The sequence below is a fragment of the Telopea speciosissima genome, chromosome 8 (assembly GCF_018873765.1).
Source record: "Telopea speciosissima isolate NSW1024214 ecotype Mountain lineage chromosome 8, Tspe_v1, whole genome shotgun sequence".
NCBI lineage: Eukaryota > Viridiplantae > Streptophyta > Magnoliopsida > Proteales > Proteaceae > Telopea > Telopea speciosissima.
Window position 1 is genome coordinate 50,944,409 of NC_057923.1, and position 135,924 is coordinate 51,080,332.

General features: G+C 39.6%; 5 protein-coding genes across 6 annotated transcripts; 4 read left to right on the forward strand and 1 right to left on the reverse strand.

Moving 5' to 3' along the window:
• The first annotated feature begins 2,810 nt into the window (after positions 1-2,810).
• On the forward strand, positions 2,811-9,067 carry LOC122670980 (mitochondrial succinate-fumarate transporter 1-like). Its single transcript, XM_043868045.1, has 2 exons — positions 2,811-3,308; positions 8,528-9,067. The coding sequence occupies exons 1-2, from the start codon at positions 2,907-2,909 to the stop codon at positions 9,062-9,064; spliced, it is 939 nt and encodes a 312-aa protein (XP_043723980.1). The 5' UTR covers positions 2,811-2,906; the 3' UTR covers positions 9,065-9,067.
• Positions 9,068-22,071: 13,004 nt separating this feature from the next.
• Positions 22,072-44,095, forward strand: LOC122671983 (mitogen-activated protein kinase kinase kinase 17-like). 2 transcript variants are annotated; one of them, XM_043869484.1, is made up of 2 exons: positions 22,072-23,822; positions 43,967-44,095. In XM_043869484.1, exons 1-2 carry the CDS (start codon positions 22,313-22,315, stop codon positions 43,975-43,977), a joined length of 1,521 nt encoding a protein of 506 aa, XP_043725419.1. In that variant the 5' UTR covers positions 22,072-22,312; the 3' UTR covers positions 43,978-44,095. The 2 variants fall into 2 exon arrangements, with proteins under 2 accessions (XP_043725419.1, XP_043725418.1); XM_043869483.1 differs by having other exon boundaries at positions 22,072-23,828; positions 43,967-44,090.
• LOC122671982 (clathrin heavy chain 1-like) lies at positions 44,082-72,408 on the forward strand. The gene is made up of 30 exons (XM_043869482.1): positions 44,082-44,261; positions 44,809-45,013; positions 46,150-46,238; positions 46,401-46,479; positions 46,633-46,760; positions 49,579-49,677; positions 49,809-49,917; positions 50,125-50,204; positions 50,300-50,527; positions 50,672-50,737; positions 51,147-51,263; positions 51,509-51,706; positions 62,830-62,946; positions 63,141-63,200; positions 63,713-63,799; positions 64,029-64,112; positions 64,201-64,335; positions 64,430-64,492; positions 64,575-64,679; positions 64,755-64,867; positions 64,970-65,222; positions 65,312-65,448; positions 65,536-65,814; positions 65,900-66,902; positions 67,172-67,657; positions 67,804-67,974; positions 68,060-68,245; positions 71,206-71,328; positions 71,415-71,525; positions 71,874-72,408. Exons 1-30 carry the CDS (start codon positions 44,217-44,219, stop codon positions 72,039-72,041), a joined length of 5,124 nt encoding a protein of 1,707 aa, XP_043725417.1. The 5' UTR covers positions 44,082-44,216; the 3' UTR covers positions 72,042-72,408.
• A 6,027-nt stretch (positions 72,409-78,435) lies between these two features.
• Positions 78,436-79,017, reverse strand: LOC122672410. Its single transcript, XM_043869890.1, has one exon. It carries the CDS (start codon positions 79,015-79,017, stop codon positions 78,436-78,438), a length of 582 nt encoding a protein of 193 aa, XP_043725825.1.
• Positions 79,018-81,094: 2,077 nt separating this feature from the next.
• LOC122670334 (GDP-Man:Man(3)GlcNAc(2)-PP-Dol alpha-1,2-mannosyltransferase-like) lies at positions 81,095-118,622 on the forward strand. The gene is made up of 7 exons (XM_043867172.1): positions 81,095-81,518; positions 83,917-84,203; positions 84,617-84,803; positions 96,708-96,776; positions 97,230-97,423; positions 117,957-118,066; positions 118,194-118,622. Exons 1-7 carry the CDS (start codon positions 81,468-81,470, stop codon positions 118,436-118,438), a joined length of 1,143 nt encoding a protein of 380 aa, XP_043723107.1. The 5' UTR covers positions 81,095-81,467; the 3' UTR covers positions 118,439-118,622.
• Positions 118,623-135,924: the final 17,302 nt, after the last annotated feature.

Here is a 135,924-nt window from a genome sequence, read left to right on the forward strand (position 1 = left end):
AATGTAAACCAAGAAAATGATGAAATTCCTAAATGGCATGATGAGATGCATGAAAATATGACATGAAGTGGAGTTCAAGGAATAGGGAGGCACCAAGCCTATATGCAGACTTCACTGAGAACCGTCTTTTAGGTTTAGGGCCCCACCATATCCTCTCTCGACATCCTTCAGAGTTGAGAGGAGTCCTGAGATTAGCACCAACCTCAAATTGTACAAAAAGTCGTCTCTACTTGGACATTCAACTAAGTTGATGAGATAATAAACTCTAACACCCAACTTACAGTCACGAGGTGTACGTAGGGAGGTTTACCTTATAATGATGCAGAAGTGGAATCCAAGGGTACTTCCAGATATGAATACATTATCAATTATCCATAGAAGACCCTATTGGAGAAGATCTCTTCTTTTCGAAAGACTCCTCTAAGCTCAAGAAGGTTTAATCCCTGATTGTGCCTAAATAAAAGACCCATATAGAAAATAGATGCCCCAAAAATGCTTTGTCTATTGAGAGTTTTTTTTTTTGTTTGGTAAGAAACCATAGAGAGTTTGGATTGGAGATCAGATGCCACCCAAGCTTAGCAAGCATGGCCATATCCATTTGGTTGGTTGGGATTGTCTGCAAGTTGAAACTTGAAAGTGCAATGAGAATTTAGAGAAAATGTATTTTACTAAATGGGCAAAAAAGAAAAATTACAATTTCTTTTTCAACAAGTTTGGTTACAATTTACAACACGAATTTCCTTTAAAAGTAGAAATAAGAAAAAATATATGTCACGAGCATGAATTATCAAAGTAAAATGGTACATGATAATATAAAATAAATAAATAAAAAGAATAAAGAAAGCATGAATTAGCATTGACAAGCTAGAATTATTTTATGGGACCTAAGGGGACTTGAATGCGTTGGCATCAAGTGATATTTAAGAAAGGTATCATTGCCACACCCACAGCCACACAAATAAAATATAGAACAATTACACATAGAATAAGGTATCTTAAAAGTCCCATTTAAGTAGGAATTGCACACCATAATCAATAAGAAGTTGGAAAAATGATATTACCCATAGGACATCCACATGGGGCGTACATGTTCAGAATAAGTGAGTGAATTATCAGTGTAGATCCCTCTATTTATTATGTGAAGAGGATATAAAGAAATCTGTACAAAGACAATGTAGGAATCTTTTACCCTAATAAGAAAAAAGATCCCTACTTGGTGGTGCCCCTACTGTTGGAAAAGCAATCTTTTTAACACCTATGTGCAAGTTAATGGAGATCTACAATAATAATCAAATATGTGTTGAATAATAACACAGAAACAAATCATCTCAAACCACAAAAGTACACACCAATTTTAACATAAAAAACCCTTCCAATGCGAAAGGAAAAAACCATGGGATCTCGTCCAAATAAAATTTCACTATACAAATAATAGTGGGATTACAATATTCTTCTCTAAGTAAATTAGAGACAACCAAAGCATTAAGAGAAATAACCAAATACCCCACTCTTGGATACCAAAATAACTCACTAAATAATAAGGTGGATTCACAAGATCAGAGTACTCTCACTCAAAACCTTGATGTGACAAATACGAAGAAGTTAAAATACTTTTCTTTCTTCCCTTGATAGAGAGAATGCCATCACATTGCAATCCAATACGAGGAACACAAGAGATAATACATTTTCTTTTTTCTTTTCTCTTTTTTCACCCATGAAGAACTTAGAGATAGAAAGAGAACTTGTATACAAATACGGAAAATATGTTGCACAAACTGCCTAACTCTTTCCCCATTCTTTCCTCTTTATAAGAAAAGACAATACGAGTAATTCACACACCAATTGGAGTTATAGGTTATCTTAACTTGAAGGAGGCATTTCACTTTATTTCTTTTATTCATATTACGAGAGAGATTAACAGCATAGTTGACTCTTTGACAAGGAAGGCACTATCCATGTTGTGGGTCCTTAGCTTTTACACATTTTAATAATTTGTTTCTCTCTCTTACCACAAAAAGAAAAAAGAAAAAACCCGTAGCCAATGGAACACCTTAAATTCTTTTCCATGTGGGTTCCCCAACTGATGTAAGAAGGATTCCACCCAACACCTACACCTCTCACAGGGCATCGTGAAATGATACTCTTGCCCCTAGTGGATAAATCATTCGACGAAGCAACTATCTCATGCTTCATTTAAAATTAAGTGAAATCGAAATGATCATTCTTATGGGATCAAGTGAACTAATAATATAGTTAAGGGAAAAAGTTCTCTATCCAGAAGTGTGACTTAAGCCAGCACTCCCATGAGTCTATCTCTCTCCTTCTCATATGAAAAGACACCTATGTCTCTTGTTTTGAGAAGGAAAAAGATAGACTCATGAGAATGGGACAAAAAACTATTTCCCGTTTGTTAAATTTTTACCTATCAAAAACAAAAAACACTGAACTGATTTTCCGAATTGGGAGTCGATAAATCGTTACACGAACCGAGGAATAAGGCCGATTTAACCAGATGAGCGATCGAACCCGACTGGATCTGCTGATTCCCAAGTTGACTCAGAGAGACTCCAACGGCTGCGGTAGATAGAGGCGTGTGTGCAACGCCGCTTTTGACCACCAGATCAGAACACGTGGACTTATTAAAAATGCAAAAACGAATTTCTCCACTTCTCTCTATCTGGCCATTGCATGCCCCTCCGAGTGAGTTTTGTTCTTTCCGTATAAACCGCCGATGCCTTTCCAGTTCATGTTCGTTCCCTCCCCCTCGCCCTCTCTCTCTCGCACACACTCACAAGCGATAGATTTCCAGAATTCTGCAGAGAAAGCGAGAGAGAGAGAGAGAAGGGAAAAGAGAGAACGAACACGCAGGGATAAATTCTTTTTTGTCACTTTGAAAAGCATTAAAAATGGCTGAAGAACAGAAACCGAATCAGAATCGCCAGAAATCGATCCCACCTTATATGAAGGCGGTCTCTGGTTCGATCGGAGGGGTAGTGGAGGCTTGTTGTCTGCAACCGATCGATGTAATTAAGACGAGGTTGCAGCTCGATAGGTCTGGAGCTTACAAAGGAATTATCCACTGTGGGACCACCATTTCACAGGCCGAAGGCGTCCGAGCTCTCTGGAAAGGTTTAACTCCCTTCGCCACTCATCTCACTCTCAAGTATGCTCTTCGAATGGGTTCCAACGCTCTGTTTCAAACTGCGTTCAAGGATTCTCAGACTGGGAATCTCAGTAATCAAGCACGCTTACTCTCTGGTTTCGGTGCTGGGGTTCTCGAAGCCCTCGTTATTGTTACCCCCTTTGAGGTAAATCTTTCGAATTTGCGCTTGTAATTGTGCTTATGTTGTGGTTCCTGTCCATTATATTGCTTCTGGTTGTTCTTAGTAGGGAAGATTTCATACATTCAGTGCTAACCGGTGTTCCCCCCCCCCCCCAATTCAGTAATTGCTTCTGAGATACTTGTTTGGATTTGAGACATTTGATTTTACCGAATTAATTGGGTTAGTGCTGTGTAGAGTTATTTAATTTTCTTATAGTTAAACTTTCTGGTCAATTACCTGCTTTAAATTAGTCTTCTGAGTTGGGGGTTTGACTAACAAGTTATTGACACATTATCTGTGACAAGTGAAAAACCAGTATCTCAATCAAAACCCGTTAGACACCGTTTGAGTTGGTATTTGCTTACCAGATAGTGGCACAATGTCTTAGGCTAGTGAAAAAACAGTAGCTCACTCTCAACACAATGCAAACCTTATGGGATGCGCATGGCTAATTAAGAAAGGAACTTTTTTCGTGCGGGTGGGGTTGGGGGAAGGGGGGGGGGGAGCAAGGAGATGAAGAAACGAAGCTGTTTCATTAATTGATTGGATACAGAGGAATTTGCACAAACTGTCAAATTGATTCAATGTGCTAATACTACACAGCACATCAGCAATTATTTTGACTTGTCAAAAATACATAACAGTAGAATAATTTTTTTTAGTCATTCTTTGTTAGTTTGTTGTTTGGTTTTGTAAATGACAAGGAGGCATGTTTAAGCGCAGGAGATTGTGAAGGATTCTCCAACTTTATGATGGTGTGGTGCCTTCCCTGGGTGGCAAGGGTATGATCAGGCAAGAATAGATCCAAATAATTATTTTGGCTATAACATCCAAAATATTTAATGTGAATTGTTTTCCAGAATTTTTTTTATTGAATTTCAATAAGATTATATCCGTCTTTTTTCGCTCCTACTAGTCTCTTTTGCTTTTATAATTTTGGTGAAATGTTTTCATATCAACAAAAGGAGAATAATTTTTTTTCACTTTCAGTTCATGAATCCTCCTTAGTCTAGTCATCTGACGGGTGTATTTTTGTTCAGTGAGTCCTTGACAATAAAGTGATAAAAAAGGATATGATCAAATGGGCCATCATTCACTCACAAGGTTGGTTAATCAAGATCAACCCTAATAAGTTTCACACATTATAAATTTTTATCTGATTTAATGTCCCTGTGATTCGCATCAAGCACTGGTCACATTCTCAATTTTTTTTGGTCATTGGATTATGCCAAAACCCCTCACCTAAACTGTCTGGTCTAGTGGCAAAGCAGTAATCTAGTTTAGCTAGCATTATCTGATTATGACTTCTTTGTTCAATTGGTGGGTTCATATTTATCTTAGGTCAGTGTCACAACTCTTGCTGGACACTATGTTATCCGCTGAAGGCAATTGGGGCCTTTGTATTTGTGTAATATCAGTTGTGAATTGAACCTATTCTATCTTTGAGCTTTTTGGTTCGGCTTCTACAATTCATGAACTTTACTTATATGAATTCATGCCCAAGCAGTGCTATTTCATCTTATTAGACGTTCAAACTAAAAAGACTGTAATGCTCCATTTGTATGGGTTAACAAAATAGACCTTGTTCCATACCCTTCACCACAAGCTGGTAACTTTGTTTTCCTTTCCAAACCCCTAGTTTCCCCCTATCACTTATTCTCCATTGCAGAAGTAACAGAACATTGAAGATTTAATGCCTATTTGTTTTTGAGAGAGAGGCAGGCAGATCACATGGGACGGACTGGAGAGAGAGTCAGGGAAAAGAGTGAGAGTCACATGTCAACCCATTGGGTACCCAGCAGCCCACCCAACCCATCCATCGAATGTTTCATTTTAGGGGGCTTCATTTGATCAGGACTCCATTGCAGTACCTACCCTTCGTTGAAACTGATTTCATACCCAGAAACCATCATCTGCTCATCAAACCTGGGCATCAAACCCTTGTTCTTCTTGTTTTTCATGGGACTGTTGGAGATTCAATAATTGGTTTCATAATAAGATCAGAGTTATTAACCTGAGGAGTGATGATTTTACGTAATTTTGCTCGAGGTCTAAGCCAGAATCAAGACTGATTTTTAGAAATTTATACTGCTTCAACAGGTTGGGAGAGAGAGGTTCTTGGTGGTTCTCAGTATGACAGAGAGAAGAGGATGAATTCCTTCATCACATTGCTGGTGATACCCACAGTCATCTCCTCTGTTGAGGACAACCGTAGTGCCACTGTTGCTAGGAGATGAGAGAGAGTGAGAAAAGAGGCCATGATGGAAAACAAGCCTCAATTTCTTTGCCCCTTCAAAAAATACATAACCTCATTTCAACCTTAACTTTTTAGCATGTCTTTGATCAGATTGGACTCTGCCACCTTCAATCTCGGATTCAGTCGATAAACCTCTCAATCCAGCCCCATTTTGCATTCTCAATCCCAGGATCGGAATTGAGATATAGAGAGAGTCAGGGAGAAGAGACAGACAGTCAGGAAGTTTATATATATATATATATAGCAAGAGAGAGAGAGAGAGAGACACTTACATGTCAACCCATTGGATACCCATCAGTCCATGTGACCCACTCAACCCACCCAGAGTGTGTCGCATTTTAGAGGCCCTTGTTTGATTAGGGCTCCATGGCAGGCACCTACACCTTTTGCTCAAGGTCTTGGCCAGAATCATGACTGATTGTTAGAATTTTATGCTTCAACAGGTTGGGTGAGAAGTTCTAATGTAGTTCTAGATTGGTAGGAGGCCAACTAGAAGCCAATAACCAGGATCTGCTATGAATAGTAATCTGGTAGGCCAAACATTGGGTTTTTGGTAAAAGTAGGGTTAGGGTTTGATGGGACCTAGGGTTTGATGGTAGGGTTATGCTAAATTGATGTAGGGGAGTCTTCCAGTGAAGGTCTTGTTAAGTTTTAACAAGTCTAGGCCTTTTAATTAAAATCGGAAGCAAGGTTAGTGTTAGGGCTTTGGATTTTTGAAAAGAGGAAAATATGGATTTTTAGGGTTTATGATGGTCAAATGAGGGAGCAACTTGGATCGAGTTTTCCCTAGTATGAGAGGAGAATTCGATCAAAGTTTGGTGTGATTTGGCTTGCTGGTTTGGGCCGGGCAGAATTTAGGTTATGGGAATGATGTTCAGAGATGGAAGGGATGTTAGGGTTTGGTGCCTTGGTGGTTTAGAGGATTAGCAAAAGACAGGTTAGGGTTGGGATGAATCAAACTCACTGTTGTTGCAGAATTCCCTTGGCAGCAGCTTGTTTGATTGAGAAACTTGAATAAAAATTGAATCTTTAACTAGTACTTGAAGTAGATCTTCAAAGAACTCGAAGGAAAGCTTCAAAAGAACCATTCGGGGGCTTCACACCGCAAGGTGTTGATTGGATCAAACACAATCCCACCAGTCTTGATCACTAAAGACAAAAATCTTCGATGGTGAAGAAGAGCAGCAAAAAGCTTTTTATTAATATCAAAATTCGTGTTCAGTACTTGCCCCCCTTACATCCTTATATATTAAACTGAATAGGAAACTGAAATAGACTGAAAACATAGTCCTAATCCAGCCCCACTAAACACTTAAAAGAAAACTACTGAAATCACTTAAATTGTACCGTTGGTTGAATCGGTTCAAGTTATGAACAAAAACACCAAAATAAAACTAAGTATGGAACTAAAACAACTAATCCCGTATGCAACCCTTTACCCAATACTTTAGGTCCATAAAAGTGACCTATTACATAGAAAGTCAGGGATCAAAGGCCCAACACATATATAACCCAATCCAAAGCTATTTTCCAATAAAAAAAGTTCTTTACGTGATTAATCTACATCAATGTCTTGGTGGTTCTCAGTATGACTGTGAAAGAGGAGAGGATGAATTCCTTGATCATATTGCCGACGGTACCCACAGTCATCTCCTCTGTTGAGGACAACCCTAGTGCCGCTGTTGCAGAGAGAGGGAGGTCTCAATCTTGATCCAGCCCCATTTTGCAATTCAATCCCAGGATCAGAATTGTGATTGGAGACCAAGCCCCAAATAGGTCTAGATTTAAATCCAAAACAAGATTGCAATCTAGGTTGCCATACCAAATGTTTCCTAAAATTATTTTATTATATCTCAATATCTCACACAGACAGAATTATGCACTTAACATTTTGGTCCAACCTTGTTGATTATCTATCCACCATGTGTTTGTCGGGATAAAATTGAAGTTTTTGTAAAGGAGTAACATAGCAAAAAGTAAACTTCGTGGATAGGTATATGCTGACTTGCGTACATGTTTTGGTAGTTCTATGGTTGACTGATAGGTCTCTTAGACATTCTAGTAATAAATTCCTTGTAACTCACTTGCCAATATACCAGGGGATGTTTATAAATACATGGGCAGTATTGATTGACCATGTGTCTGAGTAAATTAGTTAGACAACTACTTCCAGTGGACAAGTGAATTACAATTCCTTTTTTCAGGATGTTCTGTCCATGTCAACAGGAGTGCTATGTCTACGTATCTTAGATTTTAATTTTTAGATAGTCCTAGTGCATATATGAACTACATGAATTTTGCTTAGCAATGTCATGCTGTTCGTTAAAAGTTAACAATGCTATGGTATTAGGAAACACATCAAATATTCTAGCCATTTAAGTCTACCAACTAATTGCCATTTGACAAGGGAAGGAGACATTGTTTGATAACTAAACAATTTTGGTTGCATGAAGGCAGCATATTTTTTAATTCAGGTAATAGTAGTGAGGAAAGGGTCATACATTACTTGCCTGTTTGCAGAAGAAAGAGCCATTGTTTACAAGCCCATGTTTTGATACTTGGGTTCTAGATTCACTTTTTCGTTCAGTTTCAGGTCAATGGCCTATCAAGGATGCCCCACTATTGTTTTGCTCTGGATTTATGAATACGACTTCGGCGTCGACCTTCTGAATGCATGTAACACTCCAATCTTGATAGATAACGACTACATACTTTTGTGTGGTAGTGTCTCTTTTTTCTGACTTATTCTTCGGAAGCTTTTTTTCTTCTTTTTGATCATCCACAGCGTTTCACCATAGATTCATTCTTTTACAGCTATTTCTTAACCAGGCAGCACACATTTTCCAGGCATAAACATTTCTTGTTTAAATGAGAAAAAGGAATTTGTACATTAGCTGGAGTGTAGATGGATTTGAACATATTCTGCTCCTCTTGCTGTTGACTGCAGGTGGTGAAGATTAGACTGCAACAACAGAAAGGACTGAGCCCTGGGCTTCTGAAGTACAAGGGTCCTATACACTGTGCTCGAATGATCATCCGGGAGGAAGGTCTCTTTGGGCTCTGGGCTGGTGCTGCTCCCACTGTTATGCGCAATGGGACGAACCAGGCTGCCATGTTCACGGCAAAGAATACATTCGATGTAGTTCTTTGGAGGAAAAATGAAGGAGATGGAAAGGTCCTCCAACCATGGCAGTCCATGGTGTCAGGGTTTTCGGCAGGAACTGTAGGTCCAATTTGCACAGGCCCCTTTGATGTAGTGAAGACAAGGCTCATGGCTCAAAGCCGATCAGGCGATGGGATTAAGTACAAGGGGATGTTCCACGCAATTCGAACTATTGGTGCAGAAGAAGGTGTGCTTGCATTGTGGAAAGGATTGCTGCCTAGGCTCATGAGGATACCCCCTGGCCAGGCCATCATGTGGGCAGTGGCTGACCAAATGACTGGCTTCTATGAGAAGAGATACTTAAACAATGCACCCTTGTAGGCACAACATTATTTGTTTGTTTTTTTGTTTGGCAAATTCGGAAGATCAGAAACAAGACAATAACACTATGCAAGCGCATATCTACCACTGCTTTCAATGATAGGCTTGCCTATTCGTTAATGCTCTTCAGTCATCTAGTAGATCGAGAAAGCTCCAACTCAATTGTCTAACAGAGACGCCAGCCATGTATTCTTTTGCTTCCCTAATGGTACTCCTGTGATTTGGCTCCTGCAAGTCTACACAGATTCTATTCATGATCAGTTGAGGATGATCCTGAATTTAATGGCTAAACGTGCTCTTTCCGGTGATGAGCAATTTTACTGCCCTGTGCTGAGCTGATTTGGCAGATCCATGAAGGTTCCTTTATATTCCTGTTGATGAGGAACCATGTTTGGCTGTCAAAACACTGATCTAGGGGTGTTTTAGAACTTTTTCAGAAAGGACAGGGGGGGGTTATGCAATAATCGAAAGAGCATTGATTAAGTGAGGCGATAGTGCACCAATGGCCACGCATGCGACCATTGAGATCACAAGAGCGAGCATCTCATCCGCCGCTCTTGAGAACGCCTTCACAGAAGCACTTAAAATGCAATCTTTTCATCTAGGCTGTCCATAATGAAATATTGAAGTTCTGTCCTCCCAGTCAACCAAAGCTCACAAACAGAATCTTGCTCATAAAATACTCATTTCATACCCAAGTCGGACCCAAACAAATTGGAAAATGACGTCTGTAACAACAACAATGTGATTTCATAATTTGTTTAAGAAATAAACCACAGAATTCGTTTAAAGCAATTCAACCCTTTCTCAATTTGTTTCATTTTTGTGCGATGACACAAAAAAAACTCTATAACTTTCTCATCTGACATAAAAAAGACGTGAAACCAATTGCGTTGTAACCACGATTCGATGAACTATATATTTCTTATGAAGAATGTTTCACCCAGTTCTGCCATTAAGACTTTTAAAAATAGCTTCGAAGTGGACCTCACTACACGATCTTATGAACTTGCAACTTTTGATGTATGAGCCTTCACCTGCTGCTTTGAGCCTTTGCCAAATACTTCTTAGGGATCCAATATACTCTCAAAATTCAGCCTCCATGCTCAGATACCGTTGTAACATTGTCAAATGATCAAACTACCATTGACATTGTGTAGAAGCTTGTTTGATCATTCCACCTCTGTCAAATCACCAGTAGTTACTGCGACAACACCAATATGATCAAATACGTTGCCAACAATGACAACAACACTCCATTTGACCAACACGTTGAACCGAAATCACACTGTTCAAGATCCTTATAGAAACTTCATTGACAAATGGAAATTCAGAGTGTTCAAAGAGACATATGAACTGCAAAGAAAGAAAAAAAAAACCCAAACAAAAGAGGCAGACGCTAAACGAAAGACATCACCAACCTAAATCACTTGTAAAGAGTGCAATTACTTATACAACGTTTCAAAATGTTTTGTAGAATTGAGTAGGTCCCATCTTAGAGATTATCAAAATAATAACTTGCTATATTTGGATAAATTTTACTGTTATTGATCTATGTTTTATTCGGAACATATTGTGAAAGCATATTGTGAAAGCATTCTGCGAACGTTCCTGCCAGTCCATATGAAAAACAAAATGAATCTTTTAGAATCATTCCTTGATCATACTAAATTTTTATACAAGTAGTCTGTAAGATGAGACCCATATCACAGTGGGTCCCAATTCTCTTAACCTGACACATGGCATATATTATGCCTCACATTAAAATGGTAAGATTTTTCCTTCTCCATATACTTCTTTCATCATGCCAACTATTTTTCAGCCATGGAGAATGGTGTTTTGACAAGTTGATTGAATAGATTTTGCACCTTCTTTGGCAGGCTATCTGTCAAATTTATATATACTCTATTTAATCATGTATAGTTTTTTATGTTTTGATTAATTTTCAATTGTTCAAGTGGAATTCATATTTTTTGTTTCAATTTTTTAGTCTTTTACAATTAATTACATCTTTATAAGAGAAAAGTTCTTTGTGGAGGAGTGTACCATCCACGCCCAAAAATAAATGGGGCAAAATGACTACCCTACCCCCATGATGTCAACGTGTGCATTCTCATTGCCTCTTGCGTGCCGTGCAGAGTAGCCATACTCCCCATAGAGAACACCAACCCATCTTTATAATAGCATTTTGGTACTCTTAAAGTTGATCATGAATACATGTCCACGTGAACAGTCGTTAGCTCGATTGGTCGAAGACTTACCAGTTGGAATGCATGCCCCACAAAAAGTCAAATGTTTGGCTTTCCTAGTCATATATGTGCCATTAAATGGCACGTAAACGGATCGGATACAAATACGGATGCAAATCGAATTAGGATTTTCAACTATTTGTTTCATCTCTAACTTGTGTAACCCAACCCTTCCTCCCCCCAACGGGTACGATTCACTCTCAATCGAAGTTTTAGTCTCATAATTATCATTCCTCATTCTTTAGAACTTGTTGAATTTTCAAAAACCCTTTGTATCATTACATGGATATCTATTCGGATCGGATAATTTTTTTCCCGATTACTCGAATAAAAATACGGATACCCCTAAATGAATACGGATGTAAATCGAAATAGTGAATCGAATTCGGATTTTCGAGTACCTGTTTACATCCCTACAAGGCTACACCCTCTCCCCCCTTCCCCTTCCCCTTCCCCTTCCCCTCGGTAGTTGTAGGTTCTGAGGACTTGAACCATGGTAGTCACAATTCAAAGTTCTCTAAATTGCTATTTTCTTATTTACTTGAGCAGATCATCTCATCTAGAAGATCAGCGAGGCACATGATTGGTATTTTCTACTTTATAATTGGTTGTATCTTTTATTTGAAAAGCAATTACATGATCTCATTCTTCTGCTTAATTACTTGTTATTACTTACTACTACTTCTGATCAACTTCTCATGGAAAACTTAAACAATTTGTTTCCTACTGCTTCCTATGAGTTATGACAATTAATTAATTAAGAAGTACTTAATTAATGAAACAATATCTAAACAATCACGTTAATTATGGTTTGGCGTCAATTAATTGGTCTTATTTCACGTTTTAGATTTTTGCGAAGCTCCTCTTTCCTTGGCGGATACTTATTAGATTCTCTTGTTGCATTTCTTAAGATTTTTTGTCTCACATAAAAGAGCATATCTTTTATGATAAGCAATTCAAAGATATTCCATACGTATTCTTATTAAGAGCCATAAAATTTGAACACATGCAGATTCATGCATGACATAACAAAGTGGAACCCCACCGAGTTGTCTAATTAACCCGCTCCATTTCCTTTCCTAATTTTGATACAACATATAGATAAACAACAACAACAACAAACTCAGTCTTATCCCATCTGAATGGGTCAACTACATAGGTCCTTGCAAAATAAAGTAGAAAAAACCCAAAAAATCTAGAAAATCTCAGTTAGAAGACAAAAGAGGAACAAAAAAATGAAGACAAAAAGAAATGAGTAATGCAAAATGAGAAAATAAAGTAAGAATAAAGAGGCACAACTCAGAAAGTCTAGAAAATTTCAATTAGATCGGGTTGGCAACATGGATCATTGCCCTCCAATTAGGGATGTAAACGGATATTCGAAAATCCATATTCGATCCGCATTCGTATCCAAATAGGAGAATCCGAATTCGTCCGAAAGTAATAGGATATGAATATGATAATCCCCCTATCTGATCGATTATTATCCGATTTGTTTAGCAATCCGATAGTAATAAAATATCGAAAATATATCTTTATGTTAGTCTATCCTTTTACACCGCGTTTGGTTGCGTAAATCCCTGGCTGTTGAATCAACAGAATCATGATTCTCAATTTTGTAACCTGTGTGGTTGATTTATAAGGTGCCATCTGTTGATACACAAAAATCCAGGGATCCGCCATTTATACTAAAAATCGCAAATCTTCAGATTTCACCCCTTAGAGTGAAATCTGAAAATTCAACCCATTGTATAAAAGCTTCAACATCTGGAGATTCACAAAAAATCAGGTTTTTCCTCAAGTTCACGGCAACCATCCGCAACTCTACTCCTCCTTGTCGCCTCTCTCTCTCTTTGTCCCTCACGATTGAATCCTAACCCTTCTCCCCCCTTCATCTTCTTCTGCATCTCAGATCTTTATTTTGGAACCCTAACTCTCCGGCAACGGTTGCAGAGGTCAAGGAGAACCCATTTCCAGCAAGGGTTGCAGAGGTGGATTTTCTCCATTCGGATTGCTAGACCGAAATGGTGGTGGATTCATCTCGATGGAGGAATTCTTATCAGTGCCAGAGTTTGACTGAAATGAGATTAAATCTGGGTTATGGGTGATTTTGTTTTGTGTGCAGAGATTGTTGAGGATGTTGGATGGCTTGAATTTCAAGGAATTTATAGCTTTCTTGGCTGCATTCAGTTCCCGTGCTAGTTTGCAACAGAAAATTGAATGTAGCCCTAACTCACGATCAAAGAATTCTCTTCCGACAATCGTTGCAGAGGTCAAGTAACCAAACAATTATTCTGGTAGATTCAAATTTCAGAATCAGGTAACCAAACAGTTATTCTGTCAGAATTTCAAATTCACAGATACTTAATTTGAGAATGTTACATCAGAATCAATGTAGACACCAAGAGATTTAGATTTAAACATGGCAACCAAACACGGTGTTAAGTTACCTTATTGGATTTTGTTATCTTATTTTTATAAATTTATAAGTTAAGATAATGTGATTCTTTTTCTAGATTTTCTATTGGTTTATGGATATTGTTTTGTACAATGTGATACATGTAATCACATATTTATTAAAATAAATACATGATAAAATCAAAAGAAAAAAACGTAAGAAAAACAAAGACTAAGAAGAGTAGAAGAAAGGGTAGTTGCTGAACTTTCAAGTTTCAACCCTAACCCTCATCATAAAAACGGTAAAGATATCAACGGATAGTCGAAAATTCGTATTCGATCTGTGTCCATATCCATTTAGGAGAATCTGTATTAAAAAAATCACTATCTTGAAACTATCTGAATCCGTCCCAAAACCGATAGAATATTATCCGAATCCGTCCGAAAACCGATAGGATATTATCCGAATCCGTCCAAATATAATCAAATACAAATATGATAATGTCACTATTAGACCGAATTTGATCCGTTTACATCCCTACCTCCAATAGGCTCTATCCAAGGTCATACTTGGTACAAGACCCAAACTACTCATGTCATTTCTCACAACCTTTCCTATGGTCATTTTAGGCCTACCCTTAGCTCTTCTAGCTTCTTCAATCGGGATCAGACCACTCCTCCGTACTAAAGTATCCTCAGGCCACCGTTGAACATGGTCATACCACCTCAATCAACATTCTCGGAGCTTGTCATAGATCTGGGCAACTCCCAAATCAGCTCTTAATTAGCTTGCTTTATTAAAATGATCAATACGGACCATCTTTATTTTTTATCTGAATGATACCAAATGTTAAGTACTTGATCGATATGCCAAAAGCTCCAGAGTTGATTGAACACATTAAATCAAACTCTTTAACCAATCTAACATCCACACACTAGATCGAACCCCATTAGATACGTAACATCGATCCACCCTGTTAGGATTAGTATATTCCAATTCAAATCATTAGCCCAACTCCCTCCCTCTTAGGATACCAAGCGTAGGATTTTGTCCCTTCAATCATTAAAAAGGATCTTTACGTGAAGAAGACTACTTTCCTTAACATGTTAAACACAGCCCATATATATTATTAACCCACATAGATTGGCTGGCGTATACACATAATACATATTCGATTGAATATACAAGGAGGAGATGAAACACTTTTTTATAAGATATGACAACCAATTGCTCTTAAGGGTATCCAAAACAAAACCTTTTTCTTATCCTTCCTAGCTCATTGAGAACAAGCAAAAAGGAAAGACACAACTTATGGTTAGCCATGAGACCAGGAGATTTTTGAGGATTTTAGATCTCAAGTCCCAATTAGGTAAGGCATGATTCAATATTTTGAGAAATAAGTAGATATAGTACATCACTTTCTTATAAGATTTGACAACCAATTACTCTGAAAAGGTAGCCATAAGAATGAGAGCAAATAGGGACATGAAACAGTGTTTGTGGTTTAGCCATGAGACAAGGAAATCATTTTGAGGATTTAAATTGGATTCTAGTAAGACCCATGCACTTGCATTGGTCAGACAACAACACACGTTCTTTCACGTTCTTGTGATGTCTTGGAGAAGCAATTTCATTGCTTGTAGTCTCATTACTTCTGTCTTTTAACATGTCACATGTTGACATGTGGGGTCACGTACAGTAGTGGACAAGAAAACCCATTAATGAGTTTTACACTTTCGATCCCTAAATCAACCAAAGCTAGATATTATTATAACATTCACAGTTCACACCAATCCGATCCATATATAATGGGACACTGTTAGGGCAAAAGGGCACGGCCAAGAATAGTTACTATGATCCACCATTTGCCTGCACTATAATTTTATAGGGAGAAGTTTTTATACACGGTCGTGTAAGCATGTACGGTCATGTCTCCTCTCACAAAGAGTTGGAAGAGTCTTAAATTCCCACATGTTAATTAATGCCTTGAAATTCCCACCCTCTCACATACACAGCTTACACAGCCGTATACAAAAACTTTTCCCAATTTTATATTATAATTGAAAAAATAAATAAATAAAAGTTGTTTTTATGACTTTTCAAGGAAAGGGTTCTCTGAGCAAGCGGCATAGAGGAGTGCATTAATGAAATGCAACGGAATGGTTCATATATAGGAGGGCAGCAAATTCATTACATGTGTAAAGGAGAGAGACAGAAAGAAAGGGTGCTAGCGTAACCTCCCTAACGGTTCAAAGAACCTTTTTTTCTTACTTTTTAGGGAAAAAGAATCATGAAAAGTAGTGTGGTCCCTGTGTTGAGACAGCGTGAAATAACCGCCCTACCTCCATGAAAGGCGAAAATCCCACCCGGATGTTGGCGCAAAGGCCACACTACCTTTCAAGGAACCCCATCCGTACTTTTTATTATTAATTATGGGATAAAGAATGATGTTTGGCTACGTAGCGTATGTTAGCGCATCTCTCTCTCTCTCTCTCTCTCTCTTCTCACTTAGGGGGCAGATATGTCATCTCATAGTTGGGAGGAGAGTCATACAAACAAGGAGGCGATAATGTACGTTTCGCAGCCTAGTAGCATTCTTTCTCCCTATTATTATTAAAGAAAAAGAACATTGTCTGGTTGTGTGGCCCCTACCCCTAGACACAGCTCCTCCTTAAATGACCACCCCGCCCTTTAACAAAATGCAAAATCCCCCTGGCTGATGCCTCTACATGGCCTCCCATTGGCCCTTGCTCTGGTGCAAGGGCCACGCGACCGGGCAGCGTCCCTCTTCCCTTATTATTATTTATTCAAATAAATAATTTTTAAATATATTATGGGTAGGTGGTACCATCACGGATGTGTTACTAGACTCAATAACATTTCTTACTTGATATTTGGAGGTCGGCTCAGGTTCATGTACGAGAACCATCTCGTATGCCCCTGAGTCGACCTGATGGAATCTATAAAGTGGGGTTAGCAAAGTGGATTCCATTAGGTCGACTCAGGGGTGTACGAGATGGTTCTCGTACATGAACATGAGCCTCACTCGATATTTGCTACATGGTAATCCTCTGGGCCCTCAAATTTGGTGCTCAAGTAGACTCTATGCCTCTATTTACCTATAAAAATTTCAGCCTAATATCCGAGTGGCTAATCCATGAGAGACCCTATTTCCATATGGTTGAAAGTTGCCACATCATGAGCCACAGGGCCAAAATCATTTGAGACAAGTTGTTAAGCTCGGCAATGTTAGAAAACAACGTCCAGAAATGGCGATTTTGCAAAAGAAAATGAAGATAAAGAGAAGACAACACACAAGACCAAATTTTACGTGGTTCACCCCCAAGTTGGTAGGCTACATCCATGGCAAGCGATAGAACAGTTTTCACTACTTCTTCGAAGCAAAAAATATAAACCCTCAGATCCCACCCACTCTCAAAGAGATAAGAACACTTTATAAGAAAACTCTAACCCAGAAAAGTATAGAACTGCCCCTAGAAGCCCAGGAGACCTACCCGGTTTAGTTCAGACCTGAACCCAACATATGTCGATATACATATCAAATCCAAGATCTAGACGAGTTCTACAAGTATTAGTGTTGACGGCGCTAACGTATTCACTTTTAGGCCATTCTGACGTATTTCGAATATGTAACAGCCTGTAGAAAAATCACCACAACACTTTCTGGACTGAAATCAAGCTTCAACAATAACAGACAACATGTCTATACTGGCACATTTTTTCCCTATATTATGCATTAAAAATGAAAAACATGGCCAAGACAATTCTATAGGGGGGGCAATTTTCAATCATACAGAAGGCACATGTACCAAAATTTCAACCATATTGAATTTGAGTATGAAATTTGACATGTAGGCAATTCTGATCATTCCTTTGATATCTAACATCGAATTGCTACATCATGTTTTTTCTTATGGCAAAATTTGGGTAAACATCTAAAGAACTTAAGAACCTGTCCAAACAAGCATATCTAGAATAACTTTTGCTAATTTTTCTTGTAAATCAAGGTAAATAGTTACCTATACCCAAAAGATGGAGTGGAACAATCACGGTGAAGGGTCAGCTAGGTAATTGATCCTGCAATCCTCCTCACATCATTCGTGAAAAATTATATGAATTTGTTAACCCTAGGTTTAGCCGAGTAATAGACATTCAATTGGAAAATGGCAAAGCCATAGCTAGTAAGTTCGGAATCAAGAATAATTAGAAGTGTAATTAGATTTTGCAAATATCATAAAATTAAAAACAAAACAAAAAAATCACCCAAATCCTATGCGTCTTAATCCTTTGCATTTGAGAACAAATCTCTAGCGCAATTCGTGTGGACTGTGGAGTGTAAGAATCCACCACGGCTGCATAAGATCCTTTTCCTCGATCAAGTGGTTTGCACTTTAACGCCGCAGTAATGATCTCTGTGGTTTCATAAAAAGCGGACCGGGCTTTCGGTGAGCACGGATTCACGGAACATGCAAAAAAAGTTGGGGGGCGATGGTTGGATTCATGTCAGAGTCAGACCAGACCAGAAATTGAGGGGTTCATTGGACGTGAGTACGCCCACGCCTCACCCCAACATGCACACGTTGTTTCTTTTGTCTTGGCCGTACGTCCATCCGATTCAATCATCCTTTGCTTTTTGTCTTGCCCTCACTCGACAACCACCCGCCTCTACCGCTAACAAAACTACAACACTTCTTGCATTTTCTCCTCTCCAGTGTTACCTTTGGCCGACTAATTCCTCATGTTCGTTAGGGAGTTTCTTCTCAAATGGGTGGTCCCAAAGGGAGAGACAGAGTCAAAATCAGGAGCCTTTAGGTCTCGTCCTTTGCCAACTGAACTGTCCCTTAGGTTGATCCACATTGACTTTTATTTAGATAGAACCGGTTAAATACCCTTAAACTATTACATGAACAAATTAACAAACAAACCTTTTTATTAAGGGTGTTAAATTGTTTGGTTTCAGTTAAACGGTTCGGCTCGGTAAACAATTTCTGTTTGCTTTTGACACAATTATGTACATTTAAGAGTGGTAAATGGTTCGATTCAGTTCAAATCGTTTAACTAAACAACCTCAATTTTGAAAACCAAATCATTTATTAAACGATTTCACGGTTTCGGTTTAAATGGTTCGATTCGATTTTAATAAATAGTTTAGGTTTTTTTTTGACACCTTTACGTTTTATATAATATGAGGGAGAAAAGTTCTCCATGCAGCCAATGTATTGTTCCGCTCATGGTTTTAGTTCTCAAGAAAATCGAATCGGGATCTGTCTTGATTGATATCGATCTGGATCATCCAAAGTTTGATCGGATAGATTTATTCCCTATATTTTAATAACATTTGTTTTTTTTATTTCTCTTTAATCGTATCAATGGATCAGTATCAGATAAAACCATGGTTCCGCTTCTCTTCTTTTCTCTGATCATGTGGGTCATACATGAATGATATCATTTTTTTATATCATCATCGGTGTGACAAAATTTTTCTGATTCTAAGAAAACCCTCTCCCCTCATAATATCTAGGTCAATTGTATATGGACTTTGCCAACTACTTGCTCTTTTTTGTTTTCTTTTGTACTTTTTTTTTTTTTTTTTTTTTTGTGGATGGGTATGCTTGCTCAGTTTCTCATAAAGAAATAAAAAATACTTGCTGAGTTGGTTAGTTTCTTGCTCGTAGACTGCATACTCCTAAAAAATCACGGGTTCAATTCTCGTATCTTAAACTTGTGTCATAAGCCACCTCCCCCCTCCGGACCATTTTTCCACGTTGCAATTTATATGGAAAAGTCTCATCCTCTACACTTGTTCTCTATTTAGTTATTACGTATGAGAAAGGATTAAAAACATGGAATTGGGCATGGGATCAATTTTCATCATTGGAATTGATTGTTGCCGAAAAAATTAATGCATTCATAGTTAATTCAGAAAAAAAAAGATAGAATCAAAGAAACGGAATTGCTCTCCTTTGTTTGCCATTTGATTTATTTATTTTTTTTGGTTGTCAAAATAAATTTATTGATGTGAGTGTGAAAGTCTCATGACATCCAAATTATAGGAATGAGTGAACCATGGGGTGGAATGCTGCCAGTTCATCGTACACTCCACAGACAAGGCCTTCCTGACCAAGGCATCAGCTACTTGGTTGATGCACCTTGCCATTTGATTTTTTAAACCAGTTTAAACCATACTAAATAGTTCTAATTGTATGCTGTAATCACTTCCTGTTGGTGCTTTATTTATTGGTTTTTTTTTTAATTAAAAAAAAATCTAATTTATCCATTCCAAGCCTCTTGGCTATTGGTTTGTTAAAGCAAAAGGATCACCTCACTTGGCCAGGCACATGCATAGAATTATGGACGGTGTTTTGAACTTTTAACTTGGTGGGACCACTCAGATCACGGACAAGATTTCCTAGGTGCAGTTGCAGGAGAGGTATAGGTGAGTGGGACCCACAACATCTCCCAATAGCCTTAGAAACATTATAATAAAATAAAAATAGGACAAATGGAACGGTGTTTCATGAAAAAGTTTACAAAACAGGACATGGAGAGGTTGGTCACCATCTTCTTCCATTTTTATTGGGTTATTACCCAAAATCTGATCTCCGTTTTTTAATGTTTCATGGAGCCAAACCGTGCACGTCAACTACCCTACAAGGCCCGGCAGAAATCATCTTCAGTTCCCCACCCACTTGCTCTGTTTTGCAATCACTAACCGATACGTGGCCCCACCAGCAACCCGACACATCAGCTATTAAACTGGGGCTTCCCTCCAACATGTGATGCGGCCTAACTGAATTATGCCTCCCCATCCCACGTGGCAGACTAAAGTGCGAACTGCGTCGTTTGGCCACCGAAGCTGATGGGCTTGCTGGGCTACCCCCACGCAAACCAGATAATTTTCCTGGTAGTAGTCTTCGCTGATAAATATGAATCTTTTTCTGAGCTGGCAACGGGTACGGATAGTGTTCCGGGTGAAGTCAAATCCTACCCCGTATCATTTTACACGCTTTGGATCATGAATTGAAGAATCCTGGTTGGGTTTAAGGGTGTAATTTAGGATCCAAATTCCGAACCATGATTTTAGTGCACGGTATCAAATTGGGTATCGGTCAACCCAGAATTGATATAGTATTAGATCGGTATCGATTGTATTAGAGTTGTATCGGCTAACATTCTGAGTCGGCATACCTTTTTGGTATCAAATTATGTATTAGCCTGTTATCGACCAAAAAATAAAAAATTGCCCAAAAAATTTGTAATTATTTGTCAAAATTTTATAAAATAAATCAATTTTGTGTGAAATATTAAACAAAATGTAATAAATTTGTAAAAATATATTAAAATACGTTAAATTCAAAAAAAAAAAAATCTATTCATTATAAACATTAAAATTGTGTTAGAATGAAACATGTATAAAATGTATAAGGGTTTTAAGGATCAAATCGAATTCGCTAAATTGGCATCCAGCTCTATTGACATTATAATTCAAAACCAACCCGCTAGAAACATAATTCATTTAACCCATTATTTTATTGGGACAATTATAGGTTTGATTTTTGGAATTGCTTGTTCATCAGGATGGATCTTGGCATTTTTGGGATCATAATCTTATCTATGTTCCAATTGATTTTGATAATTTCATCATAAGTCTTAATTAGGAACCGGAAGTCGTAATTACTCCCACTCATTAATAATCGATATCGGTTCTCAGTTTTGGAACCGGTTCGATCTTAGCCTCAAAAGACCAGAACCAATTATGACCCATCTCAATTACCCAGAACTGTCCCAATTTACATCCTTAAGTTGGGTTGTTACTTGTAAACCCGGTTCAATTCTTAAAAAAATTTAAAAGCAAATAAATTGGGAATTTCAGTTAGGAGAATCAATCTGAAATTTATAGCTTCTCAATGTTTCCTTTTAATGGGTCAGCAAATCGGGTCGAACATTGCCAATTTGCCAGCCATGAATCAGATGTAATATACGATCATTCCAAAAAAAATTAAAAATTAAAAATACGGCAGACTTCGCATTGCCTCTTTGTTTGTGTGGAGCATCACAGCTACTGCGTTCACTCATTCAAAGCCACATGAAATTAAAATATTTCTCAAACGATTCTTCATTCTCACCCTCATAAAAAATTTAAAAAAAAATAAAAATTCTTTGATGGAATAATGACTCAAAAGCCAAAACCCCCAACGAAAGGCCAACGATTTCATTTAATTCGAGAATGAAAAATTAATTCCATTATTTCTTTCTTCTTCTTCTCACGATGGAGTTCTGCCCCTTCCCACCCACCTGAGCAAGATAAGGATAAAACAGAGAGCATAAACCCCCCTTATCCATCACCTTCCAGCACTCCCAGAAGCTTTTCATGACGTCACGAAATAGCTTTAATGGATAATTCTACTTTTTCCAGTAATTTCACCGCCAAAAGTCACCTTCTTTTTCCATATAAATACTTTCTTCGCGTGCCCGCCATTCGAAACCCACCATACCCAAAACTCCAAACAACCTCAATTCCTTCTAATCTGTCCCCAGAGAGTGAAAAATAGCTTCCCTTCATTTCAGTTCTGTTCCTTAATGGAGAAGAAAGAAGTAGAAATCATCTCTTCTCGTCCACCTTACTGGGTTCGATGGAATTCCATCGGAAAAGGTTCATTCGGAACTGTAAGCCTTGCCTCTTATGTATCCGATGGAAAAGTTTTTGCTGTGAAATCAGTGAATCAAAACTCATCCCTCACTTCCCACCTCGAATCGTTAGAGAATGAGATTCAAATTCTCAGTTCTCTATCCTCCCCTTGTGTCGTTCAGTACCTCGGCGATGACCTGACCCATGAATCCGGCAACGTTAGTTACCGGAATTTGCACATGGAATACTTGCAGGGAGGCACAGCTGCTGATGTGGCATCCCGGTTTAGTGGAAAAGGTGATGATCAGCGTGTCGTGAGGTCTTATACATGGTGCATCGTATCTGCGTTGAGGTATGTTCACGGTAAGGGTTTCGTTCACTGCGACGTCAAGGGGAAGAATGTGCTTCTGGGTTCTGGTTCGACCGCCGGCGTAGCCAAGTTAGCAGATTTCGGATCGGCCAAGCGGTTTTCCGGCGAAGAAAATAAGATATTTCCCCGAGGAAGCCCGCTTTGGATGGCACCGGAAGTGGTTCGAGGGGAGAAGCAAGGGCCAGAGTCCGATGTATGGTCACTGGGTTGTACGGTCATCGAGATGGTTACAGGGAAACCAGCTTGGGAAGATCACGGTGCCGATACGCTGTGCCGGATTGCATTCTCTGATGCTGTTCCGGAATTTCCAGATGAACTATCGGAGCTTGGTCGCGATTTTATCGACAAATGTCTCAGGAGAGAACCCAGTGAGAGGTGGAATTGCGAGCAGCTCCTCCACCACCCTTTCGTGTCGGCCGGAGCCGTTACAGAGTCATCACCTAGATCAACACTCGATTGGCCTTCCTCGGAATTCGACGACGACAACGATGGTGATGAAGAAGAAGAAGAAAGTGAATTTACTGATTTTCAGAATTCAAATTTGAATTCAGAAGGATTAGTAATTTGTGCGAAGGAGAGAATTAGGGGATTAGCTACTTGTGGAGGGGTAATTTGGGAATCTGACGGTTGGGAAGTGGTGAGGTCGTTGGGTTCGGTTTGGGACAGAGGAGTAGTAGCAGAGACCGCAAGTGGTGAAGAGGATGAGGGAAGAGGAAGGACAAGTTTGGAATATTCGGATTTGAGGAGTGAAAGAGAGGAAAAGGCAGGGACTAGTTGTTCAGAAACGTGGAATATTGGGAGAGAACTTGAAGTCGAAGGAAGTGAAAGGATAGATTCGGAATTTTTGGATTCTATTGGTGGAGGAACTTATAGTGATGAGTGGCTGTCTTATGTGAGAACATGGCCTTATTGGTGGGGAAATGACAACAAAGCTGGTTCGGGTTGGCATATAGGGCTGTTGCCAATTAGATGTAAGGGATTTTACAGCTGTAATAGTTTTTTATTTTTTATTAATGATATTCAGATTTTATATATTATTTTTATTTTGACCACGTGTCAGAATCATGTGAACCACTCTCTCTCTCTCTCTCTCTCTCTCTATCTCTCTCTCTCTACACAGTTCACAACTTTGAGCCTGAAAGCCTGAAGCAGGGCACATGAGATGATGACTGACCATGTCAAACAAAATCTCTGCCAAAGTCTTCATAGAAAGGAACCAAAGGTTAGGGCTGGTGAAACCCAATCTCCATGGAAGTCTCACAAGAAGAGACTGGTTCCCTGAATCGAATTTAGATCCAGGCCGGTGTCGACCGGGCCAAGGGTATTGTAGAGATTCCATTGTCAAAGGTTTTCGTCTTGTTCTTACCTCAAAGATATGGAGCAAAAGAGAAACCCTAACGGGTAATGACTAATGATGGACACCAAGTGGGAGTTGGATTCCATATAATTGCCTGTGAGGCGTTCTTGTACGAAAACTGGATCCTGCCTCACCAAGAGTTGGGATCCGGTTCTCGTACAAGAACGCCTCACAGACATACAGATGGAATTCACCCCAGGTTAGACCCACATGGTGGATTCCATCCGTATGCCTGTGAGGCATTTTCGTACATTTTGGTATGGGAATTGGATCCCGCCTCACCAAATGGTTGGGTCTTTAGTAAGCCAACAACCCATGTTTGGTGACTCCTAATTTAACCAAATAGGTTAAACTTTCATCCTCTCGCCATGCCTAAGACCCCTTTTTTTGTTTTTGGGGTAGTAAGCCTAAGACCCCTTAAGGCCTTAACTACTTTCATTAGCTCTATTCTCTAGTGAAGGGGTCATTGGACATTGGATTCCTACGGGTTGGTTCTTGGGATGTTCCCAAAACATCCGACCAATACAAATAAACAATGCCCTAGGAGGCTTAAAACAGCCTCTTTGAGAAAAACGTCCTTTTTTTATAATCTGGGCTTTGTTAAGTGGGCTATGAGTACAACAACTCAATGTGCCAAGATATTCAGCCTCAATCAGAGCCGGACTGGGCTTGGGATTAGGTTAAGGCTCCTAAGGTTGGGATAGTATTTAGGGCAAACCCGGCCAAGCCTGGCCCGTTGACACCCCTTGACACAATTGGTGCTAGTTTAGTGTACACTGGCAGCCTGCCCAACCTTTTCCTAGTAATTTAGTAATTTGATCAGGTGAAAGTTTTCCTTCAACCAAAATACAAAGAGAATCTTTTTACACATGGGTTTTCATGCTTTGATGGGACTCTTAGATTAAGGATCCATCATTTGATCACATCATTATCACCCCTCTATTGTTGAAGATCCGAAATATCCTTTTTAAGTTTCATTCAACCACGGGAGTGAGAGCCGAGGATGAAGAGATTCTCTCTTCAATGTATATTGTAGAAAGCTAGGAGCTCAAACCTCCTATTTATTTGTTTAACCTTTTTGATGTATCTAAGCTATAGGGATGACTCAATGTGCCAAGATATTCAGCCTCAATTAGAGCCAGACTGGGCTTGGGATTAGGTTAAGGCTCCTAAGGTTGGGATAGTATTTAGGGCAAACCCGGCCAAGCCTGGCCCGTTGACACCCCTTGACACAATTGATGCTAGTTTAGTGTACACTGGCAGCCTGCCCAACCTTTTCCTAGTAATTTAGTAATTTGATCCGCTGAAAGTTTTACTTCAACCAAAATACAAAGAGAATCTTTTTACACATGGGTTTTCATGCTTTGATGGGACTCTTAGATTAAGGATCCATCATTTGATCACATCATTATCACCCCTCTATTGTTGAAGATCCGAAATATCCTTTCTAAGTTTCATTCAACCACGGGAGTGAGAGCTCAGGATGAAGAGATTCTCTCTTCAATGTATATTGCAGAAAGCTGGGAGCTCAAACCTCCTATTTATTTGTTTAACCTTTTTGATGTATCTAAGCTATAGAGATGCACCAACCAACCAGGTCAAATCTTAAAATAAATAGAGAGAGAGAGGTAGGGAAGGGGACCAAGTTTCTCTTCACCGTGAACCTTTTAAATTGTGAGATCTAACCCTCTGGAAGAAATAAGAAAGCGTATTTGGAACTTCATAACAAGAGTGGGATTTAATGATGGTTCAATCGTCATATCACCTTGGATGAAAAGATTATCTCTTTACTTTGGATCATGGCTGCCAAAAAATTTCTCCTGATGAAGGAAAGTGGGTTTTAGACCCAAAAACCATTGTTTTAAAACTTGGATCAAAATGGATTGAATCGATCAATTCGACTCAAAATCAATTGAGGTTGATTCGGATTAAACTCAATTCTACATATTACATAACGATTTGAATCGAAATTGATGGAGAATGAGTTTTAAACCTTTGTTTAAAGAGGTAATCAAGTCTCTAAAACACTTGTGTCGTCTTTTCAGTGGTGTAAGGAACAAATTTATGGGGGAAGGAGATGGAGGGAAAACATGGTGAACAGTTTGGTGTTATTACAACTGAATTACAATGTCCCATGAACCTCAATCTATTCATAAATCTCATTTATATTTTAACAGTTTCTATTTTTTTTTATCTCCTTTACTATAACTTTTTAAGGGTCGAGTTTTCCTTCAGCCACGATGAATGGGAATCCATTTTCCGAGGCGAGTTACTCACAGAATATCAAGAGGGTATTTTGGGGATCATACCAAAACCTTATTGGGGAGGACAACTTAGTTCATTTTTTATAATATTTTCATGTTCTAAAATCTCAAAACTATAAAGTACCAACTACCTACCAAAAAAAAACAAGGGAAAAATTAGGAAAAGAAAGAAAAAAAAAAAAAAAAAAAATCTTTCTTAAGAAAGCCTAACTAAATACCCAGTCTGCAGCATCACATTGGGCTTGCAATGGCCTAGGGCTGTGCCACACCTAAGCGAAATACCAAGGCCTACCTAAATACTGGTTGGGCTCATTGAGTGGGCCGCAGCCAACCATAGCACAATGGTTTAATTCATCCAACAAACAACATTGACAGATACATAGTTCATCACTTCAACTGTAAAGAGAGATGTGTAAGAATACAATAACTGAGGGTTCTGAAGCCCCACCCCCACGGAAATAGATCTTGTGCAGCCGTGGTGGGAGTTACACAAGTGCAGCACTGCTAAACAACAGCAAAAATCGGGGTAAGGTTAAGGGTGTCAATCGGTGCGGTTCTGGTTATTCGATTCTGTTGCGGTGCGGTTTACATTTTGATAAGGTGATATCAAAATTGAACTGAATAAGAATCAGCCAAAATCAGAATCGTTTTGCATACGATCTGGTTTTACCGGTTTCTATTTGGTTTTCGTTATCCGATTCACAATTGGTTTATATGCGGTTTGTGTAGTGTCAGTTTTGGGAAATAGCCTTTTATATTCCCGTATTTTCTATTCTCTCCCGGTCTCCCTCACTCATCATATTTCTCGTGCCTATGTGATTGAAAAAAAAAAGCCTTCCCATCTTCACTTGCCCTTCTTTTCCTTTCATATTCTTTGTTTTTCCATTTTTTTTCTTTTCCACTCTCAACATGATAAACAAACTATTTCTTCTATTAATTAAAAAGTAGGGTTTGTTAATCGATTTTAACATCATCCATCATTTTCAAGTCATACTTTAATAAATATAATATATAGTTAACCCAAGACATTTTACTTATTTTCTATTTCAACTATGATGCAAAAATTGTTGTTTATTAAATTAATTATTATGTTATTAATTAATACAGTTGATGCATGGGCTATTATTCAAGTAAGAGGTATAGGTTTCTATTCGGTTTTTCCAGTTTCTTATTCGGTTTAGAACCACGGTTTCACGGTGCAAATCAAAACCGAACCAGCAAGAGAACCTATAAAATCAAAACCGGATCATTTTTCTACGGTGCGGTTCGATTCGATTTTAAATGGTCGGTTCCAATTCCGATATTCGGCTTCGGTTCCTTTTGACACCCTTAGTACTGAAACAACCACAATATGCATCACTTCCAATTGAAAAACAAATTCTAGTCATTTATGCAGCTGTCAATGGATTCTGTGATCTAATGCCACTAGACAGAATTTCTCAAGGTAAGGTAGTCATTTCATAGGTGGGTCCCACCTAGGCCCCACATATGAAATGACCACCTCCCCCCTGTATTTGGGATGGTTTTCATGATGCACCTGTGCAGCTCACGCCACGGCTGCATAAGAGCCAAGTCCCACCCCGACCCCTACAATTAAAAAAAAAAAAATTGGTTCAAACTGTAATGCACTAAACCGCCTAATAAGAGCACTTATGTCTAGGCCACCGACTTTGGTATGGACTATGGAGTATATGGATATGGATAATAATTTCCCTTAGCTGATAAATAAAAGGATGAGGTAGGTAAAGGGTAAATAGCAATATACATGGTACATATGGATAAAAAAAGGATGTATTCAGTGCACAAGGTTCTCGCCACTGCGGGGTCTGTGGAGGGTCATAATGTATGCAGCCTTACTCCTGCTTTCGTAGAGAGGCTGTTTCCAGACTCAAACCCATGGCCACTTGGTCACAATGGAGCAACCTTTACCGTTGCACCAAGACACACCCTCAAAAACAGTTTTGGCATAGATTTGAGGGAAAAAAAAATTTGTATCAAAAAAATAGAAACAGAAAATTGAGACAAAAACGCACATGAAACAACGATGGCCACCTCTTATACAACTTAATTCAAAATCAACCACCACTACAATGCCACCCCCACCTCCAGAAGATATATTTCTGTGAAGATGCATTCTATACATATTTCTGTTTTTCTATAACAATAGAAACATTTTATGTTTACCATACAACATTTATTGATATAGAATTACTTCAAAAGTCTATAAACAAAAAATTGTTTTGGACTCAGAATCAGTTTTTTGAAATAGAAACGTTGTCATACAAAGTCTAGGTTAAAGGGTCCAATTAGGTATACGAAGGCATCCAATTCCTTAACTTTTCCAATAGGGGATTATTTTCATTAGATAGAGACACAAGTCTTACTTGGATAACAACTTACCTTATGACAGTACTATATCCATCCATAAGATAAGAGGCCAACACCTTTATCTTAGGTTATGTTTGGAGTATATATGTATAATTTCTTATACGAGATACTTCTCAAAGCTTAGATTTGGATTATCAAATGAGCAACAACCTGCTATTTCATCTAGTATATAAACAAAGCTAGTAAAGACTTCGATGAATTTTTTATTTTTTTTTATTTTTTTTTTGGGGGGGATTAATAGCTAGTATAATAGGGGGAATTAGGGGATGGGGATAGGCCCCAAGGTGGTTTTAACGCATGACCTCTTATTTGAGGAGTTGGTCTTTTGCCAATTGAGCTGACCCCTTGGAGTAATGCTTTGATGAATTTATCAAGAAAAAGTCGAAAAATATTTTTTGGACCGAGTTTTTCTTTATCCACAGTGAAGATTGAACCAACACTTTTAGTGGTTCGATATAGGGGTGCAAGTTTGGCCCGACGGCCCGAGCCCGCCCTAAGCCCAAACAGGGTCTGGGTTGAGATACCTTGGTCCTGAGGGCGGGTCTGTGTTTGGAATTTTTGGCCCTGAGTCAAGGTCGGGTCAGGCCAAGGTTGAGGCCTCGGGCTAAGCCCAGCCCGGCCCAACCCGACCCTGTCTTTTTCTTCCTGTTCTTTCTTCTTCTTTTTTTTTTTTTTTGGTTCTTCTTCTTGTCAGCCTAGCCAGCCCATGCATCTCCCTTTCCCAGCCTGACCAGCCCATTCATCTTCCTTTCCCAGCTTGTCCAACCCATGCATCTCTCATTCCCAGCCTAACCAGCCCATTCATCTCCCTTTCCCAGCTTGGCCAGCCCATGCATCTCCCCTCCCCCTCCCCAATATTAGGGTCAGCCCGGCCTTGAGGGCGGGTCAGGGTTGGATTTTCTGGCCCTAAGTCAGGGTCGGGTTGGGCCTAGGCCCAACTAAGGGGATTTAGGGTTGGGCTAGGATTTTAAAAAGCCTGACCCAACCCCACCCTGTTGCAGCCCTAGTTCGATATAACTCTTAGACTTGTGTCAAAGGCATTTTGGACATTCATACAATGAGAATAAAAGGTGTCAATCGATCAGTTCAATCCGATTTTAATTGGTTATTGGGCCAACCCAAAACCAAATGAAACCAAAAACTTCCTCAAGGAAATTAATGGGAAAATCCTAGCTTTGCCTGACTATACACTTTAATGGAACGATCTGGTTTCTTATCAGTTTTTATTGTTATAGTTTGCAAATGGGTTTGTCCTGTCCGGTTTCAGGTATAAATGTATGCATAAGAAAATTGATGGGGAAATCATGGCTTTTGTGTTTTCAGTTTATTATCATGTTACTATTGATCCGGTCTAGCTCGTTGTCGTATTGGATTCTATTTGATTTTCGGTTTCGATCAATGCATTTGGTTGGTCCAATTTGGTTTTAGTTTCTTTTGGTTCCATAAAACCACAATCCAAAACAAATCAATGAAGGTTCGATTTGGGTCCGGACTGAACCAGTTGGTTTTTGTTAGTCTGATCGGTTCAGCTTAACTTTGACATCCTTAAATGAAAGAATAATTATGAGAGCACAAAAGGGGGGGATTCCCTTCACCCACGGTGAAGAGAAACTTTCTCCTTTCTTTTCAGTTCTTTTTGGTGTCACATGTAGATTTTAGAATGTTTTCTCTTGAAAGGTAAACAATTTTATCTTACTAAAAAAAAAAAAAGGTAAACAATTTTACCGAGCTGAATTGGGCTAGCCTAGGCTGGCTTGACCAGAGCATAGACGGCCTTGTCAAAAGAATATTTAGTGCTAGAATCAGGTTTAGGTCACATCTGTCTGCCTGTGGGCCAGAATCGGGATCCAATTCAAGCCCGTCAATTTAATAGGCCCACGTTCAAGCTTAGCCTGGTGTCACTTGACTCACGCCCATTTGCAAACCCTGTTTGCAACGCTTGTGGAGTCCAAATCCTTTTGAACTCTCAACATAGATTGCATTCTCATTGCCTCTTAGGACTTGTGTATCATACTATCATGGGAAAGAGAACACCACCTGGTTGTGCAGCGCATGCCACCCCTACACCCTGACGTAGTTAGTAAGTTCGTATATTAATTGCCGTATCTGACCATATAATTGTCGTACCTGACTTTTACCATATTTTATGCCGTAGCTTAATTCCATACGTGGCTCTTAAGAACAGCCGTATTAATTACCGTATTGATACATATTTATGTGTTTTGATTTAATTAATACATATTTATGTGTTTCTTTATATTTTTCATGTATTAGCATTTATTCAGTATTTTGTTTCTTTGGTTTTGATTTGCAAGTGTATGTTAAGTCTCTACACACACATATGTGGGATCAAAATGCTTTTTCAAAGTTTCTAAATCCCTAATTCCAAAACCCTCGACCCATCTCCTATTCTTTTGTTTGATCATTGCGAGAAAACCATAAAACCCTATTCATTGGCGGCATTATCTCCCTCTATTTTGGTTCCGATAGATTTCTTTCGACTATCCCGATTCCGACGAGTGTTCCTCTAACTATCCCTACTCTGCCAAGGTAAGTAGAGTAGTAAATAGTGTTCTTCTATTTTTCTGTTGATGCTGTTTTTTTTTTTTTTTTTAAGAATTAACAGTGCATCTTCTTCATCTACCTGTATGCTGTTTTTTTTTTCCCCTTCTGTTTATGCTGCTTATTTTATGATGATTTTTACTTGTTTTTTTCTTTAATGATGGTATTGTTGCTTCTTTTCTTTCTGCTTCTGTATTATTTCTACTTGTTTGTAACAATTAAATAATGATCTTATTTTGAAATTTGTATTGTACCTAATCACGTTTCAAGTTGATTTTGCTATCAAAACTTGAAAATAATATAACTGATGTTATCAGTTTACTGTTGATTAGGTACAATTTTAAGTCTATGAATTTGTTGCTATTAGTTTGTTGTTGTTATAGATAATGTTTTGTAGATTTTCCTGTTTGCTGAGATAATTTCAATGATGATATTTTGATTTGTTAAATGGTTGTCTACTTATTATTATTTTTCTTTAGTGGTACATGTTATTATTTGCTATGATAAATTGTGGTCGAAGTATTATCATCTCATGAAATTTTCCTACAAGTCCTTTTAATTTAACTCAAAAGTTTTTGTTTTATTGAAATTTATTGGGTTAGTTGCCTTGATGAATGGATATTCACTAGTGCTTACTTTATTATGAGGGGGTCGATTTTATTTTTTTTGTGAGTTATAATAAAACAAACAATTGTTAGCTATAAAGGTAACTCATGTTGTTGTCAAAGTGACTTAAATCCAATATCGACCTGTATATGTTTTCTTACTCACCTACCTATCTTCTAATATAGCATAAATGCCACCTAAATGGCTCTGTTGATTCTTCTCATTTGAAAGACAGTCTAGCCTCGTTCCATTTCTCGACTCTATGAGTTATGTGTTTTAAAAGTCATAGGTTCTTTATGTTCTTTCTATTAATAAATTTTTCTTCCACACAAAGAAAAAAAAGGTTGACATTAATTTTCATTGTGTTAATGCGCCTGAATAATTATCCTGCAAAGAACTTCATGCTCATTACATATATAATGTTGACTAAATTTTGGATATTGTTTACATGATTTTTTTTTAATATTATGGTGAAGGAGTTGTTTTTTTCCTCTCACAATTAAAATTATTATTGTTAAAACTCAGCTTGTTTCATTTGAGAGTTGTACTGTATCACCTACAAACTAGTCAATACATTACAATAACATTAATAATTAACATGTGTAGTACTCTATAAGATCTCACAATAGTTGGTGTGGTGTGTTGTACTCATAAGATCCCTCATTAGCTAGTGTGTGAGAAAACTTCAAAACATTTATTTTGGGGAGTTGATAGGAAACCCAAGCTAAACAGTTAAAAGTAAGATTTAATTTTTCGATTTCGACTGGGATTTGACCCTAATCAAACCCAAAATATATGACTAAAATGGTTTAAATGATTTCAAAATATGACACCAAAATGGCCAAAATGACACCAATATATAATTAAAAATAATAAAAATGATCAAAATATATCACTGAAATTGTTGAAATGGTACTGAAATATGGTCCAAATTAGTGAAAAATTAAACATTAAAGACCCCTCAATCTGCATGCTCTTTCATTTCAAGAAGTATTCAAACCAAAATATTTATATTAGAAGAGATAGAGAGCTTGAATGGAGTCACTGGAGTTACCAATACAGGAGGTGTTTGTTTTTACAAACATAGATTATAACAAGGAAAAGATTTGGTTTTATGGCTAGGAGTATGGCTTTTCTTTAGTTAATGAGAAGCCACGATTAATTATGATAGGAAATGCTCACCATCTTCTTCTTCTTTTTTTTGGGGGGAGGGGGGAAGACTTATTTGAAATTTTTTGACATCCCTTTAATGTATTTTGCTTGACTAAGTTTTCAAAAGATTAGTATGTTTAAAGTTCTCCTACGATGTAGTCAATCAATCTTACTTTTAAGAATTCGATACTTAGCTTGCAGAATTTCTACATGATTCGTTTGGCATTTTCAGTTATTTTGCTTCTTTATATCACTCAAATCATTTCAAGTTGATATGTAGATCATCAAATTGGTTGTTCAAACCCTAACTTTAGTCTAATTTAATAAGAAATTTGGTAAAGAGTGAGAAATATACTAAAAGGAAGCACAATTGGTATTCTAAAAAACTTTGAAACGTGGATAAGAGAGTACGGACAAAATGTCAATTATATATTGTACATTACATTAGGTTGAAGTGCCCCCTCCCCCATAGGAAAAAAATAACATACACAAAATAAAATTTGATATTTTTTATAGGATCAATGGACTTTTTAACCCTAATGCAATGTAATGTCAATAGTAATTGATAGGGTTATTCTATATCATTTCACATATCCAATTTTGATCTTTCCAATAAGGTGATTTTTCCCTAAAAAAAAAGGCTCTAGGTACTTCAAATTTATTTCTCCTCTCTCTATAGAATAAGTATCCTAAAAATGCCAAGGCTGGTTTTTTTTTTTTTTTTTTTTTTTGTTATGTATAAAAAACCAAGTGCATAGACCAAAAAAGCTTGGGTTGAGGATCCTCCTTGCCTCTCCAACCTCATAATCGAACAATAATATTGAACATTAGCTACTTTTTTCTCTTCTATTGGGGAATTGAACAAGGAAGCATTATATATCCCACCTTTATCCCTAAGACCTACCTACAGCCAACCGAGATCCATCCTAGTTGCACTGTTGGCACCTTCAAAGCAAAGTAACATTTCCTTCTACATGTTGAAGTCATTCACATGGTTTGATGAGTACATAATCTGATGATTAAAGTTAGACAAACTATTATTCTTTAGTTTCATGATGACTTAGTTATTCTGTACTGTATAATAGACATGTGAGAAAGAACATGACTTTGAGTGCAAAATAATATGGAGAACCTTTCCTTTCATTTGTAGCATTCCACTAGAAAGTATCAAATTGTAATTTGGGTATGAATACTCTTACCCCCATTTAAAATCTAAAGCACCTTACATAAATGTAAATTTTATTAAGTTCACTGAAGTTTGTGAATATTATTAGATCTTTCAAGAAAAGTTGGTTAAAGACTAAGGTTCTCTTTGACATGATTTATATTTATGTTAATATCCTTATTATTAGAAATCATTTACAATACTAATTTGTGGATCATAAATAGAATGTCATTTGGTACAGATAGACTAATTAGTTTTAATGAAAAATAGATTTGGTACTGCCTATTTTGTAAAAGAATTATATAACTTGTGTATATGTGTGTGTGTGTGTGTGTGTGAGAGAGAGAGAGAAAGCGCATGTCCACTCCAACAATCGAGGTAGGATATGTTGACGATGGTAAGGTCCAACAAAGAATAGACAAATCTCTAGCTAAGCTCCCAAAGAAATGCCTTGTCAACAAGGGGAGTTCACCGAAAGAACAAAAAGAGGAGAGAAGATGTCTTATAACCAAGCGCCTAGCAAGAGAAATGATAGCAATGCCCTGAAATCATCTCATGTTCATCATCAAAGGATATGGGTGGTAAGGATGTCAATTGGAAACCAAAATTGAAACCTGCCATAAAACTGAACTGAATCAAACCAAATTACTTCGGTTCTATTTTGATTTCCAAAGCTGAAATCATTTACAGGTTTGGTTTCGGTTTCATCCCTAAAACCGTCAAACCGAACCAATTACCTATTTTCAAACTAACTAAGGAACCGTATACAAATTATTTTTTTTTAATCAATTGTGGATGATAAATTCTTTTCCATTTTAGTGTTTGAGAAAAAGTTTTGTGGACTATGATCCTAACAAATAAGGGTTTTTTTATCGGTGAAGATGTAAAAACGTTGGTCCAAACATTTAAAATAGGACCTAAAGCGAATATGAAACCAAATTAAAACCCACTAAGAAGCTTAATACAAAATAGAATTAAAACAAAGTCGATTCTGTTTGAAAATTTATTCCTATTCTTGGTTCAGTTTAGTTTTGGTTTCTACATTTTGTTTATTAAACCGAGTCGAAACCAAACCGAATAGCCGAGACCGAACCAATTGACACCCTTTAATGGGTGGTGCTTATACCAATAGACAACGTATCTCCGTTGGCAATGGCGGAGTGAGCCAAGATCTAAGAGAGGGTCTGGGGAGGAGGTCGAGGTCCCTGATGACAAGTGTGCATAAGATGGAGTCCATCATTGATGGTTGTGAGGTCACTAGGTCGGATCTCTACTTTGGGTCAGAAAAACGTACAGAAACCAAAGGAATCGACTGGGGATGAAGAGAATTAGCCCATGAACATGTCCCTTGAGAACCCCCTTTGTCTCCTTGAAATGCTTTTTATCTTTTTGTAGAGAAATATTAAAAAAAATTAGTAAATTGGCAGTATATAATATTAGATTGCTTTCTTTTGAAATAACTTATTTACTTTGTTTATAAATACTATTATCTATGCTTAAATCTTGATACCAATGGAATTCAATATAAGTCGTCTTAGTGGAAGAACTAATTGCAGGTATGGCTAATTTGTCAGAGTCATCGCTCGTCAGCAATATTGTCATGTGGGATATGGGTTTGAGTGGGGGAAAGTGGCATAAATGTAAAATACTTAATGTTGCCAATTAATCATTACAGTCCAAGAGATTGAATTCATCTACGACATTTTGTCAAAAACCAAGCGAGTAGATTCCATGTCACACCCGCAAACCACCCCCTGGGAAGATTCGACTAGTAACCCGAATATCCGAAGCATTCGAAGACCTCTAGGATCATGATGCAGTATATACACATCACAAGCACAATACCAAATTAAGATAAAAAGTTTTTTATTGTTCAGAGTGTGCGGAAAGTACGATTCATAAGTTTATATATATATTATTTACATTCAGATCCCCTTCTTCCTAAACAGCCTAGATTTACATAGTTTCATCCATCGGGCCAGAAACAAGATATACTAAAATATTTACAGTGGAAATACATCCGCCATAAAGAGTAAAGTTTTAACAAAAGACAACAAATAAAAAGACTACGTCATCGGTCCCTAATTCTCTAAGTAATCCCCTTCGCCACCATCGTATCCACTTGCAAGATCATCTAAAAGAAAATATTCTACAGGAGTGAGCTCCACCGAGCCCAGCAAGTAAAGGATAGACCACACTCAAGCAATCATACATACAAAGTAAAAATCCTAAATGCATGAATTCAATTTTAAACCTAATTTTCACCTAACAAACAATGCCTAAGTCTCTAGGTCGGTACTACGCTAACAACTCAGAAAAACAAACTTGAGTCCGTCAACTCAACCCAAGTCGTAACCTCATTGTTGCATGGAGCCCACACCGGTAGTAATCCCCAGATCCCCCCCGTGGGTAGACCTCGATAATCATAGCCTGGACCCCACCCCAGTGTTCCACACACTCCTCAACAACAGAGAGCTATGATCACTCAGCATCTGGACCCCTGTTGGTAAGGGTTGTAGTACCAAAGAATGACGTCCCTAGCCATGTGCAGACTAAATGGCATAATACAAGGTGTACAGTGCTCCTGTATCCCATACTATGGCACACCATACCTCTCGTTTCCAAGCTGTCTATGGCATCTATTCTAACGTACAAAGTTCACATTCCATCACATTCCACATTGCATCGAAATTCCACGATTTCATAATCATAGGATATAAATGAAATAATTAATCAAACAAGTTCTAACAATAATAAATTCATACATATGCATGATTCCTGACAATTAATCTAAAATGATAAACATTCCAAAATAAAATCAAGGCCTATCCCCACTCACCTTGCTTTAGTTGATTTTGCGCTGTCGGGTTAGTTCACGAGTCGTTTGTCGGTAGGTTCAATGATCCAAAAGTTAGGTCATAATATTTATAAACCAAATATATATATTAGGCGGCATCCTGATGTTTCTGAAGTTCCAATATAGGTTAGGTTAATTTAAAATAGGTTTGGAGCTAAGAGAACACCTGACAGCAACACTGGTCTGTGTCTCTGGTTGACCAGTGACTTCCACCAGAGACACACAACAAACGGAAAATTGACTCAAGAGTTAGATTTCTAATAGTTATCAACTAAACATGCATGCTAGATGATATTCTGATGATATTGAAATCCCAAGATAAGTTAGGGTCGATTCAGAATAGATTTGGAGTTAAGAAACACCTTTCAGTAACACTGGTCTATGTCTCTGGTTGATCAGTGACTTCCACCAGAGACAAACAACAAATGGAAAATTGACTCAAGAGTTAGGTTTCTAATAGATATCAACTAAACATGCATGCTAAATGATATTCTAATGATATTGAAATCCCAAGATAAGTTAGAGTCAATTCGGAATAGATTTGGAGTTAAGAAACACCTTTCAGTAAAACTGGTCTATGTCTCTGGTTGACCATTAGCTTCCACCAGAGACAACCATAAATGAAAAATAAAAAGGAGAACAGAGTTTTGATGGAGGTTTTGGGTTGGTCTTCCCCAATTGACACTAGGGATGATTCCTACATATAAGATTGAGTTCCTGTGACTCAAAATATGCTAGGGAGGTGGGTAATTTGGGGAATTGGGGTTAAGGTAATGACCATGGTTCAGATATGCAGAAATATTCAGTTATTTTTACATGAACTTCACCGATTGGAAACTAACTTATACATCATGGAATTAAACTTAATAGGATGCTAATTGATGGTAACACCAACAACCTAGGACCCAGATGAAAACTTCCTAATAGAATGTAGCATAATGGAGACAACTTGACTGGATTAAACAGTCATCTAAGTGAACCTACATCCATAAAACTGGGGCTTAGGATTCCCCAAACCAGAGATGAATCTAGCACAGGAATCATGGTAAGGAAGGAATTAAGGAAAATTCATGAAAAGGAGATGAGATGTAGGGGGGGTAAGCCTCTTACCAAAACCGATATCAGTCCTCACCCTTCTTCTTCTCTTCTTCTTCTTTCTACTTCACTTGGTTTCTTTCGTTCAGGTTTTAAGAGAGGTGAATAATGGGAGAGGTTTCATTTTATATAACTTGTATTAGTCGGTCTCTTAAACCTTATCTCTTTTAAATAAAAAATGATTATTTAGCCATATTTGTGTATGAAGGTTAGTTAAGCGGGTCCCACATACCAACGTTGTTGGGAAAATATTCCAACAAGCTAAATGGGACACGGTGGCAAGATCCCAGACTTGAGGCACCAGGTCTCGCACTCCCGAGACAGGAATCTGCAATAACAGTACTCTAGTTGGTATAAGTGGTTAACCAGAGGGATCCACCAGAGCGTTTTATTTGTTGTCCAAGTGTCAAAACACCTCGAGCTTTGGCGGTTTCGCGTATTAACACATTTCCAACGATGTTTTCATACCCCAAATACCCAAATCAAGGTCAGGGTTGCTTTCCATAATTTATACATTAGATTGTAAATTTTTGAAATTATACGGGGGAGGTGCGCATAATTTTGTCGGTAGACAACTAGTTACCCCCAAGATTCCTTCTTCATCTTCTACTCGTTCAAACATCAAAGCAATACTCCAAAATGTATGCAATGCTACAACTTTGGATTCTAGACTTACCATCGAATTCGGGTTAGGGTTTGAATCGAAAAAGCCAAGCTATAACATTTTGAAATTGTACGGGGGAGGTACGTGTCATTTTGTCGGTAGACGACGAGTTACCACCAAGATTCCTTCTTCATCTTCTACTTGTTCAAACATCAAAGCAATACTCCAAAATGTATACAAGGCTGCAACTTCAGATTCTGGACCTACCATCGAATTCGGGTTAGGGTTTGGGTCGAAAAAGCCAAGCTGTAACATTCCAAGTCCTTGCACTTGACAAACCCATAAAGCATACTAGTCCATGAAACAACATCTTTGATTTCCATCTCCAAGAAAACCAACAAGGCTGCTCTTTTTTTTTTTGGTCATGAGAAATTTATTACTCAACTGAAGAGAAATTTATGGAGTCCAAATTACATGAATGATCCATGGAGTGGAGGTAGGCCATGTTATCAAACTCTCCATCGATAAGGCCTTCCAGGCTAGGGTATCTGCCACACAGTTGATACTCTTAGGATTAAAAGAAAATGAACATTCTAAAAAATAGGAATTGACTTGCTGAATATCCTCAATGATGGGTCTAACTTCTAAAGGGATGGCCACTATACTACTTAGAAGGATAGACGCCAGTGTTTGTTATTAGTCTCAACTTGAATTTTGTCTTAGCACTCAGCAATAGCGTAGAGAATTCCAGATCTAATTGCAATTGCTTCTCCCTGAAGTACCGACGAAAATTGACTTGGTTCAAAGACCACCACCACACAGCTTCCCCTAGATGATCAAATGATAAACCCCACTCTTCCTTTAGACTTGTGTTGGTCATAGGATGCATCACAATTCAATTTGACTGTTCCAATTGGAAGAGGAGCCCCACACTTGTGCATAGGATTGGGGGGGCAAGGTCTAGGCACAGTCGGAGGGGGGCTAGAGGAATTCCAGAATTCCAGAAATGCATGAACTGCCATGGGACATGTCTTAATAGGATTAACTTGCTTCTTACCGTAGATACTGGAATTCCGAGTTAACCAAATAGTCCAGCAAATGAAGGAACATAAGCTAATCACAGGCTTCATATCTTTCTTGTTACCTCTTAGCATCTCCACCCAATTTGATATCCAATCCACAAAGTTGGGGCTTCTGGAGACTAACAAATTAACCGCTAAAGGGGAGGCCAACCAAACTGCTTTGGCGAAGGGGCACTCCATGATAATGTGGTCGATAGATTCAGATGGTGCTCCACAACGGTGACATTGAGTATCAATGGGAATTTGGCAACGATGTAAACCATCCCCCGTTGCAAGGTCGTAAGAGCAAGCTCTCCATAAGAAGTTCAAAATTTTAGGGAGAGTAGGGATTCCCCAAATTGTCTTCCACACTGATCTTGGAACCTGAGGAATACTGGTTCTTCTACCCAAAAAACAAGAAAAGGAATACTGGTTCTAGGGGCAGTCGCCTTAGCATTCTCCTTATCATTTTCGTGATTACACAAAATATGATAGACCGTTTTAACTGAGAAGACACCAAACTTCACTCCACCCCAGACAACAATAAGGTTGCTCAATTCTTGCATTAATGTTATACATATTGATCAAAGCACTACCAACTATTGGGTCAAAAACCAAATCACACCTGAAAATCATCCCATGAACCAATACTATATGGGCTCATTAACATGCAGTGCATAAACAAGAATAAATCCGCATGCCTATAAATCATAAACACATCCTTACTCTTTATGAATTTTAATTTATATTAACTATATACCAAACATTTACAAAAAAAAAAAAAAATGTGTCAGATAATAGAAATACAAACCATACCAAATAGAGCGTAAGCCAACTTAACTGTATAAACAATTTAGAAATATAGTGAATATTTAATAGAACATTTAAGATTTATTTCTTACATGTTTCTTGGGTTGAATCTGACTGTTCCAAGGTGATTGCACTCTTGACGAATTCCCCTTCTCAAGGGTCTGCCCTCCGCTGGAACTCGCTACTGTGGTGGACGACATTCAGCTCTTAGCATCCGAATTCTCGAATTGCTCTTTCTATTTTGTTTCAAGAGATGCAGATTTTGTTGCGCACTCTCTTGCTAGGAATGCCCTGTCAGTGGCAAGATAGACAGTTTGGCTTCTTTCCTCTCCTTGGCTTCTTGACCTTTGTAATCAGGATGCCTTGTGCTCCTCTTGCCCTCTTTTGGACTGAAATTTATAATTACTAAAAAAAAAAAAAAAAAAGAGAGTGCCAAATTAAAGGAAATAAAAATTTATCAATAAGAATGCATTTATTTGATTTTTTTTTTTGTTTCTCTCTTTCTCTCTCTAATAAAGCCAATAAATTTGGGAAAAATGAATAAAAACAGTCATTCTATCTTCTCTTTTAAGTCCTATTGAAGACAAAATTGGCTGTCAATCAATAATTTAATCACTGGCCCACAAGCCATTAATCTCACCTCTCTTCCCCTTGTGGTGCCCATCTCAAAGCCTCATTAATGTTATTTGTTAAATTGAATTGAAAGTAACAAAAAAGCATAATAGCCCAAGCTAGTTGTATCTTTAGTTTGGCTCCATCAACCAATACTTTCAGTCATATTCATCTACGAAAAAGATTTCGAAACCAGGGATTAACTCTTTAGTATCTGGATCGAACTAAGGTTGGGGGAATCCATAGTAAAGGTGTGAAAGCTGCTTCTTGAATGAACTGTCCATTTAAGGAGTTGGCCCTAGAAGAGGAGACTCCCTATGGCATTCTCAACTCATACCAAGGATATCACTAGTGAAGCCTCTTTCAGATCCTTGTTGTTTGACTTTCGGGCAAAGCGAGTGGACTTAGCTTGTTTTTTACTCGTGCAAAGGAACTATTTCTTAGCAACTTGGACAACTTATAACGATGTTTGTCCCACATATCACTAGGAAGATCGGGATCTTCCCCCCCCCCCCCCCCCCCCACTCCTTTGGGTGCTAGTATGGTGACTAACCATACAACCATCTCCAGACTAAGTCTGTAGCAAAGTCTTTTTTTTAGATTTTTCTTGGAGAAAAAGATAAGGGAAATTTTTTCAATGGAGAATATCTCAAATTTTTTGGCGAAGATTTTTCTTATGAGTTAAGCTATCTGCAAATTGAGATTTTCAAGTAGGTTCTACTAAATTCCAAGGGATCTCTTATAGCAACTGAACATAATCTTAATTCTATGTTGAAAATCAACCATCCATACTTTTATTTGTTCAACTAAATTGCAATTGCCCTTAAATGATAAACAAAAAACAAAAATTTCCTATCTATTGAAATTTTATACGTTTACAAATAAATACACACAATCCAAACAAAACCTAACATGTTTTGAGCATTTTTAGTTCTATCACTTCCATAGTCAGAACTCAAAAAATTTAGAGGACACAAGGTAAGACCTTTATTGGACAGATGCTACAACCCAAGTAAAGATCAAATGTGATGATCAAAACTTACCCAATAACAAAAAGGGGAGAGGGTTTCCTACACTGCCCAAGTGCAATTTCAGACAAATAAGGGAACCCTCTTTAGAAGCTGAAAAAGGGGGAGGTGCAATTTCATTTTTGAGCTGGCGTTGTACAAAACCTTTTCCCAACAAAAAGTTACTCCAAATTTTAAATGTAGCAGTAAAATATCAATGTTTCATTTTCAGAGAGTTTCTTTTGGACCATGTTCTTCCTTCACCATAGGCTTCAAATTGTTAGATGCCCAAGGGAGGGGTGCTTCTGACCCAAAAGAATAGAGAGTGAGAACTTGTGAATAGATTAGAGTCCCATCCCATGATCACATCACCAATTTTGAGGAAATTCTTCACACCCCATTAGTGAAGGAAAACTTTTACCTTTTTGAATTGACATTCTTTAAGGCTATGTTTGGATGCCAAGAACCGAAAAAGATTCAAGAAAATTTGAATTTATGGAAAGAGATAGACACATAAATCAATCATTGTATCATCATGATTTTTGTTTTATTATATTTTATTCTTTTTTTTTCTTAGCATCCAAACATAGCCTAAGATAACAAATAGTTTGCAGTCTTACTTGCGCTTTTAATATAACATAATTTTTTTTTCAATAAGGGTAAATCATGAAATTTCACTTGTATTAAAAATAAAAAATAATACTATTTTTGATAATAAATTATTTTCAGAATATTTTTAAAATTCTATTTACCTTTTCTTTAACTCCAAGATATTTTGAGAATAAAACAAGAAATAATCAAAAGAAAATCAAGAAATGTCATTTAGATAGTATTGTTTTTTTTTTATTTTTAAAAATTCAACATCATTGATTTTGGGATTGTAATCCTCTCCAATTCCTAAAAGTGTGCAGTGCGACAATGCTAGGTGGAGGGAGATGTCGACACTTGACAGCTCGAACATCCTACGATAGATGCCAATGAACTCGAACTGGAGATGTCGACACTTGACAGCTCGGACATCCTACGATAGATGTCAATGAACTCGAACTATTGGATGTCCTAGCTGCTAGTTGGCGACATCTTCATCTAGCACTGCAGCACTGCACACTTTTAGGGATTGGAGAGAATTATGTTACCTGATTTTGCTCCAAATTCATTTGGGGGCAGTTGGTTTTCGTTTAATAGCCCCTAAATTCTACATTTTGAAGCTAGTAAGACAACAATACCCTTTTCCGTTACTTTGAAGCGACGCGAAAAGTATGTGACTCGTTGTTCAATGAGACCGACTCGGGATCCTCGACGACTCTTGTACTTAAAAATAATTTCTAATACGAAACTCGGAAAACCAATCCGAACATGGAAATGAGCATCTCAGGGGTATTTCTGTAAACACATTACAATTAGCCATCGTTGTCGGGCTCTAACATGCTCACGACGCACTTGAGACATCATTTTAGCACGTCAGCCCCATTTTGAGATTTTAATTATCATTTAGTCCCTTATCTTTTTAAATATTCCACTATAGTCATCAAGGCCTTAAGGCTTAAGTTAAGCCATCACTATTCACTTTAGCTTGCTATTCCCATCGTCATTTTGGTTTTAATGGAATTTCCACCGCATTTAATGTAATCGAATCTCCATTTGACAATTCACACTAAGAAGGGAGAGAGAGAGAGAAAAAGGCTTCGCAGTCTGTGTCTCGCTAATATTACCTTCAGATCCGTGTCTCTCTCCCATTTTCTTTCCTCTCTTCTTCTCCCCTTCCCCTCTAGCTCGGAGGGATAGAAAGGGTTTCTGGCTTCTCCAGATCTCTGAGCGATCAAACCATTCATCGATTTTGCTTTTTTATTTTTGGTAACGAAACCTTGGTTTTCAACCCTCGATAGGGGGTTTCGATCCTCCTTCTGAATCCTTTTGTTCGGTTTCGAAGCTCGATCTGGGCGCCATGGCTGCTGCAAGTGCTCCGATCACCATGAAAGAGACCTTAACGGTAAGTTTTGTTCATAACGTTGCTTTTTAGAGTATTTTCGCTTGGTTTTGCTGGCTTTTGGTAGAATTATGGCTGAATTGGTATCAAAGGTAGTGTTTTGGATTGATTTGGTGTGGTTTTTATTCTTACGAAGGTTCTAGTAGTTGTTTCGTTTGATTTTGATTTCTTTTTTTGTTAAATTATCTGTTGTTCGCATTGACGAATCTTAGTTACAATTCGTTTGCAGCAATCTGAAATTTTGAAATAATATTTGTAAGCTAGCTGTGGATTATCCTTTCTTTGCTTTCAGTATTTTCGTTTTAGAGGTCGTGTGGAGAGTTTGTGGTCCGAACTTAAGTAGATCTCGGATCTGTTCAGATCTCTAAGAACAGATCACATTCTCATTATTGGATTCTGGATTTTGAGTGTGAAAGTTTTCAATTCCCGATCATCTCCAAGAAAGCCAGCTATGATGATTTTTTTATTCCGATTTTGGATACCTGCTTTGATATCCTCCGGTTGACGTGTGTGCTTCTAATGACTTTCATTTGATTCGCTGCACTTGCAGTTACCAAGCATCGGGATTAATCCACAATTTATCACATTCACGCATGTTACCATGGAATCTGACAAGTACATTTGTGTTCGGGAAACATCACCACAGAACAGTGTTGTTATCATTGATATGAACATGCCTATGCAGCCACTGAGAAGGCCTATTACTGCAGATTCAGCTTTGATGAATCCTAATTCCAGAATTCTTGCGCTCAAAGGTAAGAAGCTGTTGAATGTTTACTTGTTACTTGCATCCAAAATTTCTGATTCCACTACATTATGAAAAGGATTTAACAGAATTCCATTCCTACAGCTATTTGTTGGTACACTTTGATGAAGAAAACACATTACGATGATATATTGCAGCATTTGGAATTTTTTATTAGCACTGCTAATGAATGGCTAAAACTTTTCATCGATGCTGCAACATTTCTTCCTTTTAGTTGTTCCTTCGGACATGCCTGTTATGTCTATTTAGACATGAGAGATTGGTTTGAACTTTCACCTTTTGGTGAACAGCCTGAAACTTGAACTGGTGTCTTCCCCTTTTTGGACTTCTTAACCAAACATGCTGTCTCACTTTAAGTTTTAAAATTTTTAGAGTCAGATGGAAGTTATGTAGTTATTGACGCTGACCATACCAGGGATTTTCAAGGAGGTGGGCATGAAACACATAAATATTTGTTAAAGAGAAATGTTTGACTAAGTTTGATTTTCCTATTTGCAATTAACATTCTATTGTTCCTATATTTTTACTAGACAAAGTAAGATGAGATTTCAAACAGGTGTCAATAATTCTTTTTGGCTTCAGATACCCAGGGTATGACCGTATAGAGATATGCTCAGACCTTGGTGGGCTTGAAATGTTACTTCTTACTTGGTAGATTGGTTACTATTTTGCTTCTTATACCTTCAAGTTCATCATCTATGTATTCTGTTCTGGTTGGTAGCAGTAAATGTGTTGCAATATACGCTTTTGCCCTTCGTTGAATTTAGTTAAATCTCTTTATTGCATTCTAATCTAACTCTGATTGTGTATCTTCATTAATGATCATACATCTTTCCATTTATATGTGCTAGACCTTGATCAGTCCAATGGGCTTGAATTGTTTTATGTAGTTGACATGCTTCTCTTAGATTCCATCACTTTCCTTCATGTCATTACTCTTCAGCGTTCTATGGACATATTATTTTCATGCTTTGAGTGTTCATGATGGCAGTTTCTGACTTTCTGGAGCAAAATCAAAGTTTATGTGCAAATGTATTGGGTGAATTAATTTGCTTTGACATTTTGCTGCTCCCTTCGCTCATGTATCTTCTATCTGGCTTATGAGTGATAATTATGGATTTGTAGCTCAACTTCCGGGAACAACTCAGGATCACTTACAAATATTCAACATTGAAATGAAATCTAAGATGAAATCTCATCAGATGCCTGAACAGGTATTTCTTGAACTTCTTAAACTTCTACGAAGCGCAGTGCTCATTAAAAAAAAATAAAATTCTACAAGCTCAGTGCTTGAACTGTTTCTGAAGCTTTTTATGTTATTTTGAACTGAGAGGCTTCTTCAAGTTGTCCAACCTTTGTTCATGCTCTATGCTTAGGTTGTTTTTTGGAAGTGGATTACCCCGAAGATGTTGGGGCTTGTCACACAGACATCTGTATATCACTGGTCAATTGATGGTATGGTTCCTTTCTCTTTACTCCGTATCTATAGTTGTTGGCTCCCCTCTTCTTCATTTCTTGCTGTTATCGTTTTTGATATTTCAAGTTTATGGCTTCTATTACATTATTGAAATGTTTGCTATAATTTTTGTCCGCTGTTTTTTAATACAGGTGACTCTGAGCCTGTAAAGGTGTTTGAGAGAACAGCTAATTTGGTGAATAACCAAATTATTAACTACAAATGTGATCCTTCTGAAAAGTGGTTGGTTTTGATTGGAATAGCTCCAGGTGCACCTGAGGTATGTTGCTGGTTCTCATTACTTATAAAGTTCAATATGCGTTTCTTTTTCAGATTTTGAGTTGAATGCATAATCTAAGTATCCAATCTATTTGATGATTCCCTTAGTTTCAAATATCTCTTGCTTATCCTAAAATGGAAATTCCAAACAAACCCTTTCAAGGACGCACATTTTACCATGAGCTCAAATTTGGAACTAAAGACTAGGCTGAGTGATGTAGATAGTAGATGGAAAGAGAAGAGGTATGGGTCCGGTTCATTGTTGGACCAATTTTTACCCAAACCAGGCCTTGCGATTGAGGTTATTTTGTAATTTTAGTTAATTTTTTATGGTAGTTTTTTATAGGATTGGTAGAGTAGGAGATTGAGTCCAATTCGGTTTCCATTTCTGTTTTATAATGCATATAGGAGTCTTTTTTCGTTTCTTATTTATAGTCATGTAATTGATGGAGATTATTAGAACAAGAATGAAATATTAAGTTTTTGGTTTTGAGTGTGCTTGCACGGCCTGTTACCGCCGATTGATGCTCTTGGTTTCCTTCTCGTCTCTCTCTTTCCCTTCCTAGCTTGATCTGTTTTTCTCTGCGGTAAGCCTAGCTTTCTGATGCAGTTATGTGTAGGAATTAGGATTTATATTTTTGAGTTAAAAACTGTAAAATTTTTTCTATTGTTTTATGGTCATCCGTAGAGTTAGAAGAAGGATTTGTTTTAGTTTGAGTCCCATATAGAGTTGAACTCTGTTTCAGTCTCAAAGTAGGAATACGATTTCTTTTCTTTAATTCTATAAAAGAGTATGTACTCCCACAATGGAGATGATGTTTTTGGAATGAAAAGTTAAGGTTGTTACCGAAGTGCTGCCAAGAGCTGTGCGCATCTCTCGCTCTCTCTCTTCTACTCTCTGAAATTCCCTCTCCCCTCAGTGATAAATCGAGCATCAAAAGAAAAATAGATCTCCCTCGATACGCCCTGAAAGGTTGAATCCTCACCGTTAGGAGACGAACTTTTGCTGCAAAACCCTAAGGACTTGGGACTGGCACTCAGTCCGACCTTCTCTCTTGTCGCTGATCTGGTTACAGCGCATTGACTGCTCATTGGTATTGACTTGTTGGGGTTAACATGGGTTGGAGTTGTTAGGGCTTTGAGCGCAACCCTTCGCCTGAAATTTTGGATCAATCAAAGCTTGTTAGGGTGGGATTTCACTTCTGCAAGATTTTTGTCACCAATCTGGTTCTTGGTAGTCTCGTCTGAAGGTAGGAGACGACCCCTATTGTCTTTACTTTTATTCATCCTCCAATTAAACCTAAATTTCCAAACTTACCCTCCTTTTTTAGGTTAATTCAATTTTATCCTAATTTAGTTTTTCTTCCAAGTCTGCTCTTTTCCCTTGTACATTGTATTCCACTTTCTTTCCTCTTCTTTATAATTTGAAGCTTTAGCAAATTTATTACGATACTGCCACTCATCATAAATTTCTATTTGTTTACAACTCTGCCATTACTCTTATAATCTTTACATAATTACTTGTGCCAGTAAGCTCTTGATTGAAGCAGGATTTCCAAACCCCGAGATCACATCACTTTCCTTCCCCTTCCCGGGGTGTCCCATACACCTTACTGCCGCTGCATGATGTGACATGGCAGCACATCTCCCACCGTTGCAGCCTGCTTTGAGAGATCACTACTCCTCACCAAATCTAAAGAAAGTCACCTTGTTCTTTCCAGACTTGCACTTGTTCATCGCCTGAACCATGTACAATTGATGCAGATTCATCATCAAATAGGGCTTGTTTCATTGGGAATAAGTGTAGGGTTGGGATATATATATGTTGGGCCTTTGTTCCCAAGGGTTTTCTATGTATTAGGTCACTTTAGTGGGCCTGAAATAGGGGTATATAGGTTGCATACGGGATTAGCCCAATGCTTAGTTTTTATTTTGTGTTTTTAATTGAACCGGTTTAAATTGGTTGCATCCAATTGGTTCAATTGGTCTAATTTAAGTGAAACAGGTGGAACTACTTTTGGAACTCAGAAACTTGACACACACACACACACGGAGTCTTGACGTGGGAAATTGCAAAATGATTGATTTTTTAATTGCAAAATATATTTCTTTTGGGTCACTTGGGATTAGATCCAGTGAAAACCTTGTTTCCTTCTTTCGTTTTTATTCTTCCACATGTGTAACTAATTATGATTACCTCTCAGAGCAAATTAAATAGTGTCTGCATGATTATTAGTTATAGAGTGATGACTGATCTACTTTGATTCAGAATTATCCTGGGTTGAATCCTTAGTATGTGGAATATTCTTCTGTTATTAGAGGTTAAGTTAATATAGGCCTGAGAACTCTTTCATGCATCCTGTTAGATCCGCCACCACTCAGGTTGAAAGAATCCTGTTGCTGACATGTAACTGGTATGATGCTGTGTCCAATGAAATTATGCTCTTCTTGCCTTTCGTTGAGTGTTTGTCGGAAGCTAATGTTGCTTTAAACATAAATCATGTTGTTCCAACTATTAGATAACTTTTTTCATGTTTTCATCTTGGAGTTGAGGAAAGTCCACAACTGTATAGGATACTCTTTTTTTCTTATTTTTGATCCTGTTAATTTTTTTAATAGGATTCGCTTGTTATGTTTTGTTACATTTCTTATTGCCTAGTATCTTTGTTAGCTAAGCATAATTTCTTTGGTATATGGCTAAATGGTGGTGAAATGGTTACCTTCTATAGTCATATAACCTTCTTTTTTTAGCAGGAGGTTTAGAGATGTCAATTTGTTTGGTTCTAATTCTACCTTTCATGTTTGGAATGTGACTTTAGAGACCGCAACTGGTTAAGGGGAATATGCAGCTTTTTTCGGTGGATCAGCAGCGCAGTCAAGCTCTTGAAGCACATGCGGCATCATTTGCCACATTCAAAGTGCGGATCTTTCCTCCCTCTTTTGCTTGTGGCCTTTGGTTTTTGATTACATAAATGAAATCATGTACCTGTATTTATGTATGTATGTTTGATGAAAATGGGCATTATGGTTATCTACATGTTGTTTATAGGTTCCTGGGAATGAGAGCCCTTCCACTCTTATCTGTTTTGCCTCGAAGAGTACAAATGCTGGTCAAATTACATCGAAGTTGCATGTGATTGAACTTGGTGCCCAACCAGGTTAAGTTATTTTCCTTGATTTTTACACAATTCTTGTGTTTACTTAGGGATTGACTGTTGATGCATTCCCTTAGAATTGTATGCTATAACTTTATTGGAATTTATTGCACAGCTTGTCTTGAACATTTCTGTCTAGCTTTTTGGCAATCTTGAATCAAAACTATTTGTTATTGTTTCATTTGGTACTGATCCTGTAACTTCTAGCAGGCAAACCAAGTTTTACAAAGAAACAAGCAGATCTATTCTTCCCTCCTGATTTTGCTGATGACTTTCCAGTGGCAATGCAGGTATTAATTTCACTCAGTGATTGTGGTCTCAAGTACCATCTAGTTGTAGTTACAGTTGTCTCAGTGTTGAATTGCTTTCTTTTCTTCTTTGACAGATATCCCACAAGTACAGTTTGATATATGTGATCACAAAGCTTGGGCTTCTGTTTGTATATGACCTGGAGATGGCTACTGCAGTGTACAGAAATCGTATAAGTCCCGATCCTATCTTTTTGACAGCAGAAGCATCTTCAGTGGGAGGCTTCTATGCTATCAATAGGCGTGGGCAAGTGTTACTTGCAACTGTAAATGAAGCAACAATCGTGCCATTTGTCAGTGGCCAAGTATGTTAGTTAGAAGCTTGTCTTGGAAAAAAAACTCTCTTACAGCAAATTAAATTTTTTTTTGAGATGGGGGGGGGGGGGGGAGGAATCATAAATTACTGGTTTGTTAAAGGTATTCACAAGTGTTTCTTGCGACTGTTGCAGTTAAATAACCTGGAGCTTGCTGTCAATCTTGCTAAAAGAGGAAACCTTCCTGGGGCAGAGAATCTGGTAATCGGACAGTTTCTCTTTCTTCCGTTTGTCCTTCTGTTTCTACTCCAGTGCATGTTTTTGTGTGTGTCTGTGTGGTCCTAATCCTATTTGATCTCTAGAAACTGTAAAAGAGTGGTTCTTGGATCCATGTCTACTAATGTGCAACTTAGGTGATTCTAATATTTTCCCATTTTCATAGAACATGGATTGAAAGAAGCTACTTTATGTTTCTGCTATTGAGTTTGATGCTTATTAGGAAGCGTAGTTATTGGTTGTGCAAATCAATATGCTTTCAAATATTTGTTTTACTTATTGGGATACTGGCAGTAATGTTGTTTTTGTGTTGGATCAAACTATGGCTCCTCATTTCATGTATGCATTTCGCTTTCATGTGGGAATGTTTCTAATTCGTCATATATCTTTCCAGGTTGTCCAGCGATTCCAAGAATTGTTTGCCCAGACAAAATATAAGGAGGCTGCAGAGCTTGCTGCAGAATCTCCACAGGGAATTCTTCGTACACCGGATACTGTTGCAAAATTTCAGGTATGTACATAAATTTCTGTGGGTTTGCTTTAATTCCTTCATTGGGATCTGGTACTATATTGTTATGGTCGTTGTGTATTCACTATTTGTCAAATTTTCCTTGCTTTAAACCAAGTTCAACCTTGAATTCTGTCTCTCTCCTCTCCCCCCCGCCCTCCGGTTGTTTCTTTGTATTTGTTCTGAAATCTTTTGTAAGCTTCAGAAAGGTGCTATTCAGACCTGATTATGATTCATTTCTTTTGTAGAGTGTTCCTGTGCAAGCTGGGCAAACACCTCCACTGTTGCAGTATTTTGGGACACTATTAACGAGAGGAAAGCTCAATGCATTTGAGTCTCTGGAATTATCACGCCTTGTTGTAAATCAGAATAAAAAGAATCTTCTGGAGAATTGGTTGGCTGAAGACAAGCTTGAGTGTAGTGAGGAGCTTGGAGATCTTGTTAAGGTTGGCTGAGATTTTGAGTTAACTTTTCTTATTCCGTGTTTGTTCTTTTTTTAAATTAAAATATTAAGGGCGATAATGGATATCCAATCACCTAAGGGTTAGGGACTAGAAATCATGAAGAGATCTAGAACCGAAGATAAGAAACAATGAGGTAAATTGGAGAAAACCAGGTAATATAATCAAAATTGATTACAGATCTAGTCCAGCTCTTGACTGAGTGGTTTAATAAGGATGAGGAACAAGTCAGCGAACTTTGATTCAAATCATGTGGTCAGATCTTAAAATATCATGAAGTAACAAATATAGCAGGTAGCTAAAATAGAAACCAGATTTAGGAACCCCAAGGAATAGCAGGTAACACTCACAATAGGAACACAGAACATAATTAGAAACTGGGGGACAGAAAATAGCTAGTTAAAAAAAAATATAAAGTCCAAATTTAGGCTCTCTTTGGTATGACTTCAATTCCAAAATGAAATAGATTATTAAAATAAGTCAATGAATGGATTTTTGGCCAAAAAATTGAAAGGGGGAGGGTTCTCTGAGCAAGCAGGGTACTCTACACCTACTCACATTTTTTTCAATTCTTTTTTTTTCTCTCATTAAAAAAACACTAGTATAGTAATACATGTGAGGAGGCGTAGTATATGCCTTAGGCTCACAGAGCCTTTTTCCAAATTGAAAAATTTTGGTTGCATGAATGGAAAAAACTTCATGAACGTATAATTCACTTGGCAACTTTAATTTTTGAAAATAGTTTTCAAGTCAACTTGGGTGATTATCAGTCTCACAGTCTGCACATCAGCCTCACATTGCCGAAGCTCAGCAGTCAGCACAACCTCACCACAGCCCCTGCACACTAGCGCCCCACACATCTGCCTCCATGCTCATTGCACCACCAGCATTGCTCAGCCCCCATCGTTGCAACCAAGCCCAGCATCGTCCAGCCCCCATCTCTGCAACCCCTGCCCATCGACCATTGACAATCACCCATCGTCCATCACACTGCCTATCAAATAAATTGACAGACAGGGTAAAGCAAAATTAAGGAGCACAGTATCAAGCGGACACGAGAAATTTATTTGGGAAATAGAACACTATTAGTGGAGTTATTCCGGATTTCAGATCGAATCGTGACTGTAGATGAGAAGAGTCGGATTGGAGATTCAGAAGGATACAGATATCTTAAGCTTTTAGGCCCCGTTTGTTTGACGGGGGCGTAGATGGGATAGGAGAATTGGGGTGAGAAAGTGCTGATGTGGCGCTTCAAAATCCCACCCCAACCTTGTTTGTTTAACCTGGGGTGGTAAACTTACAAAAGCTTAGGGAACAACATTAAATGCTTTGTCTGCTGATGTGGCACTTGGAAATCCCCTATGCTGTCCAAAACAACAACAATAACAACAACAACAACAACAACAACAACATCCAAGCCTTATCCCAACTTAATGGGGTCGCCTACATGGATCCTATAAAAGAAAATAGGTAAAAAGAAGTAAAAAGGAGGGGGGAGTAGACAACATCAACACAAATCTCTAGGGCATCGACTTTTCATAACTATGTACTGCTTCTTAACTGCCCAACATGCTGCGCTAGGTCTCGAATAGGGGTGAATACAAACAATGACAACACATAACAAAGACCAACTAAATGGGGTCGACCGCATGGATCTTTGATCTCCAATCAGCTGTATTTGAGGTTATAATCGGAGCAAGGCCTAAGCTTAGCATGTCTTTCTTCACTTCTCCTAAGGTTATCTTAGGCCTGCCCCTAGTTCTTTTGGTTCCCTCAATTAGGAGCATGGCGCTCCTTCGGTCTGGAACCTCGGAAGGCCTCCGTTGGACTTGGCCATAGCATCTCAAACGATTCTCCCTAAGTTTATCATGACGCGGAGCTACTCCCAACCATAGTTTTCAAGGCGGGAAGGCGACCATGTCGTTTTAGAGGGTAAAAAAATCATGGTGACAATGCCATGGTGGCAAGGCGTCCAAGGCGACCAAGGTGCTTGGACTTCATGGTGTCTCCTTGATAACTATGCTCCCAACCTAGCTCTAATATAATCATTCCTTACTTTATCCTTTTTAGTTTTCCCACTCATCCATCTCAACATCCTCATCTTTGCCACACCAAGTTTATTTGTGTGGCACTTCTTCACAACCCAGCATTCCGACCCGTACATCATAGCTGGTCTAATGACAGTCTTTTAAAATTTTCCTTTAAGCTTTAAAGGGAGACGTTTAGCACAGAGTATTCCGGGTGCGCCTCTCCACTACATCCATTCTATTTTAATCTTTCAGGCAACGTCGTTATCTATGTCTCCCTCCTTATTTACGATTGATCCCAGATATCTAAAGTGGTCACTTTGTGGGATCTCCCTCTCCTCAATATTCACCCCTTCATTAGCTGTCTCCGAGCTACTAAAGTTACACATTATGTACTCGGTCTTAGTTCTACTTATCTTCAGACCTTTTGATTCCAAGGTTGATCTCCATAGCTCCATTTTAGCGTTAATCCCTGCTTGGCTGCTTTTGTCTCATCTACTAAGACAATATCATCTGCAAAGAGCATACACCATGGAACCTCTCCTCGTATGCTCCTGGTTAAGCCATCCATGATAAGTGCAAACAAATAGGGGCTCAAGGCTGATCCTTGGTGTAACCCACTTGATATTGGGAATTCACTACTTGATCCCTCGGTGTTCTAACACTAGTCATAACATCAGCATACATTTCTTTAATTATGTCTGCATACTTACATGACACACTTCTCTTCTCTAATATATTCCAGATTAGCTCTCTAGGAACTCTGTCGAAGGCTTTTTCCAGATCCATAAAGACCATATGAAGATCTTTCTTGCCCTCTCTATATCTTTCCATTAGTCTCCTTAATAAGAAAATTGCCTCCATTGATGATCTTCCTGGCATAAATCCGAATTGGTTTTCCGATATAGTAGTATCCTTTCTCAAATGAGCTTCAATAACCCTCTCCCATAGCTTCATCGTATGGCTCATTAACTTTATGCCCCTTTAGTTATTACAATTCTGAATATCTCCTTTGTTTTTGTAGATTGGGACCACAAAGCTTCTCCTCCATTCATCTGGCATTTTCCTAGTGGTCAAAATCTTGTTAAACAACTTGGTTAGCTATGATAGCCCATAGAGTCCTATGATATTCCACACCTCAATTGGGATCTCGTCTGGGCCTGGGGCTTTGCCAACTTTCATTCTTCTTATCACGTCTTTTACTTCGGGCATCCTAATTTTGTGTACATATCTACACGAAGAGGAATCCCTATGAATGACGCTTTCCGCAGCCTTGTTACTCGTGGGGTCTTCATTAAGGAGCCCATAGAAGTACTCTTTCCATCTCTCTGCAATGTCCTCATCCTTTATTAGAACTTTGTCATCAGCGCTTTTAATACATCGAATATGGTCTAAATCTCTGGTCATCCTTTCTCTACTTTTGCTATTTTAAAGATAGCCTTTTCCCCATCCTTCGAATTTAAATTATTGTAGAGATTGTTATATGTCTTCGCTCTTGCTGTCCCTACGATCTTCTTGGCTTCGTTATTGGCAACCTTGTATCTTGTTAGATCATCTTCTTCTTTAGACCTTTGCCATAACTTAAAGCAAGTTTTCTTGGTCTTAATGGCTGTTTGGACTTCATCATCCCACCACCAAGTCTCTCTAGGGGCATGCCGAATGCCTTTTGTTTCCCCTAACACCTCTTTAGCAACCTTCTTTATATAGCCCGACATCTTGTCCCACATTGTGTTGGGGTCTCCCTCAAGATCCCACTTTCCTTGTTTGATCAATTTATCCAAAAAAGGGGTCAAGAGCCCTCCTTTATGTTTCCACCACTTAATCTGAGGACAAGAAGGCTTACAACTCCTACGCTTCTGTGAGGTGAGGCACATGTCCAAGACCAACATTCTATGTTGAGTGGTTAGGCTCTCCCCAGGGATAACCTTACAATGTTTACAGGATAGTCTATCGGTTATTCTTGTTAGGAGGAAATCTATTTGGCTGGTATGATGCCCACTGTTGTAGTTAACTAGGCGTTCCTCTCTCCTTTGAAAGAAGAGTTCACAATGGAAAGATCATAAGCTAGTGCGAAGTCAAGAACTGAAACTCCCTCTTCGTTCCTTTCCCCACCCGTATCCTCCATGTACACCCTCATATCCTCTATGATCTTTCCCAACATGCCCATTAAGATCACCTCCTATAATAATATTTTCTCCTTGCCCAAAGCCTTGCATTAGGCTATCCATGTGTTCCCAGAAAAGCAGCTTTCATCCAGTCCTACTTTGGGGGCGTAGGCGCTAATAACATTGACAACTTCTTTCTTCAACACAAGTTTACTGGCAATAATCCTATCTCCAACTGTTTTAACCTCCACCACATCATCCTTTAACTCTTTGTCTACCACTATGCCCACTCCACCTCTATTATTTTGGTTTCCCGAGTACCATAACTTAAAGTCATCCAAAACCTTAGGTTTTTTACCTTTCCACCTTGTCTCTTGGATACAGGCAATGTTGATTTTTCTTCTCCTCATAGCATCAATCAACTCCATACCCTTACTCGTTAAGGATTCGATGTTCCAAGTTGCAAATCTAATCCTTCGCTTATGGATTAGATTCATGGCTCGCACATGACCATTTTGTGTGGGCCATTGTCTATGAGACACCGTAAACAGGCGACAAAGCAGCACAACGCATGCAGGGGATGCCCTAAAAGAAGAATGATAATTCATGAAAAAAAAATAAAATAAAAAGAACTCAAGAAAAGATAGGATCCGTGCATAGAAAGAGATTGGCTGAATATAGTAACGGTGCCGGCTGCCTACCTGACGCACCAGTAAGATAAGAAAAAAGAATATAGGATGGTGTGCAAAGTAAAATGTGGAAAACAAAGAAGATAAGAGCAATTCTAAGATTTCTATATCACATAGCAAAAGAATAAGTAATGTAGTCCTAGGTAGGAGTAATCCCACTAGGAACCAGGGTAATAGGATCTCTTAACAAGGCTGGCCAATTGGGACAGCTTAGGCTAATTAGGGCAGAATTAGGGTTATGGTTAGGGTTTCGACTTAGGGTTTTATTTGGTAATGATGTGCAGAATTTTATGAGTATAATGGTATAAGTTGGATCAAATTTGGTTGAGGTTGGAATTCTAGGGTTTTGGGTAGGATGCCTTATGAAAATGGACTGTTTGTAAGATCTAGGGTTTAGGGGCAGATTTTAGGAAAGAGGTTTATAGGGTATTAATGGGCAGGTCTAGGGGATTATTTTGGTATAAAGAAGTTAGGGTTTGGATGAGTTACAAAATTCTGCAATTTAGGGCAGAATTGGATTTAGGGTTTTGGGGTTCTAATGGATCTATGGATTAATGGAAGGGGTGATAATAGGAGTAGATGGAGCTTAGGTTAGAGGATTAGAAGAAGAAGGTTAAATGCTGAATTAATAAACTACTTACTTGAAAGATTAAATCTTCAATGGTAGCAGCTTTGAAGAACTAGAAGAAGGACCTCCCGATCTACAAGATGCAAGGAGTCGATCGAGTCCACCAATCCCTTCACCTTGATATTACCCACAAGGTAGCCTTGATATTACTCACAAGGTTCACTCAACAGAGCAGAGCAGCAGCTATGGCAGCAAACAAAAGCTTTTCATTAATCAAATTCGTGTCCAATGCTGGCCTCCCTTACAAACTAATATAGAAGACTCAAAAATAGACTTAGACACTAAAAAGGAATGGCCTAACCTTATCCCTAACCTATTAGGCAACTTAAACCGACTAAGAAACTCAAATAGACTCAAAATAGAGTCCTAATGACTTAAAACAACTTAAACTACTTAAAATAAAGAAGATTCCCTAGTAGCCAATAGGATATAAGAACCTCTTAGCCAATAGGATCACTTCACTTAAATTAGACCAATTGAACCAATTGGATGCAACCAATTTAAACCGGTTCAATTAAAAACACAAAATAAAAACTAAGTATTGGGCTAATCCCGTATGCAACCTATATACCCCTATTTCAGACCCACTAAAGTGGCCTAATACATAGAAAACCCTTGGGAACAAAGGCTCAACATATATGTATCCCAACCCTACACTTATTCCCAATGAAATAAGCCCTATTTGATGATGAATCTGCATCAATAAGTCACAATTTTAACTACTTGGAATGAGATTGACAAGCAGGTAATGTCCAACGCACATAGTAAAAGCATCACACAAATACAAGTAACGTACATCAAGGCAGGTATAATAGTAATAGTAATGCAGACACGCCACAATTATAAAATCAAACTAAATATTAGCAACAGCTACAGGGAGACAATACAGCCACAAAATAGTTAAAATAGGTAATTATTACCGCAGTAGCCAGCTAAAATCCACTGGTTATAACCGCAGTAGACCACGAAACCCAAAGTATCCAGGCAGTCCTCACACTAAGGTGCCAAAAATTCTTACTGCAGTGATGTTACTGTAGCAAAGCTTGGGGACCACCGAACTTGGGATACAGCTGAGGACTAGGTGTGTGGGAGGTTGAGGGTGTGAGAGACTGTGCTGAGGGAGGGTTGAGGCGGGAGAGTTGTAGGTTTAAGGGGGTTGTCTAAGAGATGCGAAATGGGTATGGACAGTTATGTTGGTGGTTGAAGGAAAACAGGGGTGTGCGTGGCTGAGGGGAGGGTAGGGTAGGGAGATCTTCGAAATAGGTGGGTGATTGTGTGGACAGTCGGGAAGTGCGTGACTGTGTGGAGAGTCTGGGAAGTGAGAGCGATGGGTTGAAAATCGAGGGTGGTGGAGAGGTCTGGGTTTGGGAATAGATAAAACCGCAGGGGTAGATAGGGAGAATCTGGGTTTGGGGGATAGAGAATCGTGGGATTAAGATAGAGATAATCTGGGTTTGGAGGATAGAGAGAATCGTGTGGGTAGATAGAGAGAATCGAGGGTTTGGGGGAGTCGGAATCAGAGGTTGGAGTTAAAGAGAGGTCTGCGGGGGAAATAGATAAATTAGGGGGTGAGGTGCTAGATTGAGGTTGGGGTGCTGCTTACCTGCGACAGTAGCGATAGTTGGTGATGGTAGGGTCATGAGTTTGGAGGAGAGAAGTGAGGTTTGGTAGGGTTAATCGGAAGTGGTGGCTCAGGGGATTTCTTGATGCGGGTTACCTGGAGAGACGCCTGCTGATGAAGCTACGGCTACCTTCAAAATGAGCGAGGAGCTCGCCGGTAATCCTTGGGCTCGCCTGGGATTTTCTTAGCAGAGAGGCAAGTAAAAATCCCACCTATGTTCCCCAACCCTCTACACTGTGGGACCCAGTCCCACAACATTCCCATCCCATCCTACCCGTCAAACAAACGGGGCCTTAGAGAGATGCACAGGGGTAATGTCACAGAATCTCTATTGGGATACAGCAAGAACGGAGTGAAATAGCAAATATTCAATTGAATTTCATTTTGCTTCTAAATGGAAAGATATCGTTGAACCATTAGTGGATCTGTTCTCTGTAGATAATATGTATTTTTTTGATAAACTGTTCTCTGCAGAATGCAGATACAGTACCCAGACATAGCACCACCCCAAGCATGTGGAGACCTGCCGCTGCGTCGTCTTCTTTCTTTCTACCCATTTCTTCATCCTGTGTTTGGTTCGAATGGGAGTGTTTCCCCTGGTTCGTCGACATGTTTGGGGCTTTTTAAGGAAACTTACCATAATGCCCATGTTTTGAGCCGTTACCACAACACACTCATTAAAGTTAACCGCTAAATAGCTTGAAACAAATTTCAATTTCAAAAGTGAAACAGCTCCTCAGCTATTTCACTATTTCAGATGAAATTGATTTCAATTTCTCATAAACAAGGTGCAAAAATCATGTCAAATACCCTAATTTCAATTTATAACCCAATGAAATATTTAATGAAATCATACCAAAGAGAGCCTTAGTAACTAATAGAAAATAGCAACTAGAAGCCAAAATAGTAAGACAAGCTCCATATAGAAACAAAGAGGATCAGAATTGGAACCAAACTTGACAGGAATAGCAACAAGCAAAATCCGAATTAGAATCAAGTAATAACAGTTCAGTAAATAGAAGTTCAGATCCCAAAAAAGTCAGCTGGGCTTCAGAACACAGTTGTCATGGCCAAGGTTTAAGGTATCGGTCGGAAAGGTGATTTTAAGAGACATATCGTATCGTATTGGAGAGACGCAAGATACACTAAAGATACACATGAAAATGTTTAGGATACATGGGAAATATAGTTTTAAAACATAAAACACTATAAATAGCATAAAACACTATAAATAAGTAATATGTAAAATATATCATGTATAAAGAAGGAACAAAGTACGACAACGCAAGTGCATTCAATTGATTATGTATAAAGGATGAAGTTTCTTACTTGTAATAATACAAAAAATGTCATTTTCATTTTGGGGAAGATTTAGGATTTAGATACTCACCTCATTACCCTAAAAAAAAATAAAAATTGTTGCAATCATTCAGATTGTTTTTCACTAATCTAGTGATCTATTGCAAAAAACGACACTAAAAATTAATATTTGAGCTAAAAATTCAAAGTTTTGATAGAAAACTGTTCTTGCACAAATCTGGTTTCGATCATTTGTTGCAGGTTGTTTAATTACCAAATGATGATGAAATAAACACTACTAGAGTTGCTTTTGCCAATAGAAACAAAGAATCAAATTGATTCCAAAACAAAATTGATCACAATCCAGAGCTCTTGGTAAGTGTTTTGAGTCCTTGATCGAGTTGTATCGATATGTATCACCCATATCGGGTCATGTATCGAACCTATACGGTTGATACTTTTTTTTTAGGTATCGTATCGGTGTCGTATCTTATTGGTACCCTAAAAATGAGATACATATTGGTTAGTATCGGCGGATACGTTGAGATACTTAAAATCTTGGTCATGGCATCTAGGCGACCCAAGGCATTGGAGGGGTCCTAGACGCAAGGCGCCCGCCTAAGTGACCAAGGTTCCCACTTAGGTGATCAAGAGTCCAAGGCTCCCGCCTAGGCAATCATGGTGACATAGGCACCTAGGGCGTGATGTAAATCACAGGTCCATGTGTAGCCGCAGGAACAAGGCCCCAAAACCAGCCGAGTGTAGTTGTGGGATTCAACTTCTGTGGGAGGCAGCCTGGTCTGATTATGTGGCTGGTTTTTGTTGGTTTGATGGAACCATCTCATAAGGCAGCCCAGTCCAGAATATTGACTTGCGTGGAGGACAATAATTACTCTCTATTTTAGCTACCTTCTATTTCCATTTAATAGCTATATATAGTTTCTTATTTCAGATTTGGAAAGTAGGCTTAGCTTTTATTTAGAAGTTTCTATTTTCTTAAGTTTCTATTTCAGTCCATTGTTTCCTTTTAGGTAGATTTAGTTTCTATTTTGTAGTCCTTCCCAATAGCCAAAAAGGGTGTTACTATTTTGTAACCATGCTTTAGTTATAAGTAAAGGCAAGAGGCTGCATTGATCAGCCAACAATTTAGATAAAAAAAAATGGAATGTTGCTTTGTGCAATGGCTGTGAGAGACGGGCACTGTGAGAGGCCGTGGGTGAGAGAATCATTGCTATCCCTTCTCTATTTTTCTGTTTTGTTTTTACTTTCTATTTTATTGTTCTGTGAGTTAATCTACATCTGAGATACAGTTGTTGCTGCTGGTTATAAGACCTATAAGCTGGAGAATATTATGGATTTGTTCATCATTCAACTAAGGATCATTGTTGCTGGACTCTACTGCTGGCCTATCATTAATCCTACTGTAGAGTGGTTCTTAGTTGAACTACTTCTACATTAAGGCGCCTGAACGCCTAAGGCGTCACCTAGGCGACTATGCTTCAGAAATCAATGGCAGAATTCTGATATGAAACAACTTTGAGTTTAACCTTGGCCTGGAAACAAAACAGTAACTGTATATTAGTTGCAGAAACCACCGATAAAGAGTATGGGATTCACAAACCAGATTCAGCCAAAGGAAAAGTACTAGTTGAGTAATGCACAGGAACTTATTCGTACTGCTGAGTTTTGAGGAAAATAGAAGAAAGAAGAACAAAGGGAAAGAAGGATATGATAAAGAAAAGAGGGATATGACTTTGGAATCACCACCAATCAAACAACTGAATCGCCATAGTAGGGGCTGGATCTTAATGCACCACAGTACCAAGTTCTGAATCACCACATAACAATTGGGCAAAAGCCATCTTCATTCACTCATAAAAGCATTCTAGGCTGTGAGGCCCTTACATGTTCATATAATTTTCTGTAAACTGAAAAAACAGAAAATAGAAATTACTACATCTAAGTTCGTATAGGCGTCAAATCCCTCATATCTGGGCTTGTAGAATTGGCCCATTACAATAGAAACCCAAAACTACTAAGCCCATGACCCATATAACCCATTGGGGATTTAAAATTAATTCTAACTTGATCCTATCTTGAACCACAGGTTCAGTTTTACCCAGAAAACTGTACCAACCCCAAAATATCTTCTGGCTGGAATTTTGCATCACAATGATATTCATAACTACTCTTCGTGACAGTTGAAATCTGTCATGGCTTGCCACATTAGGAAACATAGTCGGGAGTATGTAATGAAGGATTTCACACTTATCTTACTGGTCAAGTTTCAACGCAGAACAGGCAAGGGAAGTGCCTTAAAAATGAGTTTGAAGTTACAAAAATTACAGATATGCCATTGGATTCCATTCTGATAAAATGGCCTTTTGTAATTTTATGAAACTTTTAACCTCACTCTTTAACCATTTCCAGTGTGCTTGTATCAGGCTGGAATTTGACTTGTGGGATGGGTATGGGGTCCTCTATTAAATAAATCCACCTATTTCATCCATGTGTGCTATATATAGCAAGAAAGCATGATCTCGTACAGAATCAAACGTCAGTAAAAAGTTGTTACTTTGATATTTTTTGCAAATAATGAATTGAGGAAAGAAACGAGCTTGGTCCCCACACCACACCAGGTTTTTATCAAAACAATGTATGCTTTGTCTTGCATCTCTCAGTGATTTGTGGGTACCTTCTTTTCTCTTTCTGATTTCATAATGTGTTTTCTTGTTGTAGACTGTCGATAATGATCTTGCCCTGAAAATATATATCAAGGCTCGAGCTACCCCAAAAGTTGTTGCAGCTTTTGCGGAACGAAGAGAATTTGACAAGATTCTCATCTACTCGAAGCAGGTAATGGTGCATGCGTTTTTTATATTGAGAATAAATATATTGACATGATGATACCTGTTTTAGACTTTTATTAGTATATTTGAGAATTTTGTTTGTTTATGCCTTCTCTTTCTAGTGCTATACTGGTACTGCTGTTTTCGTTTTTAATTCTTGGTGTTGAACACACACACACCATTCTTTCTGCGTTAATGCAGGTTGGCTACACACCTGATTATCTCTTTCTTCTGCAAACAATTCTGCGAGCAGATCCTCAGGTAAATTCATCATTCTGTGGTTTAAAATCTTGAAGCGATATCTATCATTTTCCCATTATTCCTTTCCTTTCCTTTCTGTCAAAACAGAGTACTTATGATCAAATTATCTTGTGTGATCTAACATTAGAATGGGTATTTGAATTCTGAAGGTTTCTAGTTTGATAAATTCTCTAATTGAGTTTCTGTACTTCCATTGTAGCAACTACATTGGTTTCTTTATCTACATTAGGTAGTTGGTGTGAGTTACAGTTTTTACTCCCTTGAATACTAGCACTTTTTTCATGGATCCCTTTCCTGTTTCACCGCTTTTTCGTATCCCCAAGGCTTATGAGTATCTCTGGTTCTACTAAAATCTATTCTAGTGAGTTGGAAAATTGTCTTTTTGGAAACTGGTTCTGAAAAGTTATGCAGAATTCATTAAACTGTATTCTATAACTTTTGTCTTTACGTGATTATTTTTCTTTGGCACATATTTTGATAAAGTATCACTCAGAAATATTTTTTCATGGCAGGGGGCTGTTAATTTTGCTTTAATGATGTCACAAATGGAGGGAGGTTGTCCTATTGACTACAACACTATAACAGATCTCTTCCTTCAGGTTCATCTACAATATTTTCTGCTTTTTAATCTTCCTTTTATGTTGTTTATTTTCAATCTTGATGAAAAGGTTTCCTATAGGCATCTATCTATTTTAAATAAATTCATATTGTGACAGGTGTGCAAACAACCCCTACTTATTTCTTCCCTAACCATATACAACATTCTTTCTAGATTATTTTAGAATTAAATTTGACACCCGAGTTTCTCCTGGCATTTTTTAACTCCAGAGGAACTTGATCCGTGAGGCAACAGCATTTCTGTTAGATGTTCTAAAGCCAAATTTACCAGAACACGGTTACCTTCAAACCAAGGTTATTATTTCTCTTTTAAGCCAATATTGTAATTTACTCTTTGAATTGAATTTGCCTATTCATATCCATAAGGTTGTCCTTCGTACAGGTTCTGGAGATCAATCTTGTGACATTTCCAAATGTAGCCGATGCCATATTAGCTAATGGGATGTTCAGTCACTATGATCGCCCTCGAATTGCACAACTTTGTGAGAAAGCTGGTCTTTTCGTGCGTGCTCTTCAGGTAAAATGTTTCCTCGGAATCTGTGGAAGGAAGATTTTATGTATTAAAAAGATACGATTTATTCCCTGGATTGAACATTACCTCCTTCATGCAGCACTATACTGAATTGCCGGATATCAAACGTGTCATTGTGAATACGCATGCCATTGAGCCACAGGTCTGTGTGATCTAATCTTACATTTTTTTAACCAGTGTATGGGTGTAACCTGCCACTGAATATATGCTATGCTATGTTGCAGTCCCTTGTGGAGTTCTTTGGGACCCTATCTAAAGAATGGGCGCTGGAGTGCATGAAAGACCTTTTACTTGTGAATCTGAGAGGGAATCTGCAGATAATTGTGCAAGTAATGCTTATTTCTTTTGTTAATTTTGTTGCTAATTTTGTTCTTGGATTGAGGCTCACTGGGAGTTCTGTGCAGACTGCCAAAGAATATTCTGAGCAGTTGGGGGTTGATGCATGTATAAAACTCTTTGAGCAATTTAAGTCTTATGAAGGATTATACTTCTTCTTGGGATCATATTTGAGCTCCAGGTATTTATTGCTAGAGAAAGAAGCACCTCTCCTTAGTTTGTATCGATGTAGGCAATTTTTTTTTTTTTTATCAATCTTATGTTTTCTTGGGATGTATTACAGTGAGGATCCAGACATTCACTTCAAGTACATTGAGGCAGCTGCTAAAACTGGACAAATCAAAGAGGTTGAGCGTGTGACAAGGGAATCGAACTTCTATGACGCTGAGAAGACAAAGAACTTTCTAATGGAAGCTAAACTTCCTGATGCACGACCCCTAATTAATGTCTGTGATCGTTTTGGGTTTGTTCCAGATCTCACCCACTACCTATACTCTAACAACATGCTGAGATATATTGAAGGTTATGTTCAAAAGGTAGGAGTTTCTCAGGCACTTTTTTCTGTTTCCAATGAATATCATAGAAAAATAAAGTCAATTAGGCCTAAGTTCTCTTTTGTTGATAGGTCAACCCAGGTAATGCTCCTCTAGTTGTGGGGCAGCTGCTAGATGATGAGTGCCCTGAAGATTTCATTAAAGGCCTTATTCTATCCGTACGGTCCCTGCTTCCAGTGGAGCCTCTTGTTGAGGAATGTGAGAAGAGGTTTGGTCTCTCCTCCGTAGTCTTTTACCCCCCCCCCCCAACCCTTTCCAACCTGATTTTTTTCTCATATCTGTTCTTGTGGTGCAGGAATCGCCTCCGTTTGCTTTCTCAGTTCTTGGAGCATCTTGTGAGCGAGGGAAGTCAGGATGTACATGTTCACAATGCTTTGGGTAAAATCATCATAGACAGCAACAACAATCCAGAGCATTTCCTCACCACAAATCCATATTATGATTCACGTGTTGTGGGTAAATATTGTGAGAAACGTGATCCCACTCTGGCGGTTGTTGCTTACCGGAGAGGGCAGTGTGATGATGAGCTCATCAATGTCACGAATAAGAACTCATTGTTCAAACTTCAGGCCAGGTTTGTACATTGTCTTCATTATTACGCATCATATGTAAGGCTTCTTTTGGTGCTTGGAGGTTATTTACCATTTCTTTTCTTTCAGATATGTGGTGGAAAGGATGGATGGTGACCTCTGGGAGAAAGTTCTGAGTCCTGATAATGAATATAGGAGGCAGCTAATCGATCAAGTGGTATCGACTGCCTTGCCTGAAAGCAAAAGCCCAGAGCAAGTTTCTGCTGCTGTCAAGGCTTTCATGACTGCTGATCTTCCCCATGAGTTAATTGAGCTTCTTGAGAAGATTGTGCTCCAAAACTCTGCCTTCAGTGGGAACTTTAATCTGCAAAATCTGTTGATCCTCACAGCTATTAAGGCAGATCCTTCAAGAGTAATGGATTACATTAATAGGTTAGACAACTTTGACGGACCTGCTGTAGGGGAGGTGGCTGTGGAAGCACAACTGTATGAGGAAGCATTCGCTATCTTCAAGAAGTTCAACTTGAATGTACAGGCCGTGAATGTCCTATTGGATAACATTCAAAGCATTGAGCGAGCTGTGGAGTTTGCATTCCGGGTTGAAGAGGATGCTGTTTGGAGCCAGGTTGCGAAGGCCCAACTCAGGGAGGGTCTAGTGAGCGAGGCAATTGAGTCATTTATCCGTGCTGACGATGCCACTGAGTTCTTAGATGTCATTCGAGCTTCAGAGAATGCTGATGTGTACAGTGACTTGGTGAGGTACCTTCTGATGGTTAGGCAGAAGACGAAGGAACCCAAGGTGGACAGCGAGCTTATTTATGCATATGCTAAAATTGATAGGCTGGGTGACATTGAGGAATTCATTCTCATGCCAAATGTTGCTAATCTCCAAAGTGTTGGTGACCGTTTGTATGATGAAGCCCTGTATGAGGCTGCAAAGATCATATTTGCTTTCATTTCTAACTGGGCCAAGCTGGCTTGCACACTTGTGAAGCTAAGACAGTTCCAAGGTGCAGTAGATGCAGCTCGAAAAGCAAACAGCTCCAAGACATGGAAGGAAGTTTGTTTTGCTTGTGTTGATGCTGAGGAGTTCCGTTTGGCTCAGATATGTGGGCTCAACATCATTATACAGGTGAGGTGGTCTCTTTTATGCATAACTTATGTTTTTTGGCTTCTGCATATGTGTATTATTATGGTTGTACCTCAACTTGGTTTGTGTTCCTTAGAGCATGTGGGTGATTTGTCATTTATCTGATGTTGGCAACCTTTAGGTTTCCACATGTTGCAGGGTCCTGTACTTATTATTCTTTGTCTAACAAAATTGTTCTCTTTCTCAGCATCTGTATTATTCTCTTTCTGAATACATGTTAACATTTTAATTTGTCGTTGCGACTATTCTAGGTGGATGATTTGGAAGAAGTTAGTGATTATTACCAGAATAGAGGATGCTTCAACGAGTTGATTAATCTTATGGAGAGTGGTCTAGGATTGGAACGTGCACATATGGGTATCTTTACTGAGTTAGGAGTTCTATATGCTAGATACCGTCCAGAGAAGCTTATGGAACACATCAAACTGTTCTCGACTCGTCTCAACATTCCAAAGCTTATACGGGCTTGTGATGAGCAGCAGCACTGGAAGGAACTCACCTATCTGTATATCCAATATGATGAGTTTGATAATGCTGCAACTACAATCATGAACCATTCGCCTGAAGCATGGGATCACATGCAATTTAAAGATGTTTCAGTCAAAGTTGCAAATGTGGAGCTCTACTATAAAGCTGTACATTTCTACTTGCAGGAGCATCCTGATCTTATCAATGATCTTCTCAATGTACTTGCACTTCGTGTGGATCATACACGTGTAGTCGACATAATGCGAAAGGTATTTTCATATTATTTTGATGATTATGATATTGTATGTTAGTTTTTCCTCACCCAACTAGGGTTCATTAATATAAATATTACAGTTTTGGAAGCATTTATTCGGAATCAATTCTTATTTATGTATTTCTTCTTTGTGGATTCCAGGCAGGCTATCTTCACCTTATCAAGCCATATATGGTTGCAGTTCAAAGCAACAATGTTTCTGCTGTGAACGAGGCTCTAAATGAGATATACGTTCAAGAGGAAGATTATGATAGGCTACGAGAATCAATTGATATGCATGACAACTTTGACCAGATAGGCCTTGCACAAAAGGTAGCTCACTTTTTACTTTCCTATTGGCCATCCCTCATACTGCAGTGTGTATGCTTACTAGTGCCCATGAAATATGTGTTAACAGGTTGAGAAACATGAGCTTCTGGAGATGAGGCGCATTGCTGCTTATATTTATAAGAAAGCTGGTAGATGGAAGCAGTCAATTGCATTGTCCAAGAAGGACAATCTTTACAAAGATGCCATGGAAACATGTTCACAATCTGGTGACCGTGAACTTTCGGAGGAACTGCTGGTTTATTTCATTGAGCAGGTATGGGGTTCAATAATATATCTAAAGGATGATTGTATTTGTATACTATTCTTAGCGATTAAATGTGTAGAACACCTTGGACACCTTGGTCGCCTAGGTGGACGCCTTGTATCCAGGTCCTGATGCAGATTCATCACCAAATAGGGCTTATTTCTTTAGAAATAGGCCTTGGGTTGGGTTATATCATGTTGGGCCTTTGTTCCCAAGGGTTTTCTATGTATTAGGCCACTTTAGTGGGTCTAAAATAGGGGTATATAGGTTGCATACGGGATTAGCCCAATACTTAGTTTTTATTTTGTGTTTTTAATTGAACCGGTTTAAATTGGTTGCATCCAATTGGTTCAATTGGTTTAATTTAAGTGAAGTGATCCTATTGGCTAAGAGGTTCTTATATCCTATTGGCTACTAGGGAATCTTCTTTATTTTAAGTAGTTTAAGTTGTTTTAAGTCATTAGGACTCTATTTTGAGTCTATTTGAGTTTCCTAGTCGGTTTAAGTTGCCTAATAGGTTAGGGATAAGGTTAGGCCATTCCTTTTTAGTGTCTAAGTCTATTTTTGAGTCTTCTATATAAGTTTGTAAGGGAAGCCGGTATTGAACACGAATTTGATTAATGAAAAAGCTTTTATTTGCTGCCATAGCTGTTGCTCTACTCTGTTGAGTGAACCTTGTGAGTAATATCAAGGCTACCTTGTGGGTAATATCAAGGTGAAGGGATTGGAGTCCACTCCTTGCATCTTGTAGATCGGGAGGTCCTTCTTCTAGTTCTTCAAAGCTGCTACCATTGAAGATTTAATCTTTCAAGTAAGTAGTTTATTAATTCAGCATTTAACCTTCTTCTTCTAATCCTCTAACCTAAGCTCCATCTACTCCTATTATCATCCCTTCCATTAATCCATAGATCCATTAGAACCCTAAAACCCTAAATTCAATTCTGCCCTAAATTGCAGAATTTTGTAACTCATCCAAACCCTAACTTCTTTATACCAAAATAAGCCCCTAGACCTGCCCATTAATACCCTATAAACCTCTTTCCTAAAATCTACCCCTAAACCCTAAATCTTACAAACAGTCCATTTTCATAAGGCATCCTACCCAAAACCCTAGAATTCCAACCTCAACCAAATTTGATCCAACTTATACCATTAGACTCATAAAATTCTGCACATCATTACCAAATAAAACCCCAAGTCGAAACCCTAACCATAACCCTAATTCTGCCCTAATTAGCCTAAGCTGTCCCAATCGGCCAGCCTTGTTAATAGATCCTATTACCCTGGTTCCTAGTGGGATTACTCCTACCTAGGACTACATTAGATCCCCTCCAACACCTTGGGTCGCTTAGACGCCATGACAACTATGATTGAAACTGCTCAAATTGTCACCTTTTGTAGATGAAATTGTAGGACATGAAAGCTTTTTCTTGGAAGTATAGCAGATAGTTAGAACAGTAATTTCCCCCCTGTTTTTCTTTGTTTAAGTGAGGCATTGGCAATTACTGAGTTCACACTCAGATATTTTTCTTATTTTTTTAAGTATTTAGGCTCTAATTTAATCTTTCTGTTCTATTTAGCAATTTATAAGATTTTCCATCTGTGCTAATGTTTTGGTCGTGAGTTTTTATGGTTTAGATAACCTATCTTCCCTAGCAACTTGCTGTGGTATTTAATCTTCTTAGATCTGATTCATACCAACTAGTTTTGTTTTTCTTTTCTCTTTTTTCTTGGATCCCAGCATTAACTCATCAGGTTGCGGGTTTGAAACATGAAAACAGCCTCTCCGCAAAGCGGGGGTAAGGCTGCGTACATTTGCCCCTCCCAGACCCTGCAGTAGTAGGAGCCTCGTGCAATGGGATGCTCTTTTTTATTTATTATTTCTTTGCTGTCAAATGTAATTTAGTTTATTATGTTTCTTCTTGTTTCTATTTTGTGGGAGGTTTTTCTTCCTCATCTCCTTCAGATTATATCAGTTGCAATCTTGCCCAGTGCCAACCTAGAAGTGATTGTGTAATGGTGCCTAAGGTAAATGTGTCAAAGCAATCAATTAAGGACCACTTATAATTTTTTTTTTGTAAGAGATTCTTAAGGTTGTTTCTCTAGAGACCATAAATGATGCACATGATCAATGCATTAGAGCAGTCAGTGGAAGCATTCTTTTTGAAAAGAGTAAAAAAAGGTGGGGGTGTTTTAATGGTATTCCTTCAGGAAACAGTGGCATAACAAATGTGCGTTGGTGCTTTAGCTTTACAGTCATTCTCTTTCAGATATATTCACTCACTTAATGAGTCTTCTTGCGTATCTTAGCATCTTACAGATTCTGGTTATTATGATAATTTAATCTATTAAGAAAATATTAGTCCAGGTAAGGAGTAACCAGTGGAGTTGAATTTGAACAGAAGTAATTCTGTAGATCAATTATGGGATGAGGAGCTAATGTAAATTTTATAATTTAAATGGGTTTTAATGGTGGAATATCTTGCATCAGTTGATGAGTAGAATATCTCAGAACAGTTCCAGGAGGAATACAAGAAAATGGACAAGGGTAAAATTTAGTGGAGAAGTTGGCTCCACCATATCATGCTTAGGATGCTAGAATCAACATTATTTAGAAAATCTCTTATGCGTGGCATTTACATAATTTGCAGATATGGTAAGTGGAGGTATTTTTAATCAGTATAAATATGTAAACTTCGATAAATTTTCGACATAATTATAGTTTTTTTCATTAGACTCTGTGCTTGGCTGCTGCCTAAAATGCGGGGATGCAAGTTGGGCAGGCTTCAGTTGGGGAAATTGATAAATTTGGACAAAATTAAGCCCAAGCCTGGTCTGGCTTAATTTGATTTGAAGTTGCACCTGAATTTTGCCCAAGTTGTACCTCCTACTAAAATACGTGCATATGTAATGCTCTTGGTCAAACCTGGTGAATGGGGAAGTTGATTTTGTCTTCGATGTAAATGCAGGGAAAGAAGGAATGCTTTGCTTCGTGCCTCTTCGTTTGTTATGAAGTAATCCGACCTGATGTTGCACTTGAACTTGCATGGATGAACAATATGATTGATTTTGCCTTCCCATATCTCTTGCAGGTGATCTTATTTCTGCCTTTACTTGCTTTTGCATTACCTTAAATATTCTACACTATTTTCTCTCACCCTTGCACTGGTTCTTTCAGTTTATTCGTGAATACACAACCAAAGTCGATGAGCTTGTAAAGGACAAAATTGAAGCTCTTAATGAAGTGAAAGCTAAAGAGAAGGAGGAGAAGGAAATGGTTAATCAGCAGGTATTGCTAAGAGAACCACTTATATTACTTTCTTCTCCACGCCCTGCAAGAGGGGTGAAAGATTCTGCGGGTCTGGCTTATTTTAGGCTAGAAACTGTTGTGATTGGATAGTTTTATTTGGTCCGCTTCTTTCTGGTATCCTGCGCCAAAGTATCCATTAGCCACCTAGTTTCTTGTAAAGTTCTTCCTAGAAGATGGCCAAGGTAGTGAAATAACTGGCATTTGAGTTCCTATTCTTCCAGAAAGGGAGGGGATGCTAGTTCATTACAATCAGTGGTGGTTACATGTTAATAGACTGTAGATTCAGTGAAAGTGAAGTTTTGATTTAATGTGTATTTCTTGTTGCAGAATATGTATGCTCAGTTGCTGCCTCTTGCTTTGCCTGCACCACCGATGCCGGGTATGGGAGGTGGGATGGGCGGAGGCTTTGCACCGCCGCCACCAATGGGAGGGATGGGTATGCCTCCAATGCCACCTTTTGGGATGCCTGGGATGCCTCCAATGGGCTCGTACTGATTTTACTGGGCTTAAATGTAATTAGTAACAAGAGTACTAGTAGCAGCAGGGAGAAAGGGGAAGCAAGCGATATCTAGGAACTCCAGTTTGCAGAAGATGGATGGATTTTTTTGATAGGAGGTTGGGGGGGGGGTGGCGGATGTAAAAGAATTTAGTCCCGAATAAGCTTTTTTTCTTTATTAATGTTAATTATGTCTGTGGGGGTGTGGTTGTATTTCATAATATTCTTTTGGTAGCACGGGCAATTTATTTTTTCCTTTTTGGCTGCCGTTGAGGCTGAGATTAGCATTTTGTGTTTTGGACTGATTTACGTGGCCCTGGTGAAGTTGCCAATTGTTTCTGTTGAAGTTCATGTAAGCTGGTCATCTCTCTTTTGTGGTGATTGTGGCGGGGTTGCCGTGTGTATAGGTTCTTTAGACTCTTTGTAGGCGCTACTGTTAACTCTCTTTAAGTTTTTTCACATGTGTATCTGATTGCTTCCCTTTGTTTTGGGGTTTAACTTCCGAAATATTGGAGCCTTATTCCATCTCTTCCCCCCCCCCCCTCTCCTTTCCTCTAACATGCTCCTACCTGAATTCGTTTTTATTGTTTAGAGCATGCAGCAATATCATCAAATATTGGAGATTGTGTTTTCATGTATTTCTAGTGGTTCTTATCAGTTATCTCATGATTGTATTGGCTTGGCACGGTAGCTGCAACTAGCATTGGTTTGGGGTCAGAGCTTGATCTAGGTATCAATCTTGTAGGTGCCTGAAGTGTTACTTGGGAGTTGTGACCAGTCCAACCCCCAGGAGAAGGGTGGCCTTTTGGCTTGCTTGTCATGACAGATACGAGGATAAGGTCCTTTTGATTCGGGGGAGGGGGAGGGGGGGGGGGGGGGGCATCAATGGACTTGCTAGTCTATATGGTGAGGGTGAGCTACAATCTCTATCCGTGGATTCATGAGGATTAGATTGGCATCATCTTTTTGGCTCTTCTAAGTTGAGGTTTAACTAATCCATCTAATGAACATCTGGGAATGTAACGTTGATTTTTAGAATCTATCAAAAGGAGAACTTTTCGATGTGGGGTTTCACATGATTGATTTTTGGAATTTATTAAAGCTAAACCTCGCCAATTTGAGGTGGGGTTCTGTTTTACGGTGTTTGGCCTAATAACTTGAACAACTTAACATAGAAAAGAGAGAAAATTGGGGTGTTGTGTTTTGTTGTTGAACGTAAATATTGTATCTCATTTCAAAAGTGTATTGCGCTTCAAAGGTTCATGTTTTTGCGCAAAGGCATAATAGAACAGAATGCTCCCTTGTATTTCTGAGTTTAAGAGATTGGGATTTAAATTTTGCTCATTCTACTACCTAAGCGGCAACCCGTGACTCTGTCGAAATTCTTTCATATTAGTACAATCGCCAGGAGGCAGCAAAACAGAATTTTGAGGTTAAAATGCCACTCAGGCAATTGGTGTAAATCAGAGGACGAGATTTATGAAGAAATCTTCAGTGAAGGATCTATTCAGTTCTTAAGGCATTGATGAAGAAGCCCTGGTTGAAGTCCTCCAGAGTGTTCAACCGGGCGTTTCCAATCAAGAGAATGAAGGCCTCTGTGCCTTGCCGAATATGGAAGAAGTCAATGCTGCCTTGTTCGTAATGGGCCCCCTAAAATCCCCAGGTGTGGACGGTTCTCCTCCGCTATGCTTCCAAACTTTTTGGGAAATAATATCTTTGGACCTCTATTATTTTGTTTCGACTTTCTTCTCTACAGGTACTCTTCCTTAGGGTTGCAATGATACGTTTATATGCCTTATACCAATGAAAGGACACCCAGAAGCGGTGGAAGACTTTCGCCCTATCAGCCTCTATTGGGTGGCCATTAAAGCCATCACAAAGATTATAGCTACCTAGTTGAAGCCTTTCCTCCCTGAGACCTAGTTGGCCTTCATCCCGGGACGCCTTATATCTGACAACATTTATATAGCTCATGAGGCCTTTCACTATATCAAAAAGAGGAAGAAGGGGAAGAAATTCTTCGTTGTTGCTAAACAAGACATGAAGCGGGCGTATGATAGACTAGAGTGGCCATTCATCAACCGGCTTCTTCTTCAAATGGGCTTCTGCTATAAGTTTGTGAGTCTGATTATGACATGCATTACATCTGTGAAGTACTCTATTCTCATCAATGGAACTGAGCGATGTGTGATTACCCCGGGGAGAGGAATCAGGCAAGGAGATCGTCTGTCCCCTGCGCTTTTCATCCTGTGTTCTCATGGTCTTAGCAGCATCATACACAAAGCAGAATCGATGGGTAGTATCAGGGGGGTTAAAATAAGAAATAGATCCTCACTTCTATCCCATTTATTATTTGCCGATGATTGTGCTTTGTTCTCTGAGGTGAAACTCCAGGCTATGTACAACTTAGAAGAGTATATGGACACCTTTTGTCGAGCCAGCGGCTAGGCTATTAATACCACAAAAGCTAGCCTCTGCTTCAACCCAAACACCCCTCCCCCGTGAAGAGATGCTTCTCAAGGATCTTTAAGATCTCATACGACGATGGCTCCTCCAAGTACCTTGGCTTATTGATTGATTTCGGAGTTTCAAAAGTGGATCTCTTTCATAGTATAAAGGATAAGATATCCAAGAGATTACATAGCTGGTTGCCACAATTCTTCTCTAATTCTGGCCGAGAGGTTGGTTATTCTGAAGGCAATGGCTCTTCCATCTTTGAATTTTGCAGCCTCCTGTTTTTGAATCCCTAGATCTATCAATGAAAAAATAAAATCAGCAGCGACTCGGTTTTTATGGGGAGAGAAGGAAGGGAAAATAAAAATTCATTAGCTCTCTTGGAACTGCCTCTCTCAATCAAAGGACAAGGGAGACATTGGTCTTAGAGACCTAACCTTACATAACAAAACACTTTTATCCAAGGTGGCCTGGAGATTGTTCTCTGAACCAAACTCAGCATGGGCGATGTTTATGAAGTCTATTTACTTTCCAAATATTCATTGTTTGGAGGCAAGGATAGGGACTAATCCATCTTGGGCTTGGAGGAGTATCATACAAGGAAGGGAGGTCCTTATTGTTAGGCTGATACGGATAATCAGAGATGGCTCAAAGGTGAATGTTTGGAAGGACAATTGGGTCCCCAACCTTCCAAGATTTAAAATGCAATCGTGTAAAGAGGAGGATTGCCCTATCACTGTTGTGGCGGATCTTATTGATTAGGAAACAAGGAGCTGGAATAAGCAGATCATAGTTAAATTGTTCAATGTGGAGGAGAGGAAAGCAATTGCTTGCATAAGACTTAGTCTCTTCCCTCAGGAGGACTATCTAGCTTGGGGAGCTTCTTAGGATGGCAGATTTTCAGTTAAATCATAATACCATCTCCAATGCAACATTGCTGCCCATATTTCTAGTTCTAGGCCCTCCACTTCTCGAAAAAGCAAAGGGAGTGGACTCCCACAGCAGTTTGGAAGGAAGTCTGGAAATGCCATTCTCTTTTAAAAATCCAATCCTTTTTGTGGAGAGTGTATTCAGGTAGTCTCGCTTTAGGGGAAGGCCTCAACCAACATAGAGTCCCTATTGATCCATAATATCTTCGTTGTGGAGAAGCGATTGAATCTATTGACCACATTCTGCTTCACTGTCAATTTGCAAATGCGGTATGGTTTATTAGTCCAATATCATTCTGAGTTCCACTGTGGCCGGACCTAACGGTCTCTAAATGGATTGAGGATTGGAAAGATTTCAATTCGTTGGGAAGACAACGCAACAGAGAGAGTAAGAGTTTATGCTCCTTTATAGCATGGAGTCTTTGGAAAACCAGAAACGACCTGACCTTTGCCAAAAAGAAATGAGCTCCTGCTGAAGTTATTGTTGAAGTCTCCCAAACTCATAAAAAATTATGGAATTCCCTATCAGTGAAGCAAAGTAATTCCCAAATCTCATCTCACAGTCCTACAAGGACCCATCAGTGGACTGCTCCTCAACACCCCTATGTCAAGGTTAACGTGGATGCATCCTGGATGAAAATCCAGAATCAATTCGGACTTGGTTTAATCATCAGAACCATAGAGGAACTCCTCTATTGGTTAAATCGGAGAAAGCCCAATTCTAGTCCATGTCAGAAGGAGAGGCCTTGGCAGTGCGTGCAAGTATGTTTAAGGTCATTGCAAACTGCCATGACTATATAGTCATTGAATCAGATTGTTAAGATCTTGTGAGGATCATCACCACATCAGCTTTGGTCCCCCCTAGACATTCAACCTATTATATCAGACATTTTATACCTCTCTTCTTACTTTCTGGATTGTAAATTCTTTCATGTTTCTAGGGAATCCAACAATGTAGCGGATTCCTTAGCCCGGAGGGCCTTCTCAATTACAGGATCGACAGTTTGGCCAAATTCCACTTTGTGGTTGGCGGAGAACTACTCTTCGAATACCACGTGTACTCCTCCCAGTATGACTTTTTCCTAAAGATCCAAAAAAAAAAAAAAAAGTGACTTTTAAACCTCAACGATTATTCTTGAATTATTTGGACAAATCTGAATTATTTGAATAGATGTGCTTGTAATGCTGAGGGACCCTACTCATAGATACTTTAACGTGAGGGATCTGAATGTAATTTAATCATAAATAAGGATTCTTTATATTGTTGACTCAACGATTCACTGGGCTAGACCGGTTGGTCACCAAACGAGTTGAGTTTCCAAGTTTAAAAATAACGTGAAATGGGGACTTTTTTTGGGGGGGGGGGGTTAAATTACATTTTTGGTAACATATTTTTAAGAAAATGATACTAGGGATACCTCATGTTTCAAATGTGACAGTCGGGGTACCTCGTGAACTATTTTTGTTCACAAAGCCAACATATTTTCAATTTTACCCCCTCAAATTCATCCTCTACCTCCATCTCCTCCTCACCTCTCCACCCCACCCATTTTTGCAACTAGTGCCCCACTCCCACCATTCTTTGCAACCACCCTCCACAACCCCCGCCTCACATCTGCTCCGTCTAACCCCACTCTACACAACCTGCCCCACCACCACCCCACCCCCACCTCCACTAATCTCCCCCTACCCCGCCTGCCCCTCCCATCCCTTTCAAAATCCCTACCCCACCGTCCCCCACCCTGTTCCGCAACACCATGCCACCCATCCTTTGTTTTTCCTCCCCTCTACTCTTGTATTCACCCTCCAACAGCCCATTGTCGCCCAACACATACAAGTATTATGCATGCGGTTTTCTCTTTTATTTTCCCAACAAATCCTATTTAACCAAGGTCTAATGCCTTATGATCAAAGATTGGATGTCGATCTTGAGACCAGTCCAATCTGATCCTAGCAGATATTTTACAGAATACCAGTTTACAATAGTTGTCTGGCCAGGATCTAACGGGTAGATAAATGTTGTTTGATCAATAGACTTGGTCCGATACCAAGATTGAAAACCATTTGTTTCGCACTAATCTACTTAGAAGTTCTTTGCAGGAAAGAAAAGAAGATTTAAGGCTTGTAGCATAGAATCAACAATTGAACAATTCAATTTAATATGGGATATAAATACGGAGATAACCTCTCAAATAAACATAAAAGGGCGTACCCAATGGATGAGGCTCCCGTCACTATGTGGTATGGGATAAGGCTTGAAGCAGAGAATCAATTTTACTTCAATAAAAAAACAAGCAGAGAATCAATAATTGAATAATTCAATTTAATATGGAGCATAAATACAGAGATAATCCTTCAAATAGACATAAAAAGGCGTACCCAGTACACGAGACACGCCACTACAGGGTCTAGGGAGGCTCATAATGTACGTGGTCAATGTATGCAGCCTTACCTCCACTTTGCCAAGAAGATATTTCCCAACTTGAACCTGCGACCACTCGGTGGTAATGGCGCATCCATAAGGTCCGTAATGTAGCAAACATATGAAAATTATTTTATTGGTTTTTAGGGGTAGGGGTTGTCTGATGCGGGTTAGTTGTTTTTTTCTCTTTTATTTTTTGGGGAGAGGGTTGGGTACACCGCTAGCTTTTCTTTGAGCTAGCAGTTGTGCCCATGGAGTGGGTGGGATGGAGAGGGCAGAGGGTCATTTCCATTGGGGGTGGAAGAGATACAAGCATGGTGGAGCGTGGCTCCTATGCACGCACAGGGCCAGTGGGTGAGTAAGTGTGGAAGGTTGGAAGCATCAATAAGGTAGACATTTCCACCTTTCATGGGGATAGGACGGTCATTTTTTCCCTTATGTGTCTGGCAATGCGCATGTTCCCCCACAGAGTTCTTTTTTTCCTTTTTTTTTTAGGATAAAGATGTTTGTAACCAACCCGATAACCAGACTTATTTATCCACCCCCACACTACTTATCAATTACTTTTTTTTTTGGTTAAGAACAATTTTATTGCGAGGAACAGGATACACTCCTTGTATCTGAAGCAATATCTCCAGATAACAAGGGATCGGAATTGGGCCAAACCATCCTTCCCGAAACGGATAGGGCCCTCCTAGCAAGGCAATCTACTACGGAATTAGCAGTCCTTGGAATATAAGAGAAATTACAATCATCAAGGTACGAAGAAATATGTCTAATATCTTCCACGATCGGCAAGATTTTTAGATCAGGAGCCTTCGAAGGATACATGAGGCAGGAGATAATACCGAGATTATCACTCTCGACCGTAATAGAGAGAGTCCCCTCTGATATGGCTTCCAAAAGGCCCTCTCGAATCGCCAATGCCTCCCCAATCAAAATGTCATTGGAGGTAACCGGATTAGAGATGGCGATAAAACTCTTGTCAAGGTGATCCCGAACCAGAAAACCAACACCACTACTCTTTGAACCAGGGTCAAAAGATGCATCGCAATTCAGTTTATAAGCACCTGGGAGAGAGGGAAACCAAGCAGCATGCGTTGTCACTCGTTCAGCATGCGTTGTCCTCATATTCTTCTCCTTCTTCCCCTCTCTCCTCTTCTTTTTCATCTCCAACTCCCACTCCCCATCCCTAGCCCATCTCGCTCACTCCATTGAACTCAGCACCAGTCAGCAAGCATCCCTACGGTCTTGTCACTGGGACGATGGCCCAATTTCCCCCTCTCCCGCGCATCTTAATGCTATGAGAACAACACCTCCAAGCCCCAATCAAATCGTTCAAAGCCCAAAGATGAGAAGCAACCAGAGATGAGGTTGCAGAGGGGTATTAACAAACCTGGGTTAACCTTTGTTTGAAGTCAGACTGTAATAATGCAAAAACCATCGGAATTTGATGACAACTGTTGACCAGCGAAGCACTTAAGTTCTTAATCTTTAGACGCTTAAGAAATTTCCCCCTTTGTCAAAGAATTTGACTATTGTAACTTAAAAGTTATTGTATATGAATTTAATTCTGAGCTTATACAGTGTAATCGTCGGGATTTGTAAACTCTTTGTATTTGTTTTTTTTACTGTGAAGAGTACCAAATCTCGGTTTTTTAGTTCGTTGCAAAAACCAATGCAAGAGAGGTGGACGGTTAGAAAAGTCATGGATAGAGCCCAAAGCACAATAGGTGAACAAATACACATGCAAATAAAAAATAGATATTTTAATAGGGATCGGTTAGGGAACTATTTTTAGTATGAAATATGAAGCCAATAGTCTGTTTCTATCCATGAATTCTTTTCCAGTTCAATGAAATTAACCATATTTGGTTTTGCGATTCAAGAGTTTGTGATGACAGAGCAAAGGTTGAGGTCTGATAGACTGTGTAGGTGTGGATTCGCTTGAGATATCGCATGGTGGTGTAGCTCTCGACCATGGAAATTAGAGCAGTTGTTAGATAGGGAAAAATCTCTCCAAACTCTGGGGCTAATCAACGTTGAATCGATGAGAGTTCCATTCATTTCTTATTAGTCGGAGAGGACCATCACCAGAGAACTAGGAGGAAGAGAAGATGTCTAAGGAGAGAATAGAAAGGAGGAAGTTAGACTATGTCGAAATTACATCATTAGACAATCTATTTTAGTGCCACCTCATTATAAAGAGGGCAAAGAAGTCCGGTTACAAATTCTGTTTGTAACCCATAGACACACACCCATATAAGGGAAAATTAAAATTTTTTTTTTCTACACTTGAGAACCTACAACCCCTCAACACGAAAAAGAAGGAAAATACACATTAAAGAGATCAACTAAGCGATCACAAAATCATTCTCATCTAATCTGTAAACTCCTAATTGAATCCACCTCCTAATGTAGCACCATGGGCAGGTGAAGAAGATGGAAAGACGCCTTAGATGAGTAGTAAGTAGTTGCCAGAGACAACAAGCTACCGTCCTTTGAATGGGAAAATATACCTTGTCATTGAGAGAACACGCCATGAATTAGAGCCTTGGAGGACAAAATGACCGTCCTGCCCCCTATGAAAGGGGAAAATCCCTCCCCCAAAATGCTTTTACGCATGCTCTCTTTGATCCCCGCATGCAGAGGAGCCAAACTCCCATAGAGAATGCTCCCCCAATTCCTCTGGGGAGAAAAGTTCTCTGTGGAGGAGTGTACTGCTCACACCCAAACACAGTGAAGGCAAAATGATTGCCCTGCCCCCTATGAATGGAGAAAATCCCACCCCCAATATGCTTATACGCATGCTCTCATTGATTCCTCTCACGCAGAGGAGCCACACTCCACCACAGAGAATGCTCCCCCCTCTAATATCACTTTTGAAACATGAGGTACCCAACTGTCTTTTTTGTACACATTGAGTACTCAGATGTAATTTGCTTTTTTTTTTTGTTTTTCCTCAATAGTAGTTGTGCTCAATCCAGATCGTCAATGGCCAGCCTGCCCGTAGTGGCCAGAGCAACGCCCTGACGAGGCATGGTGCAATGACTACCTCACCCCTGCCTGGCGTCTTGCCTGAGTGGGGGTAAGGTGGTCATTGCACCACACCTCATTAGTGCGCTGCTATGGCCGCTATTGGCAGGAGGCCGTAGAGGGTCAGGGTAAGGCCTGAGATGCATCTCCCCATAACGGCCATGAAGAATTGCTTCTCCCCATCGATTTGAGTTCTAACCGAAGAAACCGAGAAGCAAATTAATAAGAAAAAGGAAAGAGAGACTCAAAGAAGACGACCGTGGAGGTATTTCTGACCCAATTGCTAGATTTTCTGACCCTCCTTATACGCTATGAAGAAATATTTGAGCAGGTTGATGGATTTCGGGGTTTCTGTGTTGTGTTGGGTGATATTTTATGCCCTTGCTCTGGGATTTCTTTTGCCTTTTATGATCAATGGGAGGAAGAACAGAAAAAGAGCCGTGGGTTTTTTCCACCCATACACAAATGATGGTGGAGCTGGAGAGCGGGTTCTATGATGTGCAGTTAAAGCCATCCAAGAGGAGTATCCTAATCTTGACTGTGTCATCTATACTGGAGATTATGATGCTTCTCCACAAAGCTTGATGGACCGAGCCACTGATCGATTTGGGGTCAATCTTCTTTTCCCACCTCAGGTAGCTCTGGCAAGATCATACATGTCTGTCGTTTCACTTTCTTGTTCATGTTTTGTGAAATTTATGGTTGTCAACCCTTTTCGGATCAGAAGACGCCTCATATTGTTTTGTCTAGTTTAATTTATGATCATGTGTACTGAGGTGAAAATTCAGCTAAATTTCATTTGGTCTATTGTTATGGGTGGGGTGTTAATAGGTCACATTCTCTGCCAATTAGGTTTTTAGAAGTAAAACTTAATAGGTTCCTATTAATCCAGCTACCAACTTTACATAAAATTGGCATTATTATTTTCTGAACGAATTTAAGAAAGAAAAAAATGGCATTAGTCATTCCATAGGAAGGAGGAGAAACGTGAGTGATATTCTTGGTTCTCTATTCTCTTTTTATTAAATCTCTTTGGTAAATGTGCAGAAAACCGTACTTATAAATGACAATCGCACTATAAAAATATCAAATTGGGATTTGGCTCAAATTAAGCATATATGTCATGGATAGCCATCTTGGAGAAAACAAAGTCAGATCAACTAAAACCAAAAGATTTATTGAATAAGAAATAGAAAGCTAGTAATTAATTTTTATAAACATCTCTCTTTTCCTTTCCCCCTCTGTGTTTTAATGGTTACACTGTAGATTGAGGGTAGGATTTCCTCAAAAATTTGCAGAACCTAACAAGAAGTATTGGCCATACTGTTAGATATTACATTTATAGCAGACTTCACTATGCCTTAATCTCCAATTAGTTGGTTATAACTGAAATAGCTTGTTATATAAAGGTTCTGTTTTCTATGGAATCATCTTCGCCTTGCCTGATTACTCACCCTTGTACAACACCACAATCTTCTTCAACTTATTTTCATACTTGTTCTTAGGTGAGTCATTATCCAGTTGTTTAGGATAAAGCCAATAAATCTTCCTCTTAAAGGAATTGCAGTTGTTTTCCATACAATCCTCATCTCTATAGAAGATTTTTTGCTCATAAAAGAATGGCAGCTGTGGCGATGCAGGCAAATTGAGAAATTGGCATGTATGGGCCCTAAAGTAGGTTTTCAAATCTGTAAGGCAACAGTAACAGAGAACTGAAAACAGTTGAAAACGGAATCAAACATAACTAGTCAATCTGAGGTATATGTGCATAATCCTCTATTTGATTTCAGAGATTGAGAAGGTAATTAGAAACTAAAGCAAATGCTATCGGTAGAGCTTGCTGGACAGTTGTGGGGTATTTCATATGTGTTCCAACTTTTTTTTGGATTCCTAGTATTGCAAATGAGGGTTTGCCATGGTTAGAGAGAGAGGATGATGGTTAAAGAGAATGATTTGGAACAAACCTACCTATGTTCGTGACTTCGTGTAAACGCTCTTCATAATGAAACCCAATTTTTAGGACAGTTCTGGGTATTATATAAGCTTCATGTTTATTTAGATTCTTTCTATTGGAAATCAGATTTACCATATATTTAAACAATAGTTTTAGAGATTGTCAGGAGAGATAGTATTTTAGCATTATCAGATGTTCTTAGGTATTTTATACAAATCCTTCAATGGGATAAGAAACTTTAGAGGGCTCTATATGAAAAAAAGCGACTGTAAGTAGGATTTTGATATGCCTGACTTTTTTCTTTTTAGTTGTCTGACTTGTAGAAGGTAGGTTTCCTGAAAACGTGGTAGGGCCCAATAGCATTTTTAAAGTTTTAAGAAAGAAATTAATTGGGATAAAGGCATGTGGAGCTTTAGAATTTGTCATAGATTGGTAATTCTAGTGATTGAGAAAGGGTATTCTAGCCGTGAAAAATGTACATCTCAAAAAAGGGAAAAAAAAAAACAGTTCATAGTTGTATATGGTAGGCAAAAAGGTTTTCCTGGACTAGTGGTAACAGAATGGTTTCCGGCATCTTCAGCTACTTCTGCCACATGGAGTAATGAATTGATTATTCTGACTGTTGGATGGAGGACGAATTCTCTAGATTTGCTATATATCAAATTTAGTGGCCCATCACGCCCGTCCAACCCACCATGTAACTGACTCTACCCTTCTTGCTTCAACATTCGTAATTCTCAAAACAAGAGTTGGATTGGACAACAAATCAACCTTTTACTTGATTCTGACATGGACAGCATGTCCAAACAGTTTGAACTGTAACCAAATGCCCCCATTGTAGATATAGTTGGTTGTAGGGAATAGCTTTTGTTGTCGCTTGTGCTGGGAACCCACCTCCATATACTGAGGAGTAGTGGCATGGTTGAAGTATATTTCAGTCTTTGTAATTGGGGTTGCTATACTCATTCATCACTTGCACAAATTGTTTGTTACTGCTTGGTCCAAATAGGATTCTATTCTGTTTCTTCTTTTGGTCTTTTACCATCTCATTATATCTGTATGCAATCGCTGATGATCAGGTGGTGCATTTGCATAAGAGGAAGTGGATTGAGGAGGATACCTACCCCCACTTCACTATGATTGGGCAAAGTTTTGGTTCAATTTATCTATTGTGGGAGGCTCTGAGTAAATTTACGCCTTTGATTTACCTGGACACTAGTGGATACGCATTTACATATCCACTTGCCCGGATGTTTGGGTGCAAAGTTGTTAGCTATACACATTACCCTACAATCAGCTCGGACATGGTTTCTCGTGTACGGGAACGGAATTCAATGTATAATAACAATTCTTTGATTGCACAAAGGTATTTCTACTTCACAATATGAATAATTTTCTCTCATTTGATTCTTTAGGGATTTCTGAGTCAAGGTGGTGAAATGGGTTGATGACTAGTGGCTTATATGTGCTTGGGTTCCAACATTCTGACTTTTGTCCAATTAGTTCAATTTTTAGCATAGTCTATCTCCTGTGGGCAACAAGGGTACAGATTTGAAATTTTGAGAAAGTTTTTATGGTCTCTGCTATGATTCCAAAGATCTTTATGGTTATTTGTGCTCTTTCTGGTGACAAGTTGCTGGTACATTTTTGCTTGTCATTCATTCAGTAAAGCTAGTTGTGTCAAGTCCTAGATACATGATTGCATCTTGGATAAATACATGTTTTGCTATGTCTTTTCCATTCTGATGTTGCTTCTAAGGATTCCTTCTCTTGTGACAGCATTTGGCTTTCTCGATGCAAGGTCATCTATTACACATTCTTCAGTTGCATGTATGGGATTGTGGGTTCGCATGCACACCTTGCAATGGTCAACTCGTCATGGACACTATCGCATATAGAGAAACTGTGGAGAATTTCTAACCGTATTAAGAGAGTTTACCCTCCATGTGATACTTCAGGTCTTCAGGTTTGTTTAAGTTAATTTCTTCTGTTCAGAAAATGTCATGGTCCTTGTTTCTGTATTTGACTCTGGAAATAATACATCAGTTAGTTTAATAAACGTTTCTGTCCATCGAAGTAGTTTTTTCCTTAATTTTCAAGTTTAATAAACGTTTCTGTCCATTGAAGTAGTTTTTTTCCTTATTCCTTGTTAATGCTATACACTGAAGTTAAAGAAATCTTCTGAAAGAAAGAGATTTTTGTCTTTCTTAGTGTCTATCTTGAACTCACAAAAAATTCAAGAGGAAGGGTGATAGGCTCCAGAAGTGATAGCCCTTTTTGTTTTCCTTCCATTCCAATGTAAGGAGCTTCTTTTGCAGAAATTTTGTTTTCACCACTGGAATCTGTATTTCCATTTGTTGGAAGCCTCTTGAGTCTTGATACAGGAGCATCCTCCAAGGTCGCTCCACATGTGTTTCCACATAAGGCCTTTGCCAGCACAGCCAAACAGATACCCTTAGGATTCTATCCAGCAAAGAAGGGGAAATATGTGCATGCTTAGGCATTATTAGTTATTATTGTCATTATTTTATTATTTGCCATTGGAATAGTCTGGGTTGGATCTTAAGTTATAGGCTTATTTCTCTATAATTGGGCATGTGTAATTCTGACGCCATCTAGTTGGGAAAAGGCATAGTTTGAGTCGAGTTTAGTTGAGTAAACTGGGGCATATAGGGTCTTTTAAAGAGTTGGTTCATGTCCTCATAATGAGGTAAGAGTTGGCTTGTATCTTTTGGGGTTGCTGGGGATTGGGCACACTTCTAAAGACAACTCTAGTAGTGCCAGTTTGGTTCTGAGTCATTCATGTTGCTTAGCATAAAAAGTGATTTAAGGATATTTCACTAGAAGCTGTTTAATTTAACTCTTTTGGGGTTTCTAAGCATTTGGTGAACCATTAATTCCCCAATTTTTTTGTAAGTTTGATATTTCTTGTGATCTCTGAAGTCAGTTAACTGCTGCCTGCTCTGTTGAGAGTTACTGTTCATCAGGTTACAGTTGTGTAAGTTTTATTGTTTGATTTGTGGGCATAAGCCAGCTAGTTAGAGTTTTCCAAATCTACCCTACATCACCTCTTCACGAAAGTGAAGAGTTTCACAAGTGATCTCTCAAACAATATTCAGAATGAGAAATCTATCCACCTAGGGATTAGGGAATAGAAACCAAGAAGAAATCTAGAACTACAGGTAAGGAACAATAGGTCAGACTGGTGAAAACCAGATAACAGTATCAAAACTGATCAGATCTGGTTTAAACCTTGGTCGAGTGGTCTAGTAGGGATGAGGAACACCTCAGCCAACTTTGGCTCAAATCCAACTGCTAGATCTTAAGTTATCTTGAAGTCGCAGAAAAAGCAACAACAGCTCAGCCTCATCCCAACTAAATAGGGTCGGCTACATGGATCCTTACCCTCCAATCAGCTCTATTTGAGGTCATACTTGATACAAGGCCTAATCTATGCATGTCTTTTCTCACCACTTATCCTAAGGTCATTTTAGGTCTGCCACTGGCTCTTTTAGTTCCTTCAATCTGAAGTAAATCACTCCTCTGTACTGGAGCATCTAAAGGTTTCCGTTGAACATGACCATGCCACTTCAAACAACTTTCTCGTAGCTTATCATGTATCAGAGCTACTTCCAAACCAGCTCTAATATGATCATTCCTTACTTTATCCTTCCTAATTTTGCCACTCGTCCATCTCAACATCCTCATCTCCGCCACATTGAGTTTATCTATATGATGCTTCTTAACTGCCCTACATTCCGCACCATACATCATAACCAGTCATATAACTGTCTTATAAAATTTTCCTTTAAGTTTTAAAGGAATACACCAATCGCACAAAACTCCGGATGCAGCTCTCCACTTCATCCATCCTATTTTAATTCTCTATGAAAGTATGAAACATTGTCCTCTATATCACCTTCTTTATTTATGATTGAGCTAAGATACCTAAAATAATCTCTTTGTAGAATCTCCCTCTCATCAAGTTTCACCACCTCATTATTCATCCTAGTGTATTTAAAGTTACACACCATATACTCCGTCTTTGTTCTACTTAGCTTAAAGCCTGTTGATTCCAAGGTTGATCTCCATACCTAACTTGGCGTTAATCCATGCTTTTGTCTCATCCACCAAAACAATATCATTAGCAAAAATCATACACCAAGGAACCTCATCTTGAATCTCTTGGTTAAATCATCCATGATATGCGCAACAAATAAGGGCTTAAAGTTGATCCTTGATGTAACCCAATTGTAATTGGGAATTCACTACCTTGACCCCCCCCACAGTTCTTACACTTATCACCACACCATCATACATATCTTTAATGATGTCTACATATTTACTTGAAACACTTCTCTTCTCTAGTACTTGCCGGATTAAACTCTCTAGGGACTCTGTCATAACCTTTTTCTAGGTCAATAAAGACCATATGGAGATTCTTTTTGCAATCTCTAAATCTCCTAATTAGTTAAATAACTTCCGTCGTGGATCTTACATGCGTAAAACCAAATTGGTTCTCAGTAATAGTAGTTTCAGTTTCAAGTGGGTTTCAATAACCCTTTCTTATAACTTCCTAGTATGACTCATTAGTTTTATGCCTCTATAGTTATTGCAGCTCTGAATATCACCTTTATTTTTGTAAATCGGAACCACGATGCTTCTCCTCCATTCATTTGGCATTTTCTTTGTGCTCATAATCTTATTAAACAGCTTGGTTAGCCAAGATAAGCCATAGATTCCTAAGCTCTTCCACAGATCTCATCTGGGCCTTGTGCCTTGCCTACTTTCATCCTCCTTAAAGCTTGTTTTACTTCAGATACCCTAATTCTTCGTATATATCTACGACATGTTGTGTCTTGATGGATAATGCAGTCTTCCGAAACACTATTACTCGAGGTGTGTTCATTTAGTAGGCTGCAGAAATAACTTTCCCACCTCTTCTTAATGTCCTCATCCCTTACTAGTACTTTACCATCTTCACTTTTAATACATCTAACATGGTCAAGATCTCTACTCTTTCTTTCCCTCATTTTAGCGATCTTATAGATGGATGTTTCCCCTTCCTTTGTGCTCAAATTATTATAAAGATCTTCATATTTCTTCGCCCTTGCTTTTCCCACAATCTTCTTAGCTTCATTTCTGGCTGATTTATATCTTTGTAAATCCTCTACATCCTTAGTCCTTTGGCATGTCTTAAAACTATCTTTCTTAGTCTTAATGGTTGTTTGAACCTCATCATCCCATCTCCAAGTCTCTCTAGAGGAATGATGTTTTCCTTTAGATTCGCCTAGGGCATCTTTAGCAACCTTCTTAATACAGGTAGCCATCTCATTCCACATCGTATTAGTGTCTCCCTCAAAGTCCCAATTTCCTTGTTTAACCACTTCATTAGTAAATGATTTCAAAGTATCTCCTTTTAAGCTCCACCACTTTATCCTAAGGCAAATAAGCTCACTTTTCTTACAATTCTGTGTAGTGAGGCACACATGTATAACCACTAATCTATGTTGTGTGGTTAGGCTCTCCCCTAGTATCACCTTACAGTCCTTACATAACAATCTATCGGACCTTCTAGTTAGGAAGAAATCTATTTGGCTACTATGCTGTCCACTTTTGAAAGTAACTAAATGCATCTCTCTCTTTTCAAAATAAGTGTTTACAATGGATAAATCAAAAGCCACAGCAAAATCTAAAATTGAGATCCCTTCCTCATTCCTCTCTCCAAAACCATATCCTCCATAAACTCCTTCATAGTCTCTACGATCTTTCCCAACATGTCCATTTAGATTACCCCCTATAATAATTTTTTCTCCTTGACGAAAACCTTGCACTAATCCATCCATCTGTTCCCAAAATTGTAACTTACTACTTTCATCCAATCCTACTTGAGGTGGGTAAGCGCTAATTATATTAACAACCTCTTTCTCCAACACAAGCTGGATGGATAGAATCCTATCTCCGAATCTTTTAACATCCACCACATCATTCTTTAAATCTTTATCCACTAATATGCTCACTCCACTTCTATTACTTTTATCCCCCGTGTACCAAAGTTTAAAGTCACAGAAAAGATAAGTAACAAAAATAGGAATCCAGATTATAACTGACAGAAATAACAACCAGGAGCCAAGAAATAGCAAGTTAGACTCAAATAGAAGCAAGGATTAGAATAGGAAATTAAATTGGACAGGAGTAGCATGTTCAGAATTCGAAACTTGCAGAAATAGTAATAAAATTAGAACGTAGTTCTGTAACGGAACTCAAAGGCTGACAGAGAACTGTAAACAGACAGAGAACTGTAAACAGAACTAGAGATCAATGGACAGAATTGAATACCATACCAGCACTAGAACTCTCATGCGAAAACTGACAAGAAAACTAAACAGCTGTCAGTTAACAGAATAGCAACTCAATAGAACAAGCAGAATTGGAAACTGGCATGCACAGGAATTAGAGAATACAGAATCTGACCAAGATCAATCGGAGAAAACAAAATAGAAAAGAAGAAAATATATGAACTAGGCTTCCCACCTAGAACTCGACTAGCAAGTAGCATCCAACCAATCCAACTTGGCATCCCACCAAGGATGCTATTGCATCCCACAGAACTATGCAAGGCTGGATGTATTGTTGAATCATGGGGTGAGCTTAAACACCCTTTCTTTATTTATAGCTTTGAATCAAAACAGAATCTCCATGCATGGGCTAGAAGAATTCCAAATAACTAAAATAGAGAATCTCTAGAACTATAAAAAAATAGAAACTAAGTGGGCTGGAACTTATGACTGCTGTCCAGCCTTCTAGAAACAACAGAAAAAAAAATAAAAATACAGCACAAAATAGGACCCCATGATCTAGTTATGGGTGAACCGGAAAACACCCAAGCCAGATGGCTTGGCCTGAACCAAACCACGTTCAGTTGAACCACCAGGTTTTAGGAACAGCAGGCCCTGTTTGAATTTTGGCCTGGTTCTTCTTCCTCCTGTGCTGATACGTGAAAAGTATATGGAGAGTACAAATATTTTCTTTGTTCATTGCAAGAAAGATACCCTAGTCATGGTGAAAAGACTCGTGGCAACAAAACCAAACCATGGGATGTGATTAGGACTGAAAGTAGGACAACAAAAAACAGGAGGCTAGTAGCACATGCTTCCAGGGAGCTTAAAACTTTGATTCTACAACTCAGAATTGATAGCTTCAGATACTGGAAGTCAGATAGAAAATATGACAGCAATCTGACTTCTAGATTAACATATATAAATAGAACTTGGTCTGCAAAATTATAACACCAAAAAAAAGTATTACTTGTAGAGAAGGCTCGAAAATTAACCTGTTGATGGAAGATATTTACTGAAATAAAATAGAATCGGAATTAGGAGATAAGACAGGAGTTCATCTGCCAAAACCTAGGATTCCTCCTGGGATCTCATAGGGAATCCACCTCAGAGGAAGAAGCTATCCACTGCAGCACGTAGAAAAAGCTATCCACTGCAGCACGTAGAAAAAACTAATAGTTTCATTATCAAAATTGTGGGAAGGCTCTGGGTTACATGTATTTATAGACTTCAGAAGAGACCTTTTCCTTATCCTATTTCATCCTGAAATTTTAGAACAGCAAAGAAAATCCCAAACTAAACCTGACACTGTTGCCTGTTGGCAACTCCTAATAATAATATTACAAGAATTGACTTCATAAACTGCCAGTTAAATAAACTGCTAACTCTTATTAATTAACCAACTTGACTTGGAACTCAAATCAGAAAAGGAAAAAATAAACGACCTTCTAAGATCCATGACTTGGACCCACTCCTGGAACTAGAAATCTAACCATAGCCAACCTTTCTCTTCCTTTGGTTGATGCTGCATCAGATGTAAAACATAAAGCTGATTCTAAGACCAAATATTCATTATAAGGCAAAAGAAGTAGATGTAGACGGTCATGAAATGGGTAGAGGAGTTGCCCAAAAGGATGAACCGGTGCTAGTACTGTTGCTACAGGCCCACAACTAAAGTAGTTCTAACAACGTATGGGTCAAAGTAACTTGAAAAGTCAAGGACAGAGGTGGATGATTGTATTGAATTAAAATAAAAAGTGTTAAATTTTCCTTCTCTCTGAAGCTTTCAGAACAATTACGGTTTTCTTTCCAGGTTGAAGCATGTTACCTTATCTCCTGAGGTTCATGGTTTCCTTGGGAAAGATCATTTAATTATCAATGTTAAAATTGGGCCCACTTAAGTGGAAGGCACCGTTAAGAGGGTGATTTTCTACAGCAAAAAGGTTTCTACACAATCTTCACTATTTTTCTCAACTGTGGGAGGATGCTCCTGTGATGAGTTCCATTACAGTCTTGGAACTTGGCACTGTTGATCAGAAACTAATCTTAGTCGTACCTATATGCTTCTGAAGAATAATTCTTGTCAATGTTACAATCATTATTATTCAATTTCATTAAAAAGAGGGAAAAAGAAATTTACCATTTCACTTCTGAGTTATTTATTTCTATGATAACCACTCTTATCATTTGGACTAGTGGACCTACTTCCAAAACATGTTTAAATTGAACACAGTTACTCTCTGTTGTTTGTACCTTGGTTATGAGACCCTTTTATGGATTCGTGGTGATGATGTTGGTTTATCATTTTAATGTGTGGGTAAAACATAGCAGAATGGGTTCCCTCAGCGTAGTTGCTTTTTAAGGTTGTGTTTGGTATGGATTTGCAATTCTCAGGAATGCAATCCCATTCCTATAATGTGGGATCAGGAACAATACAACATGGAATAGGGGTTGCCACATTTGGCTGCAAGCCTGCAACACCATGCTTCAACTTCATAGGGAATGCTGGCAAACCTATAGTGGCTTCCAGCTAATCTGGCTTATTTTCCCTTGTCAGCCTTTACAAACTCATTGACCGTTGGTTTCAGCTTCAGCTACTGGGAAATGTTTTTTTTTCTTCTTGTCAGGAAACCAATGGGTTGTGCTAGATCTGTTTTTATTTCATCTGGATTTCAGCCAGCAGAAAACAGTATACTGTTAATGTCATTGCATTCAGACTGCCTTTTTTTTTAAAAACATTTCTACACTTTTTTCTTAGTTTATCAATAGCAGATTCTGTGCATACACAAACACCCGGGAGGGGGGGTTGAGAGATGGGGGTGGTTACCAAAGTGGTGCCACGGAAAAGAAAATCATGGGGTTGGGTTGGGGGGGGGGGGAGGAAGGGACTGTTTACTGAGTGGTGCCAATGAAAAAGGCGGAGAGGTCTCTTGTTGGGGCCAATGGGGTCGTCTTTGTGGGAGTTGAGGATTTGCCTCTCTCTCTCTCTCTCTCTCTCTCTCTCTTTGTGTGTGAAATGATGAAGAATGGAGTCCTCTTCTTCATCACGAAATTACAAAATGTGTCTGAAATGATGAAGAATTGAGCCTCTTTTTCATCACGAGATTACAAAATGCCCATAATTCTAAACATATTAGTTAAGCTTTAGCCCAAGTGCATTTTTGGAAAGAACGAGATCTTGTTTAGAGCCTGGGCCAAGAGCAGGTTACTGCACTTTTCCGGAATAAGCCTGGTTCCCATTCCAGGTCTCATTCTCTGGACCAAGACTGTATATCAAACATATTCTGCGAATACAAATACACACTTAATCTTTGATGCCAAAGTACTGTTCACGTGACACTGTTCACGTGAACAGTGACGTGAACAGTGATTTGGCTTTTGTGTTTTATAATTAGGATTATAAACTCTAAGTTCTATTAGGATTTGTTCTATTTCTATTTTCTATTATATATTATTGGGTCCTATTGTGATTAGGAATCCTTCTTGTAATTTGAATACTTGAGTAATATAAATAAGACAATGAGGAGGGGACTGTGTACTTGATTCTCACAACCACAGTCCCTTTCCTTCTCTCAATCACTTCTTCTTCTTCTCTTCTCTTCTCATTCTTGGTTTTGGTTCTTTAGCTTTATATTTTGTTACATGGTATCAGAGCACAACCATTAGGTTGTTGTCTCGTGCGATTCTGGTTTGAGAGTCTTCTCAAAGTCTTAATTTCTTCTACGGGTGCAGCACCCTCTGCTGCATGTATGGATTAAGCTCTAGATAGAGTTTTCAATTGAAAACTAAGGGTTTATTTTTACTACTGCTTACCTGAAGAGTCTGATCGATTGAAGAACTTCAAGTTGGAGCTGCTCAATTATATTACTAAGGATCGATTGCAGATTCAGCAATTCTATTTCCCAAAATTTCTCTTCTCTATCCCCTGCGGTTCTCTGTTAAGAGTTTTTTTTTATCAGGTGATTGTGTCTTCAATTGATCCAATTCTGGTTCCCTTCTTCGGGTACAACATTCGATTGTTATTTTATTTGGTTGAAATGTTGGTTTCCTCAAAACCTAACTTTGCCGATTGTCTGCTGCTATTATTGGTTTTTAAACCATACCCTTGCCTCCCTACTACTTCTGATTGATTTTTCTGCTACTGTTTTGGGTTTTTCAAACCCTAATTTACTAATACTGCTAGAAATTGTGGGTTTTTGAAACCCTAATTCCACCAGTTGCTTTACCCTGCTCTAATCAGAAGCCGATTACTTGGCACTGGCCCTTCTACTGCAGCCACATCTACTACTATACCTACTCCCATGCAATGGCATTTACGCCTTGGTCACCCATCTCTTTCTAAACTACAGTTGATGGTTCCTAGTTGCAAGTCCACGTCTCCTCTTGAGTGTGAAGCTTGTGAACTAGGCAAACATCACCGTGCCTCTTTTCCTGCTTGTATTAAACTAAAAGTTCTTCCTTATCTTCTTTAGTGCATTCTGACATTTGGGGTCCGTGTCGTATCCATAATAGGTTAGGTTTTTCTTATTTTGTTAGTTTTGTGGATGATTATTCTCGTTCCACTTGGGTTTATTTGTTGAAAGACCGGACTCAATTTCTTACTGTATTTTAAATTTTTTATCAGGAAATAAAAACTCAGCTTGACAAGTCTAGTAAAGTTTTTCATTTTGACAATGCCCTTGAATACACTCAAACTTAGATTTCTGCTTTTTGTCTCACTCATGGTATTGTTCACCAAACTAGTTGTTCGTACACCCCCCAACAAAATGAAGTGGCTGAACGCAAAATTAGACATTTACTTGAGGTGGCCAGGTCCATTATGCTTCACATGAATGTCCCCAAGTGTTTTTTGTGTGATGCTGTCCTCACTGCTTGTTATCTTATTAATCGTATGCCATAATCCGTGTTAAATAATAAAATTCCTTTTTCTCTTCTGTACCCAAATCATTCCTTGTTCACATATCCACTACTTGTGTTTGGTTGTGTCTGCTTCGTTCACATTCTTCATCTTGTCATTGATAAGTTGTCACTTAGGTCTATAAAATGTATTTTTCTTGGTTACTCTCGGACCCAGAAAGGTTACAAATGTTTCGATCCTATCTCTAATAAACAGTTTATTAGCGCTGATGTTACTTTTTTTTAAACTACCCCTTATTTTATTTCACCTACACCGTGTCCTGTATCCACTGAAGAGCTTTTAGGTCCTCCCATACCTGTGTCCATACTTATCTCTCCATCTGTTAAGGTCTATCAACGTCTACACCGTCACCCAAGTGTTTTACCCTCTACTACCACTGAACCAGCCTCCATTGCCCCTAATCCATTACCATCTGCTCCTAGTGTTCCAGAGCTGCCATCCATTGATGCAGACGTTGCTCCTACTGCCTCGCCATCTGATTCTGAAGCTGAGGGTTCCCTTGACTTACCAATCGCCGTGCATAAAGGTACTTGCTCGTGTACGCAAAAATCTTATCAATCTCTCATTGTTTATCCCATTGAAAATATGTCTCCATTTCTCATCTTCCATCTCACTATCACCCACTTGTTTCTGCTTTGTCTACTAACTTTGTCCCTACAACCTATCGTGAGGCTTTATCTCATCCTGGCTGGAAGGCAGCAATGGACACCGAAATGGATGCTTTACATTCTCGCCATGCTTGGACTCTGGTTTCGTTACCCACTGGGAAGGATCTTGCCCGTTGTCGTTGGGTTTATACCATCAAATACAATTCTGATGGTTCTATTGATCGTCTTAAGGCCCGCTTGGTTGCCAAGGGCTGTACACAGACTTATGGTGTTGAGTATTTTGAGACCTTCTCACTTGTTGCTCGGTTGAATTCAGTTCTGGTTCTTATCTCTTTGGCCATCAATTTAGATTGGTCTCTATCAGATGGATATCAAGAATGCTTTTCTTTATGGTGATCTTTAGGAGGAGGTTTATATGGAGCAACCTCCCGGGTATGTTGCTCAAGGGGAGGATTCTACCAAAGTATGCCGACTTCGTAAGGCAATCTATGGTTGAAACAATCTCCCAGAGCATGGTTTGATAAATTTAGCTCCATTGTTACTCAATTTGGGTTCTCACAGTGTTACTCTGACCATTCTGTCTTTGTTCGCCGCCAGGGATCAATGGTGGTTATAATGGTAGTTTATGTGGATGACATTATTATTTCTGGTAATGAATAATGATGCTTCTAGTATTGCTCAAGTTAAAGCCTATCTTCATCAACACTTCCAGATGAAAGACTTGGGTATTCTTAAATATTTTCTTGGTATTGAAGTTTTGCGTAGCAAGAAAGGTATTAGTTTATCTCAAAGGAAATATGTTCTTGATCTCTTATCTGAAACTGGAATGCTGGCTTTTGAACCAGCTGATACTCCCATGGATCCCCATTACAAACTTGGATCTAGTGAGAGTAAAGACTTTACAGATGTACATTCGTATAGAAGACTTGTTGGCAAACTCATCTGTTTGACTGTTACTCGACCAAATATCTCCTTTGCTGTTGGAGTTATTAGTCAGTTTATGCAAGCCCCGAAGAAAATTCATTGGGATTCTGCTTGCCGTGTTCTATGCTACCTAAAAGGTGCTCCACGACTAGTTATTGCACCTTTGTGGGAGGTAACTTAGTCACCTGAAAAAGTAAGAAACAAACCATTGTTGCTAGATCTAGTGCTGAGGCTGAATATCGAGCGATGGCACATACTACAGCTGAGTTGATCTGGGTAAAATTCTTACTCCAGGAATTGGGATTTCCCATCACTCAACCTATGTAGATGTTTTGTGATAATCAAGCCACTATCTATATTGCTAGTAATCCTGTATTTCATGAGAGGACCAAACACATTGAGGTTGATTGTCACTTTGTTTAAGATGTTGTTATGAAGAGGTTGATTGCTACTCCGTTTGTCTCTACCACCAATCAACTTGGTGATATGTTTACTAAGCCACTGTTTGGACCTGCCTTCCGTCGGAGTTGTTCCAAGCTGGGTCTAGGTGGTGTGTATGCTCCACCTTGAGGGGGAGTGTTGAAGTATTGTTCATGTGACAGTGTTCACATGAGCAGTGATTTGGTTTTTGTATTTTATAATTAGGATTATAAACTCCTAGTTCTATTAGGATTTGTTCTATTTCTATTTTCTATTTTATATTTGTGGATCCTATTGTGATTAGGAATCCTGCTTATAATCTGAATATTTGAGTAATATAAATAAGACAATGAGGAGGGGACTGTGTACTTGATTCTCACAACCACAGTTCCTTCTCCTTCTCTCCATCACTTCTTCTTCTCTTCTCTTCTCTTCTCATTCTCGGTTTTGGTTCTTTAGCTTTATATTTTCTTATATTTGATATATTTTTTTTTTGCTCCTCTAGTTTCTGTATGGATGAGTATGTCACTGGGCTTGTGTCCAACTCTGCAACCTATTTGCTCTTTATCTATCTCTTACATTATATCCTTTAATCATTCTATTTATCCTCTTTAACTTTCAAAGTGAATCCAAAGTTTTTTCATGGGCTGTGGTTTATACAGGTGCTTCCACTGGAAAGGCCTATTGATATCCCAAAAATCATATCTGTAGCCCAATTCCGTCCAGAGAAGGTAGGCACTATTACTAAATGTCACAAGACTTTGTGAACATTGTTTTCATCACAAGTTTACACTCCCTTGCCACATAGCAAACACAGATGGGTGCAATAGAGGACTTCACAGCCATCTCGCTGGTCAAGTTTCAGCCTTAGACAAGCATGGGAAGTGGTTAAAAAGTGAGTGTTAAGTTTCATAAAGTTACAAGAATGCCATTTCACTAAATGCCATTCTTTGTTACTTTAAACTCACTTTCACAAGGCACTTCGCGTACTTGTTTTGAGCTGGGACTTACCCGGTGAGATTTGTCTAAAGTTCCCTGGGTCCATCCATTTTTGACATGTGGCAAGCTGCGACAGAAGACAAAGTTCTCATTGTGACATTTGACAACCTTCTTTTTCATAGTTTGATAAGTTTTAGACTTTTAGTTTTCTTTATTCCCATTGAATTTGGTCTTTGATATCCCAGGCTCACACTCTGCAACTTGAGGCATTCTCTCTTGCCATTAGGAAACTGGACACAGATTCGCGCAGGCCAAAGCTCCAATTTGTGGGTAGCTGTAGGAATGAGGCAGATGATGAAAGATTACAAAAACTTAAAGACAAAGCTATCGAATTGAAGGTGGAGAAGGATGTGGAATTCCACAAGAATTTGATGTACAGGTGTGTTTTCCATCATTTTTTCCCCTGCTTTCTATTATCATCTATTTAAAGTGATTTTGTAGTAGTATGCATCAGACATGCAGGATAGTAACAAACTTTTATACCTGGGGGTGATGAACAATTGAATATACACTTAAGAAATTAGGTTTGACTTCAACTGTAGGTCAAATAATAGCACCGGCCAAAAAATACTTTAACTGGCCACTCGATGACTGTGAAGTTGGAAGGGATAATCAATACCAAAATCCCACCAGATGTTATCGGCATCAAGTTGACTCCATAATTTTCCAAACTGTAAAACGATGTTGAACTTCATGAGCGCAAAAGGTTTGCAATCAGATCTTGGATTGAACATGTTCTGTCAAATATCAACAAAGAACAGGAATTTAAATCTTTAGAGACCTGGTCAATTCTGCTCTTTTATCAATCAAATGATCTCCAGGAATCATGAAACTTAGTGGGGATATTCAACTGTCAATCAATCTTCAATAAACCTTAAATATCAGACCAAACAATGAACTCACTTGGTGTTTCTAATCCAATCAATCTGCTGCAATTTGTAGAACTAGTGAGCAACATGAATATAGAAAACAGTGGGTGATGCAGAATTTAAGTCATGCCGGAAGAAGGAAGAAACGAAAACAGCTTTTGAGATTGACTGTGGCATCACAGCCAGTTTTGCAATGCCACAGCCACCGTGACATCCACCCAAGGTACTAAAACTCGGAACTCGACCCCAACTCGACCCTGGGAAAAACCGAGACCTCAGTCGAGTTGGTGCATTTTATTTTTTTCAACTCGAAACCTTAACTCGGTGGGTTTTAGACCTAGTTTGGGTCTGAAACTTGTTATTCAGCCTATTTTAGGCCATTTAAACACAATGGCATTATCAGATTTTGCAAAAACAAAGTCCAAATAGGAGTTTTACTTCGGACCTTAAGTTGGTAGGTGACGACGTACTAAAATACCCTACTCTACACATAATTTAGTAATAGAAAGCAAGCAAAACATTCAATTAATGGCTAAACAACTTAAATAAGCATTAGAAATGTTAATGTGATACATCAAACTGTTTAACAATGTTACAAGTTACAACTATCATTACAAAAACTAAGTTTGAATCAAGTATTCCGTCCCCATTAGTGCCACATAGTCTTCCCCTGACATAGTGTTGCTGCATTGTTGCATATAGTGCTCCACAGCAAGCATATAAGAGTTGTCATCAGCATATCTGCATATGTCAAGTCCCCTATCCTAGGGTATAGTTGTAGCCATGAGGTGTGAGATCCACTGCTACTGTCATATTGAGGCATGTATGGGTGTGGCTGGTTTGGGACTGGGAATATGGGCCCAAAACCTGACCCAGTGCTTTGAAAAATCCTTCAAATTTGAGATGAATCTCGAAGATGTGTAGTTGAATCCTTCAAATGTGCAGCTGAATCAACTCTCCCGCAGGTTACAACTTGAAATCCAGAGGTAAAATGAATCCCAGCCTTCAAATGGGGAAGAAAATAGCTTTTGGACAAAATTCGATCGAGAAATATCGAGTTCTGTCAAGTTACATGACTTTTAAAGACATAGATGGGTCGAGATCTGGGTCGACCCGAGATCTCGACCAAGCAAATGTAATTTGAGAACTCGTATACCAACTCGACTTGACCTCCCAAAAAAAGGGGATCTCTGTCGAGATCTCACAAGTTCTCGAACTATGCATCCACCATGATAGCCAGTAGCTATCGTTCATGCATAGGTTCTGTGATGCAGATCAAATCGATGGAAGCTCTGCTGGTGGTGGGTTTCAGATCTCTAACAATTGGAGAAGGAAGGTAGAGATTGATGGAAAGAAATATACATAAGAAAAGAAGGGGGGACCTGTTAGTAATGGTTCTGCAAGAATCAGGGAAAAAATATAATCGTTTGGGGGGGAAGAGAGAGAAGAGAGGAGATCATGGGGGAGCGAAGAGGAGAGAGACAACCCCAAATCATAGGGGGAAGAGAAAGGGGGAGAGAGATAACAATCTCTTTCAAACAACCTAAGTCAATCCATTACTCAAAATGTGGGAGAGGGCTAGCCTCTTACATGTATTTATAAAATGAAAAAGAGACATAAAATAAAGGTCTAACTAACCTAAGCTTCATACATGACTCAAACAGTTAAATAATAAAATAAATAACTATCTAAACTAAATCTAATCCCCTCCTCCCAGCCATAGCTAAAAAGGAGAGTCCTAATTGACTCAAATACTTATTTAATAAAAGAAATAAAGACCAACTAAAAAAGAAACTTCTCCCTATTGCAAAATCACAAACTTAAAAGCGAAGACTCTTGAATTGAATAAATAAGTAAGATAGAGTTCAAAAGTGGTCACTGGTTCAAGTCTGGAAATAGCCTCTCTGCAAAAGCAGGGGTAAGGTTGCGTACATTATGACCATTCCTAGGCCCCGCAGTGGCAGGAGCCTCGTGCACTGGGTACGCCCCTTTTTATAGACTTCAAAACAACTTAAAAAAACTTCTTATGTATCTAGCCTACATTATTACAATACATCCAAGTTACAAAGTGCAAATTAAAGGCCCATAATAGAAGTGTAACAACCGCTTATTTCTAGAGCTCAAGCTGTTAAGCAAGGGGTGCAACAATGTATATCAACATATAACACCCCCCGGCACGTGCAGACCCACATGGCTTTGCAAGTGACACCATCATGGCATCATGTGGCATTAAGGGCCACAACGCGTAGGAGCTCAACAACACATAGCACAAATCCTGCACTTGTCATATATCGAACTCCCGACCTCTTGGCTCTGATACCATGTTACAACTACTTAGTCCAAAAGCTCGAGCTGTGGAGTAAAGGCAACAAGTGTATATCAACACACACTAAAAGATCAAATCACATCCAATGATGGTGATCATGCTCCTGCATTATTCCCCCTTGTTTGAAAAAACTCACCCTTGAGCTTTGTATAATGGGAGAATCTTCAATGTACAATCAACAACCATCCTCATTGACCTTGTGAAACCGATGATCAGACCATGATATAGAGGTACAAAATCAGAGACAAGGAGTCCATTGTCGAAGATGCAACTTGGAAGCTCAAAATCCATTGGAACCATTTTATTCTCCTCCACAAGTTGATCTTCATCAATCAGTGGTGCCTCCTCGTCCTCCATATTGGTGGCTCGTCTTCTTTTCTTCCACCCACTATTCAACGACTGAGATCAGTTTGTCGAAGGAAGATTCCATACGATTAGATGTGACCAGCCTTAAATTCCTTGCATTGTCGTTGAGAGAAGAGAGGATACCATGGGGAGGAGAAGAGGAGAGAGACAACCCCAAATCGTGGGGGAGAGTGATAACAATCTCTTTCAAACAAACAAAGTCAATCCATTACTCAAAACGTGGGTGAGAGCTAGCCTCTTACATGTATTTATAAAATAGAAACAAGACATAAAAAGAAGTCCTAACTAACCTAAGCTTCCTCCTTGACAACAGCAACAACAAACTCAGCCTTATCCCAACTTAATGGGGTCGGCTACATGGATCCAAACAATACAAAATAGAGAAAACAGAGATATAAAAAGATGGGAGAAGAGGGATGGGGAAAGAAATGAGAAAAGACAGAGGAAAAGGACAAATGAAAGATGGGAAATAAATAGAGAGATGAAAGATAGTAATAGGAAAAAGACACAACCCAGCACGTCAGGATAATCTCAGCTAAATAGGGTCAGCGACATAGATCCTTGCCCTTCAATAGGCTTTGTCCGAGGTCATTCTTGGGCCCAGACCTAGACTATGCATGTCCTTCCTCACCACTTCTCCTATGGTCATTTTAGGTCTGCCCCTAGCTCTTTTAGCCCCTTCAATCAGAATCATATCACTCCTCCTTACTGGGGCGTCCCTTGGTCTCCGTTGAATATGACCATACCACCTTAAACGACTCTCTCAGAGCTTGCCATTGATCGGGGCAACTCCCAAGTCCGCTCGTATATGCTCATTCCATACTTTTTCCTTCCTTGTTTTCCACACATCAACGTAACATCCTCATCTCTGCTACAGAAAGCTTATCGATATGACACTTCTTATTTCTTAACTCCCCAACATTCTGCCCCATACATCATAGCCGAGCGAACAACAGTCCTATAGAACTTTCCTTAAAGTTTTGGAGGAATACGTCGGTCACACAACACTCCGGATGCACCTCTCCACTTCATCCAACCCACTTTAATTCTTTGTGTAACATCATCCTCTATGTCACCTTCTTTATTTATGTTTGATACCAGGTATCCTCCTTGACTCAAATAGTTAAATAGTAAAAGAAATAACAATCTAAACTAAATCTTATCACCTCCTCCCAGCCGCAGCTAAAAGGAAGAGTCATAATAATGTAGTTCTAGATTGGTAGGAGACCAACTAGAAGCCAATAGGTGAAAATAGGTGAAATTAGGGTTAGGGTTTGATGGGACCTAGGTTTTTATGGTAGGGTTAGGTCAAGTTGATATAGGGGAGTCTATTAGTAGAGGTCTCGTTAAGTTTTAATGGTGTTAGGTATGTAAACTTGAATTGACAGCAGGTTAGGTTTAGGTTTTTTGGGTTTTTGAAAAGGGAATAATGGTGGAATCTAGGGTTTAGGATGGGTGGAATGGAACCAAGTTTGGATCAAGTTTTCCCTAGGGATAATGGGACACTCAGCTAGCTTTTGGTGGATTTCTAATGGTTAGGATAGGCTGGGTGAGAATTAGGGTTTTTGGGGAATGAGTGTGGTGCAGTCAAGAATTGGCTGCTGCCAGGGTCGATTCTGGTTTAATGGAAAGTAAAGAAAAGGCCACTGTTAGAGGGTTTATAAAGAGAAAAGACTGCAAATGAAGGGAAACTGAACGGGAAGATGGTGATGAAGATGTGATTGATGGTGGATATGATAAGGGTGATGGTTGAGGTTGAAGAGAAGATAAACAGAAAATAAAGACAGCTTTAGCTGCTAGAGATCCACTAGAGCCCACCTAGGTCCACCAAAAGAGATCCACTTTTGGATGTAGTTGCTGAGATCCACAGCCCACTTGAGTCCACAGGATATAATTCTTCAGAGAAGAGTTCTTTTTTTTTCAATACTGGAATGACTCTACAGCCTCTACGATTTTTGTATGTATAGGGAGAGAATATGCTCAGCTCAAGAGCTGAATACATGAATTACAATAAATAGACTGTTGGAATTCCCAAGCAAAGTGGAATTCCAACGCCTAGAAACAATCCCCCAATAGTCTAGATGCTTGTTCCAATACATAGGAACTACAAACAATACTAAAATAACAAAAGCAATAAACCTGCCTAGGAAGATGAAAAGACATAAACTAAAAAGCCATAAACCTTCCTAGGGACTACAGACAAGACTAATAATAAATAAGGAAACATTAAGTATGCCTAGGAATATGAAGAGGCATAAACTGAAAGCCAGCCTTGTGGGACCAGACTTAGACTGTCCCAAGGAGTCCACAAAATTGTTGGACTTGAGCTGGATTGATCTTGAACCTGCTGGACTGCTCTAAACTTGAACCTGGGCTGTTTAACCAGGGCTGGACTTGAACCAGCCGGATGCTCTGCATCAGAGTGGAGTTGGGGTTTTTAGGGTTTTAGTGGGAGATTGGGTCTAGGCTTTGGATTGAGTAATCCAAAGGGGCAGGGGAGTATTCGATTCAAGTTTGAGGTTTCGTGGCTGGCTGGTTAGGTCTGGACAGAAATTTGGTATTGGGAAAAGTGAAAACGAAAACGGGAATCTTAGGGTTTGGGCTGTGAGAGGATTAGAAGAAGAATTGTAGGGGATGGGATGATTCAAACTTACTGTAGTTGCAGAGAATCTTTGGCAGCAGCTTGTTTGAATGGACAAACTTGAATAAAAATTGAATCTTGCATGAAGAGCACCAAAAGAAAGCTTCAAAGGACCACCTGGGCTTCACACCGCAAGGTGTCAATTGGATCAAACGCCAATCCCACCAGCCTTGATGAAGCACATGACAAATATCTTCAATGGATAAGAAAAGCAAAAAGCTTTTCATTAATATCAAAATTTGTGTTCAATATTGGCCCCCCCTTACAACCTTACATAAAAGACTCAAAAATAGACTCCTACACTAAAAAGGAAAAGCCTAACTCAATCCTTAACTTATTAGGTAACCTAAACTGACTAGGTAACTGAAATAAACTCAAAACAGAGTCCTAATCCAGCCCAACTAAACACTTAAAAGGAAACTACTAAAATCGCTTAAATTGAACCACCGGTTCAATTTAAAACACTAAAACATAAAAATAAACCAAGTATAGAAGTTAATCCCGTATGCAACCTAATTACCCATATTTTAGGTCCATAAAAGTGACCTATTATATTGAAAACCCATGGCATCAAAGGCCCAACATGTATATAACACAGCCCTAGACTTATTTACGTTAAAATAAGCCACTATTGATGATGTATCTGCATCACATAATTGACCTAATTTATGGGAAAAAGATTTCTGTCCGGGAGTGTGGCCTATGCCAGCACTCCCATTAGTCTATCTCTCTCCTCCCCATGTGAAAAGACACCTCTGCCCCCTTGTTTTAAGGAGAGAGATAGACACATGGGAGTGCTGGCGTAGGCCACACACCTGTACAGAAAACTGCTTCCCCTAATTTATTTAGTAAAAGAAATAAGGGAGAGGGTTGGGCACGCTGCGGGCTTTCTTTGAGCTAGCGGTTGTGCCCAATGAAGAGGGTGGAATGGGATGGGCAGGGAGGCCATTTCCATAGGGGGTGGGAGAGAGACAGATTCACGCTGGGCACAGTGCCGGCGTGCTCTGCCTTACCGAAGAAATAAAGACCAACTAAAAGAAATTGTCCTTATCATAAACTTAAAGGGAGGACTCCTAAACTGAATAAATAACGACTTCGAAACAACTTAAAAAAAACTATCCTATGATTCTAGCTTACATTATTGTAATACATCAAATTTTTACAGAGTCCAAATCCAAGGCCCAAAATAAAAGATCAAAGCACATCCAATGGTGGTGATCATGCTCCTGCATTCTGTTTTGGGTTTTATTTTATTATTTTAATTTTTATTAGTCGTTTAAGTTAGGATGGGTTGGGTTATTTAATTCCGGTCTTTTTTTTTTTTTTTTTTTTGGGTGAATAAAAATTTCATTACTAAAGAGAAGCAACCCTCAAAAAGGAGGGAGGAAAACAAGAACCAGCAGCAGAAGCTCAAACAGGGGAGCCAGCTGGGATAAGGGAGAGAGAAGGAAGACCCCAGGAAACAATAATTAGTCTGTTCCTTGGGGTGCCAATACAAGAAGTAGGAGGAACCAAACTAAGCTTAGATTTGATTTCAAAAGAGATGGACTCCCAAATCTGATAAGCAGATCTGGATTTGGAGGTCCGTTTCCGAAGATTGCGTTCCATCCAAATGTGGCTGATGGAGGCTGCGAAAGCCATCTTCCCAATCACGTCACAAAGAGTAGAACCACCAAAGGTCATGTCAACCCAAATCCATTCACGATCAAAAGGGAGAATCCTCCTATTTCTTGGCCAGCATTTGGAGAGGATCCCTTTCTAGATAGAGCGGGAGAAGGGGCACCCAAAGAAGAGATGGTTTGAATCTTCAATCGCATTCCAACAAAGGTCACAATTGGGAGAAACCATAATGTGGCGATGTCTGAGGAAAGCTTGCGTTGGGAGGCAGTTGGAGAAGACTCTCCAAGTCGTGAAGCTGTGCCTAGGAATGTGGTGCTTGAACCAGACGAGCTTCCTCCAAGGAACGAGCGGGAGCCGAGTTCTAACAAGATCCCAAGCAGATTTGGAGCTGAACTTACCCATGGAACTAGGCAGCCAAGAAACACAGTCATCCCTTATGAAGGGTCTTCTGGAAATAGAGGGTAATAAGTTCCAGATTGGGGTTAGAGCTGGAGTAGATGAATCAGGGAGGTCCCATCCGTTGGCATTAAGAATATCAGCCACCAAGGCATTTCTAGGCAGCCCAGAACCATAGATCAATCTAGGGCTGACATGATGTATCAGGATTCCCAAAGGATGCCAGTGATCTAACCAAAGCTGAGTGGAGTTCCCATTACCAATGTGAGTTTGGATAGAGCCAAGAACCAAGGGTCGGACATCCATAATTTTGCGCTAGGTCCAAGAAGCATCAGAAGATAAATGGACAGTCCAGATAGAGTCAGAACGAAGAAGGCCTGAATATATCCACTCTACCCAAATACTTTTTGCCTTGGACACAATCTTCCACAACAATTTGATAATGCCGGCTTGGTTCACATCCTTTATCCTTCTGATACCCAACCCTCCTTCCACGAAAGGATGACACACAGAGTCCCAACTGATAGGCCGAAGGAATCTGGTAACATCAGAGCCTTTCCAAAGAAAAGAAGACATGAGTGATTCCAGAGACTTGATGATGGAATGAGGCAGCCCATAGATACCTGACCAATAAATGTAGGAGGCTTGGAGGACAGACTTGACAAGCACCAGACGACCCGCATAAGAAAGAAGTTTGCCCTTCCATAGTTGAAGCCGTTTCCTTATAAGATCCAGCATAGGAGTGCAGTGATGTGCCAAAAGTCTTGCCGGGATCAAAGGCAGGCCCAGATATTTCACAGGAAGCCGACCAATACTAAAACCACAAATATTCTTCAGACCTTCTTTTACCTCATCAGGAACTCCAGCAAGGAAGAGAAGAGACTTGGTGGGGTTGATATGAAGCCCGGATAAGTCTTGAAAGTGCTGCAAACAGTTCATGATGGACTCAAAGGAGGCTATGGAGGCCTTGGAGAAGATCATGAGATCATCAGCGAAAGCCAGGTGAGAGAGCTTGAGGGCTTTGCATTTGGGTATAGTGGAGATGAGATGCTGGTCCGTGCATAATTGGATTTCCTTGGATAGAAATTCTAAAGCTAAGGTGAAGAGGTATGGGGATAAGGGGCATCCTTGGCACACTCCAATAGTAGAGGCAAAGTAGCCAGCTGGGCTGCCATTAACAAGCATAGAGAACCTGGGGGTGGAAATGCAGCAGTGAATCCAATGGATGAAAACCATAGGGAACCTCATCTTGATCAAGACATTTGCAATAAAATCCCATCTCAGAGAGTCAAAAGCTTTATGGATATCGATCTTCATAAGAGCAGCAGGAGAATGATTTTTTCTTTCAAAACCTCGGACAATCTCATTGCAAAGGAGGATATTATTTGAGATGCTTCTATCAGGAATGAAGGCAGACTGATTTTGACTGACAAGCAGATCCACTACCTTCTTGAGCCTCAAAGCAAGGATTTTAGCTATGAACTTGTAGATGAGATTGCAAAGGGAGATGGGCCTGAAGTCTGTCATCACAGAAGCACCCTCCTTCTTAGGAATGAGGCACAGAAAAGTATGATTCACTTCAGAGATCTGGTTGGGGTTGAAAAAGAGGCTTCTAATGGCTTTGATGAGATCCTCCTTTATGATGTCCCAAGTTGCTAAAAAGAAGCCCATGCTAAAACCGTCAGGTCCAGGAGCCCAATTCAGCTTACTGGAATGGACAGCGGCAATAATTTCATTTTCATTGGGAATCGCATTGAAAGACTGAATGAGATCATCGGGAATGAACTTGTTGATCACATTATCAGGGAATAGATCAGCCTCATCCGAATGACCCGAGAAGAGATTCATGAAGTAATTCACTGCCATGTCTTTGATGTCTTTCACATTTGTTATTGGAGAACCATCCGGAGCATCCAACTGAAGAATGGAGTTGTAGTTGATTCTGGACTTCAAGGAGCGATGGAAGTAGGCTGAGTTAGAATCCCCTAAATCCAGCCACTTGATCCTGGACTTTTGTTTCAGGAAATTTTCTTCTTGATTGAGGAGCATGGCTAGTTCAAGACCAGCAGTTTTTTCATCAACAACTAATTGGCTATTGAGGTTGTCCCTTTGAATTTGAAGCTGGATGTTAGCAAGCTTGTCTTTACATTCCTGCACGTTTTGAGAGACATTTCCGAAGATACTGGTATTCCAAATTTTGAGGGCAGATTTCACATTCCTAAGCTTCCTTGCCAAAGCTAGGAGAGGGGAGGAGAAAGCTTGGACAGACACATCCCACGCATCCTTCACACTGGTCAGGAAGGTGGGGTGAGAGGACCACATGTCAAAATATTTAAAGGGCTTTGGACCAAAGGAGTTATAAGGTTGAATGGACAAGAGGATGGGGCTGTGATCAGATATCCCTGGAGTGTCAAAATTGGCAAAGGAAGAAGGGAAGGAGGACAGCCAAGTTTCATTCACCAAGATCCGATCCAGTTTACAGTCAATTCTGGAAGTACCAGTCCTTTTGTTGCTCCAGGTAAAGGGGAGACCTGTCCACCTGAGATCATCAAGGCCCAAATCCTCAATGCAATCATTGAAATCAGAAATAGGTTGAGGGTCCAAATGGTGTCCTCCCTGTTTTTCAAACCCATATCTGATGACATTAAAATCATCACCAATACCCCAAGGTAAAGAGCCAATGGGACCAGCAAGGTTGCGGAGATCAGACCAAAGAGCTTGCCTCAGAATGGGACAATTGAAAGCATACGTGACAGTGAAAAAGTAGGAAAATTGGTTAAGGCAGTCTGAGAAGTTTAAGTGGATAAATTGATCTGAGGAGGAGAGCATTGAAATTTTGATTTTTGAGGGGTCCCATAACACCCATATACGACCATCAGGGTGATGGGCAAAATTCGATAAGAAGGACCAGCCAGGAGCAATGGAGGAGCAGATCCTCGAGGAGTTTGGTTTTTTGACATGAGTTTCAAGCAAGTAGCAGAAAGTGGCTTGATGATGCCGAAGAAGGGAACGAACAGCAACATGTTTACAAGGGGAATTAAGACCCCGAGTATTCCACACGATGCTAAGATTCATTGGGAGAGCTTAGAGGATTGCAACTCAGTCCCTAGAAGTCGGGACATAATGCTGGCACTACGAGAAGTAGAGGGGCTGCGGTGCCGCCGGTGATATGAGGTGGCAGTGGGAGGAGCAGCAGAGGTTGGAGGGGCTATAGAAGCTGAAGGGGTATTGAGAGGAGGAGAACCGGGTAAGGACGAAGGAGAAACAGGGCAAAGAGAGACCGGATCAGAGAGGCGAGAACCCAACCTGGGTGGGTCAAGAGACTTGTTGGGAGACAAGGTGGGGTGGGGCCCAGAGGAATCTGACGAGGCTTTCTTCAAAATTTTTTTTTTCTTTTTTTCCTCCTAGCTCTTGTCTTTCTTTTTGGATTTACCAGTCTTAGGTGAGGGGGATTTGACTAATAAGAGGGGGAGGGTGGAATAGTCAAAAGGGGGGGTGGCCCACAGCGGAAGAAGCTGCGTTATCAATAAAAGGGGAAGTATCGGGGGGAGGAGAGTAAAGAAGAGGAGCAGGGGGACAAAAAGGAGAGGCGAGGTCTCTCGCAGATGGAAAGGCTTCATACTGCAGAACCGGCAAAGGTTCTTCCACAGCCACCAAGGGGTCGACTTCAGAGATGACAAGGCAAGCAACTTCAGCAGTCGACGGCTGGGTGTCAACCTCAGACATACGAGAGCGGCTTCGATGGGCAGCAGAATCGATGATCTGCTCTGAGCAAGTGACAGGTTCCGTAGGGGAGTTGTCAATTAAGGCAGCAAATCGGTTTTGCCCAATGGATAAAGGGTGGGAGCCAAGAATGCTGTCTTGTCTGGCTGTAGGGGCATTCCGGTGCCGACGGCGAGCTCTCGAACTAGTGCGCCCTCTGGAATGGCGGAAATCCGAGGGGAGGGTGGGTTCAGATCTTTGCACATGGACCTTAGGTGGACGAGAGGCTTCAGGAGGAGCACAAATAGCTGAATCGTGTCCAAACTTCTTGCAGAACAAGCATTGGGGAGGCTTCCACTCGTAATGGACTTCTTGTTCAAAAGAATGGTCATCACCATCATTCACGGTGATGAAGGATGGAAGGGGGTCATCTGCTAGAACTTCAACGCAGATTCGAGCATACGCGAGGCGCAATTTTCTCATGGTGCGCATGTCAGAGAACATCGGTTTTCCTAGGACTGAGCCCACTGCACTAAGACCATCCGTACACCAGAAGTGAAGGGGAAGGCCTGGAAGCGAAACCCAGAGAGGGATGGAGGAGAGGTCGACGCGGCGGAGCTGCAAGTGTCAATGCCACTGTCGAAGGAAGATAGGCTTCTTGCCGACATGCCAAGGACCACCTTCAAGCACATGGATCTTATCAGAGTCGTCAGAGAATTTGAAAATGAAAAATCCATTGTCCAGGAGGTAGATGTCGAGGTTGCCGAGAGCTTTCCATTGCCGAGTAAGAGAAGATTTGACAATGTGGAAAGCAGGTCTGGAGTCGAGGAAGTGACCCACTAAACATGATTCCCAGATCTTTACTTCATTGTCCAGAGCACCAGTGGAGCAGCAAGCAATTTTAGAAGAACCAACCACTAAGGGATCAACGAAATGAAGGGAAAGACCTTCATTCGCAGGGGAGGAGGCGAGAGGCGAAGAGAAGAAGGAAGTCCAACTTGGAGCAGGGACAGAGGGAGGAATGTCTGAATCAGAGGAGGGGTCAGGGATTGGTGGAGGAGGGTCAGGGATTGGAGGGGGTGAAGGGGAAGGCATGGTTCCGACAGGGGTGAGAAAGTCAAGTTACCGGAGGAGACAGGTTGCCGGAGAAGAAGGCCAAGTAGGATGCCGGAGTGCCGTCTACCTCAGTTCCAAAGAAGAATGCAATGGTTATCCCAAAGAATACATGTTGGGCCTTTGATCCCCACATATGTTAAGTTGTTGATAGGTGTTTAGCACATTGACCTTTACAAATCTGTTCAAAGGGCATGCCCATCAAAATCTATTTAATTCCGGTCTTGTTTGGTTGTATTTTCTTTATTATTTAAAGTTGTTTGCTCAGATTAGGACTCTTCCTTAGCCAGTTAATTGGAATAGTTAGAGTCATTCTATGTTTTATTTCTTTCTTTTTTGGGTCAGCATTGACCTTAGTTTTTCATTTTTTTTTAGTCTGATTCTGTCTTACTCAAACTCTATAAATATATGTAAGGGCCTACAACCCCAAAAACGAATTGATGAATGAATGAAGCTGCTATACTTTTCGGGTTCCATGGATTTCAGGCTTGACTCAGTGGATTTTGAGTGGTACTTCTGTGGATTCAGAAGTGGGACTGGGTGGATTCCAAGCCTGAATTAGGTAGATTCCTGATTGTTATTTTCTCTGCTATCCCTACTTTTCTTCTCCATCGAGTTTAGGTCAGATCATCCTTAACTTTCTATCCTGTGGCTACTAGTTTTGTACCATTTCTTAATTCTGTTTTGCCTTGCTGATATATCATTCTGTTAGTTAGGTTTCTGCTCTAATTATCTTCAGTTTATTGGGACTTATATCGCTTAGCTAAAGTTTGAATGGTAATAATAAATGAAATCATCACTTAATTAGATTTCTGCATTCATATTATTTAAATTGAATTTTAGTTGAAGGGTCTTGGTGTTGGATCGAGGCAACCCAATAGGGGGTGAATTGGGTAAAGAGAAATAAATGCAAGTTAAAACTTTGCCTACCCAACACAATAAATGAAACACTAAGAGGTTGTAAATGAAAGTGAAAGTGCAATTGAGAAGGTGGGAACGAGACAAAGAGGAGACAATAAATTTAGAATGGTTCGGCAACTTGCCTATGTCCACTACCAAGAGATTCCACCCTTGGACTTTCCATTAAACCGATTAATTTCCCAATGACATTGATGAAGCCTTAGCAATTGTTTTTCCAGGTTCAACAACAACCCAAGTGTTTGGCTCGCACTCAAACCTAGTGGTTTCCTAGGCTCACCACCAGAAACCCTTATAATTCTCTTGAATTGAGAAGATGAAGAAACAAAGGCTCAAGAGCCAAGCATATAAATTGAAAGCAAAAGGTCAACCTCTAAAAGGTAGCTATAAAAATGAAAGGACAATAATGATTCTCAACAATTTGGGCTCTAAGACTCAAGAAAGATTTTCCAATTGAAGTGCAAAAGTTAGGCTTAAAGGCTCCCACAAGTTTCTTAAATAAAGGTCAAAAGGTGCTCAAAAGACTTGCCTGAAATGGAGCCCAATGGCTCTATTTTGGCAGGTGCCGGTCAACTGGTTACTGTAGGCAGTCGACTGCCTCCTATTATAGCCATTGCAAAACTAGCTGTTTTATGGCCATTACAGGAGTTGGTTGGACACTGGTCAACTGTCTGAGAACAGGCTGCTCTTAGGAAACATCGACCTACTGGGAGCCGGTTGACCGGCACATCGACCGGTGCTGCTTTTTGGGTGTGTTACACCGTACGATCTTGACTGAAGTGATTTTTCATGTTTTGGACATTTATCTAAGTAAAATACCCATTTTCATGCAATGTGTTTCCCTAGACCATTTTCCCAAAAATCCCCAAGTCTGAGTATACCATTGAAGGTCACTCTGGGGTTTTTGGTTTGGTGAGTCTTGGCGTCCTAATTGGAGAATCACAATACATACTTAGAATCAAGGTTTAAAGCATTGGTATCGGGTATCATATCGGAAGGGTGATTTTAAGAGACGTATCGTACCGTATCAATGATACGTGTTGTACGCTACGAATACGCATGGAAATGGTCAAGATACACATGGAAATACATTTTTGGACAAAAAACGATATAAATAAGCAATATATAATATGTATAATGCATAAACACTAAAATGGAGAACAACGTATAACGATACAAGAGACTTTCATCGATTTGAGTACAAATTCTTGTAAATGATCAAGTTTGATGCATCAATAAACTTAGTTTTATCTAAATCTATCGATTTTTAGCAAAAAAAAGGATAAAAAAACCATGATTTAAACACAAATATCGAGCTCTTTTTTTTTTTTTCTTTCTGAAACCTACCTTTCTCTGTGAAATCTCTAGCAATCTTTGGTTTCAAAAACAAAATCATAGTTTGATAGTCACATGGGCCTTTAATGGCCGTATCAACGTGTATCGGTTGGTATCGACCGTATCGGTATGTATCGAGCTGTATCGAACCGTAACGGCCAATACGTATCGATACTCTCACAGAACCTTTAATGTATGTATTGTACGTTTCGGTCTATACCGTATCGTATCGGTCCGTATCGGCCGATACAATACGATACCAATTTAGACATTATTTTCTTAAAAAAAGATACGTATCGGTATGTATTGTATCGGTATCGATACATATCGGTTTGTATCGTATCGTATCGTATCGGTCAATACTTTAAACCATGCTTAGGATTTCAACAATGAATTGCCAAGTTACAACATCAATCCTAAGTCTACTGAATGTTGCATTGTTGAATGTCCAATGTAGCTCTGACGATCTCCAAAATTATCTTACTGAAAGAAGCTTGATTCATCATTGGGCTTCTCATCATAATGCCATAAAGTGGACTTACTGAGGTGTTCTTAATTATAACAAGTTGATTTTTATCTCCACATGCTGTTGATGGACTTGTTGAAGTGCAGGAACACTTCAAGCCTTGGGTTAGGCTTACGCAAGGGCTTATGATTAACCATGAAGGTTGTCACATGCTGCCACTCAAGGAAGGCCAAGCTCATTGATTGAAGCTTGACCATATAAGAACCATTGCACACATAACCATTCTACACACTATGAGACTTAAAGATTGAGGTTAGATACAACAAATATAATGGCTCTTTCACCTTTAAGACATGAGTAGGAGTCACCAAAAACATAATTATGCAATGTTTCAGCACTTGGTGGATTTGAACCCCCATCTTTTTGGAAGACCTGGAATCGAATTTCATGTCACAAAGGATCTACCAATTTGGAAAGCCATCTTTTCGGATGTCTCCTCTAAGCTTAGTTTTTTGCCTCATAAGACTTTTTTGGATTCCCCAAGGAACAGGCATATTGTTGTATCCTGGGGATTAGATAGTGCTCTTTTACGGCCCCCTTAGTTGGTCTGTTTCTTCCCCCCCCCCTCTTCCTTTGTGTATTCCCTCCTCTTTCCTTCTCGCCCCCTTCGAGCTTTGGTAATATAATATTTATTCACCAAAAAAAAATTCTACCAATTTGAGCAGAAGTTTCATTTTTGTGCTTTTCATGATTAGCAAAGCTAGAGGCAAATGTAAGAAAACCAAATAAATATTTGCATTATGCATCCATCTAAACAATAAAATAACTACAGAAAAATAAAATTTATAGACAACACCACCTAAACAGCCATGTAAGCATATGAATCTCAAACTTGATCATGAGTCAAAGGAATAGGGAACAAAAGAAGTCAACTGATGAATTAAGACAGAAAAATCAGTGAAGGCATGAGCTTTTTTTTTTTTTTTTTTTTTTTTTAACCGAATATTCTCTAGGACCCGGGCTGGCCCTTAGGAATTTATTAAAATCAAAATCAACCAATAGAAATAGATACAAGGGGGGGGGGACATACCTGCCTTACCCCAACCCGAAACAAAAGGATGCACTCAGTCGACAAATAAAAATAAACCCTCCCCGCCCTATACAAAGACTCACTAGCACTACTGCTTTCTCAACACCGGTATACCCCCAGCATCTTCACGCACAATACTTCTCAAGCCTCGAGGCAGATTAGTGTCCGAGTCGAACCTGGAATTGTCTACTGAATCACAAGCATACATGGCCAACCAACCCGCTGCTTTGTTCCCTTCTCTGAATGTAAAAACAATGTTCGGGCAAAGAGTGGCTGCTAAATCCAAAATCTCCTGAAACCAATACCAGACTTTCCAAGTACAGCACCTTCTCTGCGAAATACAGTGAACCGCCGTGGAAGAGTCCGAATTCACATGCACAGCCACCAAGCCCATCTCTGCGCAAAGTTTGAGCCCATCCCTCATTGCTCTAAATTCCGCGATGGTATTGGTACACTCCCCATAAAAATTAGAGAAGGCCCCCAACACCCTACCCTCCTGATCTCTTATGATTCCTCCTCCTCCCCCCCAACCCTTGGTTTCCCCTGCACGCTCCATCCACATTCAACTTTACCGCACTAAATGGAGGGCACCAATATACAGGTATAGGCGGTTTACACACAATTGGAGGAATAGGGATATAAAAAATCTGAAGCAGGAGCTTCTCCTTTACTGTGGTACGCCTTGAGGAAGACGAAAAAGGAAGCTCCTTAACCCAACTTTTGACAGTTTCGATGATGGACTTAGCAGTTCTAGCCTTCTCTCCATGCCTCTTGTTGTTCCTCTCCTTCCAGAGTTCCCAAATGATAAGCAAAGGGATAAAACCTGTAATCAGCCCACATAGAGATCTACTACTAGCGTGACTGTGCCAGAAAGTGATTATATTTTTAACACCCTGCGCTGAATCACTTCCACATAAAAAATCGTGGAAAAAAAACTCCAAACCCTGGAAGCAGTGGTACCCTCCACCAAGCAATGAGCCGCTGACTCTCCCTTAGGATGCCCACAGCACTGGCATTTGGACGCAAGGGAAATACCCAACCTTTTCAGAGCATCCTCTGTTGGAATACTACCACACATGACCTGCTAGGAGAAAAAACCAATTTTCGGTGGGATAGATTGGTTCCAAAACCATTTTGCAAAGGGGTTAGTCTCTCCAGCGTTTCTTATTTCGTTCCAAAGGTAGAAAACTTCCCATCATTCGCAGGTGTCCAGATTAGAGTGTCAGCTTTTGAAGATAATACAAAGTTGTTTCCAAGGATGCTTTCTCGCACTTCTCTGGAATCAATCTGCATTAAGATATCCTGATTCCACCCACCCTCAATGTTCAAAATATCTCAAACTTTTAAATCAAGATCAAGGCGGTCTGCTCCATCCACCTGATCCATAAGAGAACCCCATCCTGACCAATTATCAAGCCAAAAACTTATTCCCCCTTCTCCAATCAACCACCTAGATCTTGAGATCATGAACTCTCAACGCCTTAAGACTCTCCTCCACGAGATTGATCCAACCGCTCTCAAATCAGCCAAAGCAATGTGCTTGTTTTTGAAAAATTTCGCTTTGAAGAAAGAGCACCACAAAGAGTTCTCAGTTAAAATTCTCCAAAGGCCCCTCATGCGCAAAGCATTGCTAACGTCCTCTAAACGGTGAATGCCAAGACCCCCTTCCGTATGGGGACGAGTAATTTTATCCCAAGCCACCCAATGATGACGCCTTCCTTATTCCGAATGCCCCCATAAAAAATCCGAACAAATGTTATGGAACTTTTTTATCACCATGCCAGGGTGATCCAGAGTGGAGATGATATGAATGGGCATAGAGGCCAAAACATGTTTGAGAAGCACTACTCTACCACGTGTAGATAGCAATTTACCCTTCCATCCAGCCACTTTCTTGCGCATTTTAGCCAAGAAGTCATCAAAAAAATTGATTTTGAGCCGACCTGCATACAGGGGAGCACCAAGATATGTAATCGGTAAATTCTTTTTAGTATATCCAGTTACTATCTCCACCATTCGACGCTTGGAATCATCCGCCCTATTTGCCAACACGAAACAGCTTTTTTACTTGTTAACTAGCTGTCTAGAGTAACTCTCATATCTACTAATAAGGCCAATAATCTGCTTAAGAGAATTTTTTAGGCAACGAGAGAAAATTATTGTGTCGTCAGCAAAGAAGTTATGAGATATACCTGGGCAACCTCGCGATAGCTGGTAATACTCCACCCTTCCTTCCACGAAAAGGATTCTCAAGCCTCTATTGAGGACTTCTTCCGCAATAATAAAAAGGGAGGGAGAAAGGGGATCACCCTGGCGCACACCCCTTGAGGATTTGAAAAAACCCTTAGGGCCTCCATTCATAATTACTGAAAACCAGCAATTCTCCACCGTTTTCTTAATTAAATTAATCCACCCCTCCGCAAAGTCGAATCTGGTCAAAACCTGATACAAAAACTCGCATTCCAGACGATCATATGCCTTAGCCATGTCCAACTTTAACACCACATTTCCATCCCGTGATTTGTTGTTAATTTCATGGACCACCTCTTGGACTAAAGTGATATTATCATGGATACTCCGGCCTTGTACGAAACCTGCTTGCTCCTCAGAGATAATGGATGGCAAAATAGATGCCAATCTCGAAGAAACAACTTTAGCAATAATTTTATATGAAAAGTTACATAAGCTTATAGGGCGAAAATCAGCCAGTACCTTGGGTTCTCTTTCTTGGGAATAAGCACCAGATTTGCTGACGTGTAGCTTCTTGGAAAGAATCCTCCTGCAAAAAAGTCCTTGACCGCCTCCCACACCTCTTTGCCAATAATTTCCCAACACGCAGTGAAAAAGTATCCTGAAAAGCCATCAGGCCCTGGCGCACTATCCTTAGATAAATCAAATGCCGCCTTCCTGACCTCCTCCAAGGAAGGAGATGCCAATAAAAAAAATATTATCTGCTTCAGTGACCAATCGAGGGATCGAACAAATGATATTTTCATCTCTCTGGGAATTTTGATATGTGAACATGTCAGAGAAAATTTTAATGGCTTCATTAGTAACTCCCTCCTCCCCCGAGATCCAAACACCATTGCTGTCTTTAATTTTCCCAACTTCTTTGTTCTTTCTTCTGACATTCACCATTGCATGGAAGAACTTAGTGTTTCTATCCCCATCCTTGAACCATTTAACTCTGGATTTTTGCTTCCAGAAAATTTCTTCCTGAAGGAGAGTATTGTGAAGTGTATTTCTTGCTTCTATCAGCGCCTCACGGGTCGCTTCATTTGGATTTTGATCTAACTCTATTTCTGCTTTGCTCACTCTATCTTTAGCATTCCTGGCTCTTTGATGAAGGCATGAGCTTTGTTCAGTACTTTTTCAATGAATCCAGTAGTGGTGCATTGGCACCAACTGAACAACCATCTTTAAGTATCAGTCTCAACATAACCCTTGCCGCAATCCCCTATCCAGCCTTCTCCCTCATGAAATGTCAACAAGAACTTGAATTAAACAGTTCCGAAGAACACCACGATGAATCTTCACATATTAAAGGGACTGGAATTATGACTGGATGATGGTCATACTAATGGAAGCTGTAGCAAGTTAACATGATTCCATTCTCTCTATCACCCAATAGCCTTTTTTTGGGGGGGGGGGGGGGGTGGTGGTTAGGGTTGGGGTGGGCATGGGCAAGGGGGAAGATGGTGTCAGTTTATCTGGTTTGGGGTATCATGTTCGTCTGGGTCATCAGCTTAACAGCTGCTATCACTTCATGCTTTTACTGGAATCATGCATATTCATTTTCAGACAATAATAAAACACTCTTCTCAAGTCAAGTTGGATAACTTCTCAGTCTATGATTTGATTCAGTTTCACGTAATGAGTGCAACAGTAATATTTTCAAGAGATCAATGGACCACCTCCCTTATTTTTTTGGGTCACATATGTGAGATATTACTCTTCTGAATTCTCCTTGTTCTGTTAATTACCTTACTGCAAGAATTCTGTGCCAGCCATTACAATTAGCTATGAATTCAGAAGCTATAGTTTATCTATTTAATTTTTGCTATCAACAGGGACTTGGTAACACTTCTAGGAGGTGCCATTGCAGGGATCCATTCTATGACAGATGAGCACTTTGGCATAAGTGTTGTAGAGTTCATGGCTGCAGGTGCAATCCCAATTGGTGAGTGTTTAGGTGGATTCTTATATTAAATCAGCTTCCTCCATCATCCTTTGTTTTTTATTTTGCTAAATTTAAGAATCATTTTCTGCATTGACAATGTTATATCAATTCTCCCCACCCTCTGCAGCTCATAATTCAGCAGGGCCAAAAATGGACATTGTTTTAGAGGAAGATGGGAAACAGACAGGATTCCTCGCCCTCAATGTGGAAGAGTATGCCGATGCTATACTAAAGCTTCTGGGGATGCCAGAAACTAAAAGACTTGAGATGGCAGCCGCTACAAGGAAGCGTGCAGCCAGGTTTTCTGAGAAAAGGTTTTATGAAGATTTCAAGGCTGCGATCCACCCGATTTTCTCTCAAACATTGAGATAAGAGGTAGAAATTTCTGTATACCTATTTTCAAATAAGTGGCGGTCGAAAGTATGCTTTGATTAGTTGATCTCAGCTGATCATGTCTTTTGTACAGTTCTTGAAAATATTGTTCAAAGTTTAACTTATGACTGGAGACATTGACATTTCTTTGAAGAGATTCAATTTTTGAATGAATTGAAATTATGTTTGTGTAGAACTCATTTTGCACGTTCTGACTATTATCAACCACAATTTCTTCTGTTATTTTCCTGCTTTCTTATGATCGTCCCCTGTCATTTTCATGTGAATATTTTATTGATTTCAAAATATGGTCATTCTGGAATACTACTGAAACAAAATGGGACGACGGGCTTGAGTGTGAATCAACACTCACAGGCTGAAACTGTAATCTCATCAAAGGGTGGTAGGGTGGTAACCGTTCCGCCTTACAGAACCAAGAAAAAGATGTATCTCGGGCTCGGCCTCTCCTCAGGGACAGTAGTGTGAACAGATCAGTACTTATGCCACATCTAGGATTAGAAATGGTGCCTCACACACTTTATTTATGTGCACACTGTTAGCTTTTAGGGTGGAAGAAGGAGAAGAGAAGAAAGAGATAGAGAGTGCTCCACGGTTTTGGTTTGGTGTGTTATCTCTCAAAACAAGAGACTAACATGTTTATATTGAAAAGAATAAGTAATTAGGCCCTTGGCATCATACAAATGACAAAAAGAATACACAACAGAGGGGTTATGTACATATATACCCCTGATACAACTATTTACTATTCTTAACACTCCCCCTCAAGCTGGGTGGTATATGTCATACATACCTAGCTTGTCTAACATAAAACTAAAGTGATTAGAGCCAAGTCCTTTGGTGAAGATATCTGCCACTTGTTCATTTGTCTTCACAAAAGGAGTACAAATAGCCTTAGAGTCTATCTTCTCCTTGATAAAGTGTCTGTCAACCTCAACATGCTTTGTCCTGTCATGTTGAACTGGGTTGTGAGCAATGCTAATGGCTGCCTTGTTATCGTAATATAGACTCATAGGTTCAGTCGTCTCAAATCCTAATTCTTGGACAAGTTTCTTCAACCACAAGATTTCACATATCCCATGAGCCATGGCTCTAAACTCTGCTTCAGCACTTGACCTAGCTACCACAGTTGCTTCTTACTTCTCCAGGTGACTAAATTTCCCCGACAAAGGTACAAGAACAGAGGTGGATCTTCTATCGAAATAGACCCGGCCCAATCAAGATCGTATATACTTCAAGTCTCAGTGACCATTCCTAGAGAAGAGAAGACCTTTTCTAGGGCATGACTTCAAATACCCGAGGATCTCAGAATCGCATCAAGATGTCCCATCTTGGGTGCATGCATAACCGACTCACCACTCTAACAGCATAGGTGATGTCAGGCCGGGTGAGTGAGAGGTAGATTAGCTTACCTACTATCCTCTGATACTTTTCAGCATCCACAAGAGGTTTACCCCAATCTTCCCCTAGTTTGTGGTTTTGCTCAATAGGGGAGGAGATTGGTTTGCTTCCTAAGTAGCCTGCCTCTGTAAGTAGATCAAGAACAAACTTCCTTTGGCAAACATTGATCCCTTGCTTGGATCGTGAAACCTCAATCCCCAGAAAATACTTCAATAGACCGAGATCTTTGATCTCAAACTGCTGAGCCAAATAAAGCTTAAGCTTTGAGATCTCAGCTTCACTGTTTCCTGTGACCACAATGTCATCAACATAAACAATGAGAGCCGTAATGGTGCTGTCCTTCCTTTGTATAAACAATGTGTGATCAGCTTGACTTTGAGCATATCCATGTTGCAGGATAGCTTGTATGAACCTCTCAAACCAAGCCTTAGGAGACTGTTTGAGTCCATAGAGAGCCTTCCTAAGTCGACACACTTTCCCATTGTCACTAGGATGCTTGAACCCAGGAGGAGAGTGCATATATACTTCTTCTAGGTCACCATGTAAGAATGCATTCTTCACATCAAGTTGGTACAATGGCCAATCAAGATTTGCAGCCATTGAGAGAAGTACACGAATGGAGTTATGCTTGGCCATCGGAGCAAAGGTTTCCTGATAGTCAATGCCATACACCTGTGTATAACCCTTGGCGACAAGTCTTGCTTTATACCTCTCCACAGTACCATCAGACTTGAACTTGACTGTAAATACCCATCTGCATCCAACAGGGATTCTCCCTTTAGGGAGTTCAACCAGATCCCAAGGGTGATTCTTCTCAAGTGCCAACATTTCTGTGTTCATTGTTTCTCTCCATTTGGGATCTGCCATAGCCTCTGCTACATTCTTGGGAATAGAGATGGATGAGATAGCTACAGTGAAGGCTATACCTGTAAGGGAGATAGAATCATAGGAAACAAACTTGGCAATGGGATTAGTGCATGCTCGAGTTCCCTTGCGGTGGGCAATAAGAAGATCCAAGTCTGAGAATGTAGAGGAAGGTATACTTGTCTTGATGGATGGAGGCTCAGGATGAGGAGACGAAGAAGGATTTTGGCAGGTCTTCTTTATAGGAAGCCATGAAGAAGGATTTCTCCTATCCTTCGTATACACCAGTAGCTCCCCCTGTTCTCTGTTCTCCTGTGCACTAGGAAGCTCCCCCTCAACAACAGTATCCACAGGAGGTTCCTCATCAACAACAATAGTATCCACATAATTTTTCTTTCCCTTGTCAATCTGCAAAGGGGAAATAGGGACAAGAGAGGAGAAAGGAAATGACACAAACTCGGGAACCTCTTCACCCTCAACATCACCACCAAGAGAGGAACACTCCCCCTGAAGAGGTGACCGAAAATACGGAATGGTTTCAATGAAATGAACATCTTTGGAGAGAATCCACCGACGGGTAGGAGGATAATAGCATTTATACCCCTTGGAGGTGGGGGAATACCCAAGAAAGATGCACTTGAGAGCTTTAGGGTCCAATTTAGTGCGGGCAGATTTGCTAATATGTACATAGCAAATACACCCAAACACCCTTGGAGGGAGAGAAAAAGAAGAAGACCTTGAGGGGAGGACATCAAGAGGAACCCGGAAGTTCAAGACACTAAAGGGCATGTGATTAATAAGAAAGACAGCAGTGAGTAGGGCATCAGACCAAAAAGTTTTTGGAACATGCATGGTAAACCAAAGGGATCTAGCCACTTCAAGGAGATGGCGATTTTACCTTTCAGCCACCCCATTTTGTTGGGGGGTATCAACACAGGCCACCTGATGAATAATGCCATGGTAAAAAAAAAGAGGTTTCCAAACCACTATACATATACTCCCCACCTTTGTCAGAGCGGACAATTTGGATCCAAGTGTGAAATTGGGTAGACATTAACTCATACAACTGTTTAAATGCAACATAGACATCACTCTTATGTTTCAAAAGGTAAACCCAAGTAACCTTAGAAAAATCATTAATGAAAGAAACAAAGTAGCGGAAGCCACGCAAAGAAGTAACAGGGGAAGGCCCCCAAACATCAGTATGGATAAGATGAAAAGGTGAAGTAGATCTATTACCATTAGATGCATAAACTGTTTTACAACTTTTGGCAAATAGACAAGGTTCACAATGAAAAACATGAGTGACAGGAAAAGAAGTAAATAAATGTGGCAACAGTTTCCTCATAATAGAAAAGGAAGGGTGCCCCAAACGACGATGCTAGAGCAAAATATCCTCCTGAGTACGTCCACCTTCTTGCCCACAAACATAAGACTGAACTTGCACAACAGGGAAAGCACCAGTCTCCAAAACACAAGCCATTAGCTTCAGGACCACTGCCAATCACCCTCCTCGTCACCAAATCCTGAAAAAGACAATGGGTAGGAAAGAAGGTAACAAAGCAGTTCACAGATTTAGTCAATTGGCTAACTGAAAGAAGGTTAGTGGCAAAGTTGGGAACATGAAAAACAGACTTCAAAGGTAAAAGTGGGGCGACCTGGATATCTCCCTTACCAGAAATAGAAGAGAAGGAACCATCAGCAATTTTTACCCTATCTTTCCCAGAACAAACAGAATAGGAATTATACAGCTGAGACCTACCAGTCATATGATCTGTGGCACCTGAGTCAATGACCCAAGGTGTGGTACTGGAGGAGGAGGCCTGCAGTGCAGTGGAAGGAGGAGTAGCAGAGGAACAATCCAGATGAGCCACAATCCGGCGAAATGCAGTAATGTCTTCTTTGGAAAGAGAGGATTCATCAGATTCAACGACTCCAACATGAGCCTTAGGCCCCTTCTTCCGCTGCCCTCTCGGTCCTCCAGATGAACCAGCAGGGGGCTTCCCATGGAGATCCCAGCAAAAGTCCTTCGTATGCCCAGTCTTGCCACAATGCTCACATAAGAATCGGCCCTTCACAGCTCCCTTAGCAGCCCCCTTATCAGCTCCCTTAGTGGAGTCCTGAGGGGTGGAAGAAACAAGAGCAGAGTGCTCAACAACAGTGGGAGCAGTCCCCATGGCACCCCTACGGGTCTCTTCACTCTGTAGATATCCACACACCTCCTCCAGTGAGGGAAGACTTGGGCGGCCAAGGATTTGCACCCTAAGAGGCTCAAAGTCAGAAGTAAGGCCTCCAAGGAGAAATAAGACCCTCTCTTTCTCAAACAACCGGTGCACTTTGACCTCATCATCAGGGCATAACTGAAGGTCTCTATAGTGATCATACTCCTCCCACAGACCCACAACAAGACTGTAGTACTCAGAGATGCTTCTATCCCCCTGGCGCAGGCTAACAATCTGTTGGAGAAGTTGGTACACCTTTGTAGAGTCCCCAACTCGATCAAAAATGCGAGCCACACTGTCCCAAATGTCCTTGGCAGTTTCCTTGCCCATAAATCTTCTTCCAATCTCAGGCTTCATGGAGAAAAGAAGCCAGGCCATCACAAGAGAGTTCTTAGTGTCCCATTTGGAGTACCCTTGCTCGGTAGGGAGGGGGGCCTTGATGCTACCATTGATGTAGCCCATCTTCCCCCTACACCGAAGAATCAATTTCATGGAGCGGGACCCATCCAAATAGTTTGGGCTCTCAAGTTTGGCAATAGGAAGTTGGATATTGGGGCTCTCGAAGGAAGAGGAGTGAGGTGGAGCTGTTTCCACAAAGGGGTAAGGATGTTTCAACATTTTTCTCACCCATATTGAAGCTGAAATCAATCACTTAGGCTAGGGTAACAGCAGTACTTCAAGCAAACAGATATTGTCCAAAACAGTAGGCACAAACAGGGCAGAAAAATGGCCAAAAACAGCTTAAAACACTTATAGATCTTCAGAAATTGTTCAAACAGCAGCGGAGTAAGGATGAGTATTGTTCCTTACCAAAAAACGATGCAAATAGACCATAAACAATGGTCAAACAAGGACCAATTGAAGACCACAGAGCCAAACCAGACTCTAGCTGGCGGAAATTCTGGGCAGAACAGAAACCACGAAATCTTTGCGGATTGAATGGAAGCTTGCAAACAGCTTAAGAGAAGTAAAGGGAATCAAAGAATCAAAGAGGACTCCCAAACGAAACTAGAGCACTAAGAAGCACTCCATTTGGATTCCAAACCAAAGAGAAACAGCTTGGAGAAGATAACCTAACCTGACCTTGGAACAGCAGCAGCAACTAAGTGAAAGAGGACCTTCTTCACACTCCAATCTTCCTTCAAACACTTTCAAACAGCAGAATCTGCTCTGATACCATGTTAGCTTTTAGGGTGGAAGAAGGAGAAGAGAAGAAAGAGATAGAGAGTGCTCCACGGTTTTGGTTTGGTGTGTTATCTCTCAAAACAAGAGACTAACATGTTTATATTGAAAAGAATAAATAATTACACATAGGCCCTTGGCCTCATACAAATGACAAAAAGAATACACAACAGAGGGGTTATGTACATAAATACCCCTGATACTACTATTCACTATTCTTAACACCATCATAGTCAGTTGGATGGCCATGTGTGCTCCAAAGCAAAGGAGGGGATTGAATGATGGATGCATCTTCTGAACTGCTTGAGAGCTGGAAGATTGGGATATCCCGATTTATACCCGCTTTTAAAGGTAAAGTATCGACCTTTGATGGGGAGGGTGGAGCGGATAAGAAATGATTGCAAGCTTTATCCACTTCTTTATGCAACTCCTCTTCTCAGTGAATGTTAGTGATTCACTCCTTCCCCCGTCAATCAGTCAAACCATACTCTCCATTCCTCTATCACAACACCCTCATGAAGATCAACTGTTCACCTTAACAAATAAAACAGGAATCCCCTCTACCAAGAGTGTAGCAGCCTTCCTAGCTTCAAATCTCAATACAAATAGACTACACAATAAAATCTGGAGTCGGGCGTGAAAGCTAAAGGTTCATCCCAAATTCAAACTTTTCCTTTGAAAGTCTCAAGTGAAGGGCTATCAACAGGAGATTTGCTTCAAAAACTGGATCCCTCGCTTGCTTTTTGCCCAATCTGTCATGACTCATGATGCACCTGAGACTCTGTGGCACATCCTTCTTTTGTGCCCCTTTTCTAAAAGGATTTGGGCTGGAGGACCTCTGGGTATAAGAACAGAATTCCTACAAGGAACCAACATTTTAAATGCTTTCTCAAACTTTTTATTAGATCCATCCATGGCAAAACGAGATGGGGATAGAGTGCTCTGCATTGCTGGAATCACCTTCTATTTTATTTGGCAAAACAGAAACAGGACAGTGTTTCAAGGCATTAAGCTTGATCCTTCTATTCTCCTGCAGCAAATACAAAGATGAGTTCATGATAACCATCTCCTACACGAGGAGGACATTCCAATTGAAGGAGCTTCTTCACAACAACATATACTACTCTCTATAGCATTTACTTGGATATTTACACTAAAACCCTACAGGGGTGAGAAGGTATCAGGAGGGTATTTTGGTATTTACACTAAAACCCTACAGGGGTTTGTGAACCCTAGGATGGGTTGGTGAACCTTCACCGCGTGGTGAATGAAAATTTTCTCTTTTAGAAAGCCTATGTATTTTTTTCATGTAAAGAAAGGAAACAAAAAAAGATCAACATGGTCTTCTATCAGCGTAGATAACTTATTATCTCTAGCCCTATATGCAGCCCTTCTAGCTACAAATATCATATGATGGTCTTTGCAAGACGATATTACAGTTAATTTACACATAATAGCATATGAGTTCAAAAGTATATCAAACAAATCCCAAGGCCACCCCTTTTTTTTTTTTTTTTTTTTGTGATGAGAATAAAATTATATTAACTGACTAAATAGAAACCATGTACACTGACTTAGTTGAGTGAGCTGATTTAGCTAGGTTGCTAGCAACAGTACAACAAAAAGGGTCTCCCTTAGAATAAATATCAGGTCCTAGGTTGTTTATGTATAATAGATCTTTTAGCAAAGACCAAGGCCAAGGATTAGAAGTTGGAGATGGAAGAAGGTCAGCGATCTGTTGATTTGAGCACCACGCTTCTTTAATCTTCAACCCCAAATTCCTTGAAAGATCAAGACCTGTTCAAATACTAGTCACATCTGGATCAATACCACTGCAATTCTTAATATAGTCTGCCGCAAGCAAAAGGAATCTACCATCTAGCAAACAAATAACAGACCATCCTGCCGAGGTTACTCCGGATTTCTGGTATCCTGCACAGATTAAAATAGGGTAATTGAAACAAGGAAGAGAAGAAAAATTAGTTATACCTACCGCATCTTCAATACCTGGGCTTACATAGTGGGATGCAATAGGGGGTGGGTAAATCTCCAGATTAGACAGCCATATTTCTGTTTGTTTTAAAACCCAAGTGGGATCAGGCTTTTCTAGCCCAATCACTACTTTGTTTCTAGCAGTCCAAATAAAATAATACTTAATAACAAAAACCTTGAAGAACCAATCTAACGAGCTCTTACCTAGATTGCGATTAAACAGGGTCTCTATGCAGAAATTTTCCAATGATGAATGCGATAGGCATTCATTTCTTAGCCCCAACGGCCCAGCCGCCCAGATGTGTTTGGTCCAGTCACATGAAAGGAATAAGTGCCAGTAGGATTCGGCACAACTTCCACATAGAGCACAAACAGGATCGACCTGAAGCCACTTGGAAATGATCGCCTTAACCGGAAGACCTGCATTTAACAGTTCCCAGAAAAAGATTTTGAATTTAGGGTGAATTTTTAATTTCCAGAAAAATTTCCACCAAGAGGATAGCAAAGAATTATTAGTGGAATCAAAAGAAATCAAAGATTTAGCTGCTAGTTTAGTACTAAATTTGCCATTCATGGCTAGAGTACACCACCAGCTGTCATCTGTCAAAGACAAGTTGATCTTGTAAATGTGAAAAGACAGATGCAAAGGAATTGAAACATCAATACAGGCTGCATTCCATCTAGAATCTACAACATAATCAACAACCTTTTCATTCCTTTTATTAAAATCTTGCAAGGAGGGAAGAAGACATCCTCAAAGTGAAGGAATCCAAGGGTTAGTCCAGAAAAAAGTTGATTTACCAATCCCAATTTTCTTAACTGAAATCTCTTGTAGGGCTGGAATGATATTCCATGTCCACGATCCTCTTTTTCTCCTTACTTTAGGATCAAAGAGGGAAGATTTAAGAAAGTACTTGGCCTTTAGAATGCGCGCCCAGAGAGAGGATGAATCAGTCATGAGTCTCCATCCTAACTTGAACAAAAGGCCTTGTTGTGGACCATAACCTTACGAAAACGCAATCCTCCTTAAGACAAAGGGACACACATTCTATCCCAAGAAATAAGAGTGGATTTTTTCTTATTGCCTAAGTTCCCCAACCAGAAGTTTAGACAAATGGAATCAATGTTACGACAGATTTTCAAAGGAAACTAAAAACAATTCATCAGATATGCAGGGGTAGAGGCAAGGACAGACTGGACCAAAACCCTATGGCCTGCATACGACAAAAAATTGAATTTCCAGAGAGATAATTTCTTCTGCATTTTGTCAACAACCTTCTTTTAGATTTGCCATGAAAAATTTTAGTTCCCAAATAAATCGCATCTTTGGCCATTTCCGTAATTCCTATAAGGGAACAAAGAGCCGATCTTTCCACAAGTGGGACATTTCTACTGAAATGAATACCACTCTTAGAAAAATTAATTTCTTGGCCCGATAAATCCAAAAAAAGATCCAAGATGGCCTTAATAGTTAAAAGATCATCACGAGAGGCCCGACAAAAGATAAAAAGGGCGTCAACAAACAAAGATGAGAGATTTTGGGTGCAGTTCTAGCCACCTTAACGCCCTTAAACAAATTCAAATCCCTATAAGCCAGAATTAGTCTAGAAAGGACTTCCATAGCCACAATGAACAAATAAGGACTAAGAGGACAACCCTGTCGAATTCCTCGAGAAGCCTTAAAGAAATCAAGAGGACTACCGTCTAATTTAATAGAAAAGGAAGAAGTGGAAATTGAAGAAAAGATCAAGTTGCACTATTTATCTCCAAACCCTAGAAAATGAAATAAAGAGGTAATAAGCCCCTACTCGATTCTATCATAAGCTTTTGACATATCTATTTTAATAGCAACATACCCTGTCTTACCCCTTGTGTGTTTCATGAAATGGAAGATTTCCTAAGCCATCATAATATTATCAATAGTTTGTCTTCCAAGGATGAAAGCATACTAAAAAGGGGAGATAAAAGTATTTAAAAAACCTTTCAGTCTATTGGCAATTAATTTGGATAATATTTTATAAGTCACATTGCACAAGCTGATAGGTCTGAAATCCCCAACCCGATCTGCAGAATCCTTTTTTGGGATAAGACAAATTAGGGTATGATTAACCCCCGGGGGTAACAGGGTCTCAACAAAGAATCTAGCAGAGAAGGAAAGTAAATCAGGACTTACCAAATCCCAGAATTTTTGGAAGAAGCATGCTTGAAAACCATCAATACCTAGAGCTTTAAGAGGTCCAAATGAAAAGACAGTTGAGTTTCAGATTAGGGAAACAATGGAGAAGGAAGGAAGATGTTAGAGAAGAAGGAGACAAGAGAGGGAAGAAGAGAGAGTTACGGTTGAAAATTGTGTGTATTAGAGAGGCTTCTCCAACACACCTATATTGCTCAAATAGATTTACTAAAAGTATTACAATCACCTCCCTAGGGAGGTAAAAGGTAAAAAGACATAAATAGTTAAAAATACATAATAAGGGAACTAGTTAGAAGTCTAGTTCCTGAACTACCCCTGATACATATTTTCTATCGACTCTAATACTCCCCCTCAAGCTGGAGAATATATATCATGCATTCCCGGCTTGCTTAGAAGGATATTAAACTGAGGAGAGCCAAGAGCTTTGGTGAGGATATCTGCCAACTGATCACTAGTCTTCACAAAGGGAGTACAAATGCAGCCAGAGTCTATCTTCTCCTTGATGAAGTGTCTATCAACCTCTATGTGCTTGGTTCGGTCATCTTGAACAGGATTGTGGGCAATACAGATGGCTGCCTTGTTATCATAGTAGAGTCTCATAGGACCTTCAGTGTCAAATCCCAGTTCTTGAACAAGTCTTCTCAACCATATAAGTTCACATACTCCATGGGCCATAGCTCTAAATTCTGCCTTTGCGCTGGATCTAGCTACAACATGCTGTTTTTTGCTTCTCCATGTAACCAAATTACCCCCTACAAAGGTGCAATAACCGAAAGTGGATCTCCTGTTTGTAATGGAGCCAGCCCAATCAGCATCTGTGAAACCTTCCACTTTCAAGTGGTTGTGTCTGGCATACAACAATCCTTTCCCTGGAGAAGACTTCAAATATCTAAGAATACGGTACACGGCATCCAAGTGGCCACTCTTGGGAGCATGCATGAATTGGCTCACTACTCCCACTGCATAGGAGATATCTGGGCGTGTCATGGCAAGATAGATAAGCTTCCCCACTAGCCTTTGGTACTTTCCCGCATCAACTAGAGAAGGACCATAATCTTCTCCTAGTTTATGATTTTGCTCAATAGGAGAATTGGCTGGTTTGCAGCCCAACATTCCTGTCTCTGTCAACAAGTCAAGAACAAACTTCCGTTGACATATATTAATTCCTTTCTTGGTCCTTGATACTTCAAGGGACCCAAGTCTTTACTTTCAAACTGTCGTGCCAAGTAACTCTTCAGGTTATCTATCTCAACTATATCACTCCTGTGACCACAATATCATCAACATAAATAATAAGGGCTGTGATGGTACCATGGCCCCTCTTAGTAAAGAGAGTATGATCAGCTTGGCTCTGGGAATATCCATTCTTCAGAATGGCCTGCCGAAAGCACTCAAACCATGCCTTTGGTGACTGTTTGAGACCATATAATGCCTTCTTGAGGAGACACACCTTCCTTTCAGCTGATGGCATTTTGAAGCCTGGAGGAGTTTGCATGTACACTTCCTCTTCCAAATCCCCATGGAGAAAGGCATTCTTCACATCCAACTGGTATAATGGTCATTCTTTATTGGCAGCCAATGACAAAAGAACTCTAATTGAGTTGTGTTTGGCAACCGGAGCAAATGTCTCCTGATAGTCAATTCTATAGACTTGACTGTATCCCTTAGCCACCAACCTTGGTTTGTATCTCTCAACACTCCCATCACATTTGTACTTGATTGGGTAGACCCATCTGCATCCAACAGGGACACGTCCCTTAGGAAGATCCACCAGTTGCCAAGTACCATTCTTCTCAAGTGCCATCATTTCCTCAGACATAGCTTGTCTCCACTTTGGGTCAGACATAGCATCAATAACATTTTTGGGAGTAGAAGCAGCAGAGAGGGCAGTAACAAAGGCAAGACTTGTAGGAGAAAGAGCATCATAGGAAACAAACTGGGCTATAGGATTAGTACAAGCTCTTTTCCCTTTGCGAACAGCAATAGGGAGGTCTAAATCACATAAAGAAGGAGAAGGGAGATCACCTGAGTGAGAAGAGTGGATCTCAGGTTGTGGATCTGGATCCAAAGAGGACTCTTGGTAGGTCTTCTTTCTTTCATTATGCAAGCCTTCACCTTTTCTGTATGTAATGTGGTAATCTTTCTCCTTGTCAACCACCGAATCAGTATGCACATCATCCAGATTCACAGACTTCCCAATGTCAAGCATAAAGGGAGAGATAGGTAGTGGGTAATGGAGAGAATCAACAGCCTGTTCATTCCCACAATTCTTCCCCTGAAGAGGATGCTGAGATGGGGCAAAAAAAGGAACAGATTCAAGGAAGGTGACATCTTTGGAGGTGAAGCATCGGCGAGAAGAAGGATGGTAGCACCGGTAACCTTTAGAAGTAGAAGAGTAGCCAAGAAAAAGACACTTGAGGGCTTTGGGATCAAGTTTTGTGCGATGTGATTTGTTAACATGTACATAACAAACATAGCCAAAGATTTTAGGAGGAAGAGAGAAAGCAGAAACCTGTGGAGATAAGATGTCTAAGGGAGATTTGAAACCAAGAAGTTTGGTGGGCATGCGATTGATGAGGAAAGAAGCAGTGAGAAGAGCAGCCGACCAAAAAGTCTTGGGAACATGCATACCAAACAAGAGACTACGGGTGACCTCCAATAAATGGCGATTTTTCCTCTCAGCAACCCCATTTTGTTGGGGTGTGTCAACACACGCTAACTGATGGAGAATGCCATTCTTAGTAAAGAAAGCTTGGAGACCACTAAACATATATTCTCCCCCTTTATCAGACCGGACAACTTTGATACGGGTATCAAACTGAGTAAGGATCATTTGATAAAAATTCTGAAATGCCTCACAAACATCGCTCTTATGTTTCAGAAGAACAGTCCAAGTGGCACGAGAACAATCATCAACAAAAGAGACAAAGTAACGAAAGCCAAATAAAGAAGTAGTGGGAGAAGGTCCCCAAACATCAGTATGTATAATATGGAAAGGAGCAGCAGTTCTATTACCATGATATGGGTAGGAGGAGCGACAATGTTTGGCCAACATACATGGTTCACATTAAAAAACATGGGAAGATGCAACAGAAGAAAATAAATGAGGTAAATGTTTCCTCATTACAACAAAAGATGGATGGCCTAGACGCCGATGCCATAACATAACAGACTCCACAGAACTACTGTCATCACGTCCACACACATAAGACTGAGCTGTGGGTACACCAGGATAAAAAAGGTAGAGGCCTTTCTCCTCACTTCCGCTACCAATAATCCTCTTCGTTACCAAATCCTGAAAGAGACAGTGAGAAGGAAAAAAGGTGACACAATAGTTGAGGGATTTAGTCAAGTAACTTACAGATAAAAGGTTAACAGCAAGGTTAGAAACATGAAGAACAGAGGTAAGGGAAATAGAGGAGGTAACAGGGATACTACCTTTACCAGATATAGAAGAAAGGGATCCATCAGCTATCCTGACTTTATCCTTACCAGAGCAAATGGTATAGGAATCATTATTAGAGGACATACCAGTCATGTGGTCAATGGCACCAGAGTCAATGACCCAAGACTGGGCTGCAGTAGAGGCTGTAGCGGAGACCTGCAAGGCTGAGGACGAAGATGAGCTGGTCACAGTAGATGCAGGAGATGTGCTCAACTGGGATATAATCCGGCGGACTGTGTCAACCAAGGAAGGATCATCCTGTGGAGCATCTGCCTCAGTCGTCACGGAGTGAGCTCGAGCTCCCCCTCTACGACCACCACGACTACGTGTTCTAGTGGGGCGACCATGAAGTGACCAACACCTATCATTGGTGTGCCCAGTTCTCTCATAGTGATCACATTTAAACCTGTCTCTCCCAACTCCACTGACACCAATTATCTCTACTACATTGGCTGCCTCACGATTGGGCCCTTGGCCTCTACTACCCCCACGGGTGTCTCGAAAAGAACTGGAATTGAGAGCTGACTTGTCATGAGATGATGCTGATGTGGAGTCCATAGTGACACGCCGAGTCTCCTCACTCTGTAGGTAACTACAGACCTCACTAAGAGATGGAAGAGGAGATCGGCCTAAGAGTTGGAGCCGGATGGGTTCATAGTCTGGGTTTAGACCACCAAGTAAAGTGAACACCCGCTGTTCACTCCCTTTCAAAGGTCTGATACACCTTCGCTTCATCCTTCGGGTTAGTCAAATGGAGGTCCCGGTAGTGGTCATATTCTTCCAAAAGACTAAGGAAGGCATTATAGTACTTAGAGATAGTTCTGTCCCCTTGCCTCATGGAATGAATCTTTTGGTGCAGCTGATACACTTTGGCAGAGTCACCCACTCTGTCATAGGCCTGAGAGACACTATTCCAGATGGCCTTGGCAGTCTCGTTTCTTATAAATCTTCTCCCAATCGCAGGCTTCATGGAGAAGATCAACCATGTCATGACTGTAGAGTTCTCAGTCTCCCATTTCTCATTAGTAGGTGCATTCGGCTCTGGAGGCTTGATAGCACCTGTGATGTACCCAAGCTTTCCTTTGCTCCTAAGGGAAAGCTTCACGGAATGTGACCAGTCCAAGTAATTTGTCTCATCAAGTTTCACAAAGGAAAGTTGAAACTGTGTGCTTTCATAGGCAAATTGAGGAGAAGGGACAGGCTGTGATTCAGCTATACCAGGTCTCGAAATCTCAGAATCACCCATTGTTCAAGTGGGGAGTACACACTCTACCCAAAAACTTCCAAACAGGTCTGATAAAACAGAACCAGCAAGTAAAGGCAGCCTGTAGAGGCTCAAGTAAAGGAAAAAACAGGAAAAAGGGGCTTCACCCTAACATTCACCAAGAAATAACATATCTGAAACAATCTCAAGGCCCTCACACAGGCTGGTGCTAAACATTTCTCAGCAAAGGCAGCAATACATAGCAGTCCAGAAACAAGAGGAGCAGAGAAATGGCAGTCCCGAGATTACCTGGGCAGAAACAGAGATTCCACGAAAAAGAGTACTGCTCAAGCAGTAGTGGAAGATTGAAACCAAGGCCAGATGGGATGAAAAGAGCACCCTTGGGCGATTCTATGGAGCCATTCCAAGGCTGAAACCAAGGCCGAGAGAGAGAACCAGGGGCTCGAACTTGAAGCTGGCGGTAATAGTTGCAGGTAATGGAATGGCTTCAAAACTTCATAATAGCTTCAACCAAGCTCAAAGAACACCTCCAAACAGCTGAGTAGATTATTTCCAACCCATTTCAAACTTCTATACCATAGATTCTTTACATTGGTAGCTTCTCTTTGAAACCCTTTGAATCCTAGGATTCCAAAGAGAAGAAAAGAATAGAGAAGAGCAACCAAATACGACTCTCAAACCAACCTGCTCTGATACCAAGTTGAGTTTCAGATTAGGGAAACAATGGAGAAGGAAGGAAGATGTTAGAGAAGAAGGAGACAAGAGAGGGAAGAAGAGTGAGTTACGGTTGAAAGTTGTGTGTATTAGAGAGGCTTCGCCAACACACCTATATTGCTCAAATAGAATTACTAAAAGTATTACAATCACCTCCCTAGGGAGGTACAAGGTAAAAAGACATAAAAAGTTAAAAATACATAATAAGGGAACTAGTTAGAAGTCTAGTTCCTGAACTACCCCTGATACATATTTACTATCAACTCTAATAAAGACAACTTTCTTGATCTCTTCCAAAGAGGGTGGAGAGCAAACAAAATCCACATCCACAGGTGAAAGGACTTGAGAAAACAAACACTCCACAAATCCTGCATCCAAAGGATAAGAAGTTGTAAAGACTTTCTTTAAATGGGAAGCAAAAAGGTGAGCCATGTTCTTTGGATCATCAATCTTGTGGCCCTCCTCATCCCAAATAAAATCAATCCTTCTTTTCTTCAAGTTAGACCTTGCCACCGAATGGTAGAATTTAGTATTGCGATCACCATCTCTGATATAAAAATGTCTCGATTTTTGAAGCCAAAAAGCCTCTTCAGCATAAAAAATCCATTTAAGTTGCCCTTGAATTTTATTCATCATGACAAGATCCGGATCAGACTTATCCGAGCAAGAGAAGAAATTGTCAAACATTTGGTTCTTAAGAACATTAATATGCCCAAACACCTCGCGATTCCAAAGTTTCAGTCTATTAGAGAAAGAAGTTATTTTCTCAACCAAGGGATCGCCAGACAACCAGTTCCAAGAATCCGAACAGAAAGAAGAAAAGTCGGGGTGATAGATCCACGCTTCTTGAAAATGAAAAACCTTTTTGTAACTGGGACAAGAACCAGAGGTTGAAAGCAATAGAGGGTTATGATCAGAACCTATCGGAGATAATTTTGAAACAAACGCTAGGGGGAAGCAGGCAAACCTTAGAGGCGAGGCCAGAACCCTATCAAGACATTTTTTGATGAGCCTAAGAGGTTTTTGCTTGTTCGTCCAAGTGAACCGAGACCCTAAAAAACAGACATCCTCAAGAGAAAAGGAATTAATAAGGTCCTTAAGTTTCTGGGTAATAGAGGAAGGTTGAAAGGGGTCCCCCCCCAAAAAAAAATTTCGCAGAAGGTTCAAGAATTTCATTAAAATCCCCAATGATACAAAACATGCATTCCAGGGAAGAAACAAAGTCAGATAATTCCAACCAACACTGACCTCTAGCACCTTGATGAGGTGGTGCATATAAGCAAATTAAACAAAACAAATTCCCCCCAAAATCCTCAATTTTAATTCCAATAAAATTGCTTGAAGGAAGGAATCCAAGACCTTTAAACTTGGTTTTGAGAGAATCCAAAGTCCTCCCTTTCGTCCTCTAGAACCACTACTGTTAATATAATAAATAGATTTGTAATCAGACATAGGAGGCCTAAGCTTTAAACATAGATGATCCACGCACTTAGTCTCACAAAGGAAGACAATATCAGGCACGTATTTGTTCAAGTAAAAAGATAAGCATTTTTTAGTAAAACTATTATTAAAACCTCTAACATTCCACAAGAGGATTAGCATGATGACAACACAGAAAAATAGAGAAGCAATAAGGAAAAAAGACCTACAGAATCTGTAACCTCTCCGAGGATGAAAAGCCCAACGCAAAGCACAGTTGCTAAGATCCAAGATACAGATAGACAAGTTAAACAGAATAATAAAGAACACTGAGAAATAATAAAAAAACTGTTGGTACTGAGTGAAAGAGAATACCGGGTTATGTATGTGGTTTTCCACCGATGTGCCAGGTACAGAATTGCGCGAGATGCCATCATTAGAGGTTAGGTCTGAGCCACCAGTATAGGAATCACCATCAAGCTCATTGACGTAGTCCTTAATCAAAGACATAAAGGAAGAGGGATCATTTGAGGAAAGAAGAGAAAATTCCAACAGGGACTTGAAAGTGGAGATTTCAGACTCAAAGGAAGTGGGGAGGGAAGGGAACATCATTTTTCTTTTTTTGGGAAACGGGCAGCAAAGAGGATTCCCCACCAAGACCTCCGGAATAGGCATCCTTCTGTTAGGTTCAGGAACAATGGGGTTTGAGGCAACCCCAAAAGAAGGATCGAAGTCTAAATGATTCAAATCAACGGCTGGCACCACAGAATCGATTCCCACAGGAGCCTTGTAATTTCCATCATCAAGGAA

What these genes read in the sequence shown, in the direction of transcription:
- LOC122671983 (XM_043869483.1), top strand. Translation starts at nt 22,313, where the DNA reads ATGGAGAAGAAAGAAGTAGAAATCATCTCTTCTCGTCCACCTTACTGG.
- LOC122672410 (XM_043869890.1), bottom strand. Translation starts at nt 79,017, where the DNA reads ATGAAAAAGAAGAGGAGAGAGGGGAAGAAGGAGAAGAATATGAGGACA.
- LOC122670334 (XM_043867172.1), top strand. Translation starts at nt 81,468, where the DNA reads ATGGACCGAGCCACTGATCGATTTGGGGTCAATCTTCTTTTCCCACCT. An exon ending in ATCTTCTTTTCCCACCTCAG is followed by an intron (nt 81,519 to 83,916) that starts GTAGCTCTGGCA and finishes GCTGATGATCAG; the next exon opens with GTGGTGCATTTGCATAAGAG. An exon ending in AATTCTTTGATTGCACAAAG is followed by an intron (nt 84,204 to 84,616) that starts GTATTTCTACTT and finishes CTCTTGTGACAG; the next exon opens with CATTTGGCTTTCTCGATGCA.
- LOC122670980 (XM_043868045.1), top strand. Translation starts at nt 2,907, where the DNA reads ATGGCTGAAGAACAGAAACCGAATCAGAATCGCCAGAAATCGATCCCA. An exon ending in TTATTGTTACCCCCTTTGAG is followed by an intron (nt 3,309 to 8,527) that starts GTAAATCTTTCG and finishes TGTTGACTGCAG; the next exon opens with GTGGTGAAGATTAGACTGCA.
- LOC122671982 (XM_043869482.1), top strand. Translation starts at nt 44,217, where the DNA reads ATGGCTGCTGCAAGTGCTCCGATCACCATGAAAGAGACCTTAACG. An exon ending in TTTTCGTGCGTGCTCTTCAG is followed by an intron (nt 64,336 to 64,429) that starts GTAAAATGTTTC and finishes TCCTTCATGCAG; the next exon opens with CACTATACTGAATTGCCGGA. An exon ending in AGATAGGCCTTGCACAAAAG is followed by an intron (nt 67,975 to 68,059) that starts GTAGCTCACTTT and finishes ATGTGTTAACAG; the next exon opens with GTTGAGAAACATGAGCTTCT.